At 40.4% G+C, this 144,179-nt stretch overlaps 2 protein-coding genes and 1 pseudogene across 2 annotated transcripts; 1 reads left to right on the top strand and 2 right to left on the bottom strand.

The window, feature by feature from the left end:
* The first annotated feature begins 55,877 nt into the window (after positions 1-55,877).
* UNC93A (unc-93 homolog A) lies at positions 55,878-73,948 on the top strand. The gene is made up of 8 exons (XM_033513132.1): positions 55,878-56,098; positions 59,186-59,367; positions 60,168-60,397; positions 63,411-63,536; positions 65,918-66,135; positions 67,253-67,388; positions 68,978-69,109; positions 73,463-73,948. The coding sequence occupies exons 1-8, from the start codon at positions 56,012-56,014 to the stop codon at positions 73,726-73,728; spliced, it is 1,377 nt and encodes a 458-aa protein (XP_033369023.1). The 5' UTR covers positions 55,878-56,011; the 3' UTR covers positions 73,729-73,948.
* Positions 73,949-81,478: 7,530 nt separating this feature from the next.
* LOC107201342 lies at positions 81,479-114,172 on the bottom strand (annotated as a pseudogene).
* A 19,431-nt stretch (positions 114,173-133,603) lies between these two features.
* Positions 133,604-143,899, bottom strand: CCR6 (C-C motif chemokine receptor 6). Its single transcript, XM_015620359.3, has 4 exons — positions 143,068-143,899; positions 140,292-140,400; positions 137,275-137,347; positions 133,604-136,621 (listed from the first exon to the last, which is right to left on the bottom strand). The coding sequence occupies exons 3-4, from the start codon at positions 137,281-137,283 to the stop codon at positions 135,536-135,538; spliced, it is 1,095 nt and encodes a 364-aa protein (XP_015475845.1). The 5' UTR covers positions 137,284-137,347; positions 140,292-140,400; positions 143,068-143,899; the 3' UTR covers positions 133,604-135,535.
* Between the last annotated feature and the right edge of the window lie 280 nt (positions 143,900-144,179).

Below are 144,179 nucleotides of genomic sequence, written 5' to 3'. Positions count from 1 at the left end.
GAAAAGATATTCTATAACTGACAAGAATATTTAAAAAGTGCTTCACAAATTTCCTTTTCCGCAAAAACTATGAGCTTCTAAAGTGACAGTTCCTGAGGGAATGAGCATCTACAGGGTCTGGATGTAAAACTCATCATCCCTGTTTTTTACAAGCAAAAGTTGAGACATTTCTTGGTTTTTATTTGGCAGCAATGAAGAGATGAGGTCACTGAGTAGACAAAAATAACTATCAAGATACTAGAGAAGCTGCAGGTTAGATTGTGATTCCCACTGATGTGAGAAATCCATACTTAATTTCTGTAGACAGTGCCTTTTACCACATGAAACCAGCAAATTCAAGTGCTCCCCCAGCACTCATGACCACAGAGTCAGAGAATCACAGAATCATAGAGTGCCAGGTTGGAAGGGACTTCCAGGATCCTCTGGTCCAACCTTTGTAGGCAGAAGCATGGTCTAGGCAAGATAACCCAGCACTTTGTCCAGCTGAATTTTAAAGCTGTCCAATGTTGGGGAAACCTCCACTTACCTGGGGGGCTTTCTCCAATGGCTGATTTTTCTCACTGTGAAAAATTTTCCTCTTGTGTCCAATCAGAGTATTTCCAGGAGGAACTTTTACCTATTACCCCTTGTCCTTTTTCATGGGACTGCTTGTAAAAAGAGTTTCTATCTTCCTTGTAGCCACCCTTTAAACAGTGGAACATGGTGATTAGGGCTCCTCTAAGCCTTCTTCTCTCCAGGCTGAATAAACTCCTTTCTCTCAGCTTTTGCTTACATGGCAAAAACAATAAAATGCAATTTTCCCACTACTTTGGTCATCTTCGTGGCCCTTCTCTGGACCCACTCTCACCTGTCCACATCTTTAGTGTTAATTCTCAGCTCTGGAAGGGTTTTATCCGTGCCTAACCTGACCATTTCTCTACTGATGTAGGAAGAGCTCTGCAGAAGAGTGTAAGAGAGCACACAAGCTCCTACAGTAAAGACAGCATTTGTAGCTCATAATTTCAAACAGAGATGTGAATATAATAATTTTTTCTCAGATGCCTGGTTAAGGCCACAAAAAAACCCCAAAACAACAAAACCAAAAAAAAACCCAAACAAAAACAAACAAACAAAAAAATGTATTTAGACTCCATTTAAAAAAATCTCTCTCCCCCCCTAGAAGATGGCCCCTAAAATGACCATCATCATTTAACATGTTTTAGTATCTAGTTTTAGTCACACTGAATCTGGCTGGTTTTCTGTCCAAGAAGTTAAGATTCTTTTTCTGGTTCTTGGATTGAATTTGTAGGTTTGTTGGTTTGTTTTTTGCTTTTTTTTTTTTTGCCTAAAGTAATTTTAAATATCCTTTATAAAATATCCAATGCTTCCGTTCCCTTCTGAGAATACAGATATTTTTATCCTTGATTTTGGATAGAAAAAGAAAGGAGACCACTAGGGTTTAAAAACAGCATCCCCTCCCTTTGTTCATTCCTTTAATATTTTCCTATTTCTAGCATGTGGCTTTCCCCTCTAACAAGGTATTATTCTTAATATATTCAGCAGGAAGAAAAGAGAATCTGAAAATGACCAGAGCAGCTGCCTGAACTCTCTTACATGCTAAAACTCCTTAATGGTTCAGGCTTGCTGTGGACTGAACAAAGACAGCCATGCTTGCAAACAGACATACTTTCCAACTGCATCTGTTTGCCTAGAAGAAAAAAAAAATTATGAATTATTCTCTGTAATCATACTCCCGTATTATGGCTCCTGTCAGTTTATATTATATGTGAGTAACAAACCAATCTCAGTCCCACAAATTTTAAAGGAGAGCAGAACCTGGTGAAGTACATGTATAACACGAGCTGAATAGAACCAAAATAACTGTCCATCTACCAAGGAGAAAACCATATGTGATCTAGGGCAAATGACTGTATTTTATTTGATCTGGAGATAAAAATATATCATATTTAATATGAAACCAAAGCAACACAATCCCCAGTACAGAGAGGGAAGCTACAGCTTTTAGAGTAAATCTGAAAGAATAAAGGAGTTACTAAAAAATCATATGAATATGAGTCCTTACTAGTATTTCTACACTTGTCAATCTACTATTTTTCACAATTTTTAATGTTCCTTTGCTTGCATCTTACTCTGTACCCTATATATCAGGGCTCCTTAAAATATCCTGTGGAAAATCTTGGCACAAAAGACAATCTCGAGACAATGCCACCTTCAGCTCTCTGCCCACCATTTGTGCTGCTGCGTGTACCACCCCAGCAACAGATGCTTCCTCACCACCAGGGTTCCCTCCCTTGCTGCGTGTGTGGTGTATAATCATGGTGTGTAATCATGCTATTGAGTGCACAGGACAGGCACAGCCCTGCTCAGGCACTGAGAGATGGAGAAATGGATCTGGCTGAAAGATTTTCTGCCAAGGTTACTCTTTAGGTGGATTTTCTCTGCAGGTGGTCATGCAAACCATTGTGCTGCAAGTCTGCGGGGAATGGCTGTATAGCTGAGCTCTGTGAGACAGGGAAACCATTTTCAATTATCTTGTCAAACCTCACACATTGGGTGGAAGCACACAGTCTTTGTAAAGAGCAGAGTCCACCTCAAATTCACACAATTTTAGGTGATATAGTCATAAACAAGTTTCAGACCAAAAAAATAATGCAACCTCATGCTGTCTCCTGCTCTAGTTTCCTCATGACTCTGAGCTACTGCTTAGGACTAGGTCAGATTTTTCTGAGAGACCATTCTGTTCCCTCCCTGCTGCATGTGGTTTCTTTTATTCTTCTATATTTACACTTGGTCATCTGTAGTTTCCCTTTTTTCTATAAAAAATGGCTAGAGAAGTGTTTTCTATTGTTGTCTCCCTTTGAAGCCTCCACAAGACTCACCTGGCATCTCTGGTGATGCTGATATGAATTTAGAAATAAAAATACTGTGAAGAACATTGTAAAAATACTCCAAAATACCTCCCAAACAGCAACCAACATTTTATTCCAGTCAAAATTATTTTCCCTTCTATTTTTCTGTGCCACCACGGAACTCTGTAACCCTTCTTCAGCTTTGGCCATCTCCTCCCACCAACTGCTTACCCTCTCTACGTCTTGATATTTGACCACATTTCCTTGTTTCCTGCCACTCTCATTTCAAGAGTCTATTATTAAAAAAAACTCTTTAAATAGAGCCAAAAGCCAAGATCACTGTTGGGCTTTGGGGATAGCTGCTGTGGAGACAGAGAAAATGAGACAGCTGAATGCCTTGCCTGCTCTCTCACAGGACCTTTCTGTGGTGGGACTGCTGAGGGTGGAGGAACAGCAGGTACCAGTTGCTACCACAGCAGTGCACTATTGACAGTACTGCACCAACCAGGACCCCGTGACCCCCATCCATGAGATGATCCACGAGTTGGAGAGACAGGGAATGGTCAGCAAGGCTCACTCACCCTTCAGTAGTCACATATGGTACAGTACTGGAGAGTGGACACTGACAGCAGACTATTGTGGCCAGAGCAAAGTCACACCATTCCTGAATGCTGCTATACTGGATTTGTTGGAACTTCAGTATGAACTGGAGCCCAAGGCAGCCAAGTGGTGCCACCATCGACATGGCTAACGCGTTTTTCTCCATTCCTTTGGCAGCAGAGCGCAGGCCTCAGTTTGCTTTCATGTGAAGGAGTGTGCAGCACACCTGGAACCAACTGTCCCAGGGGTGGAAGCACAGCCCCACCATCTGCCATGGACTGATCCAGGCTGCCCTGGAAAAGGGTGAGGCTCCAGAACACTTGCAGTACCCTGATGACATCATTGTGTGGGCAATAGAGCTGAGGAAGAGTTTGAGAAAGGGGAGAAGATAATCCAAACCCTTCTGAAGACTGGTTTTAACATAAAGCAAAGTAAGGTTAAGGGACCTGCCCAGAAAATTCAGTTTTTAGGAGTAAATGGCAAGTTTGATGTCATCAGATTCCAATAGATGATATGTGGTTAACAAAACAGCAGCTATGTCCCCACCAGCCTGTAAAAAGCGAACACAAGCTTTCACTGGTGCTGAGGGTTCTTGGAAGCAGTGTATTCCAGATTACAGTCAATTTGTCAGCCCTCTTTATCAAGTCACCCAGAAGGAGAACAATTTTAAGTGTGGTCCTGAACAACAAGAAGCTTTTGAACAAATTAAACAGGAGATTGTTCATGCAGTAGCCCTTGGACCAGTAAGGATAGGACAAGATGTTAAAAATGTGGTCTACTCTGTGGCCAGGGAGAATGGTCCTTCACTGGGTATCTGGCAAAAAGTACCTGGAGAGACTCGAGTACGACCTCTGGGGTTCTGGATTCGGGGTTACAGAGGATCTGTGGCCAGCTACACCCCAACAGAGAAAGAGACACTGGCAGCTTATGAAGGGGTTTGAGCTGCCAGGCTATTGGCACCGAAGTGCAGCAGCTTCTGGCACCCTGACTACCAGTGTTGGCCTGGATGCCCAAAGGGAAAGTCCCTTCCACATATCATGCCACTGATGCCATGTGGAGTAAGTGGGTCATGCTGACCACAAAGCAAACTCAAATAAGAAAACCCTGTTGCTCAGGGATCATGGAATTGATCATGAAGGCAAAAATTTCGGACTATCTTCGTCATCAAAGGAGGGAAAGGTGACACATACTGGGGAGGTTCCATCATATAATCAGCTACCAGAAAATGAAAAGCAATATGCTCTCTTTACTGGTGGCTCCAGTCAGGAGAGGATGGCATGGTCAAGTATTGTTGGGGCTCTTCTGTGTGGTAGGTACTCATGTAGGAATCGTTCGTTTTCTTGTACACCCTTTTATTAATACCATTGCTGTGAGTGTTCATTTCTTATTCCATTGCTGTTTCCAGGAAGTTTTTCTCTTCTCAGCCTGTGATCTTTATCTTTTGTGTCTCCAGTTCTCCTCTCCAGCCTGCTGCAGGGGAAGGAGGGAGCAGGAGAGTGGCACACAGTTTGGGGTGTTTCAGTGGGAACACTAAATTGGGGACTACCATTCCTAAACCATGACAGCAGGTTAGGGGAAGCCTAGCAGAAGCACAGGCAAAACTTTCTAATCAGCCCTAAGATGCATTGATGTTGTCTGACAAGAACATTGCCTTCTGTTTCTTGAAAATGGGGAAAAAAAGACACAAACAGACCCAAGCTCTTTAACTGGTATTTCCCACTTCCATGGTTCTTTTGCCAGCTTTTCTTTTGCCATCAAACAATCAAGTCTCGGTGGACAACAAAAAGGTTTTTGGTTTTCTATAGAATTCAAGTAGTTTGTGAACTCCAAACAGCTTGGCCAAAAGTAAGTTTCTACAGGATCATCCACCTTCATAATGCTGGTGGAAGCTTTCTTTCAAGCTTCAATGCTACCATTGCAATAACTAAGCTGACTGAAGATGTGCATATGCTGTGCTATAAAGGAAGAGCTGGCACCCACGCTCTGCTTATGTTAAATTGATGTTTGGTTTACTATTAATAGGCCTTTGAAAAGAAATTAAATTATGAATCCCATATATTGGTCTCAGAGTTGCACATTTCTCATACAACATGCTGCAACATTTGTAGAGTGCTCAGAAGAGGCAGACACGGGACTATATTTGTATCCCCTCGTCTGCTCCAGCCAGCAGAGTACGAGAGCTCATTAACTTGATCGAAAGCAGAAGTGCCTTCTCTCTCCAACCCATTAAAGAGACACAGATCTGAACTGGCAGAGAAGCTACTCTGTACCTGCTCAAACAGCCCTCAAAATCACTTCCTCGTCAGTGGCTCAAAGCAGTGGAGTGGGACTGCAGCTTCCATGAAAGCAGTTTGTTTTTCAGAAGATGCAAAACTCATCCTTCAGCCTCTTGAATTCCTTTTGCAACAGGAGTTACTTGGATGGCTTGTGCTGCAATGTTATCCTGAAGCACCTGCCAAAGGGTCTCACCCCCTGAAATGGGTATCATAGGAGCCAACAGCTAAGTGTGCTGAAGCCTGACATGAATTGTGCTTAATCAATCCCTCAGAAAATCCCTGAGCTGCTCCTTAGACCTTACTAGGCAGTTTCTATAAAACATGAAAAAAGTAATTTGAATGGAAGCAATGGTCAGGTTAGATAAGCACAGCAAGATCTTGCTGCTTTTTGATTCCTGTGCCCCACTTCACATGGTATGGCATGTAGTAGGGAGTAGAAGGGAATCAGCAGGGCTTGGCTAAGATGCACTTCCCAAGCTTGCTTCAGTCCTTTGGCATATCAGGCATCATTTTCTGCATCTGCCTGTCCAGCCCACCTGTCCATGCTGGACCAGCTGGTGGGGTGACTGGGCTTTGCAGTGCAGTGGTCCCCCCCATCCCTCTGTGCTGCAGTGGAAATACAGCACCCAGTGCCTGGCAGCTGGGGAAGCCTGGCCAGGGGGAAGGAGCAACTGAGGCACCACGGAGTTGCTGTGTCTCTCCAAAGGTGCAAACAGCCTCCATGAGGCAGAGAAGGGAAGGCAGGGACTTCCAGTTACCCTGCTGTGCAGGGACTTGTCAACTAACTGAGCAGGGAGCGGATGGTGCCTGGCTCTCCACAGGAGCTGGGGACCAGTTGGCAAAGGTAAAGGGAGAGACAGCTCTATTTTTCCATGGCTAGCCAAGGGAGTACAACTTTACTGTGACTCTTTCACTCTATCATAGACCACCCACAAAAAGGTGCTGCATTTTGCATATCTTTATGTGTGCACAGCAGAACACGAGCCTCCCCTTGGGAAAATCACCACAGGACATAGGCAGCCCTCTACATCACAGTGGCTGCAACTGCAATAGTGAAATGGTCCAGGGTATGGATCCTACCACTGGCACCGGAGCGTCTGCACAGTGTAACTGCTGATGTGTTTAATGGCACAGGTTTGATCTGTGCCAACAGTTCCAGGCAATGCCAGGGCACGTTTTGATGCTGAGGAATTTTCACCATTGATGAGGTCACTTCCTTTTAGGGGAAGACAGCTTCTTTATATGGTTGTAACATGTGCCACTTACTGTGAGGACTGCAGAAGGAGCCCTGGCCTGCTTTATTTGCTGGTAGACATACAGCCATTGAGGCCAGAACTGGTCTATTTCTGTGTAAAATTTTAGAATTATTATTGCAAGTATTTTTAATAATAAACCATAGCCATGCTATTAAGATTAGCAAGTAGAACATACTAAAATGCATGTCTGGACACTTATTAGGAAAGAGTAAGTCAGATATACAGGGTGCTGCATAGTAGGTCTGGATTAGTTTTTATGTAAAAATACTTGCCAAATGCTAAATTGAGTAGCTTATAAAACCAATGATTCTCTGTCTTTACACATTTTATTTTCTTACCTGTCAGGGTCTGGAAAGTTGGCTGCTTCTGATGTGGAGCAAGCAACATTTAACAACACAGCAATCATCAGTGATCAAAGCTACTTCAGCTGAAAGTTCATTTTTGCCCATGATACCAAATGTTATTTGCTGCTGTGCACACGGGCTTTAGCTCCAAAGAGCTAAGTTCTCAGTGAGACACATGGCACTGAACAAGCTAACTGTGCTTGTTGTTTACAATATCTGCTCTGAGAAGTGGCTCTATCATCAGCGGAAATGCTGCCAGGGGAAGGCACATTTCCTTAAAATGTCAAAGTTATCATTACTCCCACTTCATCAAAGATCTCATTGAGACAAACTGTGGTGACATTCACCCCTTCCTGGTGATTCTGCTTGTCATGAGGTCTAATTCCTCTGTCTCCCAAACCACACATCCTTTTGCATGGCGGGACATGGGTCTGCCTTGCTTTCACATGACACATGTGATGTGCCTCTGTTCTGAGAGCTACAGGGACACAGTGAGAGGTAGGCAGTGCCCTGAGCTAGCATTTCTCTTTCCACTTCAGACTGCTACCTGTGAGGAGTTCCCTGTGAACATCTACAGAGTTTTAATCCCTCTTTAAAACCCTGCCTTGTGGTGATGCTTATGAAGCCTGACTCTCAAGTCAAGGAGAAGGTTCAGCAAGTTAGGTGCTCATCAGGTCACTGAGACTCCATCAGGCACCCTGTCCTCCCAACAGCCTCCCTCGTGCACGTTCCCCAGTGCCTGAAGCTTTCAGAGGAGTTTTCAAAAAAAAAAAAAAAAAGACCCCCTTCTCTTCATCAGTGAAAAGAGCCTAGTGAGACAGGTCCTGGGGTTAGAGTCGCTCTTAGGGAGTTTTTCCTTCTTTCCCTTCCCTCCATCCTATTTCCACAGTAAGTGTCTGAATTCCTCAGCAGGCTTTAAATAGAAATCAGCAGGAAGGGCAGGCGAGGTTGATCAGCTTTGCACACAGCAGGAGGTGCTAGTGCAGTCATCAAGAATTAACACATCAGTTTCAAACCAGGGACAGAGAGACAGCAAAGATGATGCACCACACACTCAAACTGCAATTCAGCATCGCTGAAAAGACTCCAAGAAGCAGGGCTCCATTGCAAGTGGCACAACGATGCTGCCTTCAAATCAACCACTCCAGATTTATACCCACGCTGCTCTTTGCTTCCCTTCTTCCAAAGGAAGAATTGCAGCCTGGGATTAGCAATTCCCATTTAATATGGGGAAGGAAAAAAAAAAATTAAAAATGGTTATGTTAACAGATCACAATCACCTGCAAATCATTAGGAAAAGAAAAACTCTTATCAACTTGAATAAAATAATGAAATAAATTCAATATATTATTTATTCTCTATGAATAAGCAACTGGGGTACTGGCTGGGGATATTCTATGGTAACAGAAGACAATTATCTCATTTTACTGACATACATTGAAACCCAGGGAGCCTCTTCATTGACTAGCTTATTTTCATTTGTTCCAAACAGCCAAATGGCAACAGAAAACCATGTAGCACAGCAGTAAGTAACAGAGTAATTCTGAAGGCAGATTTTACAGATGTAAAAGCCAATAAAGGTTCTTGGGTCTTATTTTCCTACAACCAGTGTTCAAACTTGCCTCTATCAGCCATCTCCAAAGCAAAGGCAAGTTCTTGGGGCTGGTGGTGGAAGTCATAATTGTAAATTTAACAAACCTCTGTGTGTAAATCTGATATGTTATTTATAAAGGTCTCCCATGTAAATATTGATGAGCCAGCTGTTCAGCTAGGTTACTCAGCATACATGTAGTGTATTTGTGAACCAGAAACCTAAAAAACCTAGGCAACAGTGAAACTAGCTGGATAAGAAAAGATGCCCTTTGTGGCCTGGACACTTGTAGTTGCAGTTCCCCAACAGAAGAAGTATCAGTGTCAAGACTGATCTCAATAATCAATTCTTAGTTTCCTACCACTCTATGTCACACATATGCCAAGATAATTTGCATTGTAAAAATATAAATATATGTGAGTACTCAGATTGGTTACTTTCCCCTAGAAATCTTGACATCTCCCTACTGTCATTGAGTTTTTGAGTCTGAAAGTCATTGGTCCTTATGTTCTTCTCCAAGGTCCAGCTGCAAGTGGGCTGTAGTCCACGGGTTTGTATCTTTGTATGCCATCCACAAAAATCATATAGAAGTCAAAGCCAGAGGAACAAAAGAACAGAGAAAAAAAAAAAAAAAAGTGGTGGTTTGTGGCCTAAGGAAGAGCTAAAATTTTCTTCCCATTCTGTAAAACTGCAACATTAGGAAGACTAATTCACAACCTGCAAGTGTTACATCTCCAAGTGAATCTGAGAGGCCTTTACAATTTGTATTTATGTCTCTGCAACAGAGAAATTAAACAGTAAAAAGTTGAAACTCTGCATCAGGTCATTGGTAATTTTTTTTGACCGAAAGTATGTGAACAGTCTGAAAGAAACAGAAAGTTTTAACTTAAAGGCAGACCATCTCTGGAGCTCCAAGTTTGTGGTGGCTGAAAAGGAAGAATCTTCAAGCTGTGCTTCACCATGGCTGGTGGCATGATACTATTTGCAATCCTATCAGCTTTAAAGCAAAGGTGATGGAGTTGTATTATCAGTATTGTATGAGTAGAGGAAAAGTTGAGATGTAGTATCAGATAATTCAGGAAGTGTTTTTTTGTTTAAAACCTAACTACAGTCATGGGAGTGAGGAGATGGAGAAAATGGAGCTGTTAAAATCTGCCAATTCTCCAAAACCATTACATTCTGCAGAAATAGCTTCCCTTTTCTTTGTTTGAAGAAACTTTGTTGAAGTTTTGGCAAAATTCAACCTTAAGTTCAATTGAAATGTGCCTTTTGTTCAGTGTCTTACCTGGCTCCTAGCCAGACCATCTCTTCTATTTTATGGAAGAGAGAGAGCCCAGCCCAGAGCGATGTAAGCTTCAACCCACACTTCTTCCCTTTCTGAAGCAGAATCATTTTCCTTTCCTTCCTTTGCCTTTTTTTTTCTTAGTTCTTCCCTCCCCACTCCTCCCAGGAGAAATAGTGGACTAATATTGAACTAATACCAAACAAATTGTTAATGATATATCTCCTGCCTTCTGTTTTTGTGGAAAATGTAGAAACAGGATAATTCCTCACCTCTCTGACAGTCCACTAACTTTACATAGTTTTCTCACCCATGTGTATCAGCAAGGGGAAGTGCTTTGATGAAAAAATGGGCGTTTTGCCCTAATTTTATAGGGGTTTGATGTTAAGACCTAACAAGAACTACTTGAACTCTTCAGACACTTTTCTCCTTTCTCTCCTTCTTCCCTCACCATCTAGCCTATGCCTTGTGATCACAGTAAAATTATACCTCTCTTGCATTCCTTCTGCTACCCTATTTCTTCCTCTCTGGAGAGCGTTTCTGTAGATTACAATGTCTTGTGATAGTTATTTTGTTAACCATATCAGAGTTAACATTAACTGTATATACACAGTGTTTTACTAAGATCTGGTGCATCATTGTTTACTATTTAGTGACCCTCTGCATAACAGATGCTGTTAATTGCAGATCTGGTTAATTGCCTTTTCCTAAAACAATCTTTGTCCTTCCACTAAACTGTTTTGAGGATTTTGGTTGTCATACACCAGCTCGTTGTCTTTATTCCTTTCACAGGCACATGTGAGAACACTTTTTTCCTTCTCTGTAGCCCCAGTGCTCAGGCCCCTGGTCTCCCTTCACACCTGCAGTGCTATTGCAATCTCCCTGTGAGGCAGCTGCTTCCCTTCACCTGGGATACTGAGGATCTGCTCCACAAGACTGGGTATTTAGTAGCATGCAGAGGACTTTTACCTTCTAGTGGTGCAGCACTACACTGGACAACTCTCTGCTGCCTCTTTTCAATAAGCCTCTTTAACAAAACTGTACTACAGCTTTTGTGGTAACTTTTGTCCAGAGATTCAGGAAATTCATTTCATTTCCTTCAGTGGAGATTTTGGCTTATCACAACAAAGTCAAATCCTTTGGGTTTTCATTGCATTAGTCCTGCTAGGGAAAGCTGAGCATTAAAACCCCAAACAAATAACAGTTTAATACATTACACAACAGGCAAGCAGGCATTGCCGAGGTCTAAAATGCAGAATGTTTGCAACTTTATTATTGAGACTTTCTCTTATTTATCACTGAATTCTGAAGACTTCTCCACAAACAAAGGGACCCAGACAAACCAAAGCATACCTTTCCTCTGAAGCAGAAGATCAAATGTAAATGTTGAATGGCAGATACTTAAAACACGGAGGAGATATTGTCAAAAGACTTAGTAACTATTATATTTTTATTTGTTCTAGGCTTAAGAGGAAGAAGGTCACTTGTTGAGTATATCAATACAAAATTTCCTACTCATGTTACGTTTAAAATCATCTTAATTGCCTTGATTTTAAGGATTCAATTCACTTCTGATTGAAAATTAATTTCTTCACTTGTTCTCATTTGCCAGTATTTTCTGCTGAGGAATGCAGTGCACCTTGGTATATTATGGCAAAGGAAGGTGATTCATATCCTACTGAAGACAGATTTTATGGGCTCAGAAAGTTGGGACTCAAGGTGCAACTAGAAGAATAAATCCATTGGCTGTCAGTAATTAGTATATTCATAGTATATTGTTGCATGATTGAGGCAGTAAAAACCCAAAGATTGGACCTTCACTTGAAAATACAGAAGGAAATACTTAGTAAGCCATGTCTTTATTTAAAATCTTCATAGGGCCTAGGCTCCTTTAGATTTTGTTGTTAGATAGGTAAATAAAGTAAGTATTGTGTCCCAAACTAGTGGACCACATCTGACACCTGGGAAACTGAAGTGAGCTAATCTACACTAAAATCAACACACTGCTGGCAGCGAAAACAAAACTCTGAGTAGAACACAATGAAAATAAGATACCAAATTCTCAGATTTGTACAGGGAGCCCCTCCGAACTGCACCTTGGTGGACACAAGCTGATTTGCCTGCATAGCAAACAAAGATTTTTTTCCTTTCTCCCCTGGGCTGTTCCAGAGCTGTTCCAGCTCTCTGATGGTTCCCTGCACTCAGAGGAGGGGCATTCCTACCCTTCATCATCCATGGGCAGAGGGCTGTGCTAGAGGAGCAGCTTCCTCATAGAATCACTCAAAGGTTAAAACAAAGCAAACACATTTATTTTCTAAAAAACAAATAGTGGATAATGTCTTATCTATATCCACCACTTAGGGTGTTAAATGGTATAGATTCAAGTCTTATCTTGGCAAACAGCTTCAATTTAGATATGTAAATATCTGCCTCTGATCTGGAGAAATAAAGCAGGGGTGCTGGTTCTCTTGATGGGGTGATGTCATGCTTCAGATTACCTCCTCAGTTCCTGTTGGTGCTTTCCCAGACCGGGCGCACACTGAGTCTGACTATTGTTAAGCTCCTTGTGACTGGTGAGCAAGCCAGCCAGAGACCAGGCAACATTTCTATTTTTGTTTTGCCTTCTTAAATAGAGCCTGACACAGTAACATAAATAAGCACAAATATTTCCAGAAAGCTGCATTTTCAGGGCTTTGCCCCGCTAATACAAAGAGCGACAAGTTATTATCCTGTCAATGAGCAAACAAGAACACCCACAGCCATTTGTTCAGAGCAGTTTCGTGCCACAGCCGTGCAGCACATGCTCAACACGACAGCAGAGCTGAGGATGTACGCGCAGAGCCCGGAGCAGCAGCTCCTGCATCCCGGTGGCTCCGGCATCCCAGCCCGACACCATGGCCACACTCTCCGGCCGCCTCCTCTGCTCCTTATCCCTCCTCTCCCTGCAGCGGGCACACAGCCGGTTCTGAACACGGCGTCAGGAAACAATTCCTTTGTTTACACCCGCAGAAACAGGCGAATCTGAAGCATGCTCACCTTTGAAACTATCAGGGAGCACAAGGCGGAGGCGTACGGTTTATAGAAGAAAGATTCCCAAACCCAGGGATGAAAATAATTTTGTCTTCAAATCCACAACATAGAGATAAAAAAAAAAAAAAATAAAAAAATTTAAAAAGCCTCTGTGTTAGTGTTCAGCCTCCCCTCCTAAAGATAAGTCAGGACAGTGTGCATCTCCCTCCTGAAGCTTTGCTAATTTAAGCAGTTTTGCTATCTGGAAGATTTGGAGGAAGGGAGAGTTAGCAAATTCTGCATCTCCAGCATGCCAGAAATTTTCCTAGAAGCAGAAGACTTTGTACCATATCCTCAGCTTGATAACATATTTTAAAAAATATTATGTGGCAAGCACAATCAAATCCGTGCACAGTGCCAGTAGATGCAGAGAAACAGTTTTGTAGATGCAAACGTGTTCATCAGCGTGCTGCAGTGCCAAAAAGCTCCAAGTTGTGTGAGAAGGGAGGAAAACCAACTCCAGAAAAACAAAAAGGTTGCATATTGTCAGCAGCCAGTGCTAGTCCAGCCTGTCCTGATGCAACTTTTCTTCTTCATGAGAGGGCGGGGTAACAGAAAATTCTTATCTGGAAAATAAAGAGTAGAAAGAGAGCTACTGGCTTGTGCCTGACAGGAATTTCTCCAGCAGCACGGAGAGACTCATTAGAATTTTTCCCATGACACACCACAAAAGATGGCTGGAGAAAACAAAGTGAGGTGCTGGAGCTCAGTATATTTCTTTGTCCTTGAGAAGCCTGGCCCTGCTGAATCTCACGGGCTAATGCATGCATAATTGGAGGCAGCTGATTAAGTTTATTGTGTTCCTGACTAAGTCGAGAGGAGTGAGGGAGGGAGGGGGGAAAAAGAAACAGAGTTGGCTTTAATTAAAGCTCTGCCATTGTCTTTAATATTTACATAATGTGCTATCATAATTGATCCTGATTGGAGGCTTAAGATGCACAGAAGAAAATGACACACTGGAAGACCCCAGTTGAGGAAACAAAAAAAAGGGGCAGGCCCTTCTCCTCCCCCCCCATCACTCCCAGCCAAATCAAAAGCCACAGAAGAGGAATTGTGCCAGGGCTCTTTATAAAGCTCAGAGCTCTGCATGGGCTCAGAGCAGCACAGCTCCTTCACCGTGCACCAATGAGCTGTGAGAGGATGGCTGCACCACTGGCAGGGACAGGAGCATCCTCTGGCTTCACATGCCTGGTCAGATGTGAGCTGTTCCTCTTGTGTGGGGCTGGGACACACAGCAGGGGCTGGGAGGACTGATGCACCTGCTGAGGGTGGCTGGTGCTGTTTCCTAGGTTTAACTGAGAAGTTCCCCATGAGGAGGAGACCACAAGCTCCACAGGAGAAGGAAGCAGTGGCACCTCAGAGGAGAATAATTGTTGCCTAAGATCCATTCCACCAATGCCAGTTGTAAGGAGTTCTTCGCAGAGGAGGGCCACGTGTAGTTCTATTGGAAATTATAGAACTCTCAGTGTTTCTTCAATTTAAAAAGAGTGAGAAGTCTAGATTGGAATCAAAGATGAGAACCACTATTCTCCAGTCTGGGTCCAAGTGCTATATTTCAGAGCCCCCTCTGCAGTGCCCTGGGCTGCAGTCACAGATCTGATGGCTGAATGCAGATGCTCATAACCACTTGCCCGTGAAGCATAGGTAGCTCCCAAAGAGATGTTTAAAGTGCCTGTGTGAGATCCCTTTTGATTTGGGATTGCAGATATTTTGTTTGCAATTACATGCAAAGGCAGGCACCGTTCTGCTCTCACTGATCCTGCAACCACTTGGAAAGGAAAATATGCATTGCAGTATCCCCCGTGGAAAATTCCCTTCAGATTTCCCATAACTTGCCTCACAGAAAATAATAAATAAGAGGAGTTTATGATTTACCTGATTTACCAGATTTGTGATTTACTAGACCTTAACTTTATATTTTTATTGTTTTGTTTTAACTTTCTAGTCACAGCAGAACAGACAAAGTGAAAAGAAGTTTCTGTCCCTCCCTTCAGAGCATAACTATGACTCACAAAGTTCATGCATTCACTTGGAAATGTGGTGCTGCATCACTCTCACTCTACAGCAGCAATAACGTACAGAAACTGCACTGATGCTTCAGGCATCAGATAACCTATTTACTGGCAGGGAGGGCCTAAACTTGCACAGCTGTTTTCATCAGTTCCTGACTCAGAATACAGCAGGGACCTCTAGCAGACTCAGGAACTACTTAAAGGTTTAGTAATCTGGTCCAATCCATTATTTATATTCTTTTCTTCTTCGATGTAAAAACTATGATGCTAGAAGAGCATAAGCATCATTAGATATGCAAGACACTATAAAATGCCTAGGAAAGCATTTACAACACCTCTCTAGATGCTGTACAATATCCATGATGACAGTACCCAAAACAGTGCAATTGTTGATACCAGCAAGAACTTTCTGCCAGTAATCATAGACCGTGTAGAAACCAGTGCTGGTATAAAAAGAGACATTTTCCTAGAGGTTAATACCTATTGAGATTCAAGAGTAAAATATTACTTTTCTACTTCAAGGTATTTCAGTTCAAACAGACAGGCTTAGGCTTCTCTGTGTGAGGTCATCCTTTCACCTATGGTGTAACCGGAGCATAAAGATAACTCAACAGGAACATGAGCAAATTTTCAGGAGAATTGCCAAGAGGGACATGAAGAACACTGTGGAAAGAGCATTTCTACCCTAACCTACACGACTGATTCTGTAATGGAAAGCTGTAAAAGTCTGAGGTTCAGCATGGGCTGATGCTTAATTCCAGACATAGGCACCCACTCAATTCTGCAAAGGAAAAGAGCATAAAATATGTTGGAAATGGCACCATAGGTAGGAGTCAAATTGTAAATGGAAAGGGATATTTTCTCCTCCTTTTTATTGCAAGCAGCCTGTTTTATCCTAGCAGTTTGTATTTGGACTACATTTCCAGACATAAAATTTATGTGGCAACAAGGCAGCTGAAGAGGTGGTCCTTTTTAAAACTCTTTTCTTTTTAAATGGTATTTCAAAGTGAAGATAAACACTGCTTGAGGTAGAAAGCCTTTCTGCAGCTCACCATCTGCCATTACACAGGGTATTACAAGACTTATTGGCTTTACTTAACTGTTAATGAAAGAGTACCATCAACAGCTGCCATCACTCCCACTACAGATTGTAATAAACAATAGCCCATTTGGCTAATAGCCCTCATTCTCCTGCTCTAGAGCTAGGGATATAGCTAGGGACCCCACAAGGAATCAGTAAAATTGAGAGACAAGAAAAAAATAGCTTGAGCTCTGTGATTGATTTTACTTTGCTGGAACGGTGTTTTTCCCAGCCTTGAAAGCCATCTTAAAAAAAGTGTGTAGATATGTATATATATATATATATATATATATATATATATAAACTGTGGGGGCATTAAAATGACTCCAGTTTTCATTTTCCTTGAAGTCTTCTTCCCTACTGAGCACAGTGGGAGAAGGGGTGGTCCACCAGCTGAACATAAAAAATCCGCTCTACTTTCATAAAACTAAGAATTTATAATTGGGTATGTATTCACTTTCAGACTCTAGAATTTTGCCTTTTTCAGACTTTAGATTTTTTTTGCTTTCTGATGTCTTTTCACAATCCAGCTTTGTTTTACTGCACTTTTAATTAAGTAAAGAAATATTTTCTTCATTGTTTCTGAGGTTTTTTAACTCAGGTCTTTGCTTCTCTTTGACCATCTCAGTGAATTTACCAGGATTCATTGCCAAAATTTCTGCTGGAAATTTGGCTGATCAATATCAGTTTGGCCCATCTTATTTTCAGACAGAAGAAATCCAACTTTTTAAAATGTCTTCAAACATCTGCTTGTAGCTGTTGTTTGTAATCCTAAAGTAGAGTTCTTTGTTATTCACCCTTAGAAGAGCAACAGAAGTGGATCACTGTGTGATGAAATAGTAGTGTTTAGTTTCATGCAACGCTGTCATAAAATTAGTAAGACACACACTCATGACTCAACATCTCCTCCAAATGAAAAGGAAAGCTCCACCCATGTACTTCACAGGTCAGTGGGAAGATGAAGGATTGGATAACTGGAACAACCAGCAGCTCTGCCATGACATGCACATGAGCATAAATCCCAATGGAGATGCAGATACAGAAAGCACAGAGCTACAACAGGGACAGGCTCTGCTTTATCCAAAGTTCACTTAGACCTCCTTAACTGAGACATTGTAGAGAGTAAATGACCAGGCTAAGAATAGCTTTAGAGATATGGGAAACAAGCTATTCTAGAACAGTTGGCTATTTTCAGGCTTTTGTCTTGTTCCTTTACTTATCGACTATATTTTCAGTTTCTACTTTGAGAAATCCCCACCACTTAATTCCAAACAGTCGGCTATATTTGGAATTATAAATTTTCACTTTCATTTCCATTGTTTTTCATCCTGTACAAGAAGAGTTGAGTGAGCAGATGAGCAACTTTTTTGAGCATTTGAGACTGGCAAGACCAATACTAGAACAGTGGAGTCAAATCTGTTGTCTAAGTTTTAAAAAATGATATTTGAAAACTGAAAAATAAGTATAAAGGAGCCAGAAAAGTTTTGAGTTGGCCAGTGAAAATGTGTTTCACTGGGAAAATGAAGATCATTGTTACAACGAGGAAGTCCAGGTAAAGGGACAAACATCAAGAACTTATTTGAAAAAAGTATACAAAAATTATTTTCCTGGGATAAATGAGAAGCTAGAAAACTCTAGAGTAAATGGAAAGCATTAAAATTTTATGTAGCTAGGTATAAAAAAACTTTATTTTCAGTCTTTCCTCTTACCAGCCTCATCCCTAGTCTCTCCAGTAAGGGACACAAATGCACGGAATGAACTACCAAAGGAAAGAGCAACTCCTGCATATTTGACATCCTCAGATGAGGATCAAATTGGCATTAACCAAACAGAAGTTACTGAAATCAGTATGGAAGTAACTGGATGAAGTTTGGGGGCCTTTTATAGAGAAGAAGTCAAACCCAGAATATTTCATGGTCCTTTTCGGTTTAACATCTGTAATTACCCACATCATCCAGCACATGATATATATATATATATATATATATATATATACTTAAGGGTTTTATTGACAACTTGAAATGCTACAAAAAAGTAAACATTCAATGTAGTGAGCATGAATTCCTGGTAATTCAGATGTCTCCAAACAAGAACTATGTGTAACACTACAAAGGTATTTATGATCACTTGTCATAGTACTATGTACTTTGGAGTCTTTTCCAAAGTTCTCCCCTTTGGCACAGTACAGTACTCCAATGCTTGGCAGGAAAGCAAGCTGAGACACAGGGGACACAAGAACTAAATAGGAACACCTAAACTTCCATCACTCTCTCCAGGCCACTGCAGGAGTTTTGCCTTTATACCTTTTACATTTTTGAAAATAGGGGAAAGGAACATTTCTCACCTTTGTAATATATTTTGTGTAATTTAAGTGAAGAATTCTATCCAGTTGCCACACACTTTTGTTTGTTTGTATGTTGGTTTTTTTTTTGGGGGGGGTGGTTTGCTTTGTTATTTTTTTTAATCTGTCCATACCGCAGGGAAAAAAAGAAATCTGAGTGCTAAACATCTGAAATTCTCTAGGCAGGAATGGATTTAATGGGAAGATTATTCCTTCTTTCCCTGAGATAATTTCATTTGTTTGAAAGCATGAACTACTTCATGTAACACAGTTCCAACTTCAGAGCTGGATCAGACCTGCCCACAGCATTAAGAAAACCTCTTATTTTGTGAAGTTGCTCTGAGTGAAGGCACCCACACATTTGCTTTCACGCCACTGAGGCTGAGGCTTTCTGTATCACTCCAGAAATGCAGGCACTGTTAAGAACCACAAACGCTGCCCAGAGTGTAATGAGTGCAGATAAAGTCAGAGTTTGGTTTTGTAAACATTTGAACCCCAAACTATCTAATAAAAAGTGGGCTTTTTCAAAGAATTTATCTGAGGTGTTACTCATATCTAAAAAGACTATGGACACCTGATTTTCCTTGGTATTTCAGTCACATTTTTGGCATTAGAACTGTCAGAACATGTTGCAATCACTCAGATGACTAATACATTGAGGTATTTTTGTGGCTGAGGGCTGGAATACTTCCCACATTTCCCCTTTTGTCTTTTCAATAGAGACGGATTATCCTTTTCTTTCTCATTCCCTGTTAAGTCCCTAAAATGTATACTTCATCAAAACACAATGTCCAAGGATGTTAAGAGCTATAGAGCATCTACAGTGCTCCCTAAATTGGACACTCTGTGTAATCTGCTTTTCTGGGAGCTCATCGTATGTGAGGATGAACAAGGAATCGGCTTACAGGAACAGGGCTTTGTGTGTTTGCTGTCCCAAGACCAGCACCACTTGAGCTCCCCTTCTGCAGAATGGGAAGCTGAGGCCAGAGTGCTCTCAAACCTCAGAGGCTGGTGTCAGCCAGAATCCTGGTGGTTACCAAGAGGCTCTTTAGGCTTGCCATGCTCAGAACAGGCATCTTCTGAGATTCATCTCAGTAGAGATCAAGTACAGCTCCATGAAAATAAACTCAGTTTCTAAAGTACTGCAAAAATGGTTCTTCATTTTTCCCCCCCCCCCACATAAGAGCCATCATAGATATGTCTAGGAAACTGAAATTCAAAGTTCAACCTATGGCCTTATATTTCCAAATAGTCAAAATACTCCCTTTGTCTCTTCTCCCCCAGTCCAGCATTGACTTCTGAAGGCAAACCATAATTTGTCCCACAGAAGAAGAACCACCTTTATTTAAAAGATTGCACAGCCCTTCATTTGATATTAGCTGTACATGAAGCACAGATACCAATGACCACTTCAGCTGTCTGACGATTTGTCCCCATCTGGGAGGCAGGTGAGCTTACACCTCCTACTCAACTTCCACTGAGCTACCAGCAGGCACCCTGCGTGTCTGAAGGGGGACACAGGCTGCACAGCAAAGGTTATGTTTTATAGGCTTTACACTTGAACAAATTGGTGCAAACCTTAAATAGTCTTGCTCTTGTTTTGGGGATCCAAAAGTTTTGGGATCTTAGCTCAAGACAAAAAAGGACTGTATCTTGACCAAACCCCAAATGTTTACAAACACGAAAGGATTGTATCCTGACGGGCAGAATGCAAATTCTATTCTTTCTTGGTCTTCTGCGGTTTTGCTCCTCCTTTTCTCCAACAGCTTTCTCTGAAACACCTCACAAGAGTTCTTGCCTTCCTCTCCTCAGCTTTTGCCTGGACATGTACAGAGGCAACCTTTGTTTTATGGAGGTGTGAAAGGTCACATTAATCCCTGTTTTCTGTTACAGAATGAAATCTTTGTTGCTGAAAAGGCTTTGGCACGTGCCACACAATTTCTTTCCAAGGATTTTGTACTCTGTGTGGACTTCATTCTTTGTGGACTTTATTCTTTGTGGCAACAAGACAATTTTTCAAGTCCTTGTTCCTTCACACCAAAGCCCTGATTGCACAAAAGCTTCTGGACTCACTCAGGTAAGTCATCCTATAGATTTCTGCTGTGAAACAAACAAACATGCCATGGCTTTGCACTCTTCTGACATATTTTGGGCAAACACTGATGTCCTTTTGATATAAATCCAGTATAGGTCAGTTTAACAGATTTTCTTTCCATGCAATCAGAATGGAAATACTAAGCAGAATAATAAATAGCATAATATTAAGTAATATAATATATATTATATACATAAGCTATATAGCTTATATTACATATATATAATATATATAAAATAAATTAAATATAATAAAATATAATAAAAATATATATAATATAGCTGAAAAACCTTACTTTGTAACACAGTGGTTGATGTTTTTACTAGTAACTTCAATCATAAATATTCCGCCTTTAGAGTGATCAGCATCTTTAGGGCCTTTTGTTTATTATTATATTGTACCATCTCAGGTTTAGCTACAATGTGCTTTGCACTTCTCTAAAAGTTTTCATCTGAAATCATAAATTACTTTGCAATCATGAATTCATTAAACCTCACAATGTCCCTCTGAGAAAGCTGTTCAACAATACACCCATGTTGTGGATACGTAAATTCTGGCACACAGATACCAAGTAATTTTCCCAAAGTCGCAGAGTAAATCAACAAAAAAGAACAAAAAGAGACTTTAAGGGACACATGCTGCCAGGTCACACAAATATAAATATGGAGAAAGATTTTCATGGCTAACACCGACATTACAGGTAGCCACTGATCTGGACCTAGCTTGAGGTACCCTGTCCCATACTGTACATATGCCATATCCTGTTTCCCATACAAGATGGTACCACATCCCATGGACTCCTCCTCCTGATCTGTTTTGACCAAACTGCTGTGACAACCATAGGGTAGCATCACTGCCACTGCACAGCAGTTTAGATGAAAAGAAAATAAAGCTTTTGAGTTTGCCTATTTAGGAGCTTTATTTCTTTTTCTCTGGAGAGACTCATCCCCATGATGAGCTGGAGCAAAGGAGAAGGAGAGACTCGGTGGCATCAGCAGCACAGCAGCTGCAGCTAGAGCCTCTGTCCCTACCTACAACCAGCCCTGGCAATGGATTATTTCATTGTACTACAGATCCAAGAGTGCCTAGACAATTTTTGGGTGGCCCATTCCTGTAAGTGCTCAAGAACAGGCTGGATGGGGTTTTCAGCAGCCTGGTGTCGTGGGTGGCATCCCTGCCCATGGAGGGGTCGAAACTAGATGTTCTTTAATGCCTCCTCCACCCCAAACCAGTCTATGATTCTGTGACTGTATGTCTTAATGTCCAGGAGTCTATTGTTGACTCTTTGATCAGCCCTAAAGTGTAAAAGGACCCCAGGATACAACACAGCTTGGCAGAGACAGATAAATTCTCACTGACAATGCTTGTTTCTCCAAAGAAAACACTGCTAGAACATGAACATCTGACATGGTGACAGGTTTTGTGGGTCTTCTCTTCTGCTCAGGAACTGAACTCACAAGCCAGGCATCAGTGCAGGGAGGGTGCAGTGCCTGTGCAGCATCACAAGTTCTGCAAAGGTAGGCCCATGAGTTTGGGTATAGATGAGACAGTCTGCACCTACTGTGCTGGTTGAAATCAGTGGGTCCTAAAGGTGTTAAAATGTCTCTCCAAACTGGATCAGCTTTGTCAGCTAACTGCTTCAGGTAGAATTACCCCTATTTACAGGTAGAATTACACCCAGTTAACAAGGGTCCAAGCACTTTCAGAGCCCCACTTGTTCTCTCTCAGAATGCGATCTCAATTACAGTCCTATATTGACCCCAGCTCAACCTTTCCTCTCTTCCTTTTTTCCTCCTTATTTTTCTCTCAAATGCTACAGAAATTGCTTTCCTGGAACATGAAAACTAATGTATGCAAATTGTTGCACAGTATTACCACTGTCGTGATGCCACTATATTACTGAGGTGGTTAATTACCAGGATATTGCAGTTTGTCTGCTCTCTATCCTCTTGTGCTGCTCCTAAAAGGAAACAAAGGAAACAACATCAGAGAGACAAAGGCAGAACTCAGTCCCCTATTAATAATCACCATAAAGGAAATAAAGGATTAAAGGCCTTTTGCAGCACACATGGCATACAGCTTTGTATGGCACAGATGTTGAAGAGGTTCTTGGAACTGTGTCTGCACCTGGCCAAGTTATTCATCAAAAGATAAACCTTGAGATCCTTGCTTAATTTATGCTGAATTGCTGTAATGCCAAAAGAAATTTCACAGCAGTGAGATCTAAGTGAAAACCAAGGCCAGTGGCAAGAGCATTGCTTGGAATCACACAATGCCTCTAGTCCTGATTCTGCCACTTTCATGCAGCTATCACGTTCGCAGGTGACTTTAACTGCTCTTGCTCTCCTTGTTTGTAAAAAGAATGGTAATTTTGTCCCTCAGAAAGTATTTTGGGATTTACCTTAGCACTGAAATTCTAATTTCCTGGTGTGTCCCAACAGGGCAATATGTTCTCAGTGACTGAAAAGCCAGGTCCTCACAAGAGGTAAGTAATATCATCAACAGACTTTTCATGCTCTCTGCAATCAATGATGACTTTTCTGAAAACCAATGACAGAGGGTGGTCCTGAATAAAAATGACATAATTTAGCCTTAGGAACCATACTGAGACTTGATAAAAAAATTAAAATCAAGAAGCCCTATGGATTCTAGTGACTGTGTAATTTTTAAAGCTGCTCTGCTGGATTTAATAGTAATTTTAAAAGGATGGTTAAAACTGCCATGTTGAATGCACAATTGCTTATTGCATTTAAAGGGTATTTATTTTAAAATTGTTTCTATTGATCTCATTCAATCTCGTTATGATCACACTTGGGCTGGTCCTTCTTTGTTTTATAGGACGCTTCCATAAAGACCAGGCTGTCCCTGTAGGTGACATCCATTAAAAAGGGTCAGTTGCTTTGAAATAAAGAGAAAGAGATAATGAGAGAGCCCAGCTCCCACCGAGGGGGTGGCAGCATCCCCCCCTCCCATTATCTCCAGCCAATAACGCTGTCTGGTGATGAGGTAATGCTTCAATTCAGTGCTCCAGGCAGCTCTTCGGTGGTTTGGAAATCTCCTTAAAGGAGACAAAACTGGGAGGCTTCCCTCTCTCTTCTGCTCAGCAAGCGAGCATTTGAGTCCAGACCTTTACATTTACAGGGAAAGTGAGGAAGTGTGCCAGTGCTCAGGCTTTCCTCCTCTTCTGTCTTTTGTAACCCGTAAGAGAGTTTGAAGTGTTTTACTCGTGCAAGTTAAACAAATTCTAAGCAGGTGGTTTGGTTCCTGCTGTAGACAAACCCCAGGATGGATTGGTTCCAAAGACTTCTGAGTAAATTTAGGAAAGTTCAATTTTTATATTACTTACAAACCAGTTCGCTATCTTTTCATCATCCTAATAGAACTAAGGTGAAAAAAATAAATAAATAATTGTGACTCTGTATTTAAAACACAGCAGTGGGGGGAAGACCACAGAAACAGCTTTGTTTTCCTCAGCTGGTGATATATTCTGCATGCATTTCAGTCACGCCTGCATGTTTCCCTGGACAGGAGGATCAGCTCCTCCTGTAGAGGCCAGTGCTGCCCCCCTATGCAGTTGGTGTATGGGGCAGGCTCGGCTCCCGAAACAACAGAGCTCTGTCAGCTAAACCTTGGAAGCAGACTGAAAATTACAGACAACGTTTTGCGAGGAAGGCAGTAATTCCCCTCTTCCCCTTTCAGCTCCCTTTCAGGCTGCCTCTGCAGGCTTGTGAGAGTGGAAGACAGCATCTTGTTACCAACTAATGTACTCGCTGAGAAGTCAGGACAAGGAAAGGAGGAGTTGTGCCCAGCAAGCCTGGTCCTGGCCATCACTGAAATCCCCCTGTGCCCAGAGCAAAAGCCATCCTGGTGGCATTTCCCCATCACCCCCATGACTGCAAGAGTGATTCAGAATGGATTAACTGCTCTCTGTTCTTGCACATCACCAACTGGATAATTGTCCTTGGCTGGCCAAACATTTTTAAGCGCTCATTTTTCTGTTACAGAAAGTATTTCTCCCTTCAATTAAGTGCAATTACCCCAACCATCTCTTTTAATTGTTGTATTTCCAGAAGATATATTCCCTAGGGGCTTTCTTGCCAACCAGAATGTATGTTTTTTAGGGAATTATATTGACCTGCTGGGGCTGACATCCACCTTTCATCTGCAGCAAGCCTGTATTAAAACTTCCTGGACATGGAAGCTGGATGGCTTATGGGCATGGGGGGAGGGGGTAGAAATGGAGATCCAGAAACACATATGTGAATAACAGTTCTGTCTCTTGAACTAGAGCCAAAATTCCACAGATGCTTAGCTGGATGAGTCCATATGGAGCCTCTAGGGCTGGGAGCCATGGAGATGTTACTCATTGTTGAGATGACTTCCAGTATAATTGCTGAAGTAGCCCCTTTTATCTCAGCAGGAGTTACAGTGGGAGGCTAGAGATACACAGCTTGGCTGTGATTTTACTGTACATCCAGACTGACAAGGGCAGTGGGAAATCAAAATCTGCTGCCACTTTCAGCATGTGAAATCAAAAATCAAAATCAGCTCCAGTGTGATAAGGAGGAATCAAATAAGTGGGGACATGTTGCATCTCTGCAGCACATGTGCTTCAGTGCACCCCGATACACAGATAAACGTCCAGTGAAAAGAATGGAATGAACATGAACTTAAGGAAAACCCACCTCCAGTGTTGAGTCCAATAGCCCTTCTTCCTAAAGGCAGGAAATGCACTGGCTTTGTACAGCACATTTTGAGAAGATTCAAATACAAGAGATAAAACAGCTTTTGTAAAATTAAAAAAAAAAAAAAATAGAAGAAAAAGAAGAAAAAAAGGAAAAACTGTTCAATGAAGCTTGGAAAAGGAATTTGAACTGTTCTTCAATTTCTCTCAAATACACTTTACAGTAGGCTTTTAAATGTCTACCTTCCTTCTATCTGTAGTCAGCTTGGTAAAAGATGTCTTTCATTGCACAGGGGTTTCTCCCTTGCCTCTTCCCTTTCTTCTCACACAGTGAAAAAGGCATTTTGAACAGATTTCCTCCCTTATCTCCACTGCATTTGTTTTCCAACATGAATGTAGCATTACTGTTGGCAGTACAACTTACCTCCTCTGCACCAAGCAACACAGCATGAGTGTGCAGAGCAGTGACAAAGAAGCTCTTCAAAGTGTTCACTAATACCTAAGTTGCAGCACTGAACATTGCTGAAAATACTTGTCCATCCACTCCTGGGGGTCCTGTTCTGTAAAAGAACTCTGCTTTCACATTTGTGTTGTCTCTGCAGGAGCAGCCATGTGCTAATTGAAGGATGGTTTAGCCTGTCTGGGGTAGAGGGGGTTATAAAAAGATGACAGCTGGAAAATAAACAGCCAACTCACTCTTCCTGCCTTTTGGCTTACTACTTAACTTGATCATTATTCCTGAAGGATACTCCAGAAGGGAAACTGGTTTCTCCATGCTCCAGAAAGAGTGGAGAAGCATAAAAGTACATTGCAAAGTAGGATCATCTGAATTTTCTCTTGTTTCCAGCAGTCTGGAAAGAAACTCAGCCTCTAAAATGCAGAATCAGATCCCGATTTTGATGCTTCTCAGTTGTCGTAGGTTTTTAAATGAGCGGATCTGGACCAGTTCATGACAGGGATGGACCCATGCGCACTACCCTGATCAGCACAGAAACCAACTGTCACTCAACCTATATAGATGTGCCAGAATGACATTTGATTTGGGACTGTGTTTGAGTTAAACTTTTTATCTTCAAGAGTGATTCCTCCTACAGGGGAATACTGTGAATAAGACCTGATGGTAACAGGGTTTGATCCTTGGATCATCTACAGGTATTTAAAACTTTAATTTTGAGGAACTGCAAAAACTGTCATTTCTGGGGGAGGAGGAGAAGAAACAAAGTCAGTCACAACCAAGAGGGGAATATCTAGAAGAAAAAGAAAAATATTTTTTGGCAAGTGGCAAGATAAGAAGTAAGTCACCCAGGCCAAGAGAGTCAAAATATATATAAGCTGTCATGAGAAAATAATGTTCAGAGGGAGGAGGATGATATACAGACATCTAGTTTGCATGAACAAGGATAGACACATGGAAGGAGAAAAAGACTGCAAAAGAAGGTGATGGGGCAAATAAAGAGTGATGGGAAGCAGAAAAGTCAGTTTGTTTATTGAGGGGAAAAGCTTGCACCTGACGATTTGGAGTACATCACTTTGAGGAAGACCTATTGTATCTTAGTTGGACCTGCTTTCCTGAAATGCATGAGCTCTCAGCATGGTCAGGGGTGCTTTAGAAAGGCAGAGAATATCATAAGTGGTTTTGACCTCCTCACATAAAAGAAGATAAATTGCATCACTATTGCCTCAACTGCCTCCTTGAAGTAGAGTTGGCTATGACTTCCCCAGTTCAGAAGGAAAATGGGAAATTTTGATATAGGAAAGAGGCTCCTTATGCCTGAAAGAACATGCAATTTCAGGATAGGCAGTTCAGCTTCTACAAATGGGATTTTCAAGGGGTTAAAGAGCAGGGTGCAGGTTGGATATGGCACAGGAAGGATCCATGGACATTTACTAGCAAGGAAATGGCCATTGGTTAGGAGACTAAGCTATCACAGTCAGAAGGAGGAATAGCAAATCCTAGTCATCAGCTATTCTCTGTGTGACTATAAGCAGGCTGTAGCTGCAGTGCGTTTCTCATCCCATTATCCTGTGGAAAATACTTCCCCCACTCAACACTTTATGTGTCCATTACATAAGAAGGAACAGTCATACCTTGTCACAGCTCTCCACCACACCTGCATCCACCATTAGGGCTACAAAGTGTCATCTTGTATTTCATCAATCTGACCTACAAAAAACCCTAAACATTTTAGCTCTATGATTACAAGTGTATCTTTCTGTCCTTATTTCACATAACTTCTTTTGTCACCAGTGACAATATTTTATATTTCTTTCTCCATATACCTTCAGCACTATGTGCTGATGTGGAAGCACCTCTTCACAGTCCTTTCACTATGTGCTATACTATGTCAGTGCTTTCCATCAGCAAAACAATCTACCTACTGAGATCCTTTGCCCTGCAGAGGTGAATATTGCACCCGTGAAAGAAGACGAGATAACAGTAAGAGCAAAGGTAACAAACAACAAAGGGAATCTCAGTGGCCACAGAAACTGTATGTCTGAAAAAGAGACAGCACTGACCTGGTCTTCTAAACAGAGACATCATCTTTCATTTTGACTAATGAGCTGTGTGCCACAAAATGAGCAGACCCTGGGATTCAGCTGCACTGAATAACCTCTAGTGCAAGCTGCACTAATAGGTAAACATCACCTGGTGAAGAGGGAACAGGTTTAGCAAGCACAGCAAAAGTTGCCTATGATTATTACATGAGAGAGGGAAACAAACAGCATTTATTTAAAAGGATGCAGATAAGATGTTTTTCAAAATTCTTAAAATAACCATCTGTTATTTTTGTTTACTGTTTTCACAAGTCAGCTCATGGAAGACTGAAATTGAAACATGGTTCCCTAAAAACCTCTCTGCTCACCATTTAACAACCCTCACTTTGTTGGGCTGTGACAGTGGGGATCAGTTTGAGATCAGAGGAGGACATTTGTGCTTTGTGCCAGCAGTGAGTATGTTTTTTAATGGGACACATTTCAGTGGCACAACTTAATGGCCCCACAAACATTGCCAAGGCAAAAGGATCAGTCACTGACACAAAAGCCAAGAACAACTGGCACCAGGACTTTTAGTTGTCAAAAGTGATGCGAGAATATTATAAAATATGTACATCTGTAAGCTTCACTGCACTGGTGAGCTATTCCTAGCTCACCTATTCCAGGTGGCAGGAAGATGGACTAGCTTCTAGGATTTCAGGATATGCAGCAGCATGTTAAAGGAAGACTGAACTTCCATTAATATTAATGAAAAAGCTTTTATTATCTTCAGTAGTATGGACACAGTCCTAGCTGAGCCAGCCTTGCTAGGCACTCTGAGACAGGCAAACCCAAAAGTTCATGCCTTAAAGTGCTGCCTGTGTGCAGCATGTAAGACAAGGCATGGTGCTGGGGGTGGAGAGGCAAGCAAAGGACAGCAGCAGGTTAGTTGGAATCCATGGGGAGAAGCAACAAACAGAATGTGATACTCCAGACTGGCCGGAGAGAGAGCAATATCTGTCCTGCAGGGGAAAAACATTCATCTGAGATTCAGATTAGTTAAGAACAAAAGGCATGAGTAATATAGTCTTATTTATCCCAACTGTTTCATTCATTCCTGTTCCAAAGGAAGGAAGTAAAAACAGCAACAGATAATGTTTAGTGTTTTTGTGGCACTGCTCATTTCAAATTAAAAACAGACATTTAAACATTTTGGTACAAAGGATAATTTATACAGTGGTCACTGAACCACTGAAATGCAGCCTCTGCAAGAATAATATTGTTTGAAGTGGCAGAGGGAAAAAGTGGTTTTGGTGAAGAGATGATGAAACAAATAGCTGTTCAAATGAACAATGTCAGGAAGTGCCCTGTGACTGCACAGGACTGGGAGGCCCCCTTCACCTAAGCCAGCATCCAGAAGACACCTGCACAACACACCATTGGCTTCAGCTTCCCCGTGGAGAAGAGGTGGTTGAGTCACAAAAAATGAAAGGTGTTTTCTTCTGAAAATAGTTCCTTCCTGCTGATATAGCCCCTAAGCACTAGGAGGACATGAAGGAGGGACAGGCTTAAGTAGCATCCAAATATAGAATTTGGGATTGCCAAACCAGAATAGCCATTTCTCAAGGGACCCCAATGTGTAGTAAAGACCTGCTGTGATGTTAATACAAAGGCAGTGATTTTCTCCTTCTTAATAATTGGCACATGACACTTATCAGAAATTGTGTTCAGCAAAAGAGCCATTAGCTCTCTGCACCTCAGCATTCATGTTGCCAGCAAGATGCTTGGTTCCAACAATAAAATTACTGAGTGCTCCCTGGATGAATGGAGAATGGCACTTGGCTGAGAAGGGCACCTGTTTTATGGCTTGTCTCAGGGCTAGGTAGCATTTCTATAGCCTTACTGCTCCCTTGGGGTGTAGTTTAGGACGAAAGATGAAGCAGGACACCATGGAGACTGTGCAACCAAATGAAGAGGTTTGGCTTTTCTAGGATGTCTTTCAAGGACAAAGTAGAGAGCAGGAAAAAGGTCTTCAAAGTAGAGAATTAATTCCTAACATCATCTGAATGAAACAAGCTTAGCCTCGTTTGTGCTGTCAGGATATTGACTTTTTAAACAGGTCAGTTGAAGAAGTAACCAAGTAAAAAGAGAGGACTCATTGCTGAATACCCCTTTTATTCTCCTATTTCTATCTCTGTGACTACAAGCTCTTTCCTGATAGCTGAAGGAGATGTGTCAGCTGGTGCTGGCCTATGACTCATGGGGACTGCAATGGGCTGGGCAAGACCTCAGTGGCTTCACTAAGTTAAAATTCTTCCATTACAGGAGAAGAAAAGAGCTGGAAGACATTCCTGACCAAACCACTGCTCCACCCTTCCCCTGCCTGAAATACCACAGGAGACAAACCCTGTAACGAGAAAGAGAAACCCTGAGCATCCCTAGGCACAAAACCCTCCTTGGGACTGTTCATTGTAGAGGATGGGGTTTTCTTGTGTGCAACATGGATAGCAAGCTCTGGAAAAGGACTGCCATGAGTATTGGGCCGACAGTGATGCTCAAGGGTCACACAAAGCCTTCAAAATCTCTGAGGAGCTCTTCCCATGTCCATTTACTTGTAGTATCATCATGCCCCACCAAAACAGCAGTGGGGATGCTGCTCAGCATGAGATCAGAGGCAGCAACCATGGGCCAGTCACTTGGAGTTTGTCTTAACCAGTGCTGGTTGCACCAGGCACTATCCTAGGAGGTCTCTTGGAAAAGGTTCTCTACTTTAAAAACCCAATTTAGGCATAACAAGACCTCAACTATTTCCATCTTACACCAGACTGGATTAATCCTTGGGGGAAAAATACTTTGTATATACACAATATATAGATATCTTATCTGTGCCTTCTGTGAGTGACTGCCTAATTGCCCAGTGGGTACTGCTGGCAATTTATAAGCATATTATGCCATGCTTCCCCAGCACTGAGGGCTTGCTTAATACTGGAGATCTCTTGATTGTCAACAAGAAATAGAGATGTCCAAGCTCCTTTTTTCTGCCAGAGTCCCTCAGCCTCAGACAACAAAATAATATTTTATTTGTGGTACATAAAAAAAAGACAAGCCGTGCACAGCTAAGGTAACATTTGCACACATGTAGATGTGTCAGATAGCTAGCTTTGCTTCATTTTCTCCCACTTTCAGAAATTAAACTTCTGGGAGGCATTGGCAACTTTTACATGACATTTGACTTAAAAGGAAAAAAACAACACACTCAACAGTGAGTTTGATTGCAGAATGATTATTTTGTGACTCACCCCTTTTAGTGTAATAATGGAGAGTTTATTAAGTATGCACTTGGGCTCTGGGCTGCCCACCTACACTCAATTTCCTCTGACTGTGGAATGTCCTTTGGCAGCTTTGCAGCTAACCAATACCCCAGAGTCTGAGGAAAACATTACAACTTGTATGGTATTATTGGTCTAAAGGCTGTGGGTTCATATTTCAGCCAGCCAGCACAAGATTACTTGTAAAACACAACCACACCTTTTAAGAGAAAAGAATTCATAGGACCATGATTGGAAAATGTGTGCTCAGATAATAGAGAGATGAATACATTAGAACTTCTAGATAGGTATCACATCAAAAGGCAATTTTTTCCTTTCTGCACCAACAGTTTGGCTCACAAGTCAAGCAGCATGGCAGCTAAAAGAGGAGCCTGCCTGGATACAGACCTGTATTAGGTGACACACAAGCGTAGAGTGAAACACTGCTTCTTAATTCAGCTACCAGGGTGCTGTGCCCTAATGCACATCCACCACCCTACCTCCTGCTACCAGTGAGCCTGTAGAAATCCCTTGCTGGACATTCAGCACATTTCTTGTCAGAGCAAGTGGAGGCTGCTGTAACAGTTTTGTCCTTTACTTCTGGCATCCTTTAGCTGGATGTGTATAAGCTATACTGGAGAAGAGACCTGTGCTTAGCCTGCTTGTGGCCTGCACAGTCATTCAAAGTAAGCATGACTGTTTGCAAACCTTTGGTTCACTGAGATTTATCTCATACTTTTTAAGCAATTCAGTCCTCCTACATACAACTTTTCCTGGAGTCTCTTCTAAGGGAACTGAGGTAGTCCCCTCTGAAACAAGGGTTTCTCCTGTTGTGCCAGTCTGGTCCTGTTCTTAGCCTGTTCCAGGCACAGCACAGACATTAGCTCTAAAACCTGTTTTTCTTCATCACTTATGTAGTGAGAAGAAGGGGTATTCGGCTTGACCTGCTGCACAGCTAAGCACTTTATCAAAAACAGCTCCATACTTACTACCCATAAGCCCTAAGAAGATTTCTTCAGCTATGACACCAGTCCCCTGTGTTTTGTCAGAATAGAGGACCCAAAAGAGGGGTGGTCTTTATTTCAGTGGGAGCTGGACTGGCCTGAACTGATTAGCATCTAGTAAAATCTCAAGTAACAGCATTTTAGAGAGGACACAGTAAAATGTCAGCATGAAGAATCCCAGACTAGGGACATTGCAGGGACAGAACAACCTGTGTGCAGCTGAGCACTACAGCAGAGTACTTTAGCACTGGGTAGGCTGAAGCAGCAGGCCTGTAACAACCAGCAACCAACAACACATTCTGCAGCTTATTGTATCTTAAGGAAAAACAAAGGTTCACTTCCAACTTTGGGCATGCTGAATGATTCCACAATTAGATAGACATTGGGCCTCTCACTTCTCACTTAAACATTCAAAATAAAAGCTCAGTTATTTATTTTATTTTTAAAATAATTAACAGAATTCCAATACTGAGCTGTTGGTGTTTTTTCCCCCTCAGGATACTCAGACTCATAAAAGTCTATCTGGAAAGCTGCCAACAGGGAGTGTGATAGAAATCTGCAGGCTTGACCTTGCTGCTAAACTAATCTGTGAGCATCTCCTTTCTTCTTCTCCCCCTTACCTCTAACCCTCTGCTGGTCACAGAGCAGAACATTCTGTCAAAGCTGCAGGTGTTGAAAAGGAACCTGTATTGGAAGGGACAGGGTTCAGGAATACTTCTGCTCCCAGTGCAATGTCTCTCTCCAAAGCAGCCCGTGCTCAGCAGGGCAGGTCTTTCCTTCCTGCTGTCCAGTTTCCATCGCCTGTGCTGATGTAAACTCAGTCCTAGGATAGGTAAATAAACGCTGAGCTGCTGGGCCCACCCATTTGCTTCAACACTTTTGGGTGCCTTCTGAGCAAAATCTGATACTTTTCCCTTGAAGTATTCATTTAAAGTGACAGGGAAAGGGCCAGTTACGTGTCAGCAACCCAAACAATTGGATGGTTCTGTTCCAAAAACTCCTGAAAGCAGTGGAAGGACTCCCACTGACTTCAAAAAGGCCCTGCCTGAATGGCAAAGTGAAATGTTACAGAGAATGCTGTACATCTTAGTTTATTTCCTTTATGGATCTGAGTTCCGCCTTTTCTACACATGCTGGTAAACTTTCCCATGCAGACACCTTTTTCTTTTTTTTTTTTTTCTCCTTATCTTTTGCCTCCCTGCTTTGAAAAAAAGGCTGATTTCACCTGGTTATTTTTCAGTGCTGCAGCTTAGTTGTGATTGCCACTTGCTCCCACAAAGCAAAGCAGAGAGCACTCCCCTCTTTTGAGAGGACTGCCATGGGGTGGGAAGGCCACCAAGCTGCACAGTGAGGAGGGTGTGCTCCTGGAACTCCACAGCAGCCACTCCTCCTGCTTCACCTGCACTGAAATTTTTTTGTCTCTTGTGAAGCTGGAGGGCAGCCTTGCTCCTGGGAAGGCAGCTCACTTGCTCCTATATCTCTGCACAGACTTTGTGTTGCTTTGGTTTTGTATGAAAATCAGGATTTCTATTCAGGTTTTTTAACAATGTTTTGTATGTTGGGACTACAAAGCCATAGCAGGGCACTTCACACGATGTTACTTGCTTCACTAAAGGAAAAATCCTAGAGCTCTCACACTTCAGCTCAATTTTTTCCCTTCCCTGGAACCCAAACGACTGAGGACAGCTACAGGGATGGTCTTGACAACTGCACCTATGGCACAGGAGGGAGCTACAGTGCTCAGCAGCAAAGGAACTGAGCAGATCGCCTTCTCCACCCCAAGCTGGCTTTGAGCAGTGAGCTCAGAGACAGTCAATGGGCTGCCCATTATCTCCTGTGTTTCAGTCAATGCTAAACACAATGCTAGTGCTTTAAAGCACAGAAAGTAGATGTAATAGACTATCATATCAATGTTCTGCTTCACTGGAGCTAATCAGACCTGTTTTAGAACAAGCAATATAATTTTGCATGGGGTTTGTATTACCCGAGGACATTAAATGCTGGGGAAAAAAAATAAAAAAACTAACCAATCCCCAAACCACCAAACCAAAAACCAATTTTTGAGTAATTTACCAAAAAACTGCTGTTATTGTGTAGGAGTTGCTTTCCCAGTTCAGCCTAAAAAAACCCCATGCACTCAAACAAGCAAGAAAACATTATCTCTTTCAAACAGAGAACACCATCAAATTATTATGTTATGTGTAGGGGCACATTCTCATGTGCAAATACCTGCAAAAATTGTATGTATCTCTGCATCACAGGACAGCTGATTTAGCAACAAGATATCTGGTGCTGTAAATGCTGCAGCATGAAGGGCAGCCCACCTGACTGGCAGTGATGTAAGAAGCCAAGCAATTCCAGTTCTCGAAAACCTTTTGTGTCCTGGAAGACCATAAATAGAAGGGGAAATATCATCTTTGGTCTGAAGGTTGTGGTGTTGTGATAAACAGATAATCAAAGTAATCAGGAGCATTTTGTCTGATTTGTGCAAAGTTGTGGCTGAGCAGTTATAAATTATACCACCGTATTCAATTACTGGAAACAACACTTCCTGCAACCTTTGCAGTCTGGAGGGAGATTTCCCAGTTTCAGATGTACCTTTGTTAACCTCTGCATTAATTTTTCCAGTTTAAGGGGAAGAATAGGATTTGTGCAGAGCAGGAAGTTCAAAAAGTCTCTCAATCTGAAGTGTTAAAACATTTGACCATCTTTGTGATCTTTAAACTCATAACAAACATGGTGTAAACAGATATCCTAAACATACTTTGATTGATGTGCCCCACTAATAAAAACATTTTCAGTTTTCAGATATTCTATTAAAATGCTGATTAAGTCAAAGTAAGAATATTTCATCAAAATATACAGATTTTAGTAAAGATTGTAACAGAAGGTCTTGAAGTTTTAAGGTGGAGTCTAGCTATTTATTCACAGACAGCATGAACTGAATATTTTCCTTTGAAAAACCTTGAATTTATTCCAAAGCAGAACTAGAAGCAAAATTTAACACTTCAAAGATTGTTCCAAAGAATTGGGGTCTTGGTTGGAGGCTGTCCCCTAGTGAAAAAGGACACCTTTGGTGCCCATTATAACCAGGAATTCAGTCAGGGTTGTGTTTACACGCAGACATGCTTGCGTGTGTGTGCCAGAAGTGGTAGGCCTACTTAGAGGAGCCAAATGGAGCACATCCCTCATTCTACTTTGTAAAGAATCCTGTTATGCATTTGACCAGCAATTGCAGATCATCAGTGTGTTGTTTTAATGGATAGTATCTCACTCTATTCTGCTGTCCTGTCCTTTCCATCCCAGATTGTGTCCCGCCAAGCAAACCTCCAGGGAACCAGCCTGCCACAACACAGCTCACACTTCTCTGTCCTTTCAATCCTGCCTGTAGTGTGCTGCCTGTAGGTAATAAGAACAATTAATAATGTTTTGGTTACTTCAGGTGAGGCAAGACAGGACATGGAACGAGGAGATAACCAGGAAGCAGGATGGTTATGTGCACCTTTCAGCTGTGAAGTCTCACAGAAGCAGAAGCAAAGAGCAGACCCCTCCCAACCTATGATTCTCCAGAAGAACAGCTACAGAGCCTGCCTTGTCCTGGAGCACAGTACAAAAGATTTGCTGGAATAACTAGTTCAGTGCAGTGAGATTGTAACATGATCTTCCAGTTGTGAGTGGAGGTCAGGGGGACCCTTTGTGGGGCTCCAGCCGACTGCAGTGTGCCATCACCAATTACACAAGGGCTCTCTAATAGGGGTGAGTGCTTGATGGGCTTTTATGTAAGGCACTCTGATGCACAGAAAGAGACAGCTGGAATTAGCCTGTCTTGTCAATGACTGCATATGAGAAGCCTGATTTTCACTCTGATACTCATAGAAAGGACTTCCACTATTTAACTCCTTACAGCCTTACAATTTGGGGATAAAAAGACAAGCACAGTTTAAAGCAGCCCTTTAAACTTTAGCCCTTTAATGATCTTAATAGCAGATTTCTTTATGAGCTTTATGTAAAAATCCAAAGCAAATCAAGCAAACTTCAACCAAAAAAAATAATAAAAATAAATCCATAGAAATGTCAGAAACAAACCCACAATACCTGATTTAGGAAATAGCTTAAGACAAAAGGCAAGCTGGGAACCTCCATTTTCTGTCGGTTTTTGAGACAAAAATGAAAGGCTTTAAAAATACATTACTGCAATACTTCAGATGAGAGCCACAACATGAAACAGCTCTGGACCTATGTGACTGTTGTGAGTTAGACTTGTCAGGCAGCTGAGCATGACCCAGCCACTCGTTCACATCCTTCTCATAGCAGGAATGGGAAGAGAATGGGAAGGGCAAAAACTAGAAAACTCACAGTCTGAGATAGCAAGAGTTTAAAAAGTAAAAAAAGGAAACAAGGAGAAGAAAAACCAGGAAAAAATAAGTGAAACAAAGAAGTCTTCCATAACTGCTTGCCATCAGCCAAGCAATGCCCAGCCTGCCTGAACAACAGCAGCTCTGGCAAAGTCTTCCTCCTAACTCTGACTGCTGGGCACAGCACCATGTGGTACAGAACATCCTTGTGGTCAGCTGGGGTCAGCTGTCCCAGCTGTGCCTCCTCCCAGCTTCCTGTGTACCCCCAGTGCTGCTGGCAGAACAAGTGAGAAACAGAAAAGGCCTTGATGTTGAGCAGTGCTTAGCGATAACTAAAACATTCCTGTGTTATCAACATTGTCTTCACGACAAATACAAAACAGCAGCTGTGATGAGGAGAATTAGAACTCTCTTTCAGCTAAAACCAGTACAATGGCTTTGATGGGGTAATGCAGGGCTGGCAGCACCATTTACACCCGATTATAAACTAACCTTCCCTCACTTTGGAAAATGCTGGGCTAGGAGCCAAGGAAATGAATTGACTTTCTGAATATGTATTCCTTTTGCTTCTGATATTTGTAATCAGAGGTGCTGCTGATATGCTTGAATGGCTGCTGACAGGAATGACAGAGCGTCTCTGACTGCAGGAACGTTCTCAGTTGAGGCATCACCATCAAAGGCTGTGCAGTGAATGCCTGCCCTTCTGAGACTCTGTGTTTTCTCTCTCTCCCCGCCTTTCAGTCATTTACCTTTCGGGCTGATTTCAGCATCACTGTTCCTCCTTTCTCCTCCCGGAAAGGATATTTTGGAAGTATGGGTGATCGTTGTCAGTTGTAATTCTTCAAAAATGTAAATGTGCTTCAGAGAAGAGGAAATATGGTATCTGTGACTCATCCATACTTCAGGCAAATTCTCTAGTTCAAGGGAAAATAAAAAGACGTACCCTAAAAAAACAAAACAAAAAAAAAGTTTTAAGACCGGAATAACGAAGTTAAACAGGAAGAGATATTGAATACAGTCAACAGGCTTCAGAGGCAGCAAACGTCTGATACACAAGAAAGTAACAATGGGCTAAGAAATTAATTATTCCAGATGTATTGCATATCCTGCATGCAAGTGGAATAGCAGACCTCCACTTAGAGATCAGTACAGCCTATTTTGGTTTCTTTGAGGACAGGCACCCTTCTTACACCCATACAACGAGAAGCACTCAGCCCCACAGAGCTCCATCAGCTGCCACACAGCCAGGGCATCAGCACCTGGCCCTCTACCAGGAACCCTCTCTCTTGGGAACAATTGTGTTATGCTGTGCTATTTCCTTTCTGCTTCTCCATGTCCCTCTTGACGAGCCACTGAGCTCAGACAGGATGGCTTTAAAGGGTCACAAGCTGTGTGTGTGCAGAGCAAGTGGGACAAATCCTTGTCATCCTTCTGCTGCTGCTCATGAGCAAGGCTTGCAGTCCTGTGAAACAACGCCACTGCATCAGTGCCTACCCTGCAGTGGCAACTCACGCACTTCACTCCCCATTCCTGGCCATCCTGAGGACAGCAGCTCGTGCAGCACACACATCTTGGGCTCCTGGGCAGCTGCTATTGGCGTGGGGGTGATCACTCTGCTGGTTTGTACAGTATTTAGTACTGTGTTTCATGCAAGACAAAAATAGTTACCAAAGTCGGGGTTTGGGTGCATGATTCTACCTGCCACACCATAAACAGAAGCTCAGGTGATGTAGAGGAACTCGCATCAGGCTCTGTTGTCATGAGCAAGAGTGAAGGCAGTCTAATCCCAAAGCAATACTGTTCTTCTCATTTCAGATCCCAACACACACCCTCTACGATCCACAATTTAACATCTCTGCAATGACCTAACACATAGCAGTTGCTGGTGGACTGGAAGTGTTTCCATGGCAGACAGGCTTTGCAACAAAAAAACATAACAGGTGGTTGCCTAGTGCAGCAAAATATTAGGAGCTGCACAATGTCTCAGTGCAGTGTGTGAACAGTGGCAGGTTTGTAAAAGCTGGATGTTCCCCAGTCACACTGCTGACCCCAGTGTTGGATGCTCCACTTGCATGCACCTCTCCACAGCCCAAAAGGTGCAGTGCCAAAGATGAGCTTTTCTGATGAGCAAGGATGTAGTAAATAATTACACAGAAGGGCTCATATCACTGAGCATTAACAGACAAATTTTGACTGGGTTTTGATCTAATGTTCATTGTTCTCATTTAAGGTAAAGTCTGAGCATCAAATCCAAATCTTCTGAAATTAGTGCCCAGGCCTGGTTCTTTTTTCACTATAAATCCATCTCCAGCTTTTGGTCTATTTGTAAAGTTTATTTTATATTTTATTTTTTCCCTGGGAGAAGTGCAAATATAATCCCCCAATACCACACATTATATAGACAAACTTCCTAAGTTCAGGGCATTCAGAGAAGGTCTGACACAATGACAGTGTCAGGGAGAAATCTTCCCTAGGAAACCCCCTGCCTGATCATGGTGTCATTCACAGCACTGCTGGTAACCCACCGAGAAAAACTCTTCCTACTGAGTCACTGATCTGATCTGGCATGGGGAGTTAATTTCAGTGCTCAGGGTGCCCTCACTGACTCCTCGTGCAGCCTTGCCCCAGGGGAAGACTGGCAAAAATAATTTGGAGTTTGGTCAGAAGCCAGGGAAAACAGTTGTATGGCTGTCAGATTAAAGTGGATGCAGCTCTCTTTATTCATGAGATACTTCTGCTTTCTTCTTTGTTGTAAATCTTTTCTCTGTACCTGGGGATGCCCGCAGGTCCCAGCAGCAGGGCTGCCAAGGGGGCATGGCTGGGAGCTAGGGGTACCAGGGAGGGATGGGATGCTGGGGCCAGGGCAGGCAACTCTGGAGACATCCCTGAATATGCTCCCAAAATATAACAAACAGGGAAATGCCCTGCAACACAATTTCGAGAGTAGAAGGTAACAGCTATCAAGGAAGAGCATGCAAATAACAGTGAGGGAAAAAAATAAAAAGAGAGCAGATCCAGACAGCTGCTGTCTCACTGGCATGGGCTTCACTGACTGTGTCTTTTCCCCAGGGACAGATCTGCTGGCAGCTTTGTGCAAGCACTGTGCAGGGTGGTGTGCTGGGGCCAGGGGTGAGGTGCGATGGCAGCAGCTTTCAGCAGGTGCTGGGAAGAGTCACCCTGCCCTCAGGAACCACCAGATTGCCTCATGTACCGTTCATATACCTCACTCTCTACACTTTGCTGCCTGTGTTTCCCCAAGAGCCTTGTGAGAGAAAAGTGAAGGCAGTGTCATGGTTTAACCCCAGCTGGCAATGAAGTACCATGCAGTCACAGGACAGGCAGCTGGAAGAAAAACTGGATGCTGCCCTCCAGTTTGCACAGCAATAGCTGCCTTCCCACCTCCTGGCACAGCTGCTTCTCCCTTTTACCCCTGTGGCTTCCCCAGGCTTTGCATGTCTCCTTAAATTCAAGCAAGTATTCCTTGCTAGGGGAAAGCTTGAAGGGGGACCAGATGAACTGAGAGAACCTGAGGGTAAAATCTGGGCTGTCCAGCCATGAGTTTTCCTTCTGTCTCAGTTTCATCTGGGATAGTGTCAGTTTTGATTCATAGTAGCTGCTACAGTGCTGTGATTTTGGTTCAGAATGAGAAAAATGTTAGTGACACACTGATGTTTTAGCTGTTGTTGAGTACTGCTTCCTCTAAGTCAAGGACTTTTCAGTTTCCCATGCTCTGCCAGTCAGCAGGTCCACAAGCATGGGAGAGAGCATGGCTGGGACAGGTGATCCAGGCATATTTTATAAGCTCAGTGCTGGGTTAGATGCAACAAAAGTAAATAAAGTATTAGGAATTATTGGGAAAAACATAGAGAATAAAACAGGAAAAAAAACCCCAAACATAATTATGTTGACACAATTCTGGGGACCCAAAGCACTTTTTTTTTCCTTTTGGGGACTAAAAGAGAGATCAGTGAGATCACCAGAGGGGATTACAAAAAAAGTACTGTTTCAGACTTGAAAATAATCTGAAAACCACTCAGTACTGGGAGAGAGAAGCATTAAATGCTCTTGCTCCAACCTTATTCCTCCACCTGTCACTGCCTATGGCACAGTCAGAAAACAAATGATGGGGCAGAGGGACCCAAGGCCTGAACCTGTTCTGCTGTTCTCATGTCCTTACTTTGGTGCATCACTCACAAGCAGTGGCTTTTGGTTAGTAACCCAGCCAGGACAGGCAGGTGTCAGAGGTACACCGGGATACACATTTCTATCTCTGTGGGGATAAAACACCACATTCTTTTAATTCACACAGGCAGAAGTGGTGGAGCAGGTTATACAGGATTCTGCTCTCACCCCTGGAAATGTGCTGACACTCACAAATTCCTCTGCCAAGAGACCTGAAATGAGCCTGGAGGTGCAAGGCATCAGCAGATTATACCCAGAGGGTTTCTGAATTACTCGTTCTGTTTCATTCCTACTCTTTCCTGTTTGGCAAATTCATTCCAGTTCTGAAAGGTCAAGAAGCCATGCAATGTTATGGTTCACTAATTGCCCACTTAACTTTCTGTTTAGGCCTCACAATTCTCTGGACATGGCCGGCCAGGAGTGTCAGGCTGATTTTTGTTAACTGGAACATGATGTCCAGAGCTGGGGAGCTTCCAGCATTGCTACTTTTAGTTCTCCAAGTAGCTGAGGAGTGTCAGCCTGGCTACTTGGAAATGGGAATGCCTTTGTTTCCAGACTGCACTGCTGGCAGTTGGGTCTGGTTTACTAAAAACAAATATTTAAAGTCATAGGTGGTCCCAAAAATCTTGCCTTCTTCACTATACTTCCTCCAGACATAAGTTTTCCTGATTTCTCTCTTCTTCAGGCAAAATCAGACCTGGGTGCCTCCAGGAATGGAGATTGCATGTGAAAACCTCTCACCTTTTGTGCCCTTCCTGATCCCTGGTCCCACAAGAAACACCTTTGACTTTTCATCTCCATGTTCCTGCTTTTTACCCTATATCCACTGCTAGGAAGGATGGGTTGTAAAAATACACATGACACCAGAAATACTTCCTGGAGAGATTTATGAATTTGTCTGGAAAAAGAAGTGGCATGCTGATAGAGGCTTTTTTTACTCTCTCTCTCTATTTTTCTGTCATGCTATTTGGTATTTTTGTGAAGTCCCAGTTTCCAGAATTATGTACAAGGATCTCAGCTCTCATTTTGAAAAACACAGTGAGCTGTTACCCTCAAAGCTATAAAAAGTGAGGCTTGGATCTCCAAAACAAGGTGTCAAATGACATCTTATACTTCTGATTCTTGAAATCTTACTGCCTTGAAGACAAAATGATATTAGCAGTTACAGCAAAGATTCTGGTTATAATTCTGAATATACAGAATCAGTAGTGCTCTCTTTGGGCTTTCATAAGCACTGGGAATGGAGGGCAATGAAAAATAATTTCAGACATCCTGGGGTTCAAAGCAGTACTGACTCTCCTCTGGCTTGTTTCTAGAACAGTATCATCCTGCATGAATGTGCATTCCTGAATGAATAACATACATTGAACCTGAATGTTTTAGTTTATACCTTGAACAACAATCAGAATGCATATTTTGTCCCTAGGAGAAAATAAATGTTTTTACTGAAAAGCTGATACAGGACTAAGCAGGACATCTTGGGTTACTGAATTCAGTCTGACAGGTGCCATTTGTCACTTTGGCAAATTGATACCATTATTTTTTAAATTATCTGGGCTTCTCCCTAGTCACTTGCTCTGAAAAACACCCCAGAATGTTTTTCTCCCAGATGATTTGACAGCTTGCTTATATGCAGCCTCTTTTTAACTGTGGCTGCTTCACAGTTATTTGATCTTGCACCATCTTTGTCCTTTAACCCAAATAGGTCTTTCTCTGCAGTGTGATTATTTGTGGATAGCAAGCACATGGCTTCTCAGCCCTTTATTTTTCTTTAATTTTTTATTTCTTTTGCCGTCTGTGTCTCTTCCCATCTAACCCTCTCTTCCCTCCCCATCTCATCATCTCGCCTTTTTCTTCAGCATGGTTGGCTGGGATTGCATGTGATGTCTCCAAAAAAAGGATTTGGTTTTTTTTTCCTGTGTTGACAATCAGTATTCTTCAAATTCAGCACATTGGAGTTTCTGGGGGTTTTAGGATGGGAGAAAAAAAGTAATCCCAGTTCACAACACTCAGATATTTGATAGTTCAGAAGGGCAGTGAAGCAAAGTAGAAGAAACAATAATTTCAGATTCAGATTTAAAAGGACACCAGGAATTTTTAAAACTTAAGTCCCACCCAACAGTCAATGAAATGTATGAATAACATAACACAGCCTTTGTCAACCAGGATAGCACCTGATTTTACACAGTACCTTGCAGAGCTAGAGAGTCTTAAAGTACTTTAAATAGTCTCACTTCCCAGATGGCTGCATTTAGTAGATTACACCTATAATTAGCAGTAAGAGCCTCGGGAATGCTTCCCATAGAGCCTGTCTCCTCAGAGGGACTTTACCCAGGTATGCTGAGGTGTGCCTAATAGAGCTCTGTATGACTACCCGTGAGAAACAAATTCCATTTGCTCTTCTTTCTGCAGACTCAAGCCGGTATCAATCACCTCCTGCTAGAAGGGTGCCCAGCCTGCCACTTTATGGGCCCTGCGACCCACCCCTGCCACACATTACACAGGGGAAAAGCAGTAAACATGTAAACAGTGATAGCTATTCACTCCTTGGGGAAGGAGGAATAAGGCCAAGTGGATACTGGATCCTGTGTTTTATCATTTGTGGTGGTTAGGATGAAAACCCAAAACACAGAACAGGGACCACTTCTATGTTTTCTCTCCCAAGCACTTTAGGAATGATTCCAGAGACTTGCAAAGCCTTTTGTTCTTCTGTGGATCTGCTTCTAAGTCACAAGAAATTTAAAAGAAAAGGGGTTGTAATATTCTGTTTCACCAGTCCTGTGTTTTCCTGTCAAATATAAAAGGAGAGAACTGTTTACTGTTTGAATCATTTTGGCTAGACTAGGAATACAACACACCTGTGCATTCACCAGCAAGGCAAGAAGATATGCCTGCTTTTACAGGCAACTCACACAGTCTCATTAATGAGCTTTGGCTTGCAATGGATGCCAGATTAAGCAGAAAAAAACCCAAACACCACAGATTAACTACACCCAGGCAGTGCTCAGCTGTGGGTAAATCAGCCTAGACTCACTGACTTCAGTGAAAGTGCGTGAGTTCACATGGGTACAGATGTGAACTTTGAGACTGAAACAACCCCAGATTACTCTCCCCTTATTACAAGTTTACTGGAATCACCTAGATTTCCCTTTGAAAGCAGTGCCTTTCCATGAACAGCAACATCTCATCAGTCAGCAGTACAGCTTCTCATCCATCCATTAACTTTCAAGAGGAACAGAGAGGAAGTACCACGTATGACTTTGTGCACTTGGTGGTTTACAGCTCAATTCAAGCTCACTGGGCTTCCTGGGTTGCATAGCTCAAACACCCAAAAAGTGTGTGCAGGTCTGTGCAAAGGGGTGTTCTGGGCAATCAGTAAAAATTGACATTGGGGAGCACCTGAGCAAGCATATGAGAAAGATTATGGTGTGTAATTCCCAGAAGGATTTAATATATGTGGGATGAAGAAATCATTTGTATTTTATTTGCTTATAAAGCAAACTTAGATGTCTGAGAGCAGGAAATTTGGGTAAAGTAGACCTTGAGTACTTGATGAACACAATTACTTGTAGAGCTTTCCTCACTCTTTTGTCAGAAGCCAAAGATAAGCGGAAGTCATACCACAACTTTTAGCACTGGGTATTAAACACTCCTTTGGCAGTTCAAGTTCTCCATTTGGAGAAGACAAATTTGCTGACTTTGTTGAGCAGTGACTTCCTTGTGAGCCACTAAAGGCCCAATGCTGTCTAGGTAGGCAGGGCTGCCCAGTGCAATAGATGCATAGGTAAGAGAGGAGAAGTTTGTGTGAGGATGTATTTGAGACAGTATTGGTTGTGCTGTGCCAAGCCATTGCTGCCCAACTGCAGGGTTCAGACCCCACCAGATTCCCTCTGGACCAAAGTGTCCTTCTCTGCAGAGGGGAGTTCAGTGCCTGGAAATGGTCAGTACTGCAAAACAGAGCAGCTTTGTAGCTCCTTTCTACCCAACGCTGAGTCTTGGGAGCTCCTCTGCACCTGCTCCCTGCAACTCTCCAGAGAGTGGTGCAAATACATGAGAACACATGAGAGACTATATGGTGCAAAAAACTAGGAAACAAATGGAAAACTTCAACCTGCCACAGAGGAAAAGAGGATTTGCTTATAGAGCAAACACATGGATCTTGTTGAAGGTTGGGTTGTGGGGATCCTGTGTACCTTTTCAATGTGTACTGAACTGCTTTTCAAAAGTTTATCTGAAAACTGACAGACTAAATTGCATTTTCTGCATATTTTTATTCTGAAGTTTGGCTGTCCTGATAAGAAGAGAGAAATTATGTTTGAACAAGCAAAAATAAAACCTGTTTTTCTAGATGAAGTTGTGTTTGCCAACATCAATAGCAGTAACTTCTATACAACATCAAGAACAGTAATTTCTATATTCCTAATTTAGCACTGACATTTCATGACAAGAAATGCTCTTAGTAGTTCTTTTTATGCTTCAATATGCAGGTCTGTTAAGTGATTTTTCAATAACCCTTATTTCGCATGGTTTGTTCTACTAAGATAGTTCTTTTCACCTGTGCATTTAGCTATCTGTCCTTAAATTTGTATATTACCATCTCTCTTTCCAGTTTTTCCTGGAGAGAGGGGAAGAGTAAAGATAACATTTGTCTTCAGAAACCCATGGGGAAAAATTAAGGAAAATTTGTACAATTGTCTGTCACCAAAACTTCAATTTTCAGGGGAAAAAGAAAGAAAGAAAAAGTAGATCTATTTGTTATCAAATATTTGTTGAAGGGAAAATAGAAATGAGTAACAGCCAGAATGGATTTGTTAAGAACAAAACATTATGTCCCATGGGTAGAATTTCCTTCCTATACTGGAAAACTGGCCTAGTAGCTAGAGGAGAAGCAGTAAGAGTCACTTATTTTTATTTTGTTATGTTCCTGTCCCTGGCTCACACAACATTTTCATAAGTCAGGTAGAGTGTTGATGGAACAAGTGCAGGTTGTGTGCAAGCTCACAGCTATACTCAGGGACCACATACCCTGGTTCACAACTGGAGAGGAAACTGAGTGAGGTTTTGCTGGCATCTATCCTCCTGAGTGATGAAACCAGAACACAACATCTAAAGCCCTGAAAACAGAAGGAAATGACCACATCTTCAGAAGACACTGGAAGAGACCACAAGTAAGACAGGATTAGAATTTGAGGTGATTTTACCAGTGCCATTCAAGACTTTATAGACAGGCGTATCATCTGCAGGTTGTACAAAATTGCCTCTATGCTTTGCCTGGCATTTGTGAGGCCCCAGTACTTGATTCCTACAGAAGGAAGAATGATGAAAATTACATATTGAAAGAAAGTTGTAAGAGTAAAAGGTCTGAAATAAATTGCCAAGGGAGGTCCATACCAACTTCCTACTTGGTCATCTTTAGGGAGAGATTAGACAAATGCTTAAGAAGTTACTTTGGTTACTGCCATGGGGTAGACCGATGAACTAGAGGAGGCCTTTAAGTCACAGGTCACATTTCTTTTTCTCTTTCCACTTTTCTTCTTGGTAGCCAAATTCTCTCTCCTGGGGAAAAACTGATTCCAAAAAATGTTGTTTGATCACCTATTTTCTAAACACAGTGCAATTTTAGCAGTCATGCACAAATAAAGTAGTATTTCATGCTACCAAATAGTCAAATATCTGCCTGGGTTTTTTAACTCAATGGCTTGTCCACATTAGATAAAAATTAGGTCCCTTGATTATGAGTTTATAATATAAGTGTATAATTTATAATTTTATATTAAAATTATATTATCTAAAAGTTTATAAATATATATTTATAAACTCCAGTTTATAAAGGGTTTTCTGTATTAGGTGCCAAAGAAGTAGTAAATGCATACAAAATCAGAATATCGTGACACAGCATCTACATATTAGCCACCCACAAACCACTCTGCTTTTAAAGCTGTATTGACCCTCATAGATACTCATGCTGACTTTGCAGTTTTCAACATGGTGTGGCTTCTTTTTTCATAAAGTATCTGCCAGTGAACTTCTAAGGGAGCCTTTGAGCCTTTAGAAGGGAGGTTAGTTTTTTTTTTCCCCTCATTTTATATACTTTGTGATACTAAATAAATCTTCAGAGAAACGTCTTAGTGAAAGCAGAAAGTCAGAGGTAGAACTCCCTTTGGTAATTTGCAATGTCTGATTTTTGTTAAACAGAGCCAGCAGATGCTGAAGAACCAGGTTTCCAGGTTCAGCTTGACAGGCCAACTGCATTGCTACGTTCAGCTTTTTCTCTTTATCAACTCATGGCTCAGAGACTGGAGGGGCAAAGATGATAAAATAAGCAGGGTAAAAGAGAGATCAGCCATGAGACTGGCAACTTCTGAATAAATATGGAAACAATCACTGAGGAAAATTAGTACACTGAACAAGTCCAGGGAAGTTACTGAGACAAGGTGTCAAATAAATTCAATACCTGATATTTGATCAGGTGGAAGGAGTTCACCCAGACAGAAGGAGCACACCTGAGTAGCAGGTCAAACAGAGCCTCTGAATTCTTAAAGGAGTCATAAAATCCTGTAGTGTTTGGAGCATCAGACTGCTCCACTCAAGAGAAAGTCTTGTCAACTGTATTCAAAAAGTACATAAACCCCGCAAAAACTAACAATAAGTTTTCTATATCTCAGTCTAGATCAGAATTCTCAGTCCTCCAAAGAACAAGTTATTTTAACGCAGTAATTTGCACTAGCCCATTACTTGCAAAATGACTGAAGGTATGAACCCAAAATGAAGACTAAGGCACTGTTTGTGGCTATAAGCCTAAATTTGCACTACAGTCAATTCTAACAAGTAGAGGCCACTCTGTACTACTTTTGTGTAAGACTACAAAGGGCTTCCTGCCTTAGGAATAAATTTCATCTTATTCCAGAACTGAAACTCCCACTGTCCTGTGTTATGTCACTGGGGAGAAGGGTTGTGGCAGTCCTTGGTACAGGCACACCAGTTTCAGTCCAGCTCGTGTTACACCAGGCCACACGGCTGATCCGGCTTAGTGCTGGTGGCAGCACAGCTTGGGGTGGGAGGCAGGACTAGCTGATGTCTAGTGGTACATTTCTCCAAGATCCATGGGATTCTATAACTTTTATCCTTAAAGAACTGCTTTTGGATCTGCTGTGAACGAACGATACAATGCAGTTTGATTTTTGCTTCCAGATATACATATATTTCCAGCAGTCCCTCAATTATAAAAGTCAATTTCACAGTCAGTAAATGGTTCATTTATTGATTCTCATCTACTAAATTCAAGCAGCTCCACAAACAACAATATACTGGTGATGTATTGAGGGATAAAAGAAATAACTTACATTTGTAGAGAGAAAAAAGCACAAAGCTACAAACTGACAGCCTCTTTTTGTTACTGGAACTATAATTTCTAACGTCAAAAACCTTTGACATGCCTCATAGATTACATCTTTGGAGAGCCCTACTTCTGTTTAAAAGCTGAAATTAAAGGACTTTTACTTATTTTCAATTGTAATTTCAGCAAACTCTTTAGGCTGCAATATTTAATCTATTTCTCTGAGGTTTGCATTATTTATGCTGCCAAAGAGCTCTTAGCAGAATCTCCATTGAAATTCTGCACCTACACACAAAACGTAAATAGAAAGAAGAAATATTTAAAAGTATAATTAATCAAAAGCCCATATCAGGACCTTGACTTCTAAAGGGTAAAAGAATGCTTGCAACCAAAAGACAGGTTTGAGCTCTTCTTGTTGCAAAACTAAGCCCCTGGGATTAAGGTCCTGGTGATTCTCCAATAGCAATGCCAAGGACAAGAAGCAGATGACTTCTCCTGGCTGGGTTTTCATCTCTGCAGAGGGATTCTGCACAACAGCTAGGTTACAGTCTGCACCATTACATACCAAACCATGTCTCATTACAGCTCCAGTTCCTGCAAAAGCCACCATGAACAGCTGGATTCATACTAAAGTCAAACTTGTTTTTATTTTTTCTCTCCATTGTAAGAATGCATTCTGGAGAAATGGTCCATGCACCCTGCACTGCCTAAATTCCCTGCTGAACAAAGGCACCACAGCTGTCCAAGGGGCAATAGCTTAAAATAGACTCAAGACTCAAAAAAGGTTCAGCTTCAAGAAAGTGACAGTAGCAGGGGGAATTGGACATATTTACAAACAAATCAAAAGCAACTCATTATGAAAGTCAAAATTAATTGCCATTCATCGCACATTTTTTGTAGCATGGATTTTGCACATTTACTGAAAGCCTCTTCATGTACATTCTGCTCTTTCAATAGAAAAGTGTGAAAGTGCATCATCCTTAGAAGATTTAAAGAGGATATGAAGATTTTGATAGTTTAAGTATTTGGTAATCAGAAAAGCAGGCCACTAGTTTGTTTGCTTTCCTCAAACTGCTCCAGTAAACTCCCTAGTGCTTCTTCTCCATATAGTATGGTTTTACTCCCTCACTTCCTCCTCCCTTGCAAAGAAGAGCTCTCACAATAAAAAGACACTGGAATTTTCTGCAGTATTCTCTGGATTTCTTTCTGTTTGTCTGTTTAAGAAAAACACTTATTTAAAAAGGCTATCTCTGGAAGAGAATGTTTCAGATAAAACTCAACTAAGCCCAAATTTAATGCTGAATAATTAAAACTGCTGTACTTCAGAGGTCTGGCATGGAGGAATCTATGTTTAGCATAATTTTTGTAATTTCTGACAGTTAATAATATTGATTTTTTTTTTAAAAGTAGCTACAGACATATTCAGTCCACTTTGATCTGTCTGTTTGCCTTAGGGAATCCAGCAAACAGAATAGAAATATCTTTTCTCACAAATAGCCTATTGAAGTCAGCAGCCCATTAGGAACTAGATATTGCTTCTAGGTTTCCTGTCCACTGTTCTGAAAGTTTTCCCACCACATTTCTTCAGAGCTGTCCTATAATACTCAGAAGTCCTTAGCCTCCTGCTTAAGTTGACTTCACCAAACTTTAACTCTCTCATGTGGGAAAGAAAAAGGCATTCATCCATGGGAGTATGAAGGGATGAAGCAACTATTCCCAAAGTAGGAAGTCTTCCAGTGATTGCAGTGAATACTGGAACATACTCAGTGAGTGACTTTTAATAGGAAAAATCCCAAGATGAATGACTTTCCAGATACAGTGCAGGCTGAAACTCTCTGTATGCAGTGACTATGCCTGTGCTACTGCAAAATGACAAAGGAGCTGGTGGTAATCGGCTGTCACTTTTCACTTTCAAGTCCTTGCAGTGTGCCCATCTTACTGTGGTGTGGGTAACTGATAGTACCCATCATCCTGAAGCTATGGAACAGCTTCTGTGAAATGGATGGTGTGACTGATTAGGAATCATAGTACTTCTCTAGAATTGGGAGCAGTTTAGTGGAAAAAAAATATTTTGCAGTGAGTTTTTGAAAATTTGGTAATTTGCAATGCCTGATTTTTGTTAAACAGAGTCAGATGCTGAAGAACCAGGTTTCCAGGTTCAGCTTGACAGATCAACTGCATTGCTATGTTCAGCTTTTCTCTTTGTCAACTCATGGCTCAGAGACTGGAGGGGCAAGCAAATGAGCAAATTCAATAGCAATTACTCTTTTTTCAGATGACAAGCCAGAGGAGGAGTTTTATGTGACCTGTCTTCCTACATACTGTTTGCTTCTTGGTTCAAGTTTCACATAAGAACTGACAAAAATTATGAAGAATTTCGAAAGAAGGATGGGATAGGAGTTTTGCAACTCTCTTGAGCATATCGGGGCAGTTTCTGTAAAGATCAGTGCAAGTCTAGAAGCACACAGCTTGTTCAGAGCAGCAACCATCAAGATGTCTCCAGCTGGACCCTGGCACCTGCTTTCAGGGAGGTCTATCATAGCTTCATAATCTCAAAGTACAGGAAGCCACTGGAAAAGGTAATCTGATTTGTTTGAATGCAAGGATATGCAGACCAATGGGTCAGTGATTGGAGGGAGAAGGCAGGGCTGCAGATGGGGGGAAAGGGATCAGGGACAGCTGGTAGAGAAACAATGTCCTGGATGGCTGCATGATTTACCAATACTGGCAAGGGAAAGTGTCTGTTCTTCCAACCTGGGAGAGACTCCCTGTCACCCTAGGGGAAGGTTATGTAGTTTCCCCATGTTTTGTGTCACAGAAAAGGCCATGTAAAACAGGTAATCACTTGCCCCAAGCACCTGATCATATCTGCTGGAATAGGGACGAAATTCTATCATCAAAATTTTCTGCAGGATTGCCTATCTGATTAATAGATACTATATTTTGTCCATAACAACACCTTTCTCTCATACCAGCCTCTTTCTAATATTGCTCCTTCTAATATTTCACTCTCAAGAGCTCCTGCTTGCACTTCTGCTTGGTAGCTCTTGCTCTTACATGCAGTTGTAGTATATTCAGAGAAAGAAAGTAAGAGCGAGGCTTTCAGAAGAAGAGGCTCAGGCTACTTTCCTTTTTGTCTTAGATATCTCCATATAGACGATTACATTGATGGCAAGTGGGTGGTAAATAGGCTGTAAATATTCCCCTTATGTCACTGTCCAGGCATGGGTACAACCAATAGACAAAAGAAAGGTGGAAGGTATCAGGGGTGAGAACCTCCACATTCCAGGACATATACACCAACACGCCTTTCAGCAGCCCTGCTCTCTGGGATCACGCCCCAGTCTTTTCTCTTCTTTTTATTTCCACTGGCTGATAAATTCATCACAAATCTTAGTGATAGCCTTTCCACAATAGGGGAATACTGACTGATCACTATAGATAATTTTTTGAGCTAGCTTGATAGTGGACATTAATAACATGAGCTGCCACTGCTGAACAAAAGAGAAAAGGTGAAAATATATATCATTTGGGTTGCTGATGGAGTCCCATCCTCCCAGCCCACATCATGGGTGTGTGCAAGGAATTTCTCATGCATGTTCATGTGAACAACCAGGATGCAGTCAGGCAGTTTCCAGTAAATAGCTCTTAAGACTTCAGAGCCACTGCTGTACAAAAGTCCATTGTTCATAAGTAGGATCTGCCTCCCTACCCATTCATTATAAAAACACAGATCACAACAGTGGCATGTTTATCTTAGCAGGGTGTTAAGTCTTACCAACTGAGTCACAGTCTCTGGTTTAGGAATGGGAATTTAAAAATGGGATTACTGCAGCTATTCTGAGACATCTAAAATGCAGGACAAGGCACAAGTACTAGCTCACTGCTCAGGCAGCACTTTTAAGAAGGTAGAATGTTACTGGGCTGTGTTTGAATCAGATAAAAAACATTTTATTATAAGAGAATGAATGCAGACCACTCTGGTGGAGAAGCAGGGGCTTGTTCTCAGGCAGCTGTCAGCCCAGAGAGTCCAATCTCTTTGTCTGTCCTCTGCAGAGAGGTTGGCTTCTCTACAGAGCAGTGTCTTGCCTTCAAAATGCTTGAATTTCTCCCCAGGCTAGAGTTAGTGTCTGTGAACACTCTCATAGATGTGTTCATGCATTGAAAACTCCAGCCAAAAGAGATGCAAATCTCAGGAAGTGAGTAACAGCTATAAGAAGTCCAACAATTAAAGGAACTGTTTCTCCAAGTCATCAAAATTTATGAGTGAATCTGGATTGGCATCACATTATCCTATCCTAAACTGAGTTCTGTCTTTATTATAAAGACAATGTTGGTTATTTGGACAGCTGCATTCAACAAAGCAGACAAGTGTCCTGCAGGGAAAGTCTCCTACATAGCCCTAAGGGGAAAAAAGTCAACTTCATTCAAGCCTCAAGTACCCTCTAGGATCTTTTTCCATTTGGTTCCCTTTCTACCACCACCTGTCTCCCAACCCAGTAGAGAAAGTGTCTCTTCTCCTCTTCCTTAAGGAATAGGGAGTGGAGCTAGAGGAAATGGAGCTTGTAAGAAATTAAGAGAGGTGTTAAAGGAGGAGAGAGAGAGAGACCTTATAGCCAGTGAGGCTAAAAGTAGTGTAATAACCTGAGAAACAGGAACCCAAACTGCAGTTTTCAAACCACTCCCTTCACTCCCTTAAGAATCAAAAAGTCTGCTGGCACTCAGGAATGAGGTAAGAAGGGAGAAGCAGAGACAGAGGCAGGGTGATATCTAGGGAACAGCAAAGCAGGAATGAAGGAAGGATGGCATACTTCAAGGACATAAAGGAAGATTGAGATAGGCAGTTTGGTTCCTCCAGAGAAAGACAGAGGACATCAGCAGATCAGATTCAGACAGAAGTGGCATACTCATGTCTACACAGCTATGCATGCAGAGGGAATCCTAGGAGAAGACATGAAAGGACAGTATCTGTGGATGCTTTGCATGGTAGGAGAGAAGTATTTGAAAGGGGAGATCAGAAAGACAGGAAATTTGGAAATGAGACCTGAAATACTGAAGAAGGGTGAGACGTTCAAACCTTTGTAGACAAACAGGAGCAACTTACAATTCTTGAGACAACAAAATTCTTTGACAAACAACAATTCTTTGACACAACAAAAATTATTTTGCTCCAGTTTTGTGGGCAAAATGTGTTCACTGACTGGCAGCTCCCTTACAACCCCCTTCCTGGAAGGAAACAGCTTTTATTGCTTGATCTGTTCAGTTCACTGTTGCCTCACTTTCAGGTTGTGACCTTCTCTCAGCATGTAACACAGAATTTTCCAATGCCCCTGCCAGAAATGGCTTTGCAAAACACGTCACAGGTAGTCACTCCTGCTCCAAATCCAAAATGAGCAGGCACAAACATAGGTGAAGGAAGAGGAGAATAAGGAAGTAACATGGCCAGGCTTTCACAGCAAGAGAGGAAATGCTGTGTAGGCAGGCATCCTTTCTGCAGGTACCACCAAGGAAATAACCAAATTAAAGCCTCCTAAGACAGAAATTCCTATGATGAGTATCCTGGGTTGTGGGGCTTTCTTCTGTTGTTGTCAAAACTACTGCCTAAACAATAAGTTTGACTAGAATAAATAGGGAAATGATAATTATGAAGTACAAAAGCCCCCAAAGATTGGCCTTTGATGGTATCATCTTTTGAGAAAAGCCTGCCCTCATTTACCCTGAGAAAATGAGCAGGTGAAAACAAATGTATTCACCTGTGGGATGGAGTAATGAATTTAACCAGACTCTTCTATCTCCCATGTTTAGCACTGTGTTCCACAAGTAGTTTTCATTTGGTGGCTGCAGTCTTCTGTGTGAAACCTAATCCCTAAATAGAGCACACAGCTCCTGAGGCTCACTTAATCTTGGACTGGCAGAAAGAATGAAAGAAGTGTCAAGGATGATGCACAGCAGGCCTGCTGGAGCTTTAGCTGCCTGGTACCAAAGGTAAAGATCCTTGGCCTTATCAGATCTCTTTGGTAAGGACTCTGCACATTCCTAAGGAGGAGCTTGGGACCAATCAGTTGGATAACCCAAAGCTCTGGGCAAGGGATGTAGAACAGGCTGAATGCCTTTGATCAGTGGAAAGAAGAGAAAAAAACCCTACATGCACAAATTGCTGCTATCCCCCATATGCTCTCCAATATTATGCTGCTGAGAAGATGTGATGGATTAGGAGTTAGGAATTCCTCCAGAGCAGAAGTGCTGATCAGATAACCTGTCCAACACTGCATTTTAAAAATAGTGTCCTGTTAATGCTGATTTTTTTAAAGCTTTCTTGTTTTTACTGCTAATGTCAAGAAAGAGAACTAAAATAAATAATACTCTTTGCACTATTCCTGGTTCTTGCCTGTGCTGGAGTGGGTGATAATTGTGCTTTTGTTTAGGATAAGCATAATTCTTATATATTCTCAATAATTTTTCCAGTTGCTTTAGACACATGACTGCAAATTCCTAGAACTTTGCAGATTTTGACTAAGAGCTCCAAAACAGAAACAAGCATGTTATCACCAGGTGTAAATTTCTTCTGAAATATTGTCAGGTGAAAATTGCAAGGATCCATAAACCTGAAAAGATGGAGGAAAGTACCACCAGTTTGGTCTAAGCTCCTTGTAAAGGCTTACAAACATTGCCAAGCAAGAGTAGCATTATGATCTCATTCAAAGAGCTTGCATGCTGAGCATAGTAGCCTGTAAAATAAAAAGCCATTATCTAGACTTGCAACATAGAGGTACCAGTAACAATCGAGAATTAAAAGATTATGTTTTCTGCATTATTTCATTCAAGAAGATTATAAGACAAAAGAAGAAAATGAAAAGGCACACACTGCAATGTTCTCCAAAGCAGAAACTGGTTGTGATCTCTTAAATGTTTTAAGTGAAATGTTTTAAGCTTAAATTAAAGCTTCCTCCCCTCACATGTGAATGTCCCTGTGGGAAGAAAAATTGTGCCATCTAGTGGGATTTAGACCAAGTCTTAGCTGTGCATTCCCAATGGACATTGTGGACATCCTACAGACTAGTTTACATCATAGCATGGACATTTTTGAATTCCACTTTGCTCCCAAGTTCAAATCCCTCCTGTGCTACAGATGCTGGAGAGATCCATTCACCCTGGCTGTCTTAGGGCCAGAGAAGGGGAGCAGAACTTGCTTTTTCAGTTATCTGCTCAATCCACTTTTTCATTTTCATATGACTTGGTAAACTCGAGGGACGAAAGCCCCAGTGTTCTCCATGAATGAAGGCTGTCCCAATTGCCAAGCAGCCAGCAGCTTTGGGATTCTGTGCTGCACAGTTATGGAGCTGGTGTATGCAGGCAGAGCTGTAGCACTATCTCATTTCCTAGCATGCTTTTGTAACCACAGTTAAGCAACAGGCCTGATAGAAATTCCAGTACAGTGTTTAATCTTTGTCCCTTATGGATTTGTGTATCTTTATGACAGAAAGTGATTCCACAGCTTGCAATTTTTTTCTTCTGTACTGATCATAGTGGAGAGCCATATATTATATGACTTCAATACTCAAATAAGTGCAAGCATTGCAAGAGACTTATATACCTCTCTAATAAAATGTGATAGATGCCCTTGGGACTGCTGGCTATTGCCTGAGTAACTACAGGTGAATGAGTAACAACTCCATAAGTTTTCAGTACTACTTAAAAGTAAAGTTCACTGTCCAGTCTTCAAATAATTAGCAACTGTCTTCTCTACAAACACAGAAAAAAGTGACCTTTTCCAACAAGGCGTAAGCTGTTTTTCTCCAACCCAAGTCATCCCGTGGAATAATTGGATCAGCTTTGCCCACTGGCAGGCCTTTTGTCTTCTATGAATCAACATGGAAAGGAATCTTAAGAATGTTTTGGTCATTTCTTTTGGATTTTTACTACTCTTTACTGCTTACTCAGGACTCCAGAGTCTGCAGGTAAGAGGGGCATCTCCCTTTGGTTATCAGGACAGTTGGTCTGGAAGGGCATCAGGCCAACTGGTAGTGTGAAGCACATCAGTCTTTCCATGGTCTCTGTGAAGAAGGCATGCACAGTATTTTTTGTGAGGTGGGTTAGGACATTGAATTGTTGCAGGTTAATATTCTTCACCCAGATCCACAGAATTTACTAAATATTTTATTCTAGTATTTCTCAAATAGCTTGCATACTTGTGTCATTCTACTACTTTAGATTCACAAAACTTATTTCAGTGGAAACAGAAAACAAAATTAACCTGAGATGACTTTTCTCAGAAGAAGATATTGCCAAATGGAAAACAAAATCAGTTTCTGGAAAGAATTTGTTTTCAATATTTCTAAATTGTTATGATCTTATAGTAATTATTATTGTACAATAATGTAAAATAATTAAAAATTATGCCTAAACCATTAATTAATTTAAGTGTAAAATAAAACAGTAATTTCAAGGATCATGATATAATAGTAAAAATTATTATTTTTTAATAAGACAGTTGTGGCTTTACTGGCATTAACATCCTAAAACCCAGTAGCAGAGATGGGTTTCTAGAATGACTTGAATACTCAGGTTACCATTAGAGCTCACTTGTTTTTGTCCAAAATAAAAGACTGAAGGTTACTCTTGCTGTCTATGAATTCTTATGAGTAAATAAACTATCAACTGGATTGAATTTTCCAACTGGAGGGGGAATCTGCATGCCTTAAAGGTGGAACTTGATACATAACATGATGAACTTGTTTTCAATAATGAGGGGTTCACCTCATTTCAGGAAGAGGTGCCTCCTTCTGCACATCTCCTCTCCTTGAACAGCTTTTTTTTGCTGGCATTGTCAGATTCTGAACTCAGAGATGTTCCACAAAAAACAGTCCCAAAACTGGATGGAGACACTATGAGTTGGGGAGACTAATGAGGCAGGGGAAGATAAACCCCAGAAGCTGCAAGTCAGTCCCACCATCTGAAACACTTGGTTAGAGCATGGTGCTAATAACACCAAGGTTGTGGGTTCAATGCCCATACAGGCTATTTACTTAAGGGTTGGACTTGATGATCCTGTGGGTCCCTTTCCACTCAGAATATTTTGTGAACCTGTGAACCTGTAAGTACTGGAATGCTAAAAAAGTTCATAATTCATTTCAATATTCCACTACCCAGACTCACATCCCGCTAAAAGACAAACAAATAAACAAACTAACTAACTAACCAAAAACCCAGAGAGTAAAAATCATATGCTTTTGGAAGCCTAATTTTGGCTTCTAATTTTTGGAAGTTCTAGCTGACAAAACCAGGCATGTGATGTTTCAAAAATAAGATCTTTGAGATCAGGAAACCTCTTTTCCTGTTTACAAAACAACCATTCCAATTCTATAACACCTTGGCACTGCTCTTAAAGAGACTGTCCTGGTACCTGGTTGTCTCCAAGCATGCTGCATGACTACCACCATGATCCTGCATGGCCGGACTGCACAGCCACTGCAGGCTTGGAAAGTGGTTCCATGAAGCCACCAACAGCTTCATTCCTCTACAACTCTCTCCAGTGCCACCCCCTCAGCATCCAGTTCACCTTCCAAAATCATGCTGAATCACACCACCTATTAATCAAAATAATCAGGAAAACATTGCTAAGTAGCATAGAGTTGCAGAATGGTTTGGTTGGAAAGGACCTTAAAGGTCATCTCATTCCAACCCTCTGCCACGGGCAAGGACACCTTCCACTAGACCAGGTTGCTCAAAGCCCCATCCAGCCTGGGCTTGAATATTTCCAGGGATGGAGTGTCCACAGATTGTCTGGACAACCTGTTCCAATGCCTCACCACCCTCACAGTAAAGATTATCTTTCTTATATCTACCCTAAATCTCTCTTTTAGTTTAAAACTATTGCCCCTTCTTGGCCTATCACTAGACTTGTGAAAAGTCACATCCTGAGTTTTTAAGGTCCCCTTTGAGTACTGTAAGGCTGGAATGAGGTCTTCTCTTCTCCTGGCTGAACAATCCAAACTCTCTCAGCCTGTCTAGGAGAGGTGGTCCATCCCTCCTGATCATCTTCATAGCCCTCCTCTCCAACTTGTCTATGTCCTTCTTGTGACAGTTCCCAGAACTGGATTCAGTGCTTCAGATGGAATCTCACCAGAGCAGAGTAGAAGGGGAAAATCACTTCCCTTGCCCTGCTGGTCACACTTATTTTGATGCAGCCCAGGGTGCAGCTGGCCTTCTGGGCTGCGAGCTCCTGTCACACCGTTGCTCTTGTCCAGCTTTCATGCACAGAATTCTCAAGTCCTCCCCTGTAGGGCTACTCTCAATGAGTTCTTCTCATTCAGAAGAACTGTACTCATGTCTGGGATTGCCCTGACCCAGATGTAGCACCTTGAATTTGGACTTGTTGAACCTCATTGTGTTTGCATGGACCCATTTTTCAAGCTTGCCCAGGACTCCCAAATTGATCTTCTCATTTCAACTTTCAGGGCATCACAAGAGGAGAAGTATTTTGAGCATAAACCTGGTTAGATCAATAAAATGTTATTCCTTCTTTGTGAAAATGTGGGTGAATCAATTTCTTCCAACTACTAAGGGCCTCTGTGAGACTACTAGAAAGGATATTTGGACCTTGGCAGCTGAAAATCTTAGAAATTTTCAGACCTGTAGTTTAAAGCAAAGAATCTCCCACTATTGCTATACCAGCCCTTGTAATACAGATCTGAGAACATTCCTGCCTGAGACAACAAATGAAGGCCAAGAAGAGAGGTTACTTTTCATTCAAATTGCTTTCAAAGAGAAGCTCTAACAAATAGCATCAAATAATCTAAAGAAGGATTTACCAAAGCTTTGAATAGGAGCAACCCTCACCTGATTTTTTATCATGTTTTCATAAATGGTCTATCATTTTGAGGAAAATTCCAAGTCCATAATCAGGCTGTTTTGGGGAAATGAGACAGTAATACCCAGCCCCAGATGCTGTGTCTCTCTGTTTCTGCCCGAAACCACTCTCTGTACACCACAGTAATATGTACCTGTGATGAAATTTGTCTCAATCACTGTTTTTGTCCCTGCAGAGCAGCCTCAATGCAGAAGAAGGCCTGGGCGTTGCTTCCCTAAGTGTTCTGTTTGCTGCACTCACCTTATCGTCCATGTTCCTCCCCCCAATCGTCATCAAGAAGCTGGGCTGCAAGTGGACCATTGTGGTCTCTATGTGCGGCTACGTCGCCTACTCCTTAGGGAACTTCTATGCTAGCTGGTACGATTAAAATACTTTAACCCTCTCTGTTGTGTTCCGACAAAATAAGGGCAAAGTTCTGTCTTCTTTTTCTTCTCCATTCCTACTGTCTTTGTTGCAGAGTAGAAAGATGGATGCGAAAGTTTCTACTTGCCACGAATCGAGATAAATAAATGCTGTATTAGGTGGACCAGAGAGGTGAAAATGTGCAGAGTCAGAATGAATACATCCATATACATCCATCCACCCACCTGGAGCTGCTTCTCTAACTCATGTTTGTAGCAGAGATTTCTCTTTGGGGAGTGGGGGGAAAAAAATCAGATGTTTATTTTTAAAGTAAAAAGAGTTTTAGGGCTGTTTGTGAAAATGTTGAAGGGAAGACTATCTTCCAGCCAGTATCTCTGGGAGAAGAGGAGCGCAGGAGAAGGTTAACTCCTGCCTGGCTCTTCCTGAAGGTGGATGAACAACTTCTGCTCTCCAGTGACAAGGGTTGCAACTCTGTGGAGGAAAGTTGTCAATATCCATCTTCCAAATTGCACATGCAATTCAGTCCTCAGTTATAACAAGTTAAGGCACACGAGCACAGACCTAGCCAGCCTGGCCTAGGCCTAGTCCCCATGCAGAGCTGCATTTGCTTGCACACTATCTAAACTAACTAAACTTCACAAGGCTGGCCTTTTCTTGATTCCATGTAACAGATTTATTGTGTCATAAAAAGGATAAATCTATTTCTTTGATGTCTATTTTTGCCGCTGGATCTTTGGGCAAATGATTCTTATGCTAATGGTAAGAACTATGCTAAATAAAATGTTCTTTGGCAGGTACACACTCATCCCTGCCTCTGTGATCCTGGGCTTAGGAGGAGCACCACTGTGGTCTGCCAAATGCACTTACCTCACTATTGCTGGCACTTTGTACGCTGAGAAAGCAGGAAAAAATGCAAAAGACATTATCAACCAATACTTTGGGGTCTTCTTTCTGGTGTTTCAGACTTCCGGCGTCTGGGGAAATCTTATCTCAGCCTTGATACTTGATCAATCTTCCAACAAAGGTAAAATGTATTTAAAATTTTGGCACTTCTTTCTATAAACATTAACTAGTTCTAGATAGATAAGAGGTAGATTTCTGCAGCTGAGCTTTCATAGTCAGTGGAAACAGGCACTTGAGAGTTAGCCCATCTGAGGATAGATGTCTGAAATAAATGAGATAAATTTCTCTATGAAAGTGTTGATTTTCCATCAAAAATCAGCCACAAAGAGGCAAAAAGCTAAAAAATAGAACTCTATTGAGCTCTGTTTGAATTCTACCCCTGTATTGCAAAGCATAGATGGTTTGCAGGCATTGCAAGGCTGCAGGCGTTGGCAGTCCTCCACATCTGACTTCTACTAAAAGTGGTTTAAAACAAAAGGCAAAATACTAAAGCAACCCTTTTGCAAAGCTTGTTGTACTGGGTTAGTTTGCTCTTAAGCATTCAAGGTGAGTCAGACTGCTTGCTGGTGCTTGCTGAAAATGAGTGCTCTCCAGAACTGTCAAGAAGAAATAGCAGTAGATGTTGGCAGGAGCCTGTGTGCCAGGGCTCCTCTGCTGTGTTTCAGACTCAGACAGCAGATGCCAATGTAGCTTGAAGAAATCACTCAGCAGCAGTGCCCTCATTTCCCATGCATGTAATTGGTGTCAGTTTTAAAAGGGTGGTTGTGAAGACAGATTAATATTTGGGTGTCACCTTAGAGATTCAAAATGCTGTGGCGTCTTACCATTGCAGTCTCCTGTACATTCCTCATCCTGTCAAAATCAAAACAGGGTTGTTCTCCAGACATGGAGAGAGTTTTCTATATACACTGCTGCTGTAAGTAGCAAGAAGCTACCTCTTTCCTGTCTCAGTTAAGCAGTATCTCCTCTGAAGAGTTCTCAAATAGCTGCTAGGTCAAAGCTAAGTATCAGGAAGTTGGCATAAGGTTTTAATTTTTGGATTTATGGCAAAGTAGTTGTCACGAGGTGTGATACCTATGTAGAATCATGCTTCTTTTAAACCTAAGTAACTATAGGTGAAGCACCATTAAAGCAGAATGCTGGCAGACCCTTTCAAGTGCAGTGGAGTTCTGCTGACTTGATCCCAGAGCCACATGGCATCTCAGGAGGGACTGTCAGCTCTGATGTCACTTGCAGGGCAGAGGCAGTGGTGCAGCTGTGGGGTCTGTCCCAGCTGCAACCATTTGACTCTGCCTCACAGCACACACCATTTTAACAAGAGGAATAAAACACTATATTTTTTTTGTCTTGTAAATCCCTTCCTAGTTTTACTTTTGAGGATGTTCCTCCAAATTTTAGACATTTTTTTAACCTATTGCATAGGATTTCAGAAAATGGTGTGTTCCTGTGAATGGTGCTCAAAGCCAGAGGCATCTTCACTGCAGTGATGAGCAGTTACAACATGAGTTCCACTACTGTGCCTTCTCAGTGAGACACGGCTTTAATCTAGAGGGAACTTCTTTTCTGGGGTGAGAGGGTAAGAATCTCCAGTCATGCAATATTTTCCTCTCCTCTGAGACTTGTGGCAAGGCATCCATTCGTATTTTCATGTACTCAAAATGAATTATATCACTGAGCAGTAGGAAAGATATAGCATGTATCTGCTCAAAATCAAAATACATAAAATTCAGACATATCTACTCTTGACGTGTTGCCTGCATCACTGCATCCAGACAGAAGCAAGGCAAAGTTACACCATATGGTAATACCTTACCTGAAGACAGTAATCAGTGTAAATGATGAGAGTCATCCTTCCTCACTCATCACAAGTTTTAATTCAAGAGAAACAGTGCAAACCCTGCCTTGCAGCCTGCATATGACTAATTGCATGTGCAGCTTCATCTTCAGATGATGTAAGAACCAATAAAAAACTTGTTTTACACACTTCCACACTTCACTCATGTGACTCACCTTTTGCAAATAGTAATTTTGCTGGAGGTCTGTTTGTCCATTTTTTGCTGAAGGTTTGTAGTGACTATAATAAGATAATGATTTTCTTTACATTACTGCATTTTATCTTATGTTGAACCTCAAGTTGTTTATGAAACTGGTGAGACAGCTGATTCACATCACAGCAGCTTTGATTGGAAGCAATGAGGAAAACCACACTAAAAGTAGTTATGCAATAACCTTAATTGAAAAATTACAGAACAACTCTCCTTTAAGGAATCAGCCAAGGTACAGCTGTGCTGCCCTTTATTGTGCTTGGACCAGAGACAAATTCTGCAGTGAGAACTCCAAAAATATTTTGTGGGGTTTGGGTCATCCGCCTCCAGTAGACAGGATTATCCAGGATTGCAGTTTGGGTAGGCATTTATTCTTTACCAAGAGGGTACTGGAGGGAGTTTGCACAGCGTGCTGGTGACGGTGTGTGTGAGTATGTGCGTGTTTGTGGCTTTGACATATGCCCTACACAGCAACAATAGGACTGCACAAAGAAAAAGTCTTACTTCAAATGCTGCTGAACTGTTGGTTTCAAGTGTTCTCAGAAAGTTAAAATAGCAGTATGTAAAATAATAAAGTCAGGAAAAGCAGGCTACATGGAACTCACATATCTTACATTGCAATACTGAGTAATCATAATTTGAATTTATAAAACTACCGAAAACGTGTCTTGAAGTGGTTTCTGTTCCTATAACACTATAGAGAAATTATCTGGAGAAGGAAAATGTGGGATGGCTGTAAGAACTGAAGTCCATCAGTCCATTGCTGGTGTAAACTTAGGGACCTATCTCATGAGGTATTATTATTAAGAGGTAAAAATATATACTCAAATTGAGTTTGCATTCAGATTTCACCCTCCAACTTTAATCCCTGCCCTCATGTAACCATTAATTCAGTGTTCAGTCTCTCTTTTGTTTCTCTTAAACCAAATTTTTGTGTGTTAAACTGGGATTCTGAAGTTAAATATCTCTAATCAGGAAAGGCTTGAAACCAGGACCAATCACTAAGAACTGGATTCCTTATATCCTTACACATAGTGTGGACTGGCCTGATCTCTTCATTGACCTGCCTTTGTTTTGGTTCTTAACTAGTGGAGATCACAGAAGAAGACCTGGAATGCTGTGGAGCATTCAACTGCCTGACTGATACCACTAACTCCACTGCATCAGCAAGACCCTCCAACTCCTTAATCTACACACTGGTAGGGATCTATACTGGTGAGTAATCCACACAATCTTTAATCACTATCACTGATGGAGAGTCTGGTACTAGTGGAATCTAGCAGGGCTTTGCAGATTAAGTTTCTGACTTTCTCCTTCAATCCAATTTGCCGAAGGTAAATAAGATATGTGAGAGCTATAAACAACTACTGCCTAAATGGTTCTAATGCTTTATGCCAGAGCTGTATCATTTTTATCTAAAGGAGAAAGATATTCTTTATATTTTTCACCTGGAATAAAGCTGAAGCCCAGTGTGGTGACCCAAATTCAGCCAGGTAAATTGGCATATTTCCCATTTAGTAACTACAGCTGCTATGGACCTTCCTTGCACAAGGCTAGAAAAGAATTAAATACAGGGAAGATGATGCCATTAAAAGAAAAAAAAAAATATATGTGCAAGGATTCACTGAGTGAGGAAAGTTCCAAAAAGTATCCCACTGGAAAGAAGTTATCCTCTGGATAAAGAAAAGTATCCAGTAAGGCAATGTGCACCTCAGCTCTGTCAAAACATCTTTGCAGTCTCTGAGCATAGATGTACTCTCTGTGCTGATACAGGAGCACAGAATTTGCCATACACTCCAACAGAGTGTATGTGATCAGGCAGAGCCAGGTCTCAGTGCACAGGGGCATTGCAGAAAAGCCTCCCTCTGCCCCCATCCTGCACTCCTGATTGGTGGGAAAGTGTAAAAAATATCCCCCCACTCTCCTCCCAGAATGTACTGGAGCTGATGACTTTCTGCTAAAGGCATGTTTGTCTGTAAAGTTTAAATTTAAATTTGATGACTAACGTGTACAGCACTCCCTTAGGCTCTGTGCATGCAGAGTGAATGCAACCCTGCTTCCTCCTGACCCTGTGTCAGTGGGGTTTCCTTCTTCTTTTAAGCTCTTAATACAAGAGATGTCTTTTTGTACCTCAAGGGAAAGTAAATGGGTAAATATTTCATTCACAGGCATTTTTTAAATGTGTCCTCTCTATTTGGTGGCTGAATACTTATTTTTCCCAGCTTGTGTGGAAACAGTAATGGATAACTGTTCTGCTGTTTTGCTGTCTCAAGGACTGTGAATGTTTCTATTTATGTTCGTGCCAATCACTATGAAGCCATGCCATTATCTTCTATAATTGCTCTTGATTCATTTAATGTATTTTTTATATATATTTTTTCTGGAAATGTTGATGTCCTGTTCTCACCCATTTAAGTCCAGCAATTAGTCCATAAGTACTAATAAACACTCTAGCAGAACCAATAATTACTTGAATCATGAAGGATTTACAGCTTAGCCACAGTGGGGAACCAGGACACCGGAGAAATTCTAGGAGACATGGATGAAAAATAATAAGCAATTAAAAAATGAGGCAATTTATTGTTAATCTGTTGATGTATTTGGATATTAAAAGTTCACAGTAGAGACAATATCCATACAAATAACATAGGAGCACATTAAACAAGCCAAGTGGATGGAAAGAGGTGCCTGGTTCTCATCTTACTCTGAACTGTACTTCTTTCCATGGGTGGAATTCTAGTCTGCATAAGTGAGGAAACATTATCGTGCCCTGCATCTAAAATGAAGCAATCAGTTGTGAATCTATGGTTGTCTCATGTATATTGTGAGACATGGTTATCTTCTTGATAACATGAAAAAAATTGTTTTGATTCACTGCACAGCCAACAAATCTAGACTGATACATGCATGATAATTTTCTGATTAACTACTCTATATATTTTTATATACTTTTATATGCTGCTTCTCCTAGGAAATTATGGGTTTAAAGCTATAACTTCCATCTTTTCAAGTTAGCTAGAGCTGTCCCTATCATCTTCAAAACAGCACATATTCCATACTCAAAGCATGGTTCTGAGCCAAAAAAAGAAAAAAAGACACAACATATACTGGGTTTCAAGACAGCATTTATTTTTCTTTCCATGTGTTTGAAAGAAGAGCCCCGCTAGCCATGAAGACCTTGGCACTGGAAGCGAATACTCCTCTCTCTTGTTGATTTAAAGGCTCCTGATAGCTCCCGAGGGAGCTGTTTGTGGCCAGCTCCCATCCCCGAGCCCCGGCGTGCCCTGGAAGGGTGAGCTGTCACCCTCGGTGGCCGTGCAGCTGGCCCGGCGGCTGTCACAACAGGCCAGCCACAGCTAAGCTGAGGGGATTTGCGAGTGCACAGCTGTATGCAGAAGATGTGAATGTAGATCAGGCCTCCTTGTTTATACAGAAATGGCCTCTACACTGAAGCGGAATCAGAGGCAGCTGCCAAAATATCCCACAGAGAGCTAAGCACCAAGTCAGAACAATAACAGCAGCAAGTGACTTCCCATCATTCTTTCAGCATTCCTCAGTTTTCCATTAACTTTTTGTTTTGTTTTTTTTTTTTGCAGCTAGTGGTGTGCTAGCTGTGTTGCTGGTTAGTATATTTCTGGACCAGATCCAATCTGACCAAGTAGAGACTGAGAAAGAAAAACAAGAGGCACCATCCTTTTGGTCTACATTCCTAGCGACTTTCCGGCATCTTAAAGATAAAAGACAGTGTCTTCTAATCCCTCTGACAATGTACAGTGGGTTTGAACAGGCATTTCTTACTGGTGACTACTCCAAGGTATGGATGTAAATGAAAATATATTTCTGTCTGATTTTTTTGTGCCTCTGTATCTTAGTTTTGCATATTTACCTGTCAAATGACGAAGTTCTTAATGATGATTTGTGGACTGAAAAATTACTGCTCACTTCTGCGTGAATGAACTGAGTGACATCTTCAAACAGCAGTAAATATGTCCCTTGGAACAGCCTCAAAAAGAATGCAGTAGAGAGCTTAACTCACCAGTGGAGCCCACAGCAGAGAGCAACAGGTTCAAACTCTTCACCTCATTGTAAATAACAAACTGGGAGAAAAGCCAGAAGTCAGGAAAGCTTTCATATCTTCCTTCCTCTTCTGGTTTCCCTAGAGCTTGTATAAATGCAAGTCAGCACACATTCCACATATTTTATTTTGACAACTTTTACGGTAAGAGGGCAAGTCCTCAATGTGGCTGGCTGAAAGCCCTTATAGTCACTACTGCAACAGGTCCAGACCCTGACAGATTGAAATTGTTAAAACCACCTCTGCTCCTCCAGTTTCCCAACAAACCTAGATACACAGCATGCATGTTCTCCGGGCATTTGTTGAGAAAGCCTCAAAAGAAAGAGGACAACCTTCTGAGCCACTTCTTCCATGCTTAAGACTTTCAAGCCTTGCATATAAATCAGATGGAAGGGTGCACTTTTTGCTGTGTTGGAATGGTTTGAAAGGGACACTCCATGGCAACCTCCACTTGTTATATGCTCTTATAGAAGAGGTCCTCTTCATTTTTTGGGAGCAGCTCTGTCATGACCATAGTGTCAATTGCCAATTTTCATCTCTTGGGCTATGATGGGAAGGGCAGAAGATTCCTAATGCTGCTTTCAGGAGTTTTTGTGTAGAAAGCAGTGCTCAGAATTGTTCTGCTTGTTATCCCTCTGCTTGCAAGGCATCAGTCTGGTTGGGAACAGGGGCAGGAAAGCTGCTGCTGAAGGCCAGCTATGTCAATGTACCAGGGACTTATCAGCAAACTCTCTAACCGTGCTCTTTTTATCTCGTCCATGTTGGTTATTTACCAAACACTCAGGGTAAAATGTTTGAACTTTAGCTGTGTACTTTTATCAAAGAAAATGCGGCACCACTCTCCCTTCTCTTCCAGGTATATATGACCTGTGCCCTGGGGATACAGTACGTTGGCTATATGATGATCTGCTTTGCAGGTATAAATTCCCTCTGCTCCCTGCTCTTTGGAAAGATCTCCCAGTTCACGGGTAGAAAACTTCTATTTGCATTAGGTATGTAAAGATTTCTTGAACTACTGATCACCACATGTAATCAGATCCACTACTCCCCCCTTTGCATGTACAGAGAGATAGCTTGCTGTCAGCTATCAATTACAACCAAAGTCAATCTAGAGGCAGACTTCACAAACTTCATTCATAAGAAGAGGCAGCTCAGCTCACAGTTAAGCACTCTATTGCTGTCTTTGCCTTACATCACTTTGCTGGTGATGTAAGTTCAGCCTGCTTTTGAGGGCTCTATCTATGCAGAAGGTGCCCTATAGCTTTGATGTTTATGGCTCTGATGCAGCCAGTGCCAAATCATCTTGCAATGCAGATGTTGAGACTTGCACTATCATAAGAAGGATTTCTCCACCGGGCTGAGACCTCCTCACACTTACAGAGTGAATGCAAATCACTGTTGACCTGAGTCTCAGGAAATGACAAACTTGGAAATTTGAGTGAAATTTCAGGAAACATTTTAAAGGTTGGCCTGCTGTCCTTTTTGCTACTTGTTCTATAGGGAGAAAAATAGAAGTGAATCATGTGTCAGGCCAAAATAACTTAAGGGCTTGTGTACGGGACAGTAATTTACATGTTGCCTTGAGAAAAGATTTGCGTATTTAAGGACATCTCCCTCTCCAAAGAACATTGTTCCAATGAACAACAGAGTAATGGAGGCATAAAATAAATATCAAGAAATATTTATTTTGTGCCCCTGTGTGCATTATGCATACTAAACTGGACTAATACCTTATTTCCACTATGCAATAACTTATACTATTAGAAACATCACTGAATAGATCAATATTCATCAAGACATTATAGACATTCTCCACAGTAAATTTTAAACCTGGACAAAGAGGAAGAAATTTAGAGTGCTTTCAGCTTTAGAGTGCTGTTACAGTCACTAGCTCGAAAATTCTTCTGTCTGTTCTAGGTATGTGTCTCAGCCTATAAAACTCAGATTTAAAAAAAAAACAGAAACAAAAACCAAAACAACCTAATAGTAGCAATAAACAAATAAATTTCTCCCCAAACTGCAGTGTTAGAAATGGAAGACCTCTGAACTTCTCAATTCTGTTTAGTGGTCTTTGTACTCAGCCTGTGAATATGCACCTGTGGGGGGAAGAATCTGCGACTTATTTAAAAACCACCTTTTAAAACAGAGACCCCAAAGCCACCAGATCCTCTAGAAATCCTTAATTGTCCCCTCCAGCCCTAAATGGAAACCTCATTTAAGGCAAGGAGAACAGAAGGGTGTTTGCTCCCCCTTCCCACATGCCTCACACGGTGACTGCAAGCCTTTCAGAAGCTCCTTCTCAGTGGTTCGTGTCCTTTGTGCTAACAACCGTATCAGCACTGAGGATCTCTCAGCTCTGGACACTGCTCAGAATCATGAATTAGACACTGTCAAAGGCCTGCATTGTTTGTATTTCATGTGATATCAACTCAGTCAGTGCAAAGCTCAATGAACCAGAAAGACTTTAAGATTGCCTTGTGCTTTTGTTGGGGGGAAGAATAAATAAGTGTTATCTACCACAATCTGTCCTAATTATAATTGCATCTTTATTTCTCTTCTTTATTTCTTTCTAAATCAACAGCGGCAGTTTTGAACACAGGCTGTATAATAACACTACTGTTGTGGAAACCTCATCCCAAGCAGCTTGCTGTGTTTTTTGTCATCCCTGCTCTTTGGGGCGTATCTGATGCTGTTTGGCAAACACAAACTAATGGTAGGTCTTGGTGACAGTGAAATGTATTCTGCCGAGATATAAAAGTCTGCATGTTTGCATCTATGGAACAATGCTGCATAACAATGATAATGGTTCTAAGACAGCATCTAAAAGAAATATGTTAACTCATTGGAAAGCAGAAGAAGTAGAACAAGTTGGGAGTAAGAATGCAAAATATTCACTGAACCAATATTTCCAAGATGAAGAGAGAAGAGTACTGCAGAAGATTATTCAGGTATTAGGGTATTCAGGATAAATATTCTGGAGGAGTATTTCAAAGTAATTTAGAAACTAAGAAGAATTTTACATTTAGTCTGTCTTTAGCATAAAGGAGAGAACTCTGGATAAAAATTAACTCAGAGCTCAGCAACAAAAGAAGACAAAAATTGTCTGTTAGGAGTTATTGGAAAAAATGTGTAGGAGAAAACCACAGAAATATTATACAGCCAAGTGACTTCATACAGCTCTGATTTACTCTATTTCAAAACTCATAATCCAGTGTGATAAGGCATAAGTAGGTAATAAAAAGGAGCAAGGTCATGGGGCACTTCTGCTTGAAGGAAGACTGAAAAGCTAGAGCTCTTTAGCCTGGACAAGAGGTAAGTATGGAAAGCAGTCAGTAAGATAATTAATTGTATGGAGAAGATGACTTGAAATTCACTATATCTCATAATAACAGGACTAGTGGCACCAGATAGTTACCAGGCAGAAGTCTTTATAGGAATCAAAATGAATAGTATTTCTCACACAATGCATAAGCAAAGTATGGAATTCATTGCCAAAAATTTAAGCTGGAATTACATCACATCATTACAAAATCACTTCAGGGGAAGGTGATCCTCTGGGCACACATCAGGTTATGCGTCTTGGACTTCCTTTCTCTGATCCCTTTGGTTGTCTCAGGAGTTTAGAAGACTTCACTCACTAGATAAAGTGTCCTGTTGCTCCTGGAGAGCCAGATGGAAAGCATTGTGGTCCATTGCCTGCTTGAGTAATCTCCTTTCAAGCACATGTAGAGTCTCTGCCTCTACACACAAGGGAGTAACCAGCCAACATCCTTCTCTGCCCCTCCAGCAGCTCCAGCTCATATCCCCTAGAGCAGAGCTAGTGCATACATCAGGGAACACCCTCTCATCATCTCACATCCTTACCCAGAGGCTTGTGCCTCAGGTAAAAATTTAAAATCAGTGTTCTTGATACTACTCAGGGTCATGGAAGGAGAACATCAGAGAGGATTTGCTCTCTCTGAAGTAAAGCTGTTCATTCACTTCCTGCTTCTTCAGCCACAGTCTTTCTGACTGCTCTGCATGCTTCCTAACACTCTTGAGAACTGTAGCTTATTCTTCCACTGGGATAAAGGACCTGTCCTTTGTCCTGCTTCTATCTTATCCAGAAAACCTTGTCCTCGGACACTGTGCTTCTTTCAGAATCACAGTGGGGTTAGGGCTGGAAAGGACTTCTGGACTTCAAACCCCTTGCTCTAGCAAGGCCACCCAGCCACTTACTCAGGACCATGTCCAGGGAGCCTGGATATTTTCCAGAGAGGGAGACTCCACACCATCTCTGGACAACCTGTGACAGTGCTCAGTCACCCTCATAGTAAAAAAAGAATTCCAGATGTTCAGAGGAAACTTCATTTATTTCAGTTTATGCCCATCGCCTCTTGCCCACTTTTCTTGGACACCACTGAAAAGAGCTGGGATTTGTACCCTCTCTTCTAGGATTTACATACATTTGAGGTGTCCCTGAGGAGCATGTTTCCTCAGTAAGGTCCCTGCATGACAAAAATGCACCTGAGACCCACATTAGGGGAAAAAGGGGTAAGCACAGAGGAATTAAGTATTGGAGAAGGTGGCTGGAAAGTGGCTAATTTCTAAACCGCCAGAGGAGGCAAAGACAGTGGACAGTACTTTATGCTTACTTGATGGTGAATGAACTCTGCAGCTATGTGACAGGATCATCCTCTGTTTACAGCCCTCTGTCAGGTCATCTGCATTCCCAGATTCCTGCGAGATACTTGTGAAAACTTCATATTTGGAAAGACACCCAAATGTTCTTCTTCCTTGCATAGTGTCTTTTTTTGGTCTGTACCTTACTCAGCTGTTTCACAGCTCCGATTTGTAAGATTATACAAAGTTCTCTTTGTCACATTGTCACAGTGAAACATCAAGTGATGACATGAAACATTAATAGAGAGGTGCAGTGACATTACCCCACAGTGCTGCATCCCAGAATAGGATCTTCAGTTTGACATACCCACATAGGACTAATTGTCTTCTCCCCTTCAAAAGCTTCATACAGATATACATCACATGAGAAATTCCTGGCATCAGAGACTATGAGGTGAGATAAGACCTCAAAAATAACATTGGTTTACAAAATCTGTGTTCCTTCCTTTGCTAAGCTCCCATGAGTGCTGCTTGGGCCTCAGTAGATTAACCAGTGAATACATAAATGGCACAGTGCCACATACTTAAGGCATTCTTTGGTTTGTTTTGTGCTCCTGTGGATATTTATTACTCGAGTACCCCCTAGAGGATATGTAGGCTCACAGTAGATGAGCCACTTCATCTTATAAAGTTTTCCTGACATGTTTGTGTTCATGTGTGGACGCTCTCACTTATTTCCAGTGAAAGCTACTTCATTTCAGAGGGTGTAGTGTTCTTTCTTATCTAACTTGAGCACAGATGCTGATATTATGCACTGACAAAAATTGCACCTGGGGCAAAACAACTGGGGCATAATAATTGTGTAGCACAGAACTATCAGGTGGACTACAGCAAAACCAAGGTCTTTCCAGGCTGATTTGTGTCTTTAGAAAGGATATAAATGATTCTAAAGAGTTTATAAACCTGGACTCCAATAATTTCCAGCAGTCCTATTATATACTCATGCCTACTAGTACCAGGGGAATGAGTAGAAAAACAGGCAGTGGCAAACAACCAGGATAATTTCCATGGAATTGAACTGCAAAATTTCAGAGCTAGCAGCCTCTCCACTCACTCAGTCCAGCAGGTCCTGCTGAAGCTCATCCAGGCAATTTGCTTCAAGATGGCAAACCTACCAGCTGAAAACCAGAATCTTTAGACATAGAACTCCCATGGCCTCAGAAAACTTCCTGTATTAGACTTACCTCACTAATATCTTTCCAAGAGATTACACTGGGCATATCAGGTAATTAGTATTAACAACTTGCACTTGTTCATTTATTAGGCAAAACTATGAAGGTCTATTATATCTACACTCCACTCAATCAGTTTAATGAACTAAGTATATCTTGTGCATCTATCCAGATTTCCATCATGTCTGAATTGAAACAGTTCAGGAAATGTCCTCTTAGAGTCATCAGGACACATAAGTTTTTTCATACAGAAGAAGTCTCCCCCTACTTAAATAAAATGAAGGGGTAGTTGAGTCTACTCAGATTTTTAGAGAACTTTGCATTCCTCTTTGTCTTTTGGCTGAATGTACATATTTCAAACAGATGTGTTGTTCTACAAGTGGATGAAAACAGTCAAAGTTCTTTATATTCTTCTTTCCTCTGTGCATACCACGTCTGAATCAGAGTAAATACCCTGTTCTTTATCACTGCTGGTGCTAGCTCAGCACCCAGAGGAAAGCAAGCTCTCTCCCTTTTCCCTGTATGCTTCACTAGCCAGACCTGGAGGCTGGAATCCCTCCCTGGATCCCAGTTGTGGGTGTGAAACCAACTTAACTCCTTGGGAGCTTCCCAGTGAACACAACTGCATTAGGATGATCAGTTGAACTGAGTCTCTGTGTCAAGTAAGTTTTCCAGTTGTTGCCTGGAAATTCTGTATGCATCAAGGATATTCTATTTGCTAACCTATCCAGGAGCTGAAAATTTGAAAACCTGGTTGATTCAGAGAGACATATCTGCATACTAAATCTGAGCCCATGATATGAAAGCCAGTAAGGATTTGGTATGAGCTTCAACATATTTATACATGGAGACTCTATGATGTCAAGGACTCCTTTTTCTCCTTACTTGCTCATCAGGGCAAAACCCTCCATTTTTGTAACTAATAGTTTGAAAAAAGAAGTCCTGCCATCTTATTTCAATAGATCACATCCTTTCTTCCTTCCTCGCATTTTTGTTCCCTTTTTCTCTGGTGTTCTCTATTTTGTCATGTTTGTTTTGTTATTTCACTTGTTACAATTCACAGAAGCACAACAATATTTTAAGGCAAGGCTTGTATTTTCCTTTCTCTGACATTTATGAGGGAGGGTCTGTCTTTCCCATTGTGCTCTATTTATTCCCTTTGCAGAAAATACGTGGTTGCAGATTTAATCTTCACAAGACATGTCTTTCCTTCCTTTCTTCCTTCCTTCCAGCAATCTATGGCATTTTATTTGAGAAAAACAAGGAGGCTGCCTTTGCAAATTACCGTCTCTGGGAATCAGTTGGATTTGTCATTGCCTTCGCTTACAGCAACATGTTGCAAGCCTACGTCAAAATGTACATTTTACTGTCCGTGCTTGCGCTGTCCATGGTGACCTATGGAGCAGTGGAATACCTCGAGGCCAAGAGCTCCCCCAGGACACCTACTGCTACCAAGAAGGAAAATGGAAAATCCCCCTCTCAGGAAACACACATGTAATCCAACAGGGTCAGAGGGATGGAGGCAAATCAAACTGGCCAGCTCTTTACAGGTATGTCTCCAAGGGCGTTCCAGTGTGGACTGTTTCCAGAAGGATGGTGAAGGAACAGATTTCAAGGCTGCTGTGAAGCAAATGTCTTGGGAGTAAAAACCTCGAGATCTCACCTTTATAAGGGAAGATTAGCTGACTTTACCCTTTCATGCAGATGACAAACTAATAAATAAAGTCTTAATAAATGTAAACAAGATTCCTAAAGTCCTCATCGTTTCGTTTCTGTGTCTAAGACCTGGTACAGCTTTACAATCAAACCACATGCAGAATGAAGAAAGCAACTGGGGTTGCTCAGTTGATTGCAGATAACACACATCATTTCATGGAACCATTAATTATAAAGATTTATGTTGTTTTTATGCTGCATTCTTTAACACCTGCTGTAAATAGCATCAGCCTATGGACTGGTTATATCTGCAGTTCATATCTGCACACCACAGCATCAACTAACCACTGAGCCCACCAACTTGTCTTAGGTCAGCAGACAGCTGTCAATCTGCCCATGTCATCCCTCTATCCCAGCACTCTTTTGATTTTCCTGTCTCCAGTTTTTCTGTCACCTCTTACAGCAACTTCATCCAAAAAGAGATGCCTTCTACAAGAAAATACACTTCAGTGATTATGACCTTGTCCCATTTTCCCATCCAGGAACAGAGATGTTTTCAAGATAAGCAGCCAGGCCGTGGGGAACCTTGCCATGAGAAGAGCACAGGTGACGGTTCAAGTCACAGAGAGATAGGGAGAAAAGGAGGAAGGGCTTATACTTTAATAAGTTCTTGAGACCTACATGTAACCTGCAGTGGCTCATCTCTTTTCAACTTCTCTTTAGTTTTACCCATATTGTTTCTAGATACGGGTTTTCGTGGTTTTACTGCAAAGAGTGTTACAGTACACTTACTGTGCAGTGTCCCTGCATCTTAATGAGAGAGCACTGCACAGACCTCGTGTTTATTACTGGTAATGACCCTATTCAGAGTCTCTGTGTGAGGCCGACAGCACCAAAGGAATTGCAGACAATTGCTCTTCATGTCCAAGATTAGTGCTGCCTCTGGAAATAAACTACATATAAGTTATATATATATACATATAAGTTATACATAAGTTGTTGCCTGCCATGGAGATAACACTTGAAAGCACTTCCTCCCAGTTACTAACCACAGCAGGAGGATGAGGCACCACACGGTGTGACAACAATAACACGATTTGTGTGACAAAAATCCCCAAATTTTTAGGTCTTGTAAGAAACAACAAACCTCATGCTACTTTACTGTCTTTCTTACATTTCTTCTTCCCAACCATCTGGACCCCCCTTCAGACTTCACTAGTGTTGATTCAGGGCTTTTCACATGATGAGCTTTTTCCAGATCTCATAAAATAAAGTAAAATTCATTATGTTCTGTAGAAAAGAAGGTGGCAGGTGGGCTCCCTGACAGCTTTCTCTTGCACCTTTGCCCTGTCAGCTCAAAGACATGCTGTTGAACTCTCTGTTGGAAATACAAATGGCAAAACTATTGTGGCTGAGGAATGTTGACAGCCTCCTATCTGCCCAGCATGCACAGATGGATATTCTAGGCTGCTGCTGATTTTCACCCCACACTGCTTCCATCTCATAGAGAAGCACAGCATTGTGTTTCATTGCATCTCTGAATCCTCCTCTGATTCTCTTTCACAAAGTGATGTTCAATGGCAAGTGAAGCAAAGAGGGCTTCTGAGGTCAGCATCATGATGAAAAGCTTGTCTGTGTGAATGTAATAACTTTATAACAACCCAACACAGAAGTCAGGATCCTGCTACATGAGATTCTCTACAACCTCAGAGCAAAAAAGATGACCCCAACCTAGACACTATACAGCTTTTTTTTTAATGTAGTTTCTCTTTTTACTCCTGTACTGAGTCTGGCTGAGATGGAGTTAATTTTCTTTGTAGCAGTCCATATGGTGCTGTGTTTTAGATTTTTATAACTAAAACAGTGTTGCTAACACACCAGTGTTTTGGCTATTGCTGAATAGTGTTTGCAGAACATCCAGACTTTCTCTTTTTCTCCACTCTTCCCCCTCAGTGAGTAGGTTGCAGGTGCCTACAAAATTGGGAGGTGACAAAACCAGGACAGCTGACACAGAGTGATGAAGGGATATCCCATGCCACATGAAGCCATGCTCAGCAATAAATGTTTGGGGCAAAGGAGCAGGAAAAAGGTGTTCTGACCTTGTTGAGTGCTTCAGTATCACTGACATTGAATCAGCACAGGAGATCGGACATTGTGGCCTGTGGTTTGAGGAGCTGGTTTTCACTCTTGATTTTTCACTGGACTTTATGTAGTCATTTCCTGAATGACAACTCTTCCATTGCACAGGGACCATGAGGAAAAACTGTCACTTTGGGAATGAAAGCCACAGCTACAGGAGGCAATGCAATGAACATGCTTTTGCCTGAGACAGGATGAATATAAAGGTATTCATCAGTCCTGGACATGATTTAAATGAAAATTGCCACTTATATTGTTGTGCATGGACAATACACAGTTATAAAATTGATATTTTTTTTTATTGTAAAGTCTGTAGGGATTTTGCCACATAATATATAAAAAATATTTAGGCAGAAGTTCAGCTAGGAACATATATTCACTGAAATGCAAGAAAAAAATGGTAGTTGAGGTTGCTGTGGGATGAGACATCTGCTCCTTCATGGCCAAGAAAGACTTCACAATTGCTTCAGTCTAGCAGGCAACAAATAGCACAGGCCTCAACCAGCAGCAGGGTGCAGGCAGACTCATCCTGCATCACCACATGTTTCACTACCAGACAAGCTCTTACCTCACCCCCAAAACCAGCATTCATTTTGCAGTGAAACAATGGCTTTTACCAGTCTGAGTGCCTGAGGTTAACAAGAGCAGGTGTAACCATCTCAATGGACCCTGGCTTTGGGGCTTGAAGTGGTAGCCAGATGAATCCCTCCCCAGTCATGTGCCTGAAACCTTCAAGAGCTCGGAGTCAGGCAGTGGGTAATAAACCTATTGATGTTTTTCTGCTGAATGTGTTCCATGGTATTGCAGAGGATGGCATCCTGCTCCCCTCACAGGGAAGGCCAGGTTTGATGGGGCATTGAACAGCTTGGGCTAGCAGGAGGAGCCTATGGGCTAGCTGCCCATGGCAAAGGGGTTGGAACTAGATGGTCCTTAGGGTTCTTTCCAACCCAAACAATTCTGGTTCTGTGGTTCTAAGGTCTCTGCTTCTGGGTGCTGGTTGGCAGCAGCAGTACTTGGGTGTTAAACTTGAGTAGAGACAGCTGTGGTAGTTTTTGCCTTGTGGAAGAATGTCTGCAAACTCACAGATGGGTCACAAGTTATTAAAGAATGGGCTGAACATAGAACCCACTGGAAATAAAGGCTGGTCAAGAGATGAGGGTTCATCTGGGCACAGATTTATACATAGTAAAGTGAGTGAAATTTATCCTCATTCATTTAGACCAATGCCTAATCCTTGAGTTAGTGCTTCATAATTGTACTTCAAGAGCTTCTGTTCATATGTGATATGACTTTCTCAAAAGTAGATAGGTGTTCTTTGTTATTTAAAGTGGTTTAATTTAATTTAAAGCGGTTGCATTTAATTATCTGGTAAATGAAGCAGACATCTGTTATATCTAGGTTTGCTGAGCCAATTTCCTGTAAATTGGCATTCCCTGAATGTCCAAGTTGAATTTCATTCCCTGAATGCCAGAGGTATGAAAGAAGTTCATTAATACAAGCTGATATGAACAAACCACCAAAGAATGCTTCCTTGTTCAGACATTATTAACAGCTTGATTTATGATTACCTAGTGGAGACTGTGATGGCACAGTTTACCACACACTGGCTGCATGCTCAGTAGCAGAAACACTGCTGATAGCATTGTTGAGCAGTGCAGAAAAGACAAAGATAACTGCAGTCTGTAAGGTGACTCATCCAAATTCTTACCATGGCTGCATTCTACTATGTCATTTTTTTCTTAATTTAATAATCCTTGCCCCAGGATTTGAACCAGCTACTCTAAATCTAATTTAGTTTGGTATGGTTGAGTTTCTTGGTGTGTTTGTCTTTTTGTTTTTCTGGCTGATTGGTTGTTTGCTTGTTGTTTGTTGCTCTCTTTTTTTTTAATATTTGACATAGTCCTGTTTCATAAACAGACAAAGAAAAGAATTCCTAGGAAAGAAAGTGGAAGCAAAGATAACCATAATTTTCTGGGATTACCACATTAGGTTTGAGGGCAAACTCAGCAGCAAGTTCCCAAATTTCTGGGCCTGAAAAGAATGACTGACTGCAACAGACACAGGAAGGCTACTTTCCCCTTCATGGTATTTTATGTAAGTCCTATTACACCACGACCATACTTCAGCAGCTGCTTACCATGTTTATCTCCTGTTCCCTATAAACCTCTCACTCAAGGAAAGCTCTCACTAAAGATAATTCGACTTCAGTATCTTATCTATAAGGGCATTCCCAGAAATAATCCCAGTGCACTTTAGATCTTGCTGCCTCCCTTCCAATGCCACTTTAAACCTGAGATGGAAGGTTATTGCGGATCTAATTGTAGAACATCACTAAATATATTCATATACCTGTTACTATTGGAATATAGAATTACATATCACTTTGCAATATGGAAAGTCATTTACAGAAATTCAAATTTTGGCCACAGTCTCAGCCGTTAATGATCCCTAAAGTTTCTTTCCAATAGGAGCCTTATTCCTCACATCCTGGACCAAAGCTTGTTTCAAATCCCTTCTTTTTTTAGGCAGCAATTCCCTCACTATAGAATGTAAGATGGTCCAGGACTATTTTTAACCCACACACTACAGGGCAAAGAATTCACAGGAAAGGAAGTCCTGTGGTAAAGTAATCATATATTTCTAACCCCATTGTCCTGCTTCCCAGCCTTCCTGAAAAGCCTCCTGGACACTTCTGTATGTATTGGACATCTATGACATAGGTACATCATAGGAGAGAGCCACAAATGCAAGAGTGGAGAGAGAAACATGTTTTTTCTTCCTGAAGGATTTAAATTTTTTTTCCCACATTCAAATAAAGTGATGAGAATCGTGAACAATTCTGTGACTTGTGAAACTTTTGAATTATGTTAATTTACATTTGACAATGGTAAAGCATTTCATTTCACATTTGGGCTTTTAGTTTTAAAACTAAATTGGCATTTTAAAAACGTCTTCCTGAACCATTTTAAGAAAAAAAATGAAAAGAGGATATTCTGACACTTTCAAAACAAGAAAATTAAAATTAAATAAAAGCTATCAAAAGATTACATTTGTTCTCTGGAAAAAAAAATCTTCCATTTCAATAAATGGTATTTATTCCACAGAAAATTGTCCTCCCTCAACTCAACTGTATATTGCCCAGGGCAGTACTTCCAGGTGTGATTTTTTTCCCCCTTTTTTTCTGTAGTTGTTTGGAAGGCAGAGGTTACTCGTTCTGGAGTCTAAAAAAAGAAAAAACAAGAATGCCACTACAATGACAACAGGATGTCAAATGGTCTTGTTTAGCAGACAGACCATTCACTTTGTATTTTTTTGCTTGCTACTTTCTGAGAGAAGGTGAGGGTTGGTATGTTGATGTTTTGTCAGAATGGTCCTCAACTCAAACACTCTTCTCTCAAGCAACACACTCTCTGCCCCAAATACAGAATTTAATCCTCAGGGACAATTAGACTGTAGGGTTTCACCACTGTAGGTTTCCAGAAAAATAAAACTGAGAGGAACAGTAACACTTTCACATATACAGATCCATTGGCATTTTTCCTCTATGCCACCAGCCAGCTGGACGGGTCTTTAGCTTGAGCCTTGTGTATGTTGAACGAGCTGGGTAGGGAGGAGCACATTTCATGAACTGTCTATATGGGAATTGCTCTGTGCAATGTAACTCAAAATGCATTTCCTACTCATAAAAATAGATGGGGTCCATCACTCACTTTCATCACAGACAGTGGGAAATGGTATTTCATTTAGAGTCCATGTATATTTCTATGGAACATTATTTCCTTGAGAGGGAAGTGATGAGACAAGAAGGTGCCCTGCTCCTCAGGAACTGGAGAGGAGCTCATCGGTGGAGCAGCAGAGGAATACCAGTAAGTTAAATCAGCACATGCCAGAGGAGGAAAAGAGCATTGGAATCAATAGGTATTTTCCTACTCTCTACTGTCAGTTTTGCATTGGGCATTATGATCTTAACCAAGAGAGTTCACTCAGAGCAGGGCAACATAATGAGTTGGTATAATGTGCCAGTAATGCAGCAGTACAAAAAGAAAGTCACCTTAAAGTAAGATGGAAGTGAGGGCAAATGACTATGATACAAGAGACAGCTTGAACCTGTTGGAGTTTCATCTCCATGAGAGTGTTTATGACAAATTCAAGCCCTGGCTTTTAGAACTCAGCTAAAATCCAGCTTGGTGTTTAGGCTGTTCCATGGATGACACTGTGAGAAGAAAACTTTCTCACAGTATTGCTGAACTGCTGAACTAGAAGCAGATTGACACTTTCAGGTCAAACCAAGTGGTTGGGAGGAGGGCTGGCAGAAGGCCTGTGCCCTGGAGCACAGCTGGTGAGAGTACCTGGCTTACTTATAAGAAAGTGGGTAGATGTCCTCTTCTCCACAACCTGCCCTGCAGGCTGCAGGAGGATCAATTCCTAAGGTGGCTGTCCTAACTAGGAAAACTGCCAGAGCACTTCCAAGAAAAATACTGACTTCCCAGCTGCAGGAAAAAATAGCATGCCAAAAATACCCTTTTGAGCAAAAGATGAAGTTAAAACAAACAAATCCCAGGAGGCTGGGCATTCTCCACACAAGTCTGCCCAGCTCAGTCGCTGGTTATCTGCACCTGACTTCTGCAACCAGGAGCTAACCACACACATATTTTCTCTGATAAAGGCCAGAAGCCCACACCCCTGGCTGTCTGAATGGAAGTTGCTCTGTTCACAAGTCACAGCATATTCTAAATGTGAAAAAAAACTGAGGCCAAATACTGGCTGTAGCATGTTTTTGCTAATGCTAGGGAAACCTGTGAAAAGACAAAAGTGGTAATTCCCAAATGTGTTCCATCTCCCTGAAGGATTCATGAAAATTTCATTGTAAATCCTCCAGGACAAAAGAATATCAAGAAGTAGCTATGTGTGTTGCTACAGTTTAAACACAATATGCAGTCACATTTCATTTGAATTATTTTGGGGTTATTTTTGTTCCTAAAGCTATGGTAGAGCCATGGTTCTTCTGGTTAACTGAGGCAAGTGGAAGGTGGAGGAGAGAGGATGTGAGAATCAGCCTGTGAAAAACAAAGTGGGATGTGTGAGAACTGATCTGTGGAGGACTCTCAGTTACAACATACCTGACAGAGATTGTCATTTATGAGGGTGAATTTTCTGCCCCCTTGTTTCCAAACCCAATGTGTGCCCTTTATGTCAAAAACCCATTTACTATTATACTATAAAATATCACTTGGAAAAAAGGTGTCTTGGTAAAACAATGGTCGGATGCAGGCCGGCAAAAGCGCTACAAAATCTTCAGTAGGGTCACCCTTATGCACAGCTCTAGGGACTGCCTTGCACATATTCCCCATGTGTCACACATCTTGCAGGACCATGGGCCAAATTATTACAAAGCCAAAATGTTTCCTGCAAGTAGAGTCCAGAGTGCTTAATGAAGCAAAGAGCAAGCAGCATGATAACAAAATTGTCCTTTATTGCGTTTACAGTTCGGAGGGATTACTTATCTACAGGATTCTGTGACAGGTTATTGAATAATAAACAGTGATTTAAGGCTAAAAGCTGTGAGCAAAGCCTGTTTTCTGATTTACTATAGAAACAGAAAGAATGTCAGCATTTAAACTGAAGAACAGGGACCTTTTGTTAGAGGAATTCTTGGGAATAAAAACAATGGTCCTCTATAAAACATTGGTATAATATCTAGTTTCTCAGCCATACTGAAAACACTAGCCACAGTCACTGTTTTATGATGTTTAATTGAGAAAAAAATCAACATAGATCTGTTTTGGTCAGCATGAGATAGGACAAATTGAAAGTCTTAGTGAAAGACATGGAGAAGAATGATGTCTTGATTTTATTTTAGTTAGATTTTGCTTTTACAAAACAAATAACAAATAAAATATATTAACTTATTCAGTAGTTGAAAGCAGAAGTCCTATGAAGCAGTTAAGGAAAAACAATACAATTTTATCATTACACCAGCTGATATCAAACTGCTCACAGCTTCATAATTAAATTGATAAACTTTAGTATGTTTATGATCAAGATCAGCAAAGCTTCTTGCTGTCTTTGAACGATGCCTTGAAATCTTAGTGGTGATTTGTTGATTGTCTGAGCCCCTGGAAACAGAAGAGAAGAGGCAGCATTTCCATAATGTTGCAATTTTTGCACTTAAGTATGAGAAAAGGCTAAAGCATCATGCTATGAGAGTGTATTTGTTGCTACAGGAATTTGAAGGGCATATGGAGATAATTGGGCATCGCAGTTGGTGGGCAGGTAATGAGCTGAGCTCTACAAGTGAAGAGTTTCATTGATTTGGAAAAATTCACTTCACTGGAGGTGTTGTAGGCCAGGTTGGATGGGGCTTTGGGCAACCTGGTCTAGTGGAACATGTCCCTGCCCATGGCAGCGGGAGCTGGAACTAAATGGTCTTTAAGGTCCTTTCCAAACCAAACCATTCTAATGGTTTTCTGACAGGCAGTCTATGGGGAAGAGAGTTGAAAGCAGCATCTGATAAATTATTAATCCCCCAAAATATCAAGTGCCATCCAAAGAACCTTACAGATGGAGAGATTCACTGACCAGAAATATTTTTGCACTACTACAAGAATTAAAGCAACAGTGGGAAAGGTTATTTCAAAGACAAAGCAACACAGAGGAAAGACTGCTGGAGGAAGAAGAAAGATCTAGAAGATCCAGATCTTTGATCCAGAATAATCACTAGGATAGAATAAACATCACATTTTATTTTCAAATACATGAGGCAGAGTTTTTAGATTATGATCATATAATTTTTGCATAACTTTGGTTGGAAGTGGCATTGAGAGCTGTGACTTCTCTCCACTCCTGCTCAAATTTTGGTCTAATGTCCAGCTCATGATAATCCCTGATACATGCTGGGAAATTCTGCTCCAAAGAATCCAAACAAACTGAAAATATGAATCACTTCCACACATTTTTTAACTGAGAAAATAAAAACCCATGTAGATTTATTTTAGTCAGCATAAGGCAGCACTGAACTGTATATTTGGGGTTCTTACTTGTAGTAACTTTCACAACAATTGCTGAAAAACTAGGGAAAGTGTGATCAGTGTGACCATGAAACAAACACTTTAGTGGGAAGTACTGTGGGCATTTGTTTTAGTGTTGAATACACAAAAAAGACGTGACTGCATCTCCTTCAGTCTCACTCAAGAGACATTTCATTCAGATAATGTTATTCCCCTCTAAGCACCGGTTGCTGAGCCGAAGTAATTTCAGCCCTTCAGATCCATCCATTCATTTTCACAAGTTAAATCTTCCTAACAGTTCTGCCAAGAAAAGACCTTGAGCCACACATGTAGACACCACAGCCTTCTGCAGGGAGGAATCACTTCTTATCCAGGATGAGATTACCCTCCTCATCTTCGATTTGGACTTGTCCAGTGGAGTACCTTGTTTCCTGTCTGTCATTGCAGAACACAGTTTTCATGGTGACATCTGGCTGCTCCCTCCTCTTGAACTGCGCAGTGTGAATCTCCCTTTAGCCATCACTGAATACCACTAGTTTATCTCCACTCCTGAAAGAAATAGCAATGAATGAAGTGATGAGAAAACACTGTCTTTTATTAACCTGTCTCACACAGTTGTCTAACACAGCTCAATGAAATTGGACAATAATATCAAGTGGAAAACCTCAGGATTTACATGGGATGGCATTAGAGATCTGGTCTCACAAAAATACTTCAATATGTAGTATAATAGCTAATGGATGGTGAGATATGAATTTTACATGACTTCTTGCAGAGATCTCAAGGCATTTTGCAGGCAGAAAATCAATTTTACAACAGGGTCCCTCCTCTTCCCCAGAAGAAATGTGTAAGAAAGTCCTGATGCTGTTTTTCTCATCTTGCATGGAGGAATAGAGAGACAGCACAGATTCACAGAATATGACCAGGAAGAGACCCACAAGGACTCTCAAGTCCAGCTCTTAAGTGAATATCCCCTTCAGGGATCAAGCCCACAACCCTGGTGTTGTTAGCACCATGCTCTAACCAACTGAGATTGTCTCAGTTCTTGCCCAGTATTAGAGGGGAAGCCAAACACCTGGGAATAGAGCTCAGGAGCCCTCATCCTGAGTCCTTTAGTACCCACATTGCTAACACTGACAACTGGTGATCTCCCAGCTGCTCTGGCCAGTGTAAAGTTACATGGAACTAAATGAGGAATATTTCACAGTCATTTTGCCAGTGGGGAATCTTCACCTACCATTCAAGGTAGAAGTGAATTTTCAGTGCTACATTCTTGCAAAACCCTTGTTATCTTACAAATCCTTTTTCCCTTCGTCTGGAAATTTCCCAGCTATGCAAAATCCAACCACAGTTCTAAATGTCAGTGTTGCTGTACCTGTGTCCAAAGTGTTGTCCCTGTCATTTACACAGGACTTACTTTTCTAATTTTACTACTGTGCCATCTGGGAAAAAAGTTTCTTTCAGTCCATCACCATAGAGGCATTCCATTGTATGATCTGGGAACACAAGTTCTTGTGTGACATCAGAATAATGTTTTTCTGTAGAAAATAAGATGTAAAAAGTCTGTCTAGTGTTCTTTCCAGTTGCCTTACACAAAGCTAGGTCAGGATTTTTTTTTGGACATTGTAGTGAGGATGTAAATTATATCTGCAATACTGGTAAAATAAATTAAAGAATCACATAATCAGATAATCAGAATTGGAAGAGCTACATTTACATTTCATTATAATTTTTCTTTTGTAGGAGAAAACTGAGAAGTGATGGAATATACGGAAAGTAAAATGCAATGACAATATGAAATGGCAAAAAAATACCCAGTCTGCTTGAGTCAGAATTCAGACCACACTTTGATAATTGAAATAAATCTGCACATACAGTTCACATTATGAGCTCTTGCATTCCTATCTGATTATTAGGGAACTGCAGCACCTCCAGGCCATCTGGATAAGCAGTGTGAGTTTTCTGTGCATCTGCATAATAATAAATCTGGAAGGAGAGTGAGATGATAGCAGCATGTTCACAATATTTGCATAAGCAGATTCAACCATAACAATGTGCTCAAAAGTAACCCATCTTTAAAAAGTCATTTCAAGGTCATTTTCTGCATCTGCCATCCATAGAAGTAGCTATGTTAACACTGCTGTTCCTTCCTCTCATCCTCCTTCATGGTTGTGTCCAGATGATGCTACTTTCACCTCTGTAGTGTGCAGGAGAACAGTACACACATGAAAGTCATCCTCTCACCTCTATGCTTTGACTCTCATCCATGAACTGTTAATTTAAAATAATCCCAGTGCTGCCAAGGCCTCACTTATTTCCACTTTACCCCACATTATTATTGACTACTTATGGCTGACATGGAAGAAACCTCTGCACTACCTACTCTACAAATGCATAAAAAACAGTCCTTGCTTCAGATGGCTGGCCCTGCCCCTTGCCTTTGTTCAGTCTCCTTCTTGGCCAGCCACACATTTGTCCCTTCTTCAGCTGTTACCTTCATGCCTTTTCACTTCTGTCTTTGTAGATGAAGCTGTCTCACTGCTCAGGGTTGTTAAACCAACACCTTTCCTCATCAGTTTCTCTCAGAATTGATAGATCAAGATAAGTTATAGAACCTTGCTGGAAAATCTATTAATCATTTTATTTTCCTTAAAGAGAACAAAAAATTACCCACCACCTTCTGATCTGGCAATCTTTACATCTCCATTGGAAAAGCTGATTGCTGTCATTCTTTTATCAGTACTAATCTCCTTTTTAGTACCATCACAGAAAGTGAGGATTCAGCATCCATCAGAAAGCATCTCTTCTACTTTCAAACACACAGAGCATACAAAAGTAGATGAAGTCAAAGGAAATGGAGCAGCACTGCACTGCCTGCCCCTTAAATTGGATCTTGAAGGAAGTCATGCCACGTCTTTGTTTTTCAAAAGTTATCTCTGCAGAACAGGTATCATTTTTGCCTCATTTGTGTATAAAAGAGGCCAAAAGAAATCTTTTCACAAGATGAACTTACTTGTAGCATATGTTCCAAGTTCTCACCCTACCACTGTTTTTTTAATGTTAAGCAAAATAAGGTGCACAGCCCTGCAGCAATGGGGAAGACAGTCAGATTTCTTCTTGATGAAGTTCAGTGAATGATTGACCAGACTTATTTAATATATGTGTGTACATCTTCCACACAGGTCACTTGAGAGATGCCTGGTTCTGGACTGTGGGAACCAAAATGATTGAACTTGATGTATTAACACAGATTGCTGATGTGTTAGGTTAAGAACCATTCCTTTACAAGTAACTCTGTATGGACCTTCAGTGCTACTGATTTAATTTTGTCTTCATGCACAGACCTAAAAATTTGCTTGAGGCTTCTTATAGAGATCAGGTAGTAATGCCATTAATATTCTCTTGTACAAAAAATGTGCTAGTCAGAGAAGATTTTATACCCAGCATAGCCTCTGATTAATCATTTTTCATGGAGTTACTATAGAAGTTGTTTCTGTTCAGGATATATCAAATCCCATAGTATAATTATTTTGGTGAAGTTCAAAGAAGAAGACAACCAGAAGATGCACTACAGATTTGTTATATTTCTCCAATCTTATCAGAATTTTTACAAAAAGGGAATATCTCCCAACCAAAAAAAAAAAAAAAAGCTATTTTCTCTTACCTTTCCATCATGATACTCTGTTTTTTCCTTCTTCTCCATGCTTCCTCCTTTCTTGATGTAATGTTGACCATCCAGATAATATTGGTTTTGGAAGCTATATTATGAAAACCTCAAAGTCAGTGTTATATAAACAAAAATGTTTTAAAAATATGTTCATTAAATTAAAACAACTGTGCAAAAATTTATTTACTTTCACACACAGAGGAAAGATTCCTTTCTTTCTGGTATTGCCTTGTATTTGCAATGAATTTTCATAATTAATTTGTAACCAGAAACGTTGCACATTAATTCCAGTTTTCTTCCATTTGCAAAGCAAAAGATAGCAAAACAAAAGTCCAAAAACAAGGTGATAAAAGTGCATTCTGGCAAAATTATGCAGTACAAAGTGGAGAAAATAAACTCAGGAACAGAGAGCAGAACAATCTCTGAGTACTGGGTTAATGATTTATGAAGAAAGGTACTTGTGTTACCTAGAGTCACTCTTCCAAAACAAATTACATGGCTCTTAGCTGTTAGGTGGTGCTATCTGTGTAACTAAGGGCTATTCTGGATGTTATAATTCCAGTTTACCATGACCATAAATGCTCTTTGCAGTCTGGCAACATAAAGGAGCCTTAAGTCAAGTGACATCTGGCACACAGCATCCAGGGCAGTTACGAGCTAATGTTGATTACAGTTTGAAGATGTGGTGAATTTTGAATTGTGGGATCCGAAGGAATAGGGAGAGCTGCTCCCCACAGGGCAATGATATGCTTCAGTAAATAACTATAAACACCATGTTCAAAGTTGCCAGATCCATCTCTAAAGCTGTGTCTGCTGCATAGCATAGGAAGTGGGAACAGAAAGCTTTATTTTTCTTAGTGTGGTTTATTTCTTCCCACAGATGGAGAGAACACAGTTGCTGCTCATGTAAGAACCAGAATGTTAAGTAGCTCAAATCTTTGCTTCAGCATCCAGAAAAACAGAACTCTCTGTAGATACTTTGTTGTCATATGCAGCTAAGCCATTTCTCTTGTGTGTGGTCACAAAAGACACTTTATTCTGAGCTCTTAGCAATTTTTCTGTCTTTTTTAGAGCTTCTTCCTGAGACAAAATTAAAATGTTAACTAACAACATAAATCTATTAATGTTCAACAGTTGTGCAGAAATGTATTGATAAAGAAATCTAACTTATTATTTGAAAGCCATTGCAATATTGTTTTAAAGACTGCAGTTATATAATGAATAAAGGCAAAAAAATAAAGCCAGGAGAGTATCATTGCCAAATGAATGGGAGTTAGCATGCTGTTTATGAAAACTAGACCACAGACTCACTGTAATTCTATTTTATAGAGTTACATGGTAAAATACCTCTGTTTCTTCATTGTTCTTCCAGGGTGCAAAGCTGCAAGTGTCATTCCTGTGGTTAAGTGAGAGGAACGTGTCTTCTGAGCTCCATGAAAAGGGCAAAGGTGTCACTGTAAGAAAAATCAAACAAAAAGGTGTCATTGAAAGCACATGAAAATTGCCAAATAACATTTCCATACTTATCTCAGGCTTTTTAAAAATGCTAGCTCTCAGAGCCTTGCAATATTGCTTCTTACACTGATAATGCTTGCTAACAGTTTGTCCATCCTCCCAAAGGTGCTTTGTCCTGGACCAAAATGAAATGCAGTCCACATCCATTCTCCTACCTCCTGAACCTCTGGGCCAACAAACTCATTGATTAAGTGGGTGGCAGCACAATCTGCTTTCCCTCTCTTGTAAAATATGAATTTGACAATACTTCTAAGGATCATAGATGTGTTTTAGTGACTCACATTCTCTATGAGTCAAGAGTTGGGGACCAGTTTCTCCAAGTCATTTGCAGACCATTTTAAGCAGGCGGGATCCACAGATCTTGCCTTTTACACAGGAAGATGAGTTGGACTCCTTAAACAACCACTCGGATATGAAACAGCTCCAGGTGATTTCCTCCCATTACATCTTCCTCCAGTAGGAGAGGGCTGATGTACAAGCTGAGGAAAAGTGGAAAGGCCCTGGCATACAGGCATGCTTCACTTCAATATGGGAGCTATCAGTGATATGGCAAGAGCATGCCACACACTTCTCCCTCCCAGGAGTTTAGCTGTCTGTGTGCAGATATTGTACAGGTGTCTAAGCCTGGTTAACACTGTTGCAGAGAAAGAAGAAGGGAGGATGGAGGAGCTGGAAGAAGCCTCAGACACAGCCAAGTCCCCCCACATCCATCATCCTTCTCTTGCTAACTGCGCTTCATTTGCTCAATGATGGATTGCATTGCAGTAATGTCTGTGCCTGACCACAGACCCCACTGACCCAAATCACTGACTTTCCTCTCCCTGACCCATGGGATGACTTCCTGTCATGACCCCATGTCTGTCTCATCACTATGGGCTTTGACAATTGGGATTTTGGTCTGCTCCTTCCTTCCACACCCAGCCTGCCCTCCTCCCTGGCTGGGGCTGTGGGATAGGCAAAGCCCTGCTGGACTCCATGAAATCCCCTGGTTCTCCAATCCCCTGGCCTCACTGGGAACCACTGACCCATGCAGTGTCCCAATTCTTGGTGCATGTGATCACCCCTGAACTTTTTCTGAGACAATGAGGGCAGGTTTCACACCCACACTCTGGCCTGCAGGTGTCTAGATAGCTCAAAGTATGAACAGTCTGTTAGATAGTTACGGACAAAAAAAATCTGCAGTTCCAGGGAAAGAAGGCTAAGCAGCAGCCCTGTGGGGATCAGGATCCCAACACAGATTGTGAATGATATCATGAAAAGAAAATAAGGGTTGCTGACTTTGGTTCAAAAGGTGTCAGTTTTCCCTGAAGAGGGGTCCTCCTGCCTCCTGCTGTGTTTCTACCTATGGAGCAGTTAGATGTTTTCTCATCCTGATGTTCCTTTGTCACTATTCTCAGAGGACCAGCTTTTTGCACAGAGCTATTTATGCCCTAAAAGGTGTAATTTGTACTAAGTTAATATAAACATCTTCAAATAGCACTAAAAATCCTCCTACAATGGGTGGATCATTAAGTGGTTAAAACTTTAGGAAAATATTTAACTCTGTCTGTGGGCATATCCACAGAGACACACTCAAGCACACACACACATTTTATACATAACTCCATATTTGGGCTCTTGTTTTGCTTCCCACATTTCTCTCTGCTTGGACAACAATGCAAGCCAAGGGTACTCCAAGGGGCGGAGTGTGGGCCCAAAGCCTGCAGAAAGGCTCTCTTCCCTCAGTCCCACCACCCTGCCAGCTCTCTCTAGGTTATCACAGCTGAGCTGAGCCCCGTAACATATTTGGCATGACAGTTAGTTTTTACTTGCTGGATGTCCAACCTTTCTACATTTTGGTCTCATACATCTTCATCAATCAAGGCTGACACAAGACTTGTAGGACCCCAGGGGATGTGTGAGCCACAGAAGGGAAATGAGATGCAAAAGTTTTCAAACAAACTGTAGCAGTTATTTTGACTGGAAAGATCATGGACACTCGAAAAACACTTCCCCAATTTTTTATGGAGACCTTAGAGGATAGTACAGAGGAAACATAAAATATGCCTGCATGACCACCATGAGATACATGGGATTTACAGGATTTACACAACAACCCTCAGGTGTTTGCAGCTGCCAAGAAAATACTTCATTGATATGACAGGAAAACTTAAGCTGTACTCCTGCCTAACCAGAACTTTGAAGGAACTGTACCTAATGTAGAATTGCCTGGCAATATGACACAAAGGCATAGTCTCACTGCCCACATTGCTAAACTATCCCAGAAATGATATGGGATTATGTCTCTGTCTCTCAGAATTAATAGCAGAAGAATCTGTAGTGCATTGAGCTGATGAATGACTAGGAGTGAGTACATGATGGTAAGAAACAAAGAAACAATCCAGAAAGTTGGAAAAGGCACCAATAACTCTGATTTTGAAATGTCTCAGACACTGAAGAGTAGCTTCTTGAGAAGATGCATGTAAGCTATTAATGGAAAGAATATATTTGCCATCAGCTTAATTTACTCAAGTCCACGCCCAAGGGACATGGGACTAGCAAAGCACAGATGGGAAGATTGCACTGCTCCTCCTCTGATAACAATGGTCAGTGTTTTACAGCTGTAAAATTTTCTCCATGCAATCAGTGAAATTTAGGGTATCTGCTGCTGCTGTGGATGGTGATGTCTTATTTATATTAATAAAAGACATTACAATTTAATGTATGCTTACAAGGAAGGAGCCAAGAAATCAATCCTATTGTAACACCAGAAAACTGCAGGATTTTAAAAGGCTAAATTTTCCTCCAAGCATAAAACAGTTCTCAGCAGGAGAAAGGCAACTGATTAGACATTTCAGACAAGGTTGCTACAAGGTACATAAATTAATGGCATTTATTGTTAAAAAGAATATAATATATATTTTATATTTGGAGATATTTTCTGCAGGCAGATTCTGTGGGTATGCTTGAGCTCTCCAAACATAATCAGGTTTTCAAATAAAAAGTGAATGGGCAAGCTGTCAAAATATGCCTGGGACTTCAGCTTGAGACAAATGGTATAGAACTAAGGACCTTTAGGACTATTTCTGATGAAGAGATATTAGCTCATAAATTGCAGAGGGATAGAAGGAAAGAGCACATAATCCATCATTTCACTGCTAAATATCTCAAGACTGAAACTGCCAAATAATTTAAAAGAACTTGAAAAGCCATTGGAGCAGTTTCACAGCAGCTCAAACTAATTTCACCTGAGATTGCTGGAGTCTCACTCCCTTTTCTTCTGTCCCCAGCCACATTTCCAGTCCCTCCTTTTTGAGGTATCAGCAGCTACAGAGGGGAATTGACTTTGTTCATCAAGTAGAATCAGGCAGAGATTAACTATTTTTTTGCTTCCTGGTTAGTTTTGAGCCAGCAGGCTCACCATGTTCAGAAAGTGCCAATAGGGCCACAGCAGCTCAAATATTCATCAGCTTCCATGAGACACTAACATGTGGCAGCATTTGTTTTCCTTGTGGTTTGTTATAGAAAGAATGTTGCAATTCAAACCTTACGTAAGAACTGTGAATAGAAGATACTTTATGGCAAGATGGAGTCAGAGAAAGTAGAAGTCTCCATGAACATGATGAGATGTATCAGCCAATTCAGCTGAAGCAGCATCCATGGAGAACAGTGTTAGTACTCCAGCTTGTTATACGTGCCATTGTAAAAGCCAGATTTCAATTTTTATGTATTGCATACACTAGCATACCTATTTTTAAAGCAATATTGTCGAAGGAATCCAGACAGGCTTACATGAGTCACATATAGTCTCTGTTTTCATTCAGAGGAATGCCATTCTAAAAGATAATCTGAAAATTCAGAGCCATCACTGTATCCCAGGCAACCACTACAGCTTTGCTCTGCACTTTTTAAGAAACTCAAATACTAAGCATTTGGACAAATCACACGTAAATGGGTTCTTGATAAAGATTCTCTCAATTCCATCACTTTCATAAACAGAGCCTCCAAATTATCTCAATTTTCTTCATTGGAAATATGTGGATAACCAGTAAATGCAGACCCTTGATACAAAGGTGCTATAGGATTAGAGGAAGAAGCAGTGTCCCAACATGCACAAGGCAGATAATTTTTTTTCCCAATCTTCACTGAAAACATAAAAATTAACCAGATCAGCTGGTAACAACAAAAGAGGTGTGGTTTAGTTATGAAGCTTGACTTCATAAAAGAACATGCAGGCAGTTCATTCTGTATTTTCATCATGGGAGCTAGTGAATCACAGTTTGAATTGCCATCAGTGACACTGACGACTTTTTTGGCAAAAGCAGGGACCTCTTGAAATTCCTTTAGTTCTACAGATCTATGCTATCAGGAAGGCAGGGAGAACAGGAGGAGATATTGTTACTGAGCATCCACCTAGACCACAGGAATTCTAAAAAGATCTTCTATTGGATCGTCATGCTCAGCAATAATCAGTTATATTTTTTAATGAGCTTTTGCCTCCCAGCTGTTAATAACTCCAGTTATTCATCAAATTGTCCCAATAATCATTCACTTGTCAATTCCCATAAGTAAGGATCTCTTATTACCTTCAAATATCACAGTTTGTGTCATGTAGAGTTCACATTCCTCCTAACAAATCAAAAAGTTGAGAGAAAGCACCAAGTACTCATGGATAAAGCAGCGAAGTTCAAATGCTGTTAAAGTCTGTTCTCATATTCACACACCTTTCCTGCTTCAGAGTTGGTAATTTGCCAGGAAGAACATTCATGGGCAAGGAAATAACATGCTCAAAGGTCATCAAAATCCCTTGCAAGATTAGATAGCAAAATCCCTCTAGGACTGGAAGTAAGCATACTTGACCTTGGCTGAAACATTAAGAAATGCTATCAGTATATACCTTTCAGTGGAATTCCCCTCCCCTCCTCCCACTTCCAGACCTGCCAGGCAAATGAATTCATCTTTTGTCAAAGAAATCATGAAAATCTATCCACAGGTACATGTTGGGCAGGAAACTAGCAACTTGTTGCTGCATTCAGAAATCAAGTTCTTTTCCGAGGACCTATGTTAGTAAATATTAACAATTAATAAATAATAACTATTTTGGCCCATATGTTCATTCTTTCATAGTCTGAAAGAATTAATAATGATGTGCAGTTAAAATGGACATTTTTCTTGTCTCACTAAAGCACAACTTGAACTGGACTGTTCATCACCAGCTAAGTCATATTACAGTACAAATAGAGATTCATCCTTAAGAGTATTATAGGCAACCAGAGATGTAGAACAACTATTGGATATGTTGTGTTTTTTTTTTAACTTCATAAAATCATGTCTACAAAATATTTGTGTCTTTAACCTGTATTGATCATTATTCAGGCTTGCTCACCAACTGTTTTTGTGCACATCCTCAAATTCTATTAGCTTTGACAAAAATAAGTCAGATGGCAATTGTTTTGCCCTCTTGGTTCCAGCTGATTAAACTCACCAGTCCAAGCTAACTTTAACTTACCTATGTTACAGAAGGCATGCATGTCTTCTTCCAGTCCTAGAACCATAAAATATTTTACGTTGCAAAAGACTCTCTGATAATAAATTCCAACTATGACATAGAACTAAGTCCAGCACTAAGCCATGTCCCAAAGTGCCATATCCACACATTTTTTGAACAGTGCCAAGGATGGTGAGTCCACCACTTCCTATTCCAATGTCTGACAACCCTTCTGTTGCTCAAGGTTATCCCATTCACTTTGATGTGTTCCTACACTCAGTTTCTCAATTTTGGGTAGAAATAGTATGATAGCTTGTTTTTCTATATCTAAAACCCATAATTATCCAGATTCACAGGATATGTGAGGGAAAGTATCCACCTGCTATCAAAACAGCTCAAATGCAAAGAAAATATGAGTCACCATGTTCAGATCTATTGCTATGACACCGATTTTGAGCCTCTGTTTAATGTTCAATTTACCTGAGACTTCAATTCTAGAGTCAAATAATTGACAGTCACTCTATTCACTGTAAAGTCTCTCTGTGCCATCAGTTCAGATAAAGAGCATGTGTCTCTGTCAAACATTTTAGAGTTCACTCAGGACATCTGGGCACTATGCCCACCAGAGTAGCTCATGCTTGTGATGGATCCCAGTTGGACCAGATCCAATCCTGGCTAGATGGTGAAAGCCCAGACAACAGTAAGCCCAAAAGTCTGCTGTCCTCAACTTCCCCCTTCTCAAAACTATTTCTGAAGTCACAATTTTTATTGCACATGGCTGTGTGCCATAGGACATAATTATCAATATCTCTTTTAATATCTGGCACAGTACAGAATCAGCTAAAGTTACAGTTCAAACACACACTGTCATGCTCACTATAGTGGAACAGTTGCCTCCCCTCTCATCTGATATCTTTTACATTTTATTTCTACAGGCAGTGTGTTGGCTAATCTAAGCTTTCCTTTAGCCAAAGGAATAGTTTCCAGTAGAGAAGATGAATTTCAGAATGTACACTTGAACAAAGCATAGATTTTGACCAAATCTGAGCAAAAGTAAGAAAAGGAACCTGAAAAATCCAGAGTGCCCATAATATGAAGCAAGAAATACAACACCAAGAGAAAGAAAAGCATAAAGAGATACAGAGATATCTAAATTCTAAACAGTGAGATGAGTTAGAAATGTGGTAAGCTGGCTCTGGAGGGGCAGTCATGGACACACCAGCCAGAAATAAGCATCTCACTTGACATACTGAGCTAACTTGTCACAACTTGTAAGAATCTGAGTGGTTTTCCCACTGAGTTGAACCAGGAGAAGGACACTGTTCCATATTGGCAAGCCTTGAATGGCAAAATACTAGATTTATGGTTTGCCAAGGCAAGAGGATTCCCTGTAAATTAGCCTGGGGAGTAGCAGGTGCAACAAGTTCAGAAAAATTACAGAAAACAACACACAATTCAGTTAGGTCTGGAAAAGAGGGGGAAAAAGAAGTTTTTTCTCCTGCTAGTGCAAAACCAGAAGGACATCTACAATTCATGTAGAATTATGCACAAGCAAGCAAACATGATCATGCTTATATACACTTTCATTTGCAGAAATTTTGATTCCAAAGAACATCCTCTTACATACATATTTGAAACCCTGGAAAAGTGACTACTGGCAATAGGGATGCAGACTTTATAATTCACATCTCTAAGAAAGTGTTTTTGCTAAGATGTCTTCAGCCCCAAGTGAGAGATGCTGTGGTTCTTGTGATTATCTCTCCATGAACTTTCTTCTGGTTTGGATGAAGAGTTGTCCCTTGCAGAATAGCTTCTGCAGGCTAGTGGAGAGCTTGTTATAAAGATGTGATTTTAAGTTCAAGTCACAGCTAGTCGAATCAAACAGCTTTCAAAGCCATCTGACTCAAATTTAAAGCCATTTTCTTTTCATAAAAATTTTGATATTTAAACACAATGAATGAAATTCCACATGTTGTTCTGCTAGGGACTGAAAGTCCCCAGTGTCAGACAAAAACTTTGTAGGTACCATCCTATCATCTTCATATACAGCATCCTAGTATTTCTTCCACACAACAAAAGTATTCAGTGTCGTGAGTAGTAGTTTTACATCAGCAAAGTGATAGAAATAAGACAGAAATCTGGCCAACAGAAGTCAATTAGCTTTTTCTTATCCTTACTTTTATTAGAATTTTTATGTCTTTTAATTTTATACCTATGACTAATCTTTTTTTTTTTTTTTCTGACCTTCACATTCTATAAAAGGATGAGTCATAAGAGCAGGTAGGTTTGAGAAAAATGAAAATAAAATGAAATTAACCTTGAAATTACATTTTCAATGAAATTTAAGTATTAGGTGAAAAATCTCATTAACAAGTACATTGCAATCAAATGAAAAAGAGACACAAAACTTTTTCATTGCAATAAAGCAAAGGACAGGTTTGCTGCTGGTTCTAACATTTTTTAAAGAAACCTTACAAAAAATTAATTTGAAAATTAGGGAAATACCTAAGAGAAAATGGCTCAATTTTATTTTCTTTTAGGTTCGGCCGTTCTGTAGAAGTGTTGGGTTCATGTCATCAGATTATACCATCTAGGAGATAATTACTTTTTCTAGTTTCCATAACACAAAGGATGAAACCGATCCCTCAAAGCATGTATTTTTCTCCCTTGAATACACATAAGGAAATTAAATGACCCACTTAACCCCAAATGTCAGGTTGGTTTTTTTTTTAATTCTAGGCTGAACCATTTAATTTCACCAAGACTTGCTGTCTCCTGTGTAAAAAGTGAGCAATTTTAATTTCCTTTAACTACCTCACAAGAAGTTACTCAGCTGTATTCTAATGGAACAAGTAAAACCCTACAAGTACATTAAACAAGTGAAATATTGAATAAAAAAACTACAAGACACTCTGTAAAACTATGATTAAATCATTTTGATTTCCAGAGATTAGCAAAGACATTTACATTAGCCAACTATATTTTCTACCCTGCTTATCCTTCCTGCTCTATCCCAGTGTAACTCTTATTCAAGAATCCAGATTGTGCCTCTCTAAGGCAGGCCACCAATGGTGTTTCCTTCCAGAAAGTTTACAGCATAGAATAAATGCTAAGATTTAACAGAAGGTCTAACTATGTTTTTTTCCAGGCTGAAGAGGTGTTTTATTAAAAAGGTAAATGGCACTATAGATATATAAGGAGTAGAATTATTTTCAGGAGCTTTTTTAGGAGGCTTTAATTTAGGCACTGAGAATAAATTAGTTATCTAGATTCCCTTCCTAGTTAGTGGAGGGAGACATCTGGGCTAAGTGTCTATGATAGGCACCTGGTAAAGCTGCACACCTCATGGATAAAAAGGCCAGGTGGAAGAGAACCACACAAAGAGTGAATTTTAACATCCCTCCCTGTAGAGCTGGCTTTCCTCTCTTCAGGCTAAGTGTGGCAGGAGTGGAGGGACAGTATTCACACATGACAATTCCAAAGAAAAGCTACTGAGTTTTTCAAACAGCATTAAGCAGATAATATCTTCCAGTACCAGGGTCTCTGATTTTCTGTCCATGAAATTCACAGCTTTGGGGTTTTTTTTCTGCTTTCCATCTCTGATGTTCTGAAACTCTGAGCTCATCTTGAAGCTCCAAGTTCTGCCTGGTCAGCAACTCAGCCTGGTGCCTCAGTTTGCTCTAGGCAGCATGCCAGTAGGACTCACTTCTCTTCAACTCCTCCTGCAGTCCAGCAATCTGCTGTTTCAATATCAGTGAAAAAATAAAAGTGTGCCGTGTCATTGCCTGCTCTGAACTAGACATGCCCACCTTACATATCCAGAAGCAAGTAAGGAGCCTTTTTATTCTGCTTAAAGGTCTACAGTATTAAGGTATGCAATTAAAAAAATAAAATAAAATCATATTTTAAATTATTTCAGCAAAGAAATAAAAATAACCAAACCCAAACAATAAAAAAATAGTACTTTGAAAACTCTTATATTTAAAACAAACCAGTTGTTACAAATTGAGCAGAGACAAGTCTGTGCTGAAGAAAACCACGAAATTCAAGCTAATCATGCAAATAATCAGCATTAAATGTCACTGTCTTTAAGAAAAGGCTAGAATACAAGGTAGATTTTTATGACAAGAATGTCAGGTAATCAGATCTTCATGTGGTGGAAAGGGCACAGCAATAGCTAGATTCTTCTTACAAAAAGCAGGGGATTGCAAAGACATAATTTTCAACTGAATTGAAAATGAAAGTAATGAAATTTGGAGGGGACATTTCCATATACATCCATCTCCATTATTTTTGCCTTCTCCCTTCTTCTTTCACCCATGCTGATGAAACTACCAAATCCTTTTCCTTCAGTGCACTAATGCTGAACAGTACAAAGAGAACACTGGTGGAGTTGAACTAGAAATGTGAAGTTTGCTCTGTAGTCAACCAATTGTCAAATGCAACCCTTTCTCACTTTCTCCTCACATGTGTGTGTCTGCCCATTTGTCTCCTGCTCACATTCCTTTCCTAGCTGTGAGCTGCCTGCTCTGAATTTGGCACATCCTCCAGACACTTTCTAGAAGCAGCAGACTTCTGAAGTTGGGAATTACAAAGATAAATAACCCCTAAAGTATTTTGGTTTTGTTTCATGGAAGATTAAATTTTTGAACCTGCACTCATTATGTTTTTGAGGTGGGAGCAAAAAATTAAAACAATTCTGTCAAACTCCATCTCTAGAGCTAGGCATAGTCAAGAAACACAACTATTCCCTGGCAAAAATTCTAATTTTTTTTTCTCTAATCCCAGGTGTAAAGAAAACTGGTATTTTGAATTATTGTGCAGAGAGTACATTCAAAATATTTTTAATCAAAATACTAAAACAGCCTCACTGAAAATATGACTTATAGACAAGTATACAACATAAGGGGAAAAAACATTCACTATATGTGTGTCCAAAAATATTTATCTCAAAAATGTAAAAAAAAAAAGTATAGAAGTTTTGAACAAATTACTATGCTGCCAGTTTTAATTGTTCTGAAACTTTTTTGATAATGAAAGTAATTTAAATTGTCAGTTTGCTGTCAAATATATCAGTTTGGTTTAGACATCCTTTTGCAGCAGAACATTGCTCCAGACATTTCTGGGCTTTACCATTGCCTCTTCTTTTATTTTATAAAAATACAGCTTTCAGCTGTCCCATCTCTGTTATTGGTTTCACGGGGTCTACCTTTTCTTTCTCTGTTTATCTGTGATTCTTTTAGAAAATCACCCCTTAATCATATTATGTCTGTTTTTAATAAGGATAATGGCCACATATAATCAGAGATGATTTTATCACTAAGAAGTCTGAAATAGGAGCTTTAAAAAGATGGAATCCCCTAAAGGAATTTAGAAAAAGCCATAATGAATGACTTGGGGACATTATTAGGCAGGTCAGATTGTTAGACACAGGGCTAGATATCATAAAAATACCTCAAAGCCAAAGATCAGGGTAGTTTAAAGAAAAAAATAATAACAAATATTCAGCACAGGAATGAGAACGGTGGCCATTAACTGTGTTGCACTTGGCACAATGAGTCCTAATATTTACAAGTAGGAAAGTTCACTACACAGGAGCTGGAAATTTTTCAGGAGTCAGCTCAGCTGAGGGAATCAGTACAAGGAATTATGAGGAACACGGGAACATTTAACTTCCTTAAGAAGATGGTAGGCACAACCTAATTTTTTTCTAATACAAAATAAAGGCATGTACATTTAAAACACAAGCCAAAGCAGTATCTTATTAAAATGAAAATCTTCACCATAATATATAACCATAATATATAACCATCCTATAGAAGTGGCATGAATAATTTGCCATATGTGGCAAATGGAAAGATTCCAGTGGAAACATAGGATGTTTGTTAGGAAGGATATTAATTGACAAGAACTGCATATTTATTCTACAGAAGGGAGCTTGCTTGCACTTCTTCTGATTTCACATGCTCTTCAGTGACTCTAGGTGTTCCTTTGAACTTGCTCTGGGCAACTTTTTCTTTCTGCAGTGAGCTTGATCTCTATTGTATTCCAAAGGGTGAGTCAGCTCCTGGCTCCTGACAGTCCCGAGCTGGTCTATTCATGTTCTGTTCACAAGATAAACAAAGAGCATGAAATGGGCATATGAGACTGTAATAAAGGATTGTCTTCAAATGTACCTTCTCTGGGCATGACCTTTGGAGGGCTTGGGCACATCCCTCATATGCTGACACTGCCGGGAGTGGCAGCCAGTTATCAGCACTTGTCAAAATTAAGGTACTTCCTCCCTGGCAATGCTTATGCATGCATCCAGCTGCAAAATTTGTTCTATTTAGCAGCTGGAAAGAATTCTAATTGAAATTTTTGACAATGTAATGACTGTGAATTTAGAGGCTTTTAAACACTCTTTGTATCCATATAGCTAAATTAAGGCAAACCTGCAGAGGGCACAGCTTGTTCCCTGTCAGTGTACCTGTGAAGCCCTGCAATCATGCAAAGCTGGGGACTGGGCTGTATTTTCATCAGTCATTACTACAAATCAGATTAGCCATGGACCTGGACGAAATGGGAAAAAGTATTTACTTTCCACAGATAAATACGCTCCAAGAGTTAAATGTGGGTGTTCAGAAGAGATTTCGCCTTTGAACTCAATGGCTCAAGACATGACTGATCAGGAAATGCACTTAATGCTCAGAAGCAGGGGAAGAGAACAGATCATAACATATCCTCAAACAGAGCTTATTTATATGACTGTGATCTAACTTCTTAGTTAATTTTTAATCTGACATGAAATTATTATCTTCCTACTAACAAATAAAAAGTGAGCTTCCAGCTCCCTTCATGACCTGCAGCCACCATTTGTCCTTCACTGTTATTCAAAAAGAAACATGAACTACAGGAGGCAGCTGTGACCTCATGTTTCCTTTAATGGAGTTTAGCACCTCAGGAGCAAAATGTGAAAGCTCTCACAGACACTAAGAGAAAAACAAACTCCCTATGTCCTGCTGCTCTTTGTAATTAATTACCGAACGTTGTTGTTGTTTTCTATTCTAAATAAGCTTGAGTAATATTCTGGTTAAAAGCAAGATGTCAATATAAGTATTAGCTCTTCTCAAAATAATCAAATTGAATGAGTAAATAGAGCCCCTGTGTGGTTATGTCCAGCCTACCACTCCTCCATATCCAGAGCAGTTACTCTGAAATACAATGCGCTATAACAAAAGCAAGATGCAAGATCTTTCACAACATTTTCCAGCACAGACTGAACATAACTGTGTTAACCCAAGGCTGGAAAACAGGTCCTGCCCTGAAGAAATGCAATAACCAAGATACCAGGAGCACTTGTGACACTTCTTGGGTGTCACTGACAGTTATCCAGCTATCAATTAAAAATAGGTGCTAGGTGCAGAACACAGATAGAAAATACATTAGAGAAGGCAAAGCAATTTGCACAAACTGAGTCTTGCTTGTGTGCCAGGCACACCTCTGCATGAAGTAAATTGAGGCAGGGCTGCCTGTGAGGCAAGAACATACATGAAGCAAAAGGCTTTTTTCCAAGAAAATGCTTTTCAGTGAGATGCAGGGAAAAAATAAACCAGCCACCAACACGCTGGCTGCTGCCATTGGTCCAGAAAGCGTGCAGATTCTGTACTATGAGGAAATAGCGCATTAAAAATGGCAAACAAGCTGCCCTTGTTGGAGGAACAAGCAAATAGCCATCACAGAATCCTCTGGCTGACCCCAAGTGTCAGCAGAACACCTCAGTGCTGCAAGGGTGGAGCCACAGGCTGGTGCCTTGAGCACTGTCCAGGCTCTCTTAGGCACCAGATACACACAGCACGCAGCATCCCAACTGGGTTTACCCTCTTGTTTATGTTATTCGTGCCTGGAAAGGTCTGAAAACAAAGTGCTTGGAAACAAAGGAATGGACGGATTTGGGCAGGCTCAGGCATGCCGAGCTGCTCTGGAGAGGATTTTCATTGCCTCCAGGGAGCAGAAGTTGTCACACGGCACAAGTGAACTGCTATCAATGGGCAGTCATCTTGTGCTCCTGACAGGGTTACTGATTTAAAAATGCAAAGCAGATTCTTGGATTGCATAAATCAGCACAGGGCCAACACAGCCAGGGAGGATAAACTGCCTTTTGTAATTAGTTTTAGTTCATGAATTAGAAAAAAGGAGTGAAAATATGTACGCATTATACTGGCCAGGCATTTTTAGATAAACATCTGTTTGGAAATGCTAGGGGCTACTATGGCTAATGACATGAATAAGTCCATGCAAGGTCTTTTAAAAATATGCATTATTATGAAAAAGTCAAAGTAATTGCACTGGTAAGGCAGCATGGTCAGCAGGCAGAGAATACAGTGCTGGCAGAATTTGGAACTGCAGTAACTCTGCACCAGTACATCACTCTGCAGTCAAAATTTACAGCAGTAAAAGTAAAAGCAGCACCTAATTTCATTAGTAGATTCATGAACTGCCAAATCCCACAAATATTCATATCTGGAACACCTATCATGGTCAACTACAGATCCAAGAAGGGTCTTTAGTGAAACTTAATTTTTAAGACAGTGAAAGATGTCTGAAAGGAAGCTCTAGGAGAAAATTATACAAACCAATAAATGCAAAATAGCCTTTTGCACTATTCCCATCATCTTTGAAATGAACAAGAATGGACAAGCAGATGTGAAAAATAATTTCTTAACTTGAATAATATATAAAAAAATAAAAATCAATAAATTATGCTAATTTTGCACCAGCTAAGAACTAGATTTGAAATGCAAAGAGAATCTCTCCTGTGTTTATAGTAGATGGCACCTACTAATTTCTAACAGATTTCATCACATTAAAAATTTGTATTTGATTTGATTGTAAGCAAGCTCAATTTTTATTAAAGGCATTTGTATCACCTACAATTAGTCAATTCTGTGAAGGCACTTCCATCACAAACCCCATAGTTCCAAAATTATTCATTGCAGGAATTTTGTGTTAAGAATTTTTTTTTTTTCTATGAAGATATAAATGAAAAAACAAACCCAACTAAAATTTTTACAGCATTTAATAATTACAAATTAAAAAAGCAACTTGCTTGAGTTTTCAATTTCTTAATTTATGTGGTGTCAAACACATCCTCAGTCTGGTCTAAAGATTAATATTCCCGAAATAAGAATGCTGTTGGAATTGATGTATGCTCTACACTTTGTGTTAACCTCAGACATATGTGCTACCTTGATGTGAATGTGAGAAGTTTATCCTTTACTTTATCAGGGGTCTGATCACATTAAAAAAAAATAAATATCCTGAGTTCTTACTGTTTTCACAGTAATCCAAAGGTATTCAGCAAATGATGGGAAGTATTTGGCATTACTTAGCTTTAGACACAAACTGCACCAGTGTTTTGAGAGCTGGCCTCCTGCTTTACATCTAATCTAGATGGCTAAACAAGTGCTTTGGTTCAAAAACAGCACAGATGCCCTTGGAAAGAAGCTAGCTGGTAAACAAGAATTTAGCAGCCTGATTTTCAGGATTCTAGAAGAAATATTTTCCTCATTGCACACACAGACCAGTTTCTTGTGTATACAGATTTACCTGCAAAAATGTGTGGCTTCCTCACGATCTTCTCTCACCACGGTCAGTGAAGGGGTTCTTCTGTGGTATACATCAATCCCTAATCCTCTGCTAAGGGTGTTCTGGGTTTCTTCTGGAAAGAATCTAAGAAAACTATCTCTGATAGTACACAGAACTTTATGAATATTTACGTACCCTGCTATGTTTTTAAACCCACAGACTGTGCAGCAAGCTTTATTGCTGTCGTGGTTTAAAACTAATAATTAAGAAAATTACTTATTTCTTGCTGTGAGATATGGATTAGAATAAGGGCAAAACAGGCATAAAACTTAAAAGGAATAAAGAAAGTTTATTGACAAACAACAAGAATAAGAACACTAGAATAAACTTCTAGAAAAACTTTTTCATCTCTTATCTATTTACTATTTTTTCGTTCACATGACAACAGAGACAAAAACTTTGGAACTTTGGTGGTTAAAACAGTCTCAATTCTTGCTACAGTCTTTTTACTTGTCTTTGTAGAGAAACAGAAGTTTCTTCCTGTTAATTTATGGAGTTTTTCACACGAAAACTATTTTTTGTTATAGTTTTCCATTGCCCTGATATCAGCTGCCTAGAGCTGCTGTTATCAGAGCCCACCCCTCCCATTTTCACATCACTCTGAGATGTTTATGGGTCATGATTCGAGGGATAGCATTTTTAAGGATGAGTATTCAAAGGTAAAAAAAGTCTTCTTCATCTGTTTCTGTGAGCTTCACTAGACAACAGTTTTCTTATTGCCTCTCAAGGCTTCAAATCTCTCAGCACTTCACTATACCATAATTACTCAAGTTTACACTTTGAATACTTTATTCCTCCCTGTATACTTATCATGAATTAAAGGAGTTTTTTCTAGGACTTCATTGTCTATCTCCATAGTTTAACAGAAAGACATTTCAGCTAAATTAAAGCATCTTCTTAATTCTCTACTTTTCTTGAAGTTTCTTTTTTTCTTGTCACTGGTAGTTTATAAAGTCTCTTTTCATGTTGATCATTCTCTTTTTCTCTCCCTGGATAAAAAAGTTAATCCGCAAGTCTCATCTGGGTAATGAAAGAGTTAAAATCTTGCCCAGGCTGTTGTAGGTAGTTCTGTGGCTTCGGCTGGTGCAGGAACTGGAGCCGTCTGTGATGGAGAGTTCCTCATGGCTGCTCTGGAAAGTGTGGTCACCGTCTCTGCTTGCTGCAGGCTCAGAGCCCCTCTCCTTCTTCACTCGGCAGTTTCTGGTGAATTCCATCACGGCAAAACTTGCAGCCAAGCCAGGAACCGGTCCGGCCCGGACAGGGCTCGGGGCAAGCCCCCCGCAGGCCCCATCTCCCAGCTGGGAGATGCAGCAGGCCCAGCCTGGCCCCCGCCCGGCCGCATGGCCGGGCAGAGAGCGAGAGGCCGGACCTCTGCTACCTTTCACCGCCAGGAAACAAAGAGAACTCAGAGAGCTCTGGTTTTACACTTTAAGGTAGGGTTCACAAGTTGATCCCACTTTTCAATGGCCTAAACTGCTGTCAATTCTCAGCAATGGCCCATAATTGGTCAGGAGAAAAGACTCTAGGCAGTTCCTAGTAACTTCAACTTTCTTAAAGGTAAAGTAACTCCATGACAATTGCTTAATCGATTAAAAAGAATTAATGCATTTTGCCTAATGATGCAAGTATTCCATTCCCAGCACAGGTCTTAGTAGCACAATCCAAGCCCTACAAATCAAGTAAGTGAAACAGATTTGGGTGTACATTAGTGTCAGTAGCTGAACTCCTTTTTAGGAATGCCATATGAAGATTCAACTTTAATATGAATGTAACTTTCAAAGAGGCCTCAGGAACCCTTTTTTAACAGCAGTCTGACACGGACTATAGCGTGCTTAGTAGATTGTGACAGAGCAATTGAGAGCCATCAGAAGTGAGTATTTCTGCCCTGGTGATTATTGCAGACAGGAAAACTTATTCTGACTGATCTTACATAAAGAAAAGGCAAATGGGTTTAGGATGAGAAGTCAGTGTGTGGGAAGTCCTTCAGTGGAAACTAAGAAAAATCAAGACCCTATTTAATATAAAGGACTAAAGCCTGCTGAAGCAGGATACCATTTCATTTCCAGAAGTAAGATCACTGGGCCCAAAGTGAGAAACATTGACCAAAAAGCTGGGATCACATTAAGGAAAAACTGAGTGAAGATGTTCTTAGGAAATTATAGCATTGTCACTGATCTGAGGCTTTCTGTGGCTTAGGAGAAAAATATGCAAATTTAAGAGATAATTTACCCATTTTTTAAAAAGTCATGTACATTATGTCTGAGGAAGTTAAAAAGAAAATGTGAAAATTTCACTGTCAAGGGGTGAGTCATACCTAAGCTATACAGAATTCTAGCCCTGACTTCATTGAACATTGCACTTATTTCTTGGGATCAAAAGTCTGCGCCTGAAAGTGCACATCAAACAACAAACTTAGGAAGAATGACTAGGGATGATGGAGAAGTAAGGAAAACAAGAGGCTTGCAGATATATCTCTTCATTCTTCTCTGTTTTTTCCAGTTTAGGTCTGAGAAATACTGAAAAAGGTGGGCATGTAGCTAGGGAGCACAGGAAGAATGAGTCAAAAATCCAAGACAAAATTTTTCCCCGATGAAAAATAAACACAAACCAACACTTGTGTAGTTCTACCTAACATGTCTCCAGACAGTTTTTTTCTGTAGTTTCTCCACTTCAGGGGTTTCTTTAATTTTGAAAGCAGGAATCTCATGAGCCACTCTTGAAGATGGCAGATGTGGGCTTTTAACTTAGCTGGCCCTATTCCCATTCTTTGACTCAGGCTCATGCTCCTTTTCAATCTTGTGAGATGAAATAGGGACTGCCGAAAAGAAGAGCTCCCTTGCTCCCTTTTAGACCAACAGCTCCAGAACTAGAATCACTGCCGCTTGTGCTGCAGGAGACATCTTGTTGACTTGAAATTGCTTGAATATCTTGTTTTCTTGGTGGTGATCTGCTGTATTTCCTAACAAAGGGTTTTTTTCTGTTCCACTGGGTTTATCACTAGCATAATTACCATCAGAAAGATCCAAATGTTTACCAGTGTGATCTACATGAGTCATCTGCTGGGAGGGATACTGAGTATGTTGAGATTTGGGGTCATCATCCCTTTTTGGGAGTAAGCAGCTTGACTCACAGGAGAAAGATGTAACTTGTCAGGTCGAGGCAACTGTTCCCTTCCTTTGCCACTCTAACCACAAGGCTGAGGATGAGCTTCCCTTCTCCACAACCTCAGGTGAACTACATGTAATTTTTATTATCTTGTCATTGACCATCTTAAACTCAGCATGGATTTGCCTTTTGCTTTCCAAGTTCTGGCTCCCCACAACAACTTCCTGTGGGCAGACCTGAAGCCACTTCTGACCCTGTGTGAATGCAGGACCTGCGCTCCACTCTGCCTCCTTGATGTGGTCTGCATCTACATCCTGGAGTGGATAATGCCTTTGTAGGACTTCCAAGGGCGTTTTTGCTCTCTCTGAGATGACCTTTCAGAGGCTGATCCACTCTACCTAGGTCCTTTTGCAGAGTACCCTCGACAGCTCTTCCAGCAGTTTTGCCTGCTTTTCCTAGAGGATTCATGTGATGAGTCTTCATTTCCTCACCTACTTGTATGTTTGTGTCTGTCACTGTTTTGGGACATATTTGCAGGATTTCAGGCCATCTTCTCTGTGGTGAGTCACCAAGATTTTCCTTTGAGTCTTCATCTCCCCCAATCACTTATTTTTCTTCTGCACTTTGCTCAACTACTTTTATTTCACAGTCTTAACCTTTATCTCCCTGTCATCTAAAACACAGTTTGCCTTTTTTTCATGTGTATCCATCTGCATGCTGCTACTGACCTGAGGATTTAGCTGAGACCATCCCCTGGCTGCAGTATGCCTCTGTTCATTTGGCCAGACTGGGAAAAATGACCCCAGCAATTCAAACCAGCTCTTCTGGAATGCTTGCTGTGTTTTTTTGAAAGTTTTAAAGGCTTCTGTTTAATTTTTCTGAGCCTTGTGATGCCCTCTCTTTGTTTCAGAAAAACCTTTTGAGGTGTTATTTTTGGCTTGCTCTGGAAGAAAATAAAAATTAAATCCTGACAAACACAGATAGAATCACTCTACAGAAAGGAAGATGTTTACAATAACTGAAAAAACTGAGACACCAGAAGACTAAAAGTCCCTGGGTATGGGTCACTGAGTACATGAGAAACAGCCCTGACATTAAAAGGAAGATGAGAAGAGCACCTTTTTAGAAGCAGCCGCTGTGTGATGCCTCCATTCACTCATTCATTAGTAGAGTCAAAGGGTTAAGATGGTGCTAAATGTCTGTATGATAGACGATGAGAAAAGTTTTGTTCTTCTTTGTTTTCAGGGGAAGTTCCAGTAATTTTTACCATGTGACACAGAAATACATAGCTGCATCAGTTTGATATATTATTTTGCCAGGAAGACATAGAGAACATTTCTGAGTCATGAAACTTGCATATTCCAAGTCACCAAGCTGAACCAAATGCTGAGTCTGACACCTAGAGGTGTCAGGCATAAGCTCATCTCAAACTGTACCCACAGCAAAAAGCAGAACACTCTCACTGTACTTGACCTTTGTACAAATCCTGTATTTGGAAATGCCCCCATTCTCACAGAAGTGGCACATGAGAGACCAGTTATTATGGAGCAGAGTCAACCCTGGTGTCAAATTTAACTAAGTTTCTTGAGACCCTGGCACAAACCATGACCCAAAAAATAGGTGGAAACAGAGGAATGCAGCAGGAAATCATGGGAGAATGGATTGTGACTGAGTAATACAGCTCTTTTCTTTTTAACTTTGAGGAAAAATATTCCAGTATCACATGAAAGAACAGTGGAAAAATGTGCCACCATGTAATGAGCCAAAACAGAATCCACATAATATCCCTATCTGTGAGAATTTGTCAAAAAACAAAATGAATGCACCAATGGCAACAGTACCTGTTGATTCTTCTGCTGTTTTTCTGTGAGATGATTGTCTGCTTTAAGTTGCTCTTCAACAAAATTTTCGGAAGTCTTCTGTCTATTACCACTTGCTGGTGGGATTTGCCTAGGCAAGGGACAAGAAGGTACTTATTTGTAACTTTCTCTAGTTAGTTTTATTTTGATAATTTGTATGAAGGTGACATGGAGTCAAGAACTGTAAACAGTCTCTGCAATTCCTTAAAATGTGAAGCTTAGTAAAATCTCCCTATTGTGTGAATCCAATTCTCACTTTAAAACTTCCTGTCTAGATTAAGCATTAATGATACTTTCAACAAACAACATTTTTTGGCTGGTATCAGTCTGTCCTTAGAAATAGGTAAAAAGTAGTCAAAAGGAAAAAAAAATGCAGTCATTTTCTCCAGACAAAAGTTGATGACAATCAGAAAGAACTCACTATCTCTCTGATAGAGTGGTTTGAATAAGATTGTAAAGAGTGATAAAATAGAAAAAAAATAATGTCTATAATCTTGTAGAGGGCCAAATTGAAACCTGTCTCAAAATAAAGCATAGTACAGCATACATGAACCTATTTCAAAGGAAATGTGCTTGAGCCTTAATTTAGTCACTTATTAACAATTTCTACTAAATATTAAAAAATTCTAGGGTTAATAGAAGTGCTGGTTGTGCAGCACATCACTGTCTACACCCCATCTCTACCCAGCACCACTGTACCATGGGTAACCTTTTGATTTGTCAGTCTGTCTCTGTTATCACATCATGAGCTAATAGTATTAGATTTGTAGGGAAAACTCTTATTAAAGAGGAATCAACATTAGACAATACTCATTTCAGTGAAGCTTGCTTCTAACCAAATGTAGCCTGGTGCCACAGTGAAAATGTCATTAAGAGCTGGAGAACATTCTGTGCTTTAATCTCATCCAGCTCATGATAACACCACAATGTGAACCAAAGCATAACAAGTAGGGGTGACTGGGAGACAGACTTCAGAAGCTCACTGCTGATCCAAAAATGCGTACATGGACAGGGCCACTTGCCCAGACATGCATATGGTCCTGCCACATCTTCCCAGCCTTCTGCTCTGGAGGTTCCTGTCTTCCTTCTTTGTCCAACTCCCAGATGGTTAGCACATGAAAATTCTCACGACATTTGCTCTCAGTCTGTGCTTTCCTAGGAGTTTGCTGCTTCTTTTTTTATACTTGATGGAAGGCTCAGCATGCCAAACACCTGCTGCTTCTATCTGCATCAGCTGAGGACAGATAACAACTCTGAGCATTTTTTCCATCACCAGTGCCAGCTCACCCATTCCTGCCCATTGTGAGCACCCCCACAGCGTCCTTTTGCAATGTAGTGATGAACCAAATCAGAAAAGTGATCCAAGTCAAATGTTACATTTCTCTCCAGATAATTTGAACAAGGGTTACTTCACCTCCCTGTTCAATATATAGGCATATAAAAATTTGCCTTGGCACAGCTGAAGAGGCAGATCAAAGACATGGATGAATGAGTTGCCATCATAAACTGATAGCCATGGCAGAAGTGATGGCATATCAGTAGATTTTGCCTCTCCCTGCCAACTTTTGCCTTACTTCTATGCTTTGAAGACCACAGTTACAAAACCAGTTCATGTATATGGGCTAGACCAGCATCCCATTATACAGAAGTAGATCAGCTGCCAGGCCATAGACCTGCCCAATTTTTGCACATGAACACCTGCCACTCTCAAGCAAAGGGAAGAGCCATTGTGTTGCACATGCAACACAAAGGGTATGGTATACCACCAAGGAAAACCTGTTTTCAGCTTCACTGACTGACTAATATAATTTCTCACCTGGCTTCTATATGTCCAGCCTTCATCTTCCCCTCTATGTCAAAGTGAGATAATCAAATCTCCTTCTGTTGTTCTCTTTGTTCTTCTTTAGCAGCAGAAAAAGTTTCAGAGAAACTCCTTTTTTTGAATTGACTGTTCTCTAAGCAGCAGGAAAAAGGGCAATGTAAACAAAGCCTTTACAGAATGAGTAAGTGAAAAATAAAACATCCTAAAATTACTAGAAATGTTTGTATTTTCAACAACATACACAGGTTTTGATTTTTGAAAACATTTACAGAATAAAATTGAATTAAGTAGGTGGAAGGATGCAACCTGTGGGAAAAAAGAGGCATCTGGTTTTCAAATCTTGTGATGGGGTCATGAAAAGGATTCCCTGCCTGTAGAGATTTGTAGTGCTTGCTTAATATGTTCACTATAGAACATGGCAGTGAAGGCACTGCTAGACAGTACTGAAAACTTGTGTGCCTATGTGACTAGAAATCCAGTTCATTAAACGGTTTAATAAGCAGTATTTGTGCACATGAGAGTTTCTAACCAGGTGTTTTCTATTCAGTTTCACAAAATTGCAAATCTCTGCATCTTCCTATTGAAGCTTACTGGCTATGCTCATCACAAGAAGGCAGCTTCAATTAATTTTGCTTCTGGGTGTCAACTAGTGGTAAGTTGCCTTCTTAGGTCAAGTTAGGGCTGACAACTGGTGCAAAAAGCCTTTACTTGCTCATTCATACCACACACTGTTGCTGTAGCAGGAACTATATAACTCACTTCATCCTGTAAATATAGCCAGTGCTATTGAAGTCCTCTGCAACACACTGGAAGGATTTCCTGGTCCAACAACAGGAAAAAAAAGTTTTTATTAATCCCTCAGTCTTTCCCAGCTACACACCAAATATCCCCAAATATCTCCAGTCCCATAGCAGACAAGCAGTGCTGTTTCTGCAACCTTCTCACCTGCCCTGCAGCAGAATATGGCTGAGGAGGCAGAGGTGACACAGTAGGTTGACAGCAGCAAGAGATGCAGAACCCACGTGTCCCTTCTCACAGGTCTCACATGTGGGGCTATGTCACCTCCAGAATGCTTTAATAGGAGAGGTGTTCATGCTCTTTAATTTTCAACTAGTTCTTCTCAGTGCAAGGCAAGAGCAATGTGTCCAAGCAGCCATGTAATTCACCTTTCTTCTCTTTTCTGTTCTCTTTTTGAGCATCTTGTCTGGAAAAGCTTTTTGTGGGGCTCTCTGTAGACTGAAGCAATGGCTCAGAGCTTATCCCTTTAAATAAGAACTTGAAACGTTAAGCAAACTGTTGATATGCTCATGTTTGTGTTTCCAGCAGTAAAAACCCAGACTCATCACAACAGCCAGAGAAGGGCCAGCTCCCCAGACTCAAGTGAAGATTCAGCTGAAGCATATTTCAAAGACAATGCACCGACCAGATCCAGCTGGAAGTTACCCTGATATTGTAAGGCCTCTGCACTTTCAAGCCTTAGTTTTACACACGAGGCAAGTTGAAGTTGGCATTGCTTTCAATGGAAAGCAGTTATACCTCCCCCTGTCCTAGCATTCTCTTGCTGTCAGATTCCTGCTGTCTGGTCTTATTCAACCTGTTTATCAACAACCTGGATGAAGGGATAGGAAGCACCCTGAGCAGTTTGCTGATGACCCAAATCTGGAGGGACTGGCTGATCCAGCTGAAGGCTGTGCTGCCAGTCAGTGGGATCTTGATCAGCTGGAGAGTTGGACAGAGAAAAACCCAATGAGGTTCAACAAGGACAGGTGCAGGGTCTGCAGCTGGGGAGGAATGACCCCAAGTACCAGCACAGATTGGGGACTGATCTCCTAGAGAGCAGCTCTGCTGAGGAGGACCTGGGATGACAGGTGAATGGCAAGTCATTGGTGGATGACCATGAGCCAGAAGTACCCTTGTGGCCAGGAGGGCAGTGAGATCCTGGGGTGCATTGGGAACAGTGTGGTCAGCAGGTTGAAGGAGGAGATCTTTACCCTCTACTCATCCCTAGTGAGGCCACATCTGGGGTATTGTGCTCAATTCTGGTCTCCACAGTTTAAGAAAAACAAGGATTAACTGGTAAGGGTCCTTACCAGTTAGGTAAGGTCACAAAGGTGATGAGGGGTCTGAAGCATCTCTCTCATGAGGAGAGACTGCAGGAGCTGGGCCTGTTCAGTTGGGAGAAGACTGAGAGGGAATCTCATCCATAAATACAAGTAACTCATAGGTGGGTGCTGAGAGGATTGTACTACACTCTTTTCTGGGGTGCCCAGAGTCAGGATAGGGAGTAATGGACATAAACACGAGTTCCACCTTAACATTTCTATACACTAAGCATGGTAGGCCACTGGAACAGGCTGCCAAGGGAGGTTGTGGGGTCTCCCTTTCTGGAGACATTCAAAACCCACCTGGATGAGCTCCTGTGTCACCTGCCTAAAATGACCCTGTCATGGCAGGAGGTCCAACCTTAACTGTTCTGTGGTTCTGTCGTTTTCTGATTCAGTGATTCGTCCATCCACAGACTACCTCCCAGTCCTTCTCATCTGTACTGGCAGAAGTATTTCTGAAGCTCTACTGTATGCTTCACTGGGCAATGGATCCAAGTTTGAGGAAGTTCAGGACCTCTGACTAACGAACTAATATGATTGTGCAGAAGCTATTTATTGTTTATATTACACACTGATTTATACATTCTAAAACTACTGTTCACACAATCACACATCTTTTCATTGGTGCCCCTATCCTGTCCACATGCTCTGCACACACCCCTTGGGGCACAGGACTGGTTACAGGCCAATTCTGGCCAACAGAGCCCTCTGTTATCTGGCTCCTGTGGTCCCGTTTTCTTGTTTTTCAGCCTCTTCTTTCGTATTTTTAGAACAGCTTATGTTTCAGCAACCTTGAGAAATTCCAGAGGGTCTGATAAGACAATCTGCAGACAGTTTGGCTGGTGGACATTGTGGGCCAAGCTGTTCAGATGCATTGCTACACAAGTTCAATGTAAAGCAGTGAGAAAATAGTAGTTCCAGGGACAAGGAGACCAAACTCTTTCAGTGAGAGCACCTGTCCTGAGCTAGCGTGAAGAATATGAAATAAAAAATTCAATTGTAATATGGGAGTGGCTCACAGTATCAGAGTCAGGTCTCACTATAGAAGTTCAAAGGAATCCAGGATGCATGTCTGGATTACATTTATATTCTCTTCCCTTTTAAGCTGTTTATTCCCACTTCTTTTTGTTCCTCTTCCCTCCATTTTGAAATCAACTTTTGATTTCTTGCAAATCACTCTTTTGTTCTTTCTTACCCTTTGGTGTTTTCCCACAGAAGACAAGGCTGGCAAAGTGTAGCCAAGAGAAGATGCCAAGTAGCAGCTTACATTGTTTTAACTCTCAGTGATGCAACTGTATATCAGTGTGAGAAAAACCAAGATTGCTGGCAGAGAGCAGGCCTTCTTAGCTATAGAAACATGTTCTCACACCTTTGGAAGCTATAGCCAAATCCTACTTGTGCTTTTCCCTCTAAATACAACATATTCCCCACTTCATATAACTTAGCTTTCCCAGCTAATGACCTCCATTTTTATCTATGAGGTGCAACTTCTCTCAGTATGAGAGGCAGGATGACTGATTTGAGAAGTAAAAAAAAAAAATCAAGTTTACAATACTTTAAAAGCTTTTATTACAAGCCACCATAAAAACAAAGCACCTTCCTCTGACCTGCAATAAAATCAGTTGGAATCACTAGTAAAGGCGAAAATTCACAGGAGTTGCACAATAGACTTAGGCTCAGATTTCCTTTCCAATGCTTTTTGCCCACCTGAATCTGAAAGCTGCACATGTTCTCCTGAGATTTCTGAACTGCCCTCATTTGGCATGAACTCCAGGGATCTGCTTTGCCAAGCAGAGCACACTGCCAAGGGAGACGTCTGTGAGAATTCCAGGCTCTCACTTGGAAACAGTTTTCTGATGGGAACTGGACAGGAATGAACGTAACTGGAAAGCATGGAAGGGGTGGCACCGTGGCTGCTAGGTGAGAGGGAATCCCAGGAGAAACAGAAAAGCCTAAAAATAATCACCAGAGAAGAAAAACTGGAGAAGTTTAAGTATTCTTGCATTGAGCTAGAAATGTCTTGCTCAGCTGTTGTGACATGAAAACAGTGCTTTCATGTCTCCTGGTGATTTGCATGTTCAGAATGAAATAATCTAAATCTACTTTTGTTATTTTATTTAAATTGTAAAACCTGCTTGCTGCAATCACCAAATTTTTGTAACAAGAATTATTATATGATACAGGGATGTTGAACTAAAGAGAACTTACAAAGTATTCCTGAGCATGCAAAAAACTCCAAATTCCCATAGGATTCCTCCAGTCCACTAACAGGTAAAAGTTATGTATCTCAAAACATTTCTGAGTCATACATTAATGCTAAAGTGGGGAAGGTTTTCCTTTTAGCTCTGGCTGACTGGTTACACATTCCATTAGAAGACTTACCGATGGAAAAAAACATAAGCAGTTCTACATAGGGACCAAAGTCCAGGTTCACTACTTCCAGGGAAAAAACCCTTTATAAATTAAGCTTTCTTTTTATTTTCTTTGTTTATACCAAGAATCCTCTCTGTCCTGTGACCTAACTTCAAAAAGTAGAAAGCAAATGTCTGAGTCTGAAAATGCCTCACCCCTGAGTTAAGGCATTTTGTGGAAGAAGGCTGTCCTGTGGATTTGAAACCTGTCTGGCACAGACTCAGGAAGATCCCCAACTCACTATTCTTGAATGCTGTGTTACTCCTTTAAATGTATGGCAATATTAAAGCAACTACCTTTGCCATCATTAAATAAATCATAGCCCTACTAGTTCTTCATATTTTATGTCTTTAAAGCATAATGGGACCAAATTAATGCAGTGTCCTTTGCTATCCTGAACCTACACTGCCTCCAGTAAGAAAGGAGGACTTTGAGTGTAGGTTTTTCTTCCTTTTAATTCAAGTCCCCATTTTGTCTGTGGTCTTATGTGTTAGCTAAATGTAGCTGGATATGTAAATACACCCAAAGAGTATAAATATATTTATAATCCTATAAATATATTTCTTATTGTATGAACTTTGTCCTCAGTTCATAGTACTAACTGTACTTGCTTTCTTCAGAAATGGGTTAAAGGATCCACAGCACTGGGGCAGGGGGAAGAGAAATTTGTATGATGAAGTATAGCAGACTTAAGACACTGTCCTTCTCATGCTTCAGCCCTTCCTGAGAACCCAAAAAAGTGGCACAGCCCCAGAACAGCTCTGCTCCCAATGAACTCCCAATGAACAACAAACACCTTGCTAATTGTGCCATTTGGGCAGAGATTAATGAGTGACATCATTACTCTGTGGAGGTTCTACTTTGATTAGAGAACTTGGAAGCCACAGACTGTGTACTTGTCCCACCTGGTCACCCCAGACAGCTCAATGGCTTTTGCCTGCCATTTCAACCAGCCCTTTCTCTAAGGCAAAAAGAAAAGAATGATGAAGGTTTCATCTACTCAGCCATAGTCTCCATCCTCTTTCTCACACTGTCTCCCTAGTTTACAGCAGTGGCTCTTGACAGCTAATTCACAGTGGCATAGATTCATCAGGAAATCTGGTACAATATCAGCCAGGCCTATCTGTAACACTGCTGCTGTGGCTTAGCTTCTGGCTGTGGAGTCAATGGTTGAAATCCAGCATATTCCACCCCAAAAACCCTGATTATCACACACTATCAAGTTTGAAAACAAGACCTTCAAACAGCTCTGATACTGTGTTCTTTCTCAAGTTTCTTGTTCCCTTCAGTCTCATATTTCTTTTCACTGCCAGCTTCATCAGGAAGCTCAGAAAAGGCCCCACAATGCAAGCAGACAACCCAAGCTGCAGAAAACCTGGGTTTTGGTGGTCTCTGCTGGGGTGGTGGTTGGCCCTTGCTTCCCACCTGGTGCATCTACCCCAGCATTCACCTCCTGCCTGGATAGGCGCCCCACAGCTCCGACAGCCCAGCAGCTTTTCCAGCTGCTGTCAACATGTTCAGTGGCAGCAGTGCTGCACCCCAGTGGTAAAATGTTCTTCCTGCCCATTGTTTATCCAGCCCAACCTTTGGTCACAGAAGGTGGCAACCTTCCCACAGAAGGTTCTCTGAAGGCTGAGAGGGAATGAAGCAAAGTCCCTTTTATTTTGTTAGCTAACAACCAGTATTATACTCATTAGCGAGGTAAATGAAGCTTGCTAAACTTTAATTTTCTTATATTAAAGCAATAATGTAAGGCCATATTTCCCTAAAATAGTGCCAGCTCCAAGAGTTTCCAGGACAGGGAGCAAGGGGATGGCCACAAACTCTCAATTTTCATTGTTATCTTTAACTGTGCCTAAAGTTATGCCTATTGCCTTGAGTGAACCTTTGCAAGCAGATGTTCTTCATATGACAACTGAAATAAATAGAATTTTGATTATAAATTATTCCATCCAAACTGGTCAAACTAGATGTGCTATGAAGTATTTTTGTATGTGCATGGGGAAACAAAAAAAGACATGGCTGTCCGAGAAGACTTAGTCACACACTTTATGATTAGAACACGGGGAAAAACTTTGAAAAAAATGTAGGTTTTAAATTCTAAAAAGTTGTTTGTAAGACCTCGTTAAGCTACACTGAATTCTAGCATGAAAGGTGCCATCATTTAGTTCTCCTGTCTTCTGAGGTCTTAACATAAAGAGATACTTGCATAGATCTCAACTGGACCAAGAAACTTGACACTAGATGGAAAAATATTAATGGCAGATCAATGTATAGATGGAGACAGGGGATGCCTTAGGCAGCTTAGGGCCTTAGCTCATGGGTTAGGTGAAGCTGCCTCCCCAGCAGGTTACCTGAGAAGCAGCATCAATCCAAGGATCACTAGGACTTCCTATGCAATTATGGATGCTCCCTGTCTAATGTTATGCACAAGCAGCCCTGCTAAAGTCAGGCCAATACACTCAAAAGTCTAAATTATTTCCTTAAATTCCTCTTGCACCTTGGGATCACTGAGGAGAATGTGCTGCCACTGTGGACAGGGTGAGAAGGGGTGGGGGCTCCTCTCTTTCTGCTTGCAGAGCAGATGGTGTTTTCCATCAATGCCGCTAATCAAATGAAACTGAGGGCTTGCATCATGCTGTTAGAAACAGGCTGCTCTGTTAAAGGTAAGAATCTATTGCAGCACAGCCTATTGACTTTCCTCCTTTTATCCATGCAAAGCTGGAACTTTCACACATAGATAAAGAAGAGAAAGGATATTTCAGCTTCTCTGTAATTTTTACCACTATACTATAATTTTCTGTGCTACTGTTCAGGACTACTTCAATAGAAGTCTCTACAGGAGGTCTGTTATTAAATATAAATGTTCTCCTGAAATTTTAGTACACAGAAGAGGAAAGAAGTGTTTTCAGGAGTTTACAGTTTATATTTTAGTCCAACTGCCAGAGAAGGAACTCCCAGCCACTGAAAACAACCATCAAACTTTCTTTTTCTTTGAAGAATTGCTTCATTTCATTGCTGGAGTACAAGCAGCAGCAGGTGCAGGTGCCAGAGTGTCAGGAGAGATTCCTTGAGTACCTGGGTTGTAAAGTGTGATGATTTTCTGCTGTTCAGCCACCAGCCTTTGCAGCTTCTCCATCTTCTGCTTCATCAGCTGGTCCTGCTGCCCTGGAGCCTGAAAGTATCGAGAAGATATAGTATCAAACTACACTTCTGCATCAATTTTAACCAGAAAGAATAGTAGTTTCTGAGCTTTGGGGGTGCCAGTCTCTTAAAGTGTGTATTACTTTTAATAAAGATTGTTGACACTTTATCTTTAAAGCTTTTTTTGCCATGTTAGAACTGAAAGCGTATGTGGCACTGTGCAGGCAGTATGTGCCTTGCCAGGTTTGGCTACTCAGCCTCACATCAGCCAGCATTTCCTTCTGGTCTCTGTGCTGGGATTTCCTGTCCCTGTGCTGGGATTTCCTTCCCACAGACCCTAAAGCACAGAAGGGAGAGAAGGGTTCACCTGTGTTTCACACCAGGAAGGTGCTAGAACAGCATCAGAGGAGATGATACCATCACATCAAGCTTCACTCCAAAACTTAAAAATGTGCCAAGATTCAACATTTTTGTGTTGAACTACATGATAAATGGAAGTTACCAGTATCATTGATGAAAAGGATCTTTCAAAAGTCAGTATCCACCAGATACACCAGAGCTGCAAGCAGTAGGAACTATAAGCATGGTTTGAAAACAGGGATGAAAAGATAGAAGAATGAGTCTGACTAAATTGCTGTAACTATTTCCACAGCCCTTCAGCAAGCCAGGCACTCGCCTTTGCTTCCCCACAGGTACACACCTATCCAACTTGCCCTGATTTTCTGAGTTTCCCAGTTTATATCTATTTGACTCCTTCTAGAAGTCACCTGTTTCTCCTGTCCTGTCTACTGAGAAGAACTACCAGAGATCAATAGCACAAGCTATAAATCTTTTTTTCTCTTCTATTTATTTATTGTGAATGTGTCCCAGAGCTAAACCTAGTGCATAAAGACACCCTCATGTTGCTGCTGTGCCAGGAGCTTCCCAGCAGGCTACCTGTAAGCGTCCTTTTCACTCTACTGTCTCTCTTTCTGTTATTATTCCAGAGCACCCTGTAACAAAACAAAGCCCAAGGTCACTTTTCCTCACCAGACTCTTTAAGAAGAGTTTCAGCAGCTCACACAGTAAAATGTCAGAAGGCACCAGAGAGCAAAGAATGCCTAAGACCCAGTATCAGATTTTATGACATTGGCTGTGGACAGTTTACAATACTGACAGTTTATACAGTATTGACAGTTTACAGGATACATTCTGGTCATTAAACTTAATGACCTGGTTAATGTCATCTGAGAACAAAAGTAGCAGACTCCCAGGAAGCATAAGAAATTATCTTCAACTGCAGTGTTACTTACATAACTTTCCCCCTTTATGTAAAGTACTACACTCTTCCTTAGAATAAAAAATGTTAAAATAATGATAGATCTTCAGTGGAGAAAGGGATGAGAATGACCAGGATATATACGTGATAAGAAATAAATTCAACCGTGTTGGAAACATAAGTTTAAAAAATGCAACTTAGGCACTGACTGTATTGTTTACTGTTTTATGAGAAGCAGATTGATCATTCAGTTGAAGAGATACTGTGGAGTTACTTCCGTGCACCACTTTGCCTAAACTAAGAAGAGGAAGAAGTCAGAAATGGGGAAAAAAAAATACAAAAAGGACATGGAGCGTGAGAAGAGGTCTGATAAAAAGACATATGAAAGAAGAGCATGAATGTGCCCCACAACCATTCCAGATACAAGAATGTGGAGCCAGAACATCCAATCCTTTCCACCAGAGGGAGGAAGATAGCAATAACTGTCAAAGAAGATGAATAAGAGCAAGATTGTTTAATTGTCTCTTGTGAAAATGACTTTATTGCATGAATGCCTTAGAGCAACAACATCAGACACAGGGTTATGATGCACTTCCCAGTCTTGCCAGAAAAGCTCCCTACCTATATACAAATGTGAAAGTCACTGACCCTTTCCTTCTGGACAGACTGGGCCACTATCAGGTGTACACAATAGGCAGATAAAAATTCAGTAATTATTTAAAGCAAACCAACCTGCTCCATGGTTTTGTATGTGGCAGCACAATGGCTCATCTCTGAGGTGGGGAGCAAAGGAGGAGTGAACATTTCCATGGTATCACTTGCATCATGAATTCCAGCCTGGTTTACACTGGAATTCAGCTTCTGAGAAAAAAAGATCAGAGTTGGTTGAATAAGATAGTTGCTTTGGATGCTGAAAACCTTGTTTGTGGTTATCTGTCGAGACATTACTCTTGCTTCAGACCACTGGCTTCTGAATGAAATGAAAGCTCTTGCTGGACTCATATTGTCAACCCAAGCTGGGTGTGAAGATGATACAACCTTCTCAGTTATACTGGAAGATGGCACCCTGCTTGTCAGATCACTGACAGTCTGCTGTGATGGATGGTCTTCCTCCTTAAAAGTGTCTGCTTGCAGGCCCTCCTTTCCAAAATCCATTCTAGGGAAGTTTGACAAAATCCACCATGAACAAATGTGCCATACTGATTTAGCAAATCATGTCGTTCATTTTCTTTCTTTATCCAAGAGAGGTTTTGTTTTAGACCAGACTGAATGCAGAGTATCTTCAGACTCCAGAAACTGTAAAACATGCATATATATTTTTATATGTTATCATATGTGTAAAAGAATATATAAATATATATATATACACATACATATAAAATACTGTTAGGATACATGCAATACAAAACCCCTGTAAAATTCTTTACATTCAGAGAAAGTGCTTCATGATCAAAGATGACTGCAGAAAGCAGATGAGCAGATGAGGATAACAGAAGAAAAAAAGGAGAAAACAGATGTTATATGGGGGAAAAAATCCCCAAACCAAAACATCACTAGAAAACTACCTGAAACATAGGAAACTATATAATTAATAGAAAACTATGTTTAAGTAGCCCAAAAGAATGTTTATTTCAAAAATATAGAATAACACTGCTATACTACTAGCTTGCATCCATTCTCCCTGAGACTGGTAAGTCTAAGACAGCTGGGAAAATACAATCTGCTTTCTCTCTTTAGGTACTTGGCTCCAGCCCTTCTGGGGCATGGGTCAGGCTTTTGTTACTTACCTTAAAAAATTGAGGTGAGGGTATTTATTTCAGCAGGTGAAGCTGGTGAGCACCCCCATCTTTATTCAAAGGTAATTAATTTCCTCTTTGGGAAATGTGGAGTCTCCAAGAACTTAATTCACTTGCAAGAAAATTATTTAATCCCTTCTTCCTACCCTAATGTAACTGGTTTGTGTAAGATGTTTACACAACCTACCAGCTTTTGTACCTGCTCTGACGGGTCCATGATGTGTAGCTAGGAAACCTCATGTTGTTTGCAAACTTAAAATCCCTTTTAGAGTCATCTACATTTCCACTGGAAACACTTTGGAAACCTACAAATCTAAACCAACAGAAGTCAACAGGGTCTGGGCAGATGCTTGTACACTAAGATAAGAACCCTACAGATTGGAACTGAAATAGGAATGAAAAATAAAATGGAAGCAGGTGTAGTGAAGACAAAAGAATGGACAGGGACAAGAGAGAAAGAATGGGCTAAGAAAACACATTTAAAGAAGAAGTAAAGCCCATGACTATATATTGTAATTCCCTTCAAAGGTTAAGAAGGAACACCAAATTCCTGAGTCTTCCTGCTTCTCTGTTGTCAAGAGGAGTATTGGTTGTGTCCTAAGACTGCACAGGATGTGACAATTTGTTTCTGCAGATTCCCACTTCAGGTCAAATTCAACTGGAGCTAAAAGTTCCAACCAGATGGCAACTTTTTTTCTGAGTGCAATTCTGTATGCAAGTTGGTTGTGATTTTGGGGGGAACTTTGGTGTTTGTTTTGTTTTGGGTATTTTTACTTATTTTAAAGTAGAAAACAGCACATGCCCAGAAAAAAAAAAACAACCCACTGAACTGTTCACAGGCTCCAAGTTCAAATGGTGAGCAGTTGCCAACTGCCAGCATAAAGGTTATGGTCTGTAATAAGGTACAAATACAAAGCCTGTTGGTGGCTTGTCCCACTGACATCACATTTTGTACCAGGTCCATGGAGACTCAATGTCCTTATCATGCCTTCTCCAAAGTATAAATGAAGGAAATAAAATCTCAAGACTAGGAATGTTGGGATCTGCAAAGAGGAAACATTTACAAAGAGCCTCTCTCAACAAATACTTCACTTTAGGCGCCTCAGGTAAGGCATTATGAAGAACTGGATTTTGTGAGCCAACTCTCTTGACATCATAGTCAAGGAAAAGGTATTCCAACCTTGGCATTGATAGGGAGGTGTCTGAGTGGTAAATGAGTATGACACTATCAGCTTTTATTCCAGCAAAAATAAAAGAAATTCCAGTAACTGTCCATCATTATTTACCTTCTTCATCCTTTTCACGTGTTTTAAGTTCAGGAAAGCAGGGGATGTATTCTTAACACATGATGTTTCATACCTAAGAAATTGTTTAGGGTGGTAACTGCTTAGGCTGGTAGCTGACTTTAGCTTGTATAAGAAAGTGAACATGAAAACTGTCTCTATGATGAGCCTTTTCAGTGTTTGCATTCTCATGGTTGCTGGTTGTCAGGGAATTACTCAATAAACAGAGGTTCTCACCTAAAGCCCTGACCCCTGCAGTTCTTCCTTGTCTGTAACTCTCAGTCAAAACCACATGAAGCCACTCCTGCTCCTGATAACACAGTAGTTCCTCAGCAAATGTGGCCAAATAAGTCAAAACTGCTCCCTGTGAGGCAGAAGTACCTTTGCACCACTACCTTGGGGCAGCCAGCAGGAGCAAGCAAGAAATAGTGGTACAAGCTGATGGTTGTTTTCTGAAGTGTCTGTGGGGAATCTCTGCTTTAACAGATGTTCTTTTTTTAATTTAAAACTTCATTTATCACAAAGAGCAACATGTTCTATCTCAGGCAGTTGCCTAATAAATATTAGACAAAGTAAATACGCAAAATACTTTACACTTTCACAGGCCTTCCACCCTGGTAATTTTAAAACATTTGATGTGTTAACTGGAAGTGTTAACCAACTTAGTATGTCTATGCATGCCTGATCTTTTAACACTGCTAAAACCTCACAAATTACCCTGGAAAAAAAAAACAAAAAACATAAATCTAATTGAAAGCCCTTACAGTTTTAATCAGGTCCCCAAAAACAGCATTAGGAAGTTAACTGCATGTACCAAGGCCTGCAGACATCAGCAGAACCTTCACAGCCAGACTTGTAGCCCTGAAAAAGAACTGCCAGTGACAGTGGCACTCAGGGGAATCCCCTTCCCATTCCTCCCTCTGAAGAACTTTTGGGAGAAGACTTTTCCTAAACCCTGAAGCAGTTGCACAAGTTTCTCCCTACTGGAGATGGCAATGAGAAGTTACGATTTGTAAATTGCTCATTTGCTTTTTAAAATCATATTATTAACAGTGAAGTAACAGCCATAAACATAAGGCATATAGATAAACAGAACAAGGAGACATAAATCAGTGGTGACAATTTTCTTTTAAGTAGCACAAAATATAAAATATTCAACAAGCATTGAAGTGCTGGACTTATCCTGCACTCACTGCATTCTCCAAAATCTGATGAATGATTTATCATTCTTCATCTTCACTGCTCTGATACCTAACAATCCAGGCACAGAGCTGGATCCTTCTGTGTTGAAAATCATAGAAACCCATAAAAAAATTACACTTTATTTTATCTGCTTGTAAAAAAGAGTTTGCAGCTGCTTCATGGGTTATTTTGTCCTTCTGTAAACATGAACATACATGGAGTGTTGCAGCAAGCCCAGAGAAGGGTCACAAAGATGATTACAGGGCTGGAGCACTTCTGCTGTGAAGGCAGACTGACAGGGATGGGGCTGTTCAGCCTGGAGAAGGTTCCCAGGGGAGGGAGACCTTACAGCAGCCTTCCAATACCTTAAAGGAGCCTGTGTGAGAGCTGGAGAAGAACAAGGGCACATAGTGATAGGACAAGGGAATTTGCCTCAAGATAAAACTGTTTAAAAGGTTTAGATTAGATATTAGGAAGAAATAATTTACTTTTAAATTGGTGAAGCACTGTGACAGGTTGCCCAGAGAAGCTATGGATGCTTCATCCTTGGAAGTGTTCAGGGCCAGGTTGGATGAAGATTTAAAAATTCTGATCTAGTGGGTAGCATCCCAGCCCCTGGCAGGAGGTTTAAAACTTTAAGGTCTCTTCCAGCCCAACCTATTCTATGATTCTATACAATATAAAACCCAAAAATAACATAAAATGGATGAAGTTTGGCATTAATTTGCATTAACTTATGTAGGCTGTGGGACATGTCTAAACTGACACATTAAAAAATACCATGCAAAAACCCAACAATCCCATTAAATATTTTCTTTTAATACTACTGAATAATTTCCAAAAATATTTAGTTAACCAACTGTTTTTACAGAGAAAAATAGAGCTATCAGTAATATCAGAACAATATCTAACAATTCACATCTCATAGTGATTTAAGCAAAAAAGCAAGACTGGTATCAACTAAACAAAATGGAGATCCTGATGGTTCCTAGAATTAAATTAATTTGGGATTTAATTATAAACATCAATTCTTTTATCATATGAGATGGACTGACAAATACATTTAGAAAATGTACTGATTGAGCATGCTTTTTAAAGTTATTAATGGGTTTGTGATATGTTTATATTTGCCTGTTTTTCATTATACTTTGAGATTCAGTCTTCTTATACAGTATGCAATTTTTTTTGATGACATAATAGAAAATCACATATTTATTTAAGGTGAGGAACACAGCCATTTATATGTATAAAGTTGTTTTTTACTCCATGTGACCAGAGTGGCTGGGGCATTTGAAAGCTGCTATTTGATAACTGATAAAATTCACTACTGTGATACTGTGATCACTGACATCAAAGAGTGGCAAGTTATTTCTAATCTATGGCCAGTTCACATGCTGTTTGTCTGAATATTTGCTACTGGAATATCCATCATGTCACTGTAGTCAAGAGGAGCAGCACTGGGGCCTTTCCTGTGCAGTGGAGTGACACTGTTCCTCACTCCTGGCTGAGAGCAGCTTGGCTGAACTTGGCCTGCTGCAACAATTTCCTGCAGAGTATGAGCACATTAACATTGGTGTTCCTAACATTTTTTTATTGTTTCTCTAAGTGGATGGCAGGTCCCCTCCTGGCAGGATGCTGCCAGCTGCTTAACTAGCAAGCTGGAGTCTTTAGAAGAAGCCACAAAGTAGAGCATAGACATATTTTTCTCTTTATTTTTTTAAATCCCTCCTTTCCACTCAGCTGCTGGCAGCATGGACATCTGTCTGCCCCAAACAGCCCATCCAAGCATGTAACAGCAGTGTGACCTCCAAATTCAACTTTATGGTACTGCCTTCTGGCTTTTTGGATGAGCAGTTTCAGGCTGATCTCCTGACCTCCCCTGGCTGCAGCAGCACAGTTTGAGGGCTTGTTCTTCCTGAATTAGTAACTTGTTGCTGTGATTTGTTTACTAGTTTTGAATGTACATGACTAACCACTTAGTAACAGTATCCACAATGCAGTGTAATAATTTAGTTGACATGAGTTACTCTCATTTCAACATGGCTCATTTACTGTCTACCATTTAGAATACTCCAGGGTGTTTGGATGACATATAATTTATCTTGGCCTCTATAAAAACTCCCATGGAGAGATTTCTGTTGTCTTGCATGCTGCCCATTCAAGTTTCACCACAGCAGAACTATTGTGAAGGCGGCAAACTTCCAAAGCAATTTGGTTTGGAACTTCTTTTTTCCTCATTTCTACACCATGCCTCCACTAAGATGTTTTAGCTACCTGTTAAAGTCAAATATGTTCAACATTCTGAAAATATCCCAAATTACATGAAGCTAAAGATCAGTCAGCATGTCCTAGTAAAGGTTTCTCTGGAAATGAGAAAGCACTCTACATTTTTTCCTATGGTGTCTTGTTAGATATATGCGGTACATTTCTCTCGCTGCCCATTTCTTATCCAAGCAAATACCAACTTTTGTCCCAGAATGTAGCAGTGGCTGAGCTGCCATATCCTCAATATCCATGAAACTAACATGGTGAGATGTTAGCAATCCTCTGGTATCCAAATACAGTCATATTCAAGAAGAAAATACAATGAGTGTTAATATAATGGGAGAAAAACTCAGTCACAAACCACATGGAGTCTACCTGCTGTACAGTTAGTCAGGGACTGTCTAGCAGAGGAAGTGATCCTAAAGTGATCTGCAAAGCAAATAAATATGAAACAGCAGGATGCTCACCACAAGATGAGTGCAATTCTTTTCAATAGTTCTTCTTAATCTCTGGCAATAAAGTTTATGTGGAATTTTCTGGGTGCGACGAGGATCAATTTACCTATTGGCCAGTGCTGCAAAAGCAGTAACTCCCTAAGACAAAACAAGCAGGCATTGTTAACTGATTATAAGCAGGGACGCTGGACCAGCTGAACCACTGTGGTCCCTTCCATCCTTACCCGTTCTGTGGCTCTGCATTATTTTAACCCCAAATAATAGTAATTAAAAAATAGTAATTAATAGTAATTAATTATTAATTCTTAAGCAGCTTAAGAATTGATTTCAAACTTCCTCCCATTATTCATTTCTATAAATTAACCCTGAACAGAAGAATTCACCAAACAGCTCCCAGCAAATGAACTGAAATGGACGTTTGATGTTTTGTCTTTCTTATTATATATTGCTGTGTCTCAGAAGAGAAATTTACAGGTAAAATGAAAAAGGGGCAGAGACTTTATTCTCTAGAGACACTACTATCTGCTATGAAGAAAAAAATTATTTCTGCTAACTGTACAACACTCTTCTATATGATGGAGAAAGCTGAAGTAACTGGTAATGTGTGATGATATAACTGGGTACGGATCCTCTGTTACACAAAGACAACTCCAGCCCACAATGAAAATAGATCTGACTTGGGAAGAAAGCAAAACATGTGACTATATTGTGCTCTGTGATATGATTCTCTTCATTCAAGCTGTAAAGAAACTTTGATTGCATCTACAAATTAATAACATCTATTCAAATTCTGACGTGCCTGTGCATCCTTTCGATGTAAAATGACAAAACCCTAAGATACTAGACATCCGACATTACACTTTCAGACACTTTGTGTGTGTTGCAACCACTAGAGGGAAATCGTGCACCGGTCTGAGTGTGCAAATAAACGAAAATCAAGCACGCAGATGATTTTTAAAAATGAAACAATGAAAATAATTTTAGGCCTAAAAGAAACGTGTGCTCTCTGAAGAAATCCTAAGGTATTCTTAGGAAAGTAGCGGTGGCTCACAACAAGTATTGATGTGATATTAGATGTGAAATTTCAAACGTTTGTACTAAAGGAACATTGCTACTTTTTTATATCTTACTGACTGGCTACTAAACTCAAAATGAACCCTGGCTTTGGGATGAGTTTGGGGCTAAAAAGCCTAAATGGTTTCAAATACAACCAAGCATCCACACTTGCATCAAGAAGACAGCAACAAAGATTTGCAGACAGTTTTTAAACTGGAGCTCTTTTCTCTTTCTGAACCAGGTGATACCACATAATTGGCTCAGTTGTGTTATACCATGGCATCCACGTTTCCATCTTAAGTGAAGCTCACCTTGAGTGAAGTTTCCAAGAAGAATGCTTTGCCTGTGCACCTACACTGGCTGTAGCAGACAACAAGAGCAATAATGTGCTCACAGTAACAAAACTGACTCTCTGCCCCTTCCCACTAACCCCTGCTTCCTTTGCAAGATGGATTTCCATGAGCACTTTTGCTTTGACAGATGGACCTTTGATTCCTAATTAGATAAAGATATTTTAAAAACTCAACCTAACAATTTTTATTATATATATTATATATTATACATTATATATTATATATATAAAATATGCACATATATAATATATAATATTTTTTACACAATGCTTATGCATTTATTATACATATTATTATAATTATATTTTTATATATATTGTATTATATATTATATTATATATTATATAATATATTATATATTATATATTATATATTATATATTATATATTATATATTATACATATGTATATATATACAATATATATAATAATTTTTACACAATGCTTATGTTTATCTGCATGAGCTTAATGAGTTTCTGCAGAGTTATATCATTACTACAATAAAACAATATTTACCTTTATGAAAATAATAATAAAAAAAAAACAGAGAAAGTGAACAGGAATTAAATCCTCTAGTTCAAGCAATAAAGCCATCTTAAAACCATGATGTTCATCTCTTTCTTCAGTCACATGTTTTAAAGTCGAATTACAAATCAATATATATTTATAGAAAACCTGAGAGAGATGAAAATTGCTTAGAGAGCACAACAGCAATTAGAAATAATTTTTAATGAATGCTGCCTCATGCAACCTAAGACAAGAACAAGAGGTTAATGAAAACAAAGAAGAAAATGTTTCCTGCATTGACAAGTCTGTTAAAAACCCTGTTTTTACGAAAATCCCAGAGCACACAGTATTTTCAATAACAAACACTGTGCTCATGCCAAATTAACTCCACCGTAAAAAGTACACTGGGTTCTTCGATCTCGGTTTTCACTATTAGTATGTCTGCTGATACTGTTCTTTCTTACAAGCAGTTGTTTTTGAAATGTAAACCAAACATATACATCTACTGGTCTAAAAATACCATAGACTGCAAATAGACATACACTATTTTTACCAGTGTTGTTATGAGCTGTGTTATGAATCTGGTTTGAATCTGAATTAGAAAAATAAATAAAAAGTTATCATAATTTTCTATTATAATCCTGTGAGAAAGATTATTAAAATACAATATGATTCACCTAAAATACATTAAACAGACACTATTAACTTTCATAAATAAGTCTCTCTTAGAAATCAAACTATCAACCATAAATACACATCATTCATGCATTCTACTCAACAGCACATTTTCTGTATCTTATTATTATTTTTTCTCTTCCATTCTCTATTTCTGTAATTGAATATAGTACCTAGAAATTGTTCTTATAAAAACATTCTTGATACTAGCAAAAAAAAATGAAAATTATATGGACTAGAAGTAAAACTTGGTCTGATACCTACAAGAAATTCATAGGTTTAAATCTGTTAGCAAAAAGATGAGCAAAGAAAATCAAGAACAGCAATTAGAGTTCCAGTAGTAACTACTTTAATGACTCCTTATTTCTGTAAAAGTTTTTCAGAAATGGGACCATAAATCACAATAAAAACAGTATCTGGATGATCTAATCCAGGAAAAGAAACAAACAAATGAAAAAATCACCAACTTTCTGGTAATTAGGTAACTTTTTACTTTATCATTCCTAACCCCTAGATTGGACTAAGCACAAGTTCTTCAGAAATAATACTGTGTTTTGTCCTGAGGCATCACAGATGTCTGTGGCTGGCATAAATCCAGAACACGTATTTTCTATTTTGAAAAAAACTTTTGTTTCAGTGTTCAGCCACTGCTTCTTGTGGAAGAAGCTGTTGTTCTCTACTTCCCCTAATCCCCAGTGAATCACAAATTTATAATTTAATTCCAGTTGTTACAGAATAAATAAATTAAGTACATATTATACCTATTATTACATCAATTTGTATTGACTAAAATAAATGTCTGGGAATGATAAAGCTACACTAAAATAAATGTCTGGGAATGATAAAGCTACACTAAAATGAAATAAGAGCTTCAAACACTTGGTAGAAGAATATTAATTTGACTTGTTCAGCTGAGCCTAATATATATATAGGCCAAATTGATAATGCAGTAATTCAATACATGTTTCTAACAAAAAGGCAGTAAGTGAAAGATGAAGATTTCATTAGAAATATGAATGGTGCATCAGTATTTCAGTACAGCTGGGTTACATGATACCATCAATTCAAAGAAAACTGGCTATAGATATCAACTAGAAATCTGTACAGGCAATGAGTTTTTCAGTTTGTGGGGAAAGCTGCCCTGGTTTGGTGGATAAGAATTGTTACCTTCAAAATAGCTTTTTAATTACTAGGTTTAATTTTCTAGAGTAAATAAAACATAGATGCTTTTCGACTCAGGTTAGGCAATGGAGTTCATTCAACCAAAAATGAAGAAATTGTTTTAAGGAACTCATCATAAAAGGAACTGAACTATACTCCAAGTGGTCAAGAGAACAACACTCTGAACAGTGGTTATATCACTACCACCAGGTCTTGTGTCATTCATCCACAGTAGAGGAGGGGTCATTTCATTTCCTCTTCAGCCTGAAGGACATGCAGAAGATAACTGAGATCTACTGGTGTAGAAAAATTTGAGGGCAAAATTTTCACCTTTTTTTTTTTTTTTTTTTTAGCTGTACTTTGCATAGATTGTTTCAAAGAAGTTATGAGCCCTTCACTCACAGGGGGTGATGGAGGATTGGTACCCCCTGCCATAGGAGGCAGCTGGAGGGCATACCCTGGTTACTTGGCAGCAGCAGAAAAAGTAGGTTAGGAACCACTTTCAGTGGTTTTGTGAAATCATTTCCTTGGCATTTGTCATAGTATCTGAAAACAAAACAGAAATGTCAAAATATTTTAGGTGCTTCATGAGACAAAATGTTTTGATGATTTGAAACTGTTATCATTTTCACTTAATCTGAAACTCTTTGTTCAATCGTGTTCAAATTTTTAAAGCTTCAACTACCATCTCTTGTGTAGCAAGAAATTTTCCCCAGAATTTCCATGATTATAAATAACAAGATTGCCCTACAAAGATCCAAAGCAGAGTTATATCTGTTATGTACTTAACCATCATTAATAACCTTCCATAGCAAGATGTTCTTGTCCTGGGTGCTTTTTCAAATTTCCCTTCAGTTTCCACTCATCATCACCAAGTGCTATCTACCTTGGTGTATAATTTTCATTTTCTTTCCTTTGCCTTCCCTTGCTAGAAGCAAGGCAGAGATGGTTTTGATCTTATCTGTCCACTTTAACTCTCTTGCAGGCTCATCATCTTAGAGTGATCACTCTTCTAAGAAATGCAATATATAAATAGAAGAGACACTGCATGAAATTTAATTTTCACCCCGTAAAGAAAGCTGTCGTTTATTGTGGGGAGAAGAATAATAAATCAGGTCCATTTTCATGATCACAGATATCAGAAAACAGAATTAGCTTTAGACTGTGTTCACTGAGGTATTATGCCTTTATTTAGCGGTGTGCACTGATGACCTACGTCCTTCTGAACTGCTAGAGCAGGAAGCATCAAGCAGGGCCAGCATGGACCCACCTAAAGCAGAATGGAACGTGCTGATCAGAGAGACCTTGTATGTGCAGCCAATACCACAACCCAGCCCCAGTCCCCAGCTGGAGGCAGATATGAATCGACTTCTCGAACCTTATCAGCCACATCTTCTCTGTGTAAGACATGATGCAACACTGCATATGTCCTTCTCTCTTTTAATGTGGTGGGAAACAAGAACTTGTGTAAACCCAATTCTTACCTTTCCAAAAATCCCAGATTAAATACCTGGAACAAAAAAGAAAATCTTACCATATGTTTGTCATACACAGCTATCACAATAGGGAGAAAATCATAATAAAATGCAGGATGCATAGTAAGCTTTGAAATGTTGCTCCATAAGCATTAAAGGGAACACCAAGTTCCCAGGCTCCTCTAAATCTGTGCTCTTTTCATGCTCTGAGCTACCAATATTAGCCCCAACTCATGAGTTGGTTCTGCTGGCATGGCCACCAGAGGAATGATGGAATATCTGAGGGCCCATCAGCTACATCCACTGGCCAGCCTGCCACTATGGTCATCTCTTTCTGCATATTGAGCAGAATAATCCTTCTTTTCCACTGTTTTTGCTCTGACCTGGTCTTCCTCTTTTACCTTATGGTAGATTTCACAAAAAGTGTCAAGAAGATATTACATCTAAATTAAATTCCTATCTACCCACCCTTCCATCCTGTAGTTACCCTCAAAGTGTGTGTAAGAAAGCCAGCATCCCACTGGCTGGAGCTGTGGTTTTCCCTGCACAGCAGCACCTTAGGAGATGTATTGGGTTTGTGTGGTCATGTTTGTGGTCATGTGGGGGAGCTCTAAGGGTGGCTACTCTGAGGAACTGCTAGAAACTTCTCCCACTTCCAACAGAGCCAAGGTCAGCCAGCTCCTCCAAGATGGACCCACTTTAGCCAAGCTGAGCCCATCATGATCACAATGTTAAATAGGAAAAAAACAGTTATTGGTACAAAAGTAATTGCAGACAGAGAAGACAGGAGTGAGAATATGTGAAAGAACCAACACTGCAGACACCAAGGCCAGCAAAGAAAGAGGGGGAGAAGGCGCTCCAGGCGCCAGAGAAGAGATACACTTGAAGCTCATTATGAAGACCGTGGTGAGGCAGGCTGTCTCCCTGCAGCCTTCAGAGTTCCACAGGGGCTCAGAGATCCACCTGCAGACCTTGGAAGAGTCCCACATGAGAACAGCTGGATGCTTGAAAAAAAGTTGTGACTTTGTGGCTCTGTGGGAAGCCCACACTGGAGCAGGCTCCTGTCAGGACCTGTGGCCCTGGGGAGAGAGGAGCCCATGTTACCAAGTTTCTTGGCAGGACTTGTGACCTCAGAGGGAAACTATGCTGGAGCAGCCTTTTATTGAAGAACTGTAAGCCATAGAAAAGGACCCAAGCTGGAGCAGTTTGTGAAGAACTGCAGCCCATGGAAAGTACTCATGCTGAGGGAATTAGTGGAAGACTGTCTTCTGTGTGAGGGGCTCCAGGCTAGGGTAGGGGAAGGGCTCCTCTTCTTGAGGAGGAAGTGGTGGCAGAAACATCATGTGATGAACTGACTTTAACCCCCATTCCCATAACTCCCTGCTAGCTGTGGGGAGGAGGTAAAGAATCAGGAACAAAGTTATGTCTGTGGGGGGGGAAGGTAATTTTAAGATCTGTTTTATTTTTCATTATCTTGCTCTGATTTTGACTGTTAAATCCAATTAATTTATACAAATACCATGATAGCAATCAGTGAGTGATCTCTCCCTTCTCTTATATTAACTCATGAGCCTTACATTACATTTTCTCTACCCTGTCCAGTTGAGAAGGGGAGTAGAGAGAGAGGCTTTGCTGGATGCTTAGCAGCTAGACATGTTAAACCATCACAGGAATCCACCCCCATCTTTCCTAGGGACAGAGCACTCATTCGTAGCAATCAATTTTGGCTGCACCTCAAGCAAGACTTTTGGCAAGGCTTTGGCACCAGCGCAATTCGTACACCAGGTGCTGTTTTAGTCTTATATGTGTACTATATTCCTCTTCCCTCTGCAGGACTTCTCTCCCATATGCATTTGGGAGCAGCTGGGTACATTTTCTACACTCCAATGTCATTTCCAGTGAGCACTTTAACCTCACAAAATCCAGCAGCCAAGAAGCTGTGCTGTTCCTGCCTGAGGCAGCTGTCCCACGCCACCACTTCCAGCTTGCCTGTGCCCCTCACGGTTATGAGGGGGTGGTGACCTGCGAGACCCCAGCCTGACCCCTCTCTCTGGGGAAGGCCCAGCTCTGCAGGACCCTGCTTTGCTCACTTTCTCTGCCCTCACCCCTGATGTAGGATGCTCTTTTGTCTCTCTATTAGGAATGGCGAGAAGAACGACACAGACTCTCTAGGGAGTCGATCTGGAGAATTTCTCTCGGTTTATTATTTCAGGTCTTTTTTATAGACCGATACGTGAAAAGTACAGAAAAGAAACTCTTATTGGTTAGTAAACTAACACATCACCATCATTGGTCAGTGGGGCTCACCACCCCTCGACCTTCTCTTGCCAGAAAACAAGGAACAGACAAACAGCATCTGCAATGCTGTTTTCTGTCTCTGAGGATTGTTTTAATTCCTCCACATGATTTCTCAGGCCACTTTCTCGGGCAAGACTGAGAAAGCTATGCGGCCTGCAATTTCCACAGGCACCTTGCTCCCTGCTTCAGAGTTAGCATCCATACTCTTTCAGCCAGGAACCACTTCATGAAGGCTATGGCACACTGTCCCTGCCCTCTCCCAGGGTCTGTCAGCAAGTCACCGCTGGTGGGACAGTGCCAGTGCCAGTGCCAGTGCCCAGTCAGTGACTGTCCCTCGCTCTGCTGGGGCAGTGTTTGGGTTCTCCAGCGGCTGAAGGCCAATGCAGGCATGGCAGTGGGGTTACAGGAGGTGGGGGATAAACTTTGTAGCCTTGGGAGGTTGTGCCCAAGAGCTGCTGCAGCTGTTTCAGCTCTGAACTCTAAACTTCCCACCCTGGGGCACGCTCCCTCAGGGAGCCCCCGATGGACAGACTGTTCAAACATGACAGATTTTGCACGGTGTAAGAGGATGTTTTATGGCAACACATGTAGAAGGGAACTCTTAGATATGAGGGGATATTTTCCTTACATTTTTTATTTGCTGAATTCTCTTCCAGAAAATCATCATTGCTATGTACAGCAAATGCATGCATCTGTATTTACACATTTTTCTATCATAGTCTCACAAAATTGCAATTCAGTTATGATAAATATATGCAATCTTTATCATATGTGGCACTGATATTTAAAAACCTGACACTGCAGTAGAAACAAGGATGGATTGTACCAACCAAGGCAGCACTAGTTTCATGTGCCATATTAATGCATTCCTCAAGGGATCTACAGATCCTGCTTCTGTCTATCTCATTGTCCCACTGTGACTGCAACAGTGGTAAAGCTCACTCAATGAGCAAAATATCCACCAAGGATTTGCTGAAGAGTAAAGGCTGGGTAAAACTAATTGCATTTATTTTAAATATTCCTATATGTATAGTGAGTCAAATACTGACTCAGTAAAAATTCTGGCTGAATTAAGTCAGATTCTGCTCTGTTTTAGATAATAACTTCTAACTAATTTCTGAAACTACATATATGCATATTTGAGCTGGTAAATACATTCCTAAGGAATCTTTGCTAGCAGCAGCTAAATGCAAAGAAATGCTTCATATTTTATCACTAATCACATTCCAACAAATAGTGCTGGAATAATTGCAGTTTCATACAGTTAGTTGCCTTTTAAAAAGTAGAGTGTGAATTTCAGCTAGAAAGACAACTTTTCACAAACATTCATCAGATTATCAGCTTTGTTGGATTCCAGCATCTGAACCCTGTGCCAAACAAAGAGAAGAAACTCTCTAACAAAGCTTCATTCTCTGTTCAGAATAGCACTGGGCAAAGATTTACAAGACCAAGCACTGCAGCCCAGCTATGTCAGCAGTCCTGAGCCTCTTTTGTCATTTCACAGTCTGTGAAATTTCTTGTCGTGCTTTGCTCAAAATGCCATCTCTTTGGGTTAGTACTGTCACAGCATGACCTGTCTGCAATATAAGCACAGTGGAGAGCTACACTTCACTAGGATTTCCAGGTAGAAGAAATTAACAGAAACAAAATAAATGTAAGAAAGAGCCTAGACATAACCTTTACTTATTATTTTGGGGATATTTCAGTGTTGTAGGACAGATGAAATGCGATTTTTTCCTTGCACAATGACAAGGGTTCCTCTGAAAATTTCAATTTCTTTGTAATTCCAAGAGAATGTACTTTAGAAGTGCATTAAGAAAAGTGAATAAGGCTTTAGCTTTACACAGGACAGTATTATTCCTTTGTCTTAATTAGTTTCCTGAAAAGAGCTGTAGATCATTGGATCCCTTTAGAGACACAGAGGAGCTCAGAAACTTGCTGTCACATGGCACAGTGACATTAGTTTGGGTGACCCAGTGAAAAGAGCCCTTCAGTACTAATGTTGCTCAAATTGTATTTATATAGTAAAAGATGATCCATTGTCAGTCAGAATTTCACTAGTCTGTCTGGAATGGTAAGTATCAGAGTTTGTCCTTAAACTACGTTTATTGTCTTTCTTGTCTCTCTTGCACCATAGGTCCTTCATCAGCTTCACAAAATAACTTCTGAACTTCACACCAATAAATGCATAGAGCACAGGGTTCACACAACAGTGTAAAAATGCTATGGCTTCAGTGGTGTATTTTGCATAAGCCATTATCTTGTCACTGTCACAAGATTTGTCAATCTTGCCCATGTTGACAGCTGTTATGAGAAGTACAATGTTATAAGGTACCTGGCAAACTAGGAAAACAGCTACAATTAATACAATTACACGGATTGCTTTGTTTCTTTTGGAATTCTGAGCTTGTTGTAAGGATTTGACAATGAAGGTGTAGCAAAAAATCATGAATATGAAAGGTATAAAAAATCCAAATGAAACTTGTAGCCACAGCAGCAGCGATTTCAGCGTCATGCTTTCAGACATTCCGTCAAATCTGTGATCACAAATCTCTTTGGTTTCATTGATGGAGAAGCTGTAACTTTCACTGTACAGAAAAGAGGAACTGGAGATTAAAATTGATGATATCCACACAGCCAAACAAATGAGTTTACTATGTGCCAGAGTCCTTGCCCTGAGTTTAAAAGACTTTGTTGCCTGTACGATAGCAATGTACCGGTCCACGCTGATAAAGGCCAAAAGCAGCATGCCACAGCTGAAGTTGATTGCATAGATACCTCTAGTCATTTTGCAAATGAAGTCACCAAAAATCCATTCGTCAGCTGCATAATTCACTGCCCACAGTGGAAGAGTAAGAACAAACAGTATGTCTGCTATGGCCATGTTGAAGAGGTACACATCCGTCATGGACTTGGTTCTTTCGTATAAAGCGAAGGTCATCACCACAAAGATGTTACCCAAGAGGCCGATGATACAAATCAATGAATATGCAACTGGCAGAAATGCTCTTGTGAAGTTCCTGACCTCCAGCTTAGAACAAGGTTGCATGATTAGAGAAGCATAGTCTGAATAATAGGGGTAATCTGTGGAACAAGGGTCTGTCTGTAGGAAAGGAGAACACGAGTTAACACACAGATGTTAATCTTTAATCCTTGTGTAGTAGAAACGTGATAGATAACTGACCTCACATTCCAATTACAAATGCATTTAACACTACAGACCAGGCTTGTGTGAACTATCTAGGAAATTTCATAAATTCATACTTACAATATGAACATGGAAATAATCCTTTTGCATGTCCCAGGGGCCTTCATATTTAAGTGCATTATGCAGAAAGTACAAGTCTGCTGTCACAGAAGACTCTGTGGTGTAAATATCTGAATCTGAATTAGGGGTCTAGTCTTTCTTTACCATCACACAAGGCAAACAGACCTTTCTAGCATGTTATGCATTTCATACTAATGTAGCTTGACTAAATCAAGCCCAAAAATGATTTCTTCTCTCTACTCAGAAAGACAGACAATCTATGACAGCTAGCCTGAGACACATTTACCTGGACTATAAACACCAAATCTATAGCAAAAGTTCGATAAACAGTGTGTTTTGATTGAACTCTACTGTCAGAAACATCTCTTCAGATTTTCACTCCTGAAATTATGGCATTTGGATCTGCAGCCTCAAGGAACTGGGTCTTACAGAGTCATTGCTTTATTGATATACAAATATATATCAACTTATATCAATTTGATACTTACAAAATTCATTTTGGCAGTACACTTCTCAGAAAAATATGTTCAGAAAGACCTCAAAATACTTTCCCAAGTATTTCTGAAAAGAAAATAAAGTTGATTGGATCAGGATACCAGCACAATAAGTGTGAACAAGTAGAAAAACAAAACTGGAAATAAAACCTACTCAGAACAGAATGTCATCACTGGACCAAGTTAAAAAATCACACATCTCTACAAAATATGCAGCTGTAGAAACTGAATGGTTTTTATCAGTATTATTAAGAGCACAGTCTTATATATTGAATGCTTATTTATAGGTTAATAAATGATATATGAGAATATGTGACTGCTACTTCACATTGAATTTGCACCACAAAAAAATATAATAAATTAAATTTTAGTTTGAGAACTTCTGTATGACAATGGCAATCTGTGTATTGAGGGAAATACAGAAAAAATAATAGCATACTTCATAACAGTAATGCAACAATTTACCCTTTTTTCCCACTCTGACACTTTATAAGTGTCTCAGCACTTTCAACATGATATTATTTATCCTTTTATATTACACTAGTGAGGTAATTGAAGAGCAACAGAATAAGAGCTTCTTATAGTGCAAAGGATAGTACACCATATATAAGCAGACTGAGCACGGGTGTTTTGGTCAGTGCACAGATTTACAGTGCAGCATTCAGTGTGCACTTCAAACAGCACCCCAAAAAAAAAAAATTTCTTTCTTTATCATTGTGATACCTAACTGTTTTACAAATTTACAAATCTTACTTAATTTTCACAACACCCTGTGGTGAAGAAGTATTATCACCTTATTTAGAAGGGAAAATCTGAGTCATTAGAGTGAAGTATCCACTTAAGATGCTCAGTTTGAGACAGATAGCTCAACAACACTTCTAAGAGTACTTAAAATGGTGAAGGACTTCAGCTAAGTAAAGGATTAAATCCATTGACTACTTGCATCCATAGGATCCAAGGATCAGACTTCTGCCAAACAGATCATGGGTTCTAAAGTCACAGAAAAACAAAATGGGGAACATGCCATTGATGGCCACATGTGGGAAGCTGGTCTTAAATAACTTGTTCCACCTCACACAGGAGTCCATGGGCAGGAGTTTTAATTCCTCAGCATTCCTGTGCATGAGTTCAGTCCTTCCCTTCTTCCCATTAGAAAGAGAACTGTACCTATCACCAAGGCAGTAATATCAGGGACAGGATGACACGAGGTCCCATATTTGTCAAGGCTGGGAAGGGTAGATTTGTCTAGAGTTTGTCTGCTTTTTGCTAGTCATGCTACTAATTGGGAAGAGCACATGAGTCAGCTTTAATTCTACAAAACCAAAACTTTCTTGTTTGGGAATTACCTAATGTTGAAAACAAGAGAGAGAGAATTTGTAAAAGTGGGGCAGATGAAGTCCAGATATAATGGGGAAAGTGGGGGAGGGAAAGGACAGAACATAATGAGGATGACTCATGTGGGTATGCTGGCTCATGGCAGAGGGCTGCAGCTGGGTAAAGACCTGAACTAGATGATGTTGCTAAGGCATCACAGTTTATCTGGATTTCCTGCCCTTTAAACAAACCTTTAACTATCTCTCCAGTTTCTTCTGCTGGCTTTTCAAAACTGATTTTTAGAAGCTGCAGGAATATGATAGCCTGAAAGTGCTTGAAGCAAATTTCAAACAATATAAAGGTATCTCTCAGAAGTGCAGAGATGTATAGGGCAAGGAGGTGAGTTATGCAATTAACCTGGGGCTGTAGTCCCCTAGCCCATCTTTGCACAATTTTAGTCACTGTCTGCTGCTTTACACTTTCTGATCTGATCCAGCCACACACTCACGACCTTGCTTGGTGTTTCTGTTAGCCTTTGCACTTGGCTGCAGCCACAGTAACTCTACAGTTGGGGGTACCTGTCTAGGTTAGTATTTTAGAAACTGTTATTTTATTGTTGAAAGAAAAATACCATTCTAGGTGTTGGCCCTTCAGGTCTTTTTAAGACTTTCATGGTTAAAATATACTGAGAGGGTCTGACAGCCTAGGGAGCCGTGGGTATTTTCTACAGCCTGCAGGGAGGGCTAAGAAGGGAAATCTTGTCAGATAAGCACTAAGAAAAGGCTCTTTGCAGAAGAGTTCAGCAGAGACCGCATGGGGAACAACAACTACTCTTCACAGGAGAGATGCATATTCTCCCTGATCCTACAGGAATTCAAAAAACCACCACCAGTCACACACTTATTCACAAAATTACTTCGACTGTCCAGCAGAAGCTTCTGTAGCAAAAGACCCAAAAACTGAAATCAGAATTTCAGACATCAGATTTAGACCTGATTTAAATCTCTTGAGCTGACTTCCTTTTCTGATTTTAAAACAGCATTCACAGAAGTTATTAAAAAGATGTGTTGGCTGCTGAGGAAGTTGAATCAGAGCTCGTATAAACACAATTTCCTTTTTGATTTAAATCTTTCTAACAGTGTTTCAGTAGGCACATTTATAATTTATAACCTGCACATTTACATCTTTTTTATGTATTAGGTAAATATAAAAACTAATTTTCATATCTATCTATATCTAAATCTATCTATCCATCTCTCTCTATATATAAGGTGGTGTGTCCTAACATTTGTTATGTACTAAATATGGGTAGTACATATCTGTGCATGTGCACTCAAAAACATCTATGTTCTGAATATTAAATATATAAGCCTTGAAGTATTTGAGCTTAGCATTTTTCCACTTTATCCATATCATCACATTTCTTTTCACTATGAAAGCAGTGTGTGAGCACTCAAAGGTAAGACTAAACCACAATCTTAAGAAAAAATATACTATTTGAATAATACAAAGAAAAGACAATGAATAAAGACAGACCTGAGGAAAAAGACAGAATTCTATGAAGAAAAAATTCAGTCACTAAGTACTTTTAAGAATAGTCTACCCTTGTAAATAGAATCCCACTTACATGTTCAGTTTAATACATTTGCCACACATGTACACGGATTACAGATTATCTGTTTTATTTTAGTACTTACCCAATCTGAAAATCGTCTGAAGGCCAGGTGAAAGAGGATGTGTGATTCTTTTAAAGTCTGTTCTGGCTGCCTCAAGCACATTTACTATCAGCCTCAACAAAAGTACACTCTAATTTAGAAAACAAGAAATAACAGCATTAGTTAAAGGTACAGAGTTAAATTGAAATAACCACCACTTCCCTCTCACAAACAACAGAAATAGCCTGTTTTTTATGTAAAGGAAAATGTTGCTGTGCTGAAAACATACAAGCTGGAGGCAAATATTTTATTAATTTACTAATTACTCTACCTATGCAATGATATTATTTTTAAAATAATCAAGCTAGAATCAGAATCATAATAAGCAGGGTGTTAATTGCCACTGTGCTCTGAACATGTCCTGAATGATGACCTGATTTTGCAAAGGGTGCACTTAATGTCATGCAGATAAGTAGTTTCGACATCAATCATTTAAATCAACAAGACTGCTTATAGTAAAACTGTGAAATGAGACAAGTAATAATTACCAAACTAATTAGCAGGTGTTTTAGAAGAAAAAACAATAGTAATCTGTTATATGTCAAGGTGCACACAACCCAAATATTTGTCAAGGTGTGCCAACACAAAATGTGTAAATGCAAGTAAATAAGTAAAATGTGGTTGTATTTGGCTGTTTGGCACAAACATTTGCTGTTCATATTCATGCTGGTCAGGTCTGTTGCTAAAGTTAGTTAGAACTAGACATGGAATAATTTAATTTCAGGATTCCTGAATTTTAAAACTTAGAAAGGTTTCTTTTCCAGACCTTGGTTCTGAACACAACCTAGATGGTTGAATTAACAGGAAAGGGTGAAAAAAAACCCAAAACCTGTTAAACCCCCCTCTTTGAACTCCTTATTTATTTTAGAAATTGTCTTTGGTGTCTTATTAGAGATGCCACATGGCATAAATACTTGTAAGATTCTGATATGATTAAATTAATAGAGCACTGGACCTAAAGAAATGAAGGATGACAGATGTTCAGCTCACTCACCTTTTTTTCTAAACTGAGTATATCACAGTAGCAGTGGCTCCCTACCATTTTAAGGTTTTGGGCTTCTTCCCACTGACCACACCCAGTAAATGGAACAAAAACTCTGCCTGGTGTCAAAAAGGAGAACTGGTAGATTTAAAGCACCATGTTGTAATGGATCATAATCATCTAAGCAGACACGTCATTTTCTCAAAGGCTCATTTTCCCAGTGTCCAATACTGCAACTATAACCAAACACATGTGAAGGGAATAACACAGAGCTACCTGAAAGCCCTGAAATGAGAGTCTTGTTTTACCTAAAGGTGCATGCAGATGTGGTGAAAGCATGTTTTGATTGTTACTGCTGAACAGTAATCTTCACTGTTTGGTACATACAAAGCAGAAAAGTGTGAAATCTATCTGTGACTTAAATAACTTTAGCAGGGTCGCTATAAGATTGATTTTGCCCCCTTATAGCTGTTTGGACTAAACCACTCCCTGTCATCACAGATCTGGAGCATGTTGTGACTAAATCCATCACAAAATTAAGCACGTGAAAATAGTTTTATAAAGTCCAGTAGCATGGAGGAAAGAAGATGTTTAAGTTTCAGTGCAGAGACAAGGAAGTAAAGACAGAAGTCCTTGTGAATCTTTCGAGACATCCTTAATCAAAATAGTGAAGTACTCTTGACTCTATTATTTATAATTTAATAATTCATAACGATTTCCATAATTAAAACTTCACAGGTTTTCAGGCCATCCTTTGAACCTTTGCTAAAAGGGGCTTTGACTTTTCTTTTAACTACATTCTTGTGCTGGTTTGCTAACTCATTATTTGCATGTCAAATTGTAATAATGTAAATCATCTAATTAAATACAGATGAGTCCTGGAAGGTAGTTTCTGAGGTTTCTCAGAAAGAAAACACAAGCTTCATTTTGAAGTCTCCTGTCCCTCAAGTGCTGCAAGGCACAGTACATTTACTCCTGATAAGCTCCTTGTAGTAACATAGCTACTTATAACAGCCTCGATCCTGTTTACAGAGAACTCCCTTTCTGTAAGCACTGTCTGAAGAAAACCACTGGTTCCTGTTCACAGTCTCAGACAGTTTGAAACAAGGGCTCAAACCTTGTTAAAAGCAGCAAATTCAGAGCAGGGACACATTCCATTGGTAATGGAATTTGCTGATATGTCATTGTGGAATATTTCACTGAAGCATTTCTAGTGCTTCTTTCCCATAACTTTGGGAGTGAAGAGATGGATTTGTGTCGTGCAAAGCAAATTTCATTACGCAAAAACAAATGTAACACATGCAGTCAAGTAACCAGCAAATGATGAGTAACAGAAGTAGAAAATCCCCCTCCATTACAAAACCATTTGTGACTTCAAATCTCCAGTATGATTGTCTGTGATGATTGTAATACATATTCAGACAAGCACTTCTAGTAACAGCTTCCAACATCTCTCAGGCAGCAACTTACCTTTGGAATACCAAGATTAGCCTGTGATGAAGCTGAATATTATCAACATATTTTCATGGAATGAGATTTATCAAAATACAGATCAGATTTTTAATGGTTAATTAAAAGATAAATCAGAGCTTTAGCTGATCCTTTACAAAAGCTATTGCTCACCTTTTTCCATAATGAGGTGCTTTCTAATTTAAAGACATCTTGTGATTTTAGTCTGTAATATATTCAATAGCACAAATAACAATCTTTCAGAAGGTGAAGAATTCACCATTTGGTGAATTCCAAAGTTACCACAAGGTACCTAGTCCAACTTACCTTTCCAACAGAGTTTCTTTCAATCAGTCATCCTTTACAGGCTCTTTGTGCTTCACCTTCACACTGTGGCAAGTGGAAAGAGTTCGTTCTTTTTAGCACAACTCTGTCAATCTGTGTGTTAGCTAATTTTGGTTCATATGTTAGAGCTCTGAAAGGAAATCTGCTCTTGCTTAGCTAATATGGTAACTGTGGTTTTTCAAATCTCACCACATGTTAGTTTTCTGCCACCATTAATTAAGGAAATAAAAAATTTAAAGATAAGGAAAGCAAAGCCATTGCCCGAGTTGTTCCAGAATCCACTTGTTTCTTCTGAAATGACACAATATGCCACCATTTTTAATTCTAAAAGAAAGGTACCATGCACTCCTATGTTCTTCCAACCTGATTTCATGTTCCGTCAGTTAAATTTAGACCAGTCTAATCTAATTCAAAAAGCCTAGCCATCAGCTGAAGTTCTAGTCTCTTCATCATCCTTTTGGACTATAAATTGTAAATTATGTATTTATATTCAAGTTGTTTATGGTACCTATTTAATTTTCTCATCACAATCATCCAACATTTTAAATAGGTATTTTTTTCTCATCAATTCCATCAAAATTTCCTTCTTTTGTTTGCATCTAGCTTTTTACTTCTTGTCAAACATTTTTGCAGGTTTTGGTATTTCTGTATTTAGTTTTTTGTTCTCCCTATTTCTTCCTCTTTCTTTGTTCAGCTTTTCTAGATTTCTCTTATTCCCATCTCTTGTTGTCTTTATAATTTCTCTTCAGCATTACATTTTGCAATACTCCTCTCACTTACTTCCCCTTTGATCATTTTTGTTCCCATTTTACCTCGGTCCTATCTGCTTCCATTATCCCCTTGCCAGATGCAGCCCTCCTCTCACATTATGAGGTGTCAGTGACGGAGATCCACCCCACACTGACCAGCACCCATCAATGTTTTTATCACTTGGTCACCTCTGTCAAACCAGTCAGGGAAGACAGAGCCCTCCTAAAGGCCTTCTCCAGGTTTCTTTTCTCCCACAGGAGCAAACAAGGCTCAGAGATTAAGTGGGTAGCAGTTAAAAACAGAGCCCTTGGGAAGGAGCCTGCACAGTCAGTGCTTAGGGCTCA

The sequence above is a fragment of the Parus major genome, chromosome 3 (assembly GCF_001522545.3).
Source record: "Parus major isolate Abel chromosome 3, Parus_major1.1, whole genome shotgun sequence".
Classification (NCBI taxonomy): domain Eukaryota; kingdom Metazoa; phylum Chordata; class Aves; order Passeriformes; family Paridae; genus Parus; species Parus major.
The sequence above is the reverse complement of the archived record's forward strand: the minus strand, read 5'-3'. Positions and strand labels throughout refer to the sequence as shown.

Bases quoted from the DNA above. Each gene is read 5' to 3' on its own strand.
- UNC93A (XM_033513132.1), top strand. From the start codon at position 56,012: ATGGAAAGGAATCTTAAGAATGTTTTGGTCATTTCTTTTGGATTTTTA. The intron at 63,537-65,917 runs GTGAGTAATCCA...TTTTTTTTGCAG, and splicing joins ACTGGTAGGGATCTATACTG to CTAGTGGTGTGCTAGCTGTG. The intron at 66,136-67,252 runs GTATGGATGTAA...CTTCTCTTCCAG, and splicing joins TTACTGGTGACTACTCCAAG to GTATATATGACCTGTGCCCT.